This window comes from Bombus pascuorum, chromosome 9, assembly GCF_905332965.1.
Source record: "Bombus pascuorum chromosome 9, iyBomPasc1.1, whole genome shotgun sequence".
Taxonomy (NCBI): Eukaryota; Metazoa; Arthropoda; class Insecta; order Hymenoptera; family Apidae; genus Bombus; species Bombus pascuorum.
Window position 1 is genome coordinate 11,643,505 of NC_083496.1, and position 144,179 is coordinate 11,787,683.

Here is a 144,179-nt window from a genome sequence, read left to right on the forward strand (position 1 = left end):
AGCTAATGGTATATAACGTTGTTCGTTATAACGTAATAGTATATAACGTTATACGTTATACGGTAATACTATATAACGTTATACGATCTAGGGTATTACTATATAACGTTATACGTTATAAGGTAATACTATATAACGTCAAACGTTATACCATATTACTATATAACGTTATACGTTATAAGCTAATAGTATATAACGTTATACGTTATAAGCTAATAGTATATAACGTTATACGTTATAGCGTAATACTATATAACGTTATACGATATAAGCTAATAGTATATAACGTTATACGTTATAAGGTAATACTATATAACGTTATACGTTCTAGAGTAATACTACATAACGTTATACGTTATAAGGTAATACTATATAACGTTATACGTTATAGCGGAATACTATATAACGTTATACGTTATAAGCTAATAGTATATAACGTTATTCGTTATAGCGTAATACTATATAGCGTTATACGTTATAAGCTAATAGTATATAACGTTATACGTTATAACGTAATACTATATAACGTCAAACGTTATAAAATATTACTATATAACGTTATACGTTATAAGCTAATAGTATATAACGTTATACGTTATATGGTAATTCTATATAACGTTATACGTTATAAGCTAATAGTATATAACGTTATACGTTATAGCGTAATACTATATAACGTTATACGTTATAAGCTAATAGTATATAACGTTATACGTTATAGCGTAATACTATATAACGTTATACGATATAAGCTAATAGTATATAACGTTATACGTTATAAGGTAATAGTGTATAACGTTATATGCTATTAGCTAATAGCATCTATCGTTATACGTTATACCATAGTACTATATAACGTCATACGTTATAAGGTAATGGTATATAACGTTATACGTTATAAGCTAATAGTATATAACGTTATACGTTATATGGTAATTCTATATAACTTTATACGTTATAAGCTAATAGTATATAACGTTATACGTTATAGCGTAATACTATATAACGTTATACGTTATAAGCTAATAGTATATAACGTTATACGTTATAACGTAATACTATATAACGTCAAACGTTATAAGGTAACAGTATATAACGTTATTCGTTATAAAGTAATAGTATATAACGTTATACGTTATAAGCTAATAGTATATAACGTTATACGTTATAAGGTAACAGCATATAACGTTATGCTTTATAACGTAGTAGTATACAACGTTATACGTTATAAGCTAATGGTATATAATGTTATACGTTATACCATAACACTATATAACGTTATACGTTATAAGCTAATGGTATATAACGTTGTTCGTTATAACGTAATAGTATATAACGTTATACGTTATACGGTAATACTATATAACGTTATACGTTCTAGAGTAATACTATATAACGTTATACGTTATAAGGTAATACTATATAACGTTATACGTTATAGCGTAATACTATATAACGTTATACGTTATAAGCTAATAGTATATAACGTTATTCGTTATAGCGTAATACTATATAGCGTTATACGTTATAAGCTAATAGTATATAACGTTATACGTTATACCGTCATACTATATAACGTTATACGTTATAACGTAGTACTATATAACGTTATACGTTATAAGCTAATAGTATATAACGTTATACGTTTTATGGTAATTCTATATAACGCTATACGTTATAAGCTAATAGTATATAACGTTATACGTTATAAGGTAATTCTATATAACGTTATACGTTATATGCTAATAGTATATAACGTTATACGTTATAAGGTAATTCTATATAACGTTACACGTTATAAGCTAATAGTATATAACGTTATACGTTATAGCGTAATACTATATAACGTTATACGTTATAAGCTAATAGTATATAACGTTATACGATATAAGGTAATAGCATTTGACGTTATGCTTTACAACGTAGTAGTATACAACGTTATACGTTATAAGCTAATAGTATATAATGTTATACGTTATACCATAACACTATATAACGTTATACGTTATAAGCTAATGGTATATAACGTTGTTCGTTATAACGTAATAGTATATAACGTTATACGTTATACGGTAATACTATATAACGTTATACGTTCTAGAGTAATACTATATAACGTTATACGTTATAAGGTAATACTATATAACGTTATACGTTATAGCGTAATACTATATAACGTTATACGTTATAAGCTAATAGTATATAACGTTATTCGTTATAGAGTAATACTATATAGCGTAATACGTTATAAGCTAATAGTATATAACGTTATACGTTATAACGTAATACTATATAACGTCAAACGTTATAAGGTAACAGTATATAACGTTATTCGTTATAAAGTAATAGTATATAACGTTATACGTTATAAGCTAATAGTATATAACGTTATACGTTATAAGGTAACATCATATGACGTTATGCTTTATAACGTAGTAGTATACAACGTTATACGTTATAAGCTAATAGTATATAATGTTATACGTTATACCATAACACCATATAACGTTATACGTTATAAGCTAATGGTATATAACGTTGTTCGTTATAACGTAACTGTATATAACGTTATACGTTATACGGTAATACTATATAACGTTATACGTTCTAGAGTAATACTATATAACGTTATACGTCATAAGCTAATAGTATATAACGTTATACGTTATAACCTAATAGTATATAACGTTATACGTTATAAGGTAATTCTATATAACGTTATACGTTATATGCTAATAGTATATAACGTTATACGTTATAAGGTAATAGCATATGACGTTATGCTTTATAACGTAGTAGTATACATCGTTATACGTTATAAGCTAATAGTATATAACGTTATACGTTATAACCTAATAGTATATAACGTTATACGTTATAAGGTAATTCTATATAACGTTATACGTTATATGCTAATAGTATATAACGTTATACGTTATAAGGTAATAGCATATGACGTTATGCTTTATAACGTAGTAGTATACATCGTTATACGTTATAAGCTAATAGTATATAACGTTATACGTTATACCGTAATACTATATAACGTCAAACGTTATAAGGTAATAGTATATAACGTTATACGTTATAAGGTAATTCTATATAACGGTACACGTTATAGGCTAATAGTATATAACGTTGTTCGTTATAACGTAATAGTATATAACGTTATTCGTTATAACGTAATAGTATATAACGTTATCCGTTATAACGTAATACTATATAACGTCAAACGTTATAAGGTAATAGTATATAACGTTGTACTCTATAAGCTAATAGTATATAACGTTATACGTTATACCATAATACTATATAACGTCATACGTTATAAGGTAATAGTATATAACGTTATACGTTATAACGTAATAGTAATAACGTTATACGTTATAAGCTAATAGTATATAACGTTATACGTTATACCGTCATACTATATAACGTCGAACGTTATAAGGTAATAGTATATAACGGTATACGTTATAACGTAATACTATATAACGTCAAACGTTATACCATATTACTATATAACGTTATACGTTATATGCTAATGGTATATAAGGTTATACACTATAAGGTAATAATAAAAAACGTTCTACGTTATAACGAATAGTATATAACGTTATACGTTATATGGTAATTCTATATAACCCTATACGTTATAAGCTAATAGTATATAACGTTATACGTTATACGGTAATTCTATATAACGTTATACGTTATAAGCTAATAGTATATAACGTTATACGTTATATGGTAATTCTATATAACGTTATACGTTATAAGCTAATAGTATATAACGTTATACGTTATAGCGTAATACTATATAACGTTATACGTTATGAGCTAATAATATATAACGTTATTCGTTATAGCGTAATACTATATAGCGTTATACGTTATAAGCTAATAGTATATAACGTTATACGTTATAACGTAATACTATATAACGTCAAAAGTTATACGGTAACAGTATATAACGTCATACGTTATAAGGTAATGGTATATAACGTTATACGTTATAAGCTAATAGTATATAACGTTATACGTTATATGGTAATTCTATATAACGTTATACGTTATAAGCTAATAGTATATAACGTTATACGTTATAGCGTAATACTACATAACGTTATACGTTATAAGCTAATAGTATATAACGTTATACGTTATATGGTAATTCTATATAACGTTATACGGTATAAGCTAATAGTATATAACGTTATACGTTATAGCGTAATACTATATAACGTTATACGTTATAAGCTAATAGTATATAACGTTATACGTTATAGCGTAATACTATATAACGTTATACTATATAAGCTAATAGCATATAACGTTATGCATTATGAGGTAGTACTATATAACGTTATACGTTATAAGCTTATAGTATATAACGTTATACGTTATGGGGTAATAGCATATGACGTTATACGTTATAACGTAGTAGTATACAACGTTATACGTTATAAGCTTATAGTATAGAGCGTTATACGTTATAGAGTAATAACATATAACGTTATGCGTTATGAGGTAATACTATATAACGTTATACGTTATAAGCTAATAGTATATAACGTTATACGTTATAACCTAACAGTATATAACGTTATACGTTATAAGGTAATTCTATATAACGTTATACGTTATATGCTAATAGTATATAACGTTATACGTTATAAGGTAATAGCATATGACGTTATGCTTTATAACGTAGTAGTATACATCGTTATACGTTATAAGCTAATAGTATATAACGTTATACGTTATAACCTAATAGTATATAACGTTATACGTTATAAGGTAATTCTATATAACGTTATACGTTATATGCTAATAGTATATAACGTTATACGTTATAAGGTAATAGCATATGACGTTATGCTTTATAACGTAGTAGTATACATCGTTATACGTTATAAGCTAATAGTATATAACGTTATACGTTATACCGTAATACTATATAACGTCAAACGTTATAAGGTAATAGTATATAACGTTATACGTTACAAGGTAATTCTATATAACGGTACACGTTATAGGCTAATAGTATATAACGTTGTTCGTTATAACGTAATAGTATATAACGTTATTCGTTATAACGTAATAGTATATAACGTTATACGTTATACGGTAATACTATATAACGTTATACGTTCTAGAGTAATACTATATAACGTAATACGTTATAAGCTAATAGTATATAACGTTATACACTATAAGGATGTAATATATAATGTTATACGTTATAAGCTAATAGTATATAACGTTATCCGTTATAACGTAATACTATATAACGTCAAACGTTATAAGGTAATAGTATATAACGTTGTACTCTATAAGCTAATAGTATATAACGTTATACGTTATACCATAATACTATATAACGTCATACGTTATAAGGTAATAGTATATAACGTTATACGTTATAACGTAATAGTAATAACGTTATACGTTATAAGCTAATAGTATATAACGTTATACGTTATACCGTCATACTATATAACGTCGAACGTTATAAGGTAATAGTATATAACGGTATACGTTATAACGTAATACTATATAACGTCAAACGTTATACCATATTACTATATAACGTTATACGTTATAAGCTAATGGTATATAAGGTTATACACTATAAGGTAATAATAAAAAACGTTCTACGTTATAACGAATAGTATATAACGTTATACGTTATATGGTAATTCTATATAACCCTATACGTTATAAGCTAATAGTATATAACGTTATACGTTATACGGTAATTCTATATAACGTTACACGTTATAAGCTAATAATATATAACGTAATACGTTATACCATAATACTATATAACGTCATACGTTATAAGGTAATAGTACATAACGTTATACGTTATAAGGTAATTGCATATGACGTTATACGTTATAACGTAGTAGTATACAACGTTGTACGTTATAAGCTTATAGTATAGAGCGTTATACGTTATAAGGTAATTCTATATAACGTTATACGTTATAACGTAATACTATATAACGTCAAACGTTATACCATATTACTATATAACGTTATACGTTATAAGCTAATAGTATATAACGTTATACGTTATAAGGTAACAGCATATGACGTTATGCTTTATAACGTAGTAGTATACAACGTTATACGTTATAAGCTAATAGTATATAATGTTATACGTTATACCATAACACTATATAACGTTATACGTTATAAGCTAATGGTATATAACGTTGTTCGTTATAACGTAATAGTATATAACGTTATACGTTATACGGTAATACTATATAACGTTATACGTTCTAGAGTAAAACTATATAACGTTATACGTTATAAGGTAATACTATATAACGTTATACGTTATAGCGTAATACTATATAACGTTATACGTTATAAGCTAATAGTATATAACGTTATTCGTTATAGCGTAATACTATATAGCGTTATACGTTATAAGCTAATAGTATATAACGTTATACGTTATAACGTAATACTATATAACGTCAAACGTTATACCATATTACTATATAACGTTATACGTTATAAGCTAATAGTATATAACGTTATACGTTATATGGTAATTCTATATAACGTTATACGTTATAAGCTAATAGTATATAACGTTACACGTTATAGCGTAATACTATATAACGTTATACGTTATAAGCTAATAGTATATAACGTTATACGTTATAGCGTAATACTATATAACTTTATACGATATAAGCTAATAGTATAGAACGTTATACGTTATAAGGTAATAGTGTATAACGTTATATGCTATAAGCTAATAGTATCTATCGTTATACGTTATACCATAGTACTATATAACGTCATACGTTATAAGGTAATGGTATATAACGTTATACGTTATAAGCTAATAGTATATAACGTTATACGTTATATGGTAATTCTATATAACGTTATACGTTATAAGCTAATAGTATATAACGTTATACGTTATAGCGTAATACTACATAACGTTATACGTTATAAGCTAATAGTATATAAAGTTATACGTTATATGGTAATTCTATATAACGTTATACGGTATAAGCTAATAGTATATAACGTTATACGTTATAGCGTAATACTATATAACGTTATACGTTATAAGCTAATAGTATATAACGTTATACGTTATAGCGTAATACTATATAACGTTATACTATATAAGCTAATAGCATATAACGTTATGCATTATGAGGTAGTACTATATAACGTTATACGTTATAAGCTTATAGTATATAACGTTATACCTTATGGGGTAATAGCATATGACGTTATACGTTATAACGTAGTATTATACAACGTTATACGTTATAAGCTTATAGTATAGAGCGTTATACGTTATAGAGTAATAATATATAACGTTATGCGTTATGAGGTAATACTATATAACGTTATACGTTATAAGCTAATAGTATATAACGTTATACGTTATAAGGTAATAGTGTATAACGTTATATGCTATAAGCTAATAGTATCTATCGTTATACGTTATACCATAGTACTATATAACGTCATACGTTATAAGGTAATGGTATATAACGTTATACGTTATAAGCTAATAGTATATAACGTTATACGTTATATGGTAATTCTATATAACGTTATACGTTATAAGCTCATAGTATATAACGTTATACGTTATAGCGTAATACTACATAACGTTATACGTTATAAGCTAATAGTATATAACGTTATACGTTATATGGTAATTCTATATAACGTTATACGGTATAAGCTAATAGTATATAACGTTATACGTTATAGCGTAATACTATATAACGTTATACGTTATAAGCTAATAGTATATAACGTTATACGTTATAGCGTAATACTATATAACGTTATACTATATAAGCTAATAGCATATAACGTTATGCATTATGAGGTAGTACTATATAACGTTATACGTTATATGCTAATAGTATATAACGTTATACGTTATAAGGTAATAGCATATGACGTTATGCTTTATAACGTAGTAGTATACAGTAGCGGACAAAAGTTTAAGACGAAATGGAAGAAATAAATAATTGATTTACTTTCCATAAAAAATATAAATACGGTGTTCTACTTTTGGTATTAACTAATTGTACATTTGTTTGTACACTTAGAAAAAAAATTTCATTTTGATATTTTGCTCAATAGCTAAGTTATAAAAAAGGAACGAAATCTGTATAATATTTCGTCGGTCAAAAGTTTAAGACTATACAAAAAATATTAATTTTTGGTTAAAAAATATACACAATTTTTGTTTAAATTCAATATTTTGTTCAATATCCGTTATTTCTAATCCCTTCGGTACATCTTCTTGGCATAGAATCTATTAATTTTTTATATTAATCTACCGTAATATTATTCCAGGCTGTTTCAATCGTAGAGTAAAGTTCATTTAAATTTTTCGGTTTATAACCTTGTACTGTCTTTTTTATGATGCTTCACAAATTCTCGATTGGGTTAATGTCTGGTGATTGCGACGGCCACGGCAGCACGGTGATATTTTCTTCTTGAAAAAACTGTTTCACAACCCGAGCCGTGTGCTTCGGATCATTATCATTTTGAAAAATAAAATCATCACTCATATTGTTGCGTGCAAAAGGTAACATTGTGTTCTTGAGTATGTCCTTGTATTGAAAACGGTCCATAATTCCATTGATACGACATATCGGACCAGGGCCGCTTCGAGAAAAACACGCCCACACCATAACGTTGCCACCACCATGTTTAAGAGCTTTTAAAACGCACTGTGTTTTCAAACTTTCGCCAATTCGACGTCTAACGTACCGTATCCCGTCAGAACAGACGCGATTGAATTTCGATTCGTCAGAAAACAATACCTTTTGCCAATCTTCACTTGTCCAATGCTTATGAGCTTTAGCAAATGCAAGTCGTCTTTTTCGATTCCTAGAACTCAGCAGTGGTTTCTTTTGGGGTTTTCGTCCTCTTAAGTTAAAGTCTTCTAATCTTCTCCTAACAGTTCTAGCACTAATTTGTGTATCGTTTTCATAGTTTATCTCCGCAGCAATATTATTTGCACTACGAAAACGATCCTTTTCGCTCAATCGATGAATCCGGCGATCCATTTTCGGTGTTGTTTTCCGTGGTCTTCCGTTTTTCGGTTGATCGCAATACATGCCTGTCTTTAAACATTTATACCAAGCTTGTTTACAAGCTGTTTCTGACCTATTCACTATATTTGCTATTTCGGTGAAGGTTTTACTTTGCTTTCGCAGCCTTACGATTTGTTCCCTTTCGTTTTCAAGTAAATTCTTTGATTTACCCATAGTCTGTTCCTACCTAAATGAATTTTAAGCAATAAAAGGTACACTAAACAATGATTTTGACATTCCAGAATCAAAATGTTCAAAAACTGTACTCGTACTCACGTTTTACACAGATCGTCTTAAACTAATGTCCACTGTTTCCAAGTGCTAGGCGGTAACTAACTGTTGTAACTCCTACATTGTTTGTATTTAACAACTGACTGTCTGAGGTTACGAAGGTCAAACATACAGCTACGTTATTCCAAAGAGACAAACCGAATAGAAGAACAATATGCGTATAAGATGTTTGTAATCCGGTTTACAAATCATCGTCTTAAACTTTTGTCCGCTACTGTACATCGTTATACGTTATAAGCTAATAGTATATAATGTTATACGTTATACCATAACACTATATAACGTTATACGTTATAAGCCAATGGTATATAACGTTGTTCGTTATAACGTAATAATATATAACGTTATACGTTATAAGCTAATAGTATATAACGTTATACGTTATAAGGTAATTGTATATAACGTTATACGTTATAAGCTAATAGTATATAAAGTTATACGTTATAGCGTAATACTATATAACGTTATACGATATAAGCTAATAGTATATAACGTTATACGTTATACCGTAATACTATATAACGTCAAACGTTATAAGCTAATAGTATATAACGTTATACGTTATACCGTAATACTATATAACGTCAAACGTTATAAGGTAATAGTATATAACGTTATACGTTATAAGGTAATTCTATATAACGGTACACGTTATATGCTAATAGTATATAACGTTGTTCGTTATAAGGTAATTCTATATAACGTTACACGTTATAAGCTAATAATATATAACGTTATACGTTATACCATAATACTATATAACGTCATACGTTATAAGGTAATAGTACATAACGTTATACGTTATAAGGTAATTGCATATGACGTTATACGTTATAACGTAATACTATATAACGTTATACGTTATACCGTAATACTATATAACGTCAAACGTTATAAGGTAATAGTATATAACGTTATACGTTATAAGGTAATAGTGTATAACGTTATACGTTATAAGCTAATAGTATCTAACGTTATACGTTATACCATAATACTATATAACGTCATACCTTATAAGCTAATAGTATATAATGTTATACGTTATATCATAATACTATATAACGTTATACGTTATAAGCTAATAGTATATAACGTTATACGTTATAAGCTAATAGTATATAATGTTATACGTTATATCATAATACTATATAACGTTATACGTTATAAGCTAATAGTATATAGCGTTATACGTTATAGCGTAATACTATATAACGTCAAATGTTATATGGTAATAGTATATAACGTTATACGTTATAATGTAATAGTATATAACGTTATACGTTATATGCTAATAGTATATAACGTTATAGGTTATAAGGTAATAGCATATGACGTTATACGTTATAACGTAGTAGTATACAACGTTATACGTTATAAGCTAATATTATATAATGTTATACGTTATATGGTAATTCTATATAACGTTATACGTTATAAGCTAATAGTATATAACGTTATACGTTATGGCGTAATACTATATAACGTTATACGTTATAAGCTAATAATATATAACGTTATACGTTATAAGCTAATGGTATATAACGTTATACGTTATAGCGTAATACTATATAACGTTATACGTTATACCGTAATACTATATAACGTCAAACGTTATAAGGTAATAGTATATAACGTTATACGTTATAAGGTAATAGTGTATAACGTTATACGTTATAAGCTAATAGTATCTAACGTTATTCGTTATACCATAATACTATATAACGTCATACGTTATAAGGAAATGGTATATAACGTTATACCTTATAAGCTAATAGTATATAATGTTATACGTTATAAGGTAATTGCATATGAGGTTATACGTTATAACGTAGTAGTATACAACGTTGTACGTTATAAGCTTATAGTATAGAGCGTTATACGTTATAAGGTAATTCTATATAACGTTATACGTTATATGCTAATAGTATATAACGTTATACGTTATAAGCTAATAGTATATAACGTTAACCGTTATAACGTAATACTATATAACGTCAAACGTTATAAGGTAATAGTATATAACGTTGTACTCTATAAGGTAATAGTATATAACGTTATACGTTATACCATAATACTATATAACGTCATACGTTATAAGGTAATAGTATATAACGTTATACGTTATAACGTAATAGTAATAACGTTATACGTTATATGGTAATACTATATAACGTTATACGTTATAGCGTAATACTATATAACGTTATACGTTATAAGCTAATAGTATATAACGTTATTCGTTATAGCGTAATACTATATAGCGTTATACGTTATAAGCTAATAGTATATAACGTTATACGTTATACCGTCATACTATATAACGTTATACGTTATAACGTAGTACTATATAACTTTATACGTTATAAGCTAATAGTATATAACGTTATACGTTATAGCGTAATACTATATAACGTCATATGTTATAAGGTAATAGTATATAACGTTATAGGTTATATCGTAATAGTATTTAATGTTATACGTCATAAGCTAATACTATATAACGTTATACGTTATAAGTTAACAGTACATAACGTTATTCATTATAACGTAATAGTATATAACGTTATACGTTATAAGGTAATACTATATAACGTTATACGTTATAGCGTAATATTATATAACGTTATACGTTATAAGCTAATAGTATATAACGTTATTCGTTATAGCGTAATACTATATAGCGTTATACGTTATAAGCTAATAGTATATATCGTTATACGTTATAACGTAATACTATATACCGTTATTCGTTATAAGCTAATAATATATAACGTTATACGTTATAAGGTAATTCTATATAACGTTATACGTTATAAGCTAATAGTATATAACGTTATACGTTATAGCATAATACTATATAACGTTATACGTTATAAGCTAATAGTATATAACGTTATACGTTATAGCGTAATACTATATAACGTTATACGATATAAACTAATAGTATATAACGTTATACGTTATACCGTAATACTATATAACGTAAAACGTTATAAGGTAACAGTATATAACGTTATACGTTATAAGGTAATAGTGTATAACGTTATAAGTTATAAGCTAATAGTATTTAACGTTATACGTTATACCATAATACTATATAACGTCATACGTTATAAGGTAATGGTATATAACGTTATACGTTATCAGCAAATAGTATATAACGTTATACGTTATAATGTAATAGTATATAACGTTATACGTCATAAGCTAATAGTATATAATGTTATACGTTATAGCGTAATACTATATAACGTTATACGTTATAAGGTAATAGTATATGACGTTATACGTTATAAGGTAATACTATATAACGTTCTACGTTATAAGCTAATAGTATATAACGTTATACGTTATAAGGTAATTCTATATAACGTTATACGTTATATGCTAATAGTATATAACGTTATACACTATAAGGTAATAATATATAACGTTATACGTTATACGTTATAAGGTTATTCTATATAACGTTATACGTTATATGCTAATAGTATATAACGTTATGCGTTATAAGCTAATAGTATATAACGTTATACGTTATAGCGTAATACTATATAACGTTATACGTTATAAGGTAATAGTATATGACGTTATACGTTATAAGGTAATACTATATAACGTTATACGTTATAGCGTAATACTATACAACGTTATACGTTATAAGCTAATAGTATATAACGTTATTCGTTATAGCGTAATACTATATAGCGTTATACGTTATAAGCTAATAGTATATAACGTTATACGTTATAGCATAATACTATATAACGTTATACGTTATAAGCTAATAGTATATAACGTTATACGTTATAGCGTAATACTATATAACGTTATACGATATAAAGTAATAGTATATAACGTTATACGTTATACCGTAATACTATATAACGTAAAACGTTATAAGGTAACAGTATATAACGTTATACGTTATAAGGTAATAGTGTATAACGTTATAAGTTATAAGCTAATAGTATTTAACGTTATACGTTATACCATAATACTATATAACGTCATACGTTATAAGGTAATGGTATATAACGTTATACGTTATCAGCAAATAGTATATAACGTTATACGTTATAATGTAATAGTATATAACGTTATACGTCATAAGCTAATAGTATATAATGTTATACGTTATAGCGTAATACTATATAACGTTATACGTTATAAGGTAATAGTATATGACGTTATACGTTATAAGGTAATACTATATAACGTTCTACGTTATAAGCTAATAGTATATAACGTTATACGTTATAAGGTAATTCTATATAACGTTATACGTTATATGCTAATAGTATATAACGTTATACACTATAAGGTAATAATATATAACGTTATACGTTATACGTTATAAGGTTATTCTATATAACGTTATACGTTATATGCTAATAGTATATAACGTTATGCGTTATAAGCTAATAGTATATAACGTTATACGTTATAGCGTAATACTATATAACGTTATACGTTATAAGGTAATAGTATATGACGTTATACGTTATAAGGTAATACTATATAACGTTATACGTTATAGCGTAATACTATACAACGTTATACGTTATAAGCTAATAGTATATAACGTTATTCGTTATAGCGTAATACTATATAGCGTTATACGTTATAAGCTAATAGTATATAACGTTATACGTTATAACGTAATACTATATAACGTCAAACGTTATACCATATTACTATATAACGTTATACGTTATAAGCTAATAGTAAATAACGTTATACACTATAAGGTAATAATAAATAACGTTCTACGTTATAACTAATAGTATATAACGTTATACGTTATATGGTAATTCTATATAACGTTATACGTTATAAGCTAATAGTATATAACGTTATACGTTATAAGGTAATTCTATATAACGTTATACGTTATAAGCTAATGGTATATAACATTATACGTTATAGCGTAATACTATATAACGTTATACGATATAGCGTAATACTGTATAACGTTATACGATATAAGCTAATAGTATATAACGTTATACGTTATACCGTAATACAATATAACGTCAATCGTCATAAGGTAATAGTATATAACGTTATACGTTATAAGGTAATACTATATAACGTTATACGTTATAGCGTAATACTATATAACGTTATACGTTATAAGCTAATAGTATATAACGTTATTCGTTATAGCGTAATACTATATAGCGTTATACGTTATAAGCTAATAGTATATATCGTTATACGTTATAACGTAATACTATATACCGTTATTCGTTATAAGCTAATAATATATAACGTTATACGTTATAAGGTAATTCTATATAACGTTATACGTTATAAGCTAATAGTATATAACGTTATACGTTATAGCATAATACTATATAACGTTATACGTTATAAGCTAATAGTATATAACGTTATACGTTATAGCGTAATACTATATAACGTCAAATGTTATATGGTAATAGTATATAACGTTATACGTTATAATGTAATAGTATATAACGTTATACGTTATATGCTAATAGTATATAACGTTATAGGTTATAAGGTAATAGCATATGACGTTATACGTTATAACGTAGTAGTATACAACGTTATACGTTATAAGCTAATATTATATAATGTTATACGTTATATGGTAATTCTATATAACGTTATACGTTATAAGCTAATAGTATATAACGTTATACGTTATAAGCTAATAGTATATAACGTTATTCGTTATAGCGTAATACTATATAGCGTTATACGTTATAAGCTAATAGTATATATCGTTATACGTTATAACGTAATACTATATACCGTTATTCGTTATAACCTAATAATATATAACGTTATACGTTATAAGGTAATTCTATATAACGTTATACGTTATAAGCTAATAGTATATAACGTTATACGTTATAGCATAATACTATATAACGTTATACGTTATAAGCTAATAGTATATAACGTTATACGTTATAAGCTAATAGTATATAATGTTATACTTTATATCATAATACTATATAAAGTTATACGTTATAAGCTAATAGTATCTAACGTTATACGTTATACCATAATACTATATAACGTTATACGTTATAAGCTAATAGCATATAACGTTATGCGTTATGAGGTAGTACTATATAACGTTATGCGTTATAAGCTTATAGTATATAATGTTATACGTTATACCATAATACTATATAACGTTATACGTTATATGCTAATAGTATATAACGTTATACGTTATAAGGTAATAGCATATGACGTTATACGTTATAACGTAGTAGTATACAACGTTATACGTTACAAGCTTATAGTATAGAGCCTTATACGTTATAGAGTAGTGACATATAACGTTATGCGTTATGAGGTAATACTATATAACGTTATACGTTGTAAGCTAATAGTATATAACGTTATACGTTATAACGTAATACTATATAACGTCAAACGTTATAAGGTAATAGTATATAACGTTATTCGTTATAATGTAATAGTATATAACGTTATACGTTATAAGCTAATAGTATATAATGTTATACGTTATATCATAGTACTTTATAACGTTATACGTTATAAGCTAATAGTATATAACGTTATACGTTATAGCGTAATACTATATAACGTCAAATGTTATAAGGTAATAGTATATAACGTTATACGTTATAATGTAATAGTATATAACGTTATACGTTATATGCTAATAGTATATAGCGTTATAGGTTATAAGGTAATAGCATATGACGTTATACGTTATAACGTAGTAGTATACAACGTTATACGTTACAAGCTTATAGAATAGAGCCTTATACGTTATAGAGTAATAACATATAACGTTCTACGTTATAAGCTAATAGTATATAACGTTATACGTTATAAGCTAATAGTATATAATGTTATACGTTATACCATAATACTATATAACGTTATACGTTATAAGCTAATAGTATATAACGTTATACGTTATAAGGTAATACTATATAACGTTCTACGTTATAAGCTAATAGTATATAACTTTATACGTTATAAGGTAATTCTATATAACGTTAAACGTTATATGCTAATAGTATATAACGTTATACACTATAAGGTAATAATATGTAACGTTATACGTTATAGCGTAATACTATATAACGTTATACGTTATAAGCTAATAGTATATAACGTTATACGTTATACCGTCATACTATATAACGTTATACGTTATAAAGTAAAACTATATAACGTTATACGTTATAATCTAAAATATATAACGTTATACGTTATAGAGTAATAGTATATAACGTTATACGATATAAGCTAATAGTATATAACGTTATACGTTATACCGTAATACTATATAACGTCAAACGTTATAAGGTAATAGTATATAACGTTATACGTTATAAGGTAATAGTGTATAACGTTATAAGTTATAAGCTAATAGTATCTAACGTTATACGTTATACCATAATACTATATAACGTTATACGTTATAAGGTAATGGTATATAACGTTATACGTTATCAGCTAACAGTATATAACGTTATACACAATAAGGTAATAATAAATAACGTTCTACGTTATAACTAATAGTATATAACGTTATACGTTATATGGTAATTCTATATAACGTTATACGTTATAAGCTAATAGTATATAACGTTATACGTTATAAGGTAATTCTATATAACGTTATACGTTATAAGCTAATAGTATATAACATTATACGTTATAGCGTAATACTATATAACGTTATACGTTATAAGCTAATAGTATATAACGTTATACGTTATAGCGTAATACTATATAACTTTATACGTTATACCGTAATACTATATAACGTCAAACGTTATAAGGTAATAGTATATAACGTTATACGTTATAAGGTAATAGTGTATAACGTTATACGTTATAAGCTAATAGTATCTAACGTTATACGTTATACCATAATACTATATAACGTCATACGTTATAAGGTAATGGTATATAACGTTATACCTTATAAGCTAATAGTATGTAATGTTATACGTTATATCATAATACTATATAACGTTATACGTTATAAGCTAATAGTATATAACGTTATACGTTATAAGCTAATAGTATATAATGTTATACGTTATATCATAGTACTATATAACGTTATACGTTATAAGCTAATAGTATATAACGTTATACGTTATAGCGTAATACTAAATAACGTCAAATGTTATAAGGTAATAGTATATAACGTTATATGTTATAATGTAATAGTATATAACGTTATACGTTATATGCTAATAGTATATAACGTTATAGGTTATAAGGTAATAGCATATGACGTTATACGTTATAACGTAGTAGTATACAACGTTATACGTTATAAGCTAATAGTATCTAATGTTATACGTTATACCATAATACTATATAACGTTATACGTTATAAGCTAATAGTATATAACGTTATACGTTATAAGGTAGTACTATATAACGTTCTACGTTATAAGCTAATAGTATATAACGTTATACGTTATAAGGTAATTCTATATAACGTTATACGTTATATGCTAATAGTATATAACGTCATACACTATAAGGTAATAATATATAACGTTATACGTTATAGCGTAATACTATACAACGTTATACGTTATAAGCTAATAGTATATAACGTTATTCGTTATAGCGTAATACTATATAGCGTTATACGTTATAAGCTAATAGTATATAACGTTATACGTTATAAAGTAATACTATATAACGTTATACGTTATAAGCTAAAATATATAACGTTATACGTTATAGCGTAATACTATATAACGTTATACGTTATAAGCTAATAGTATATAACGTTATACGTTATACCGTAATTCTATATAACGTCGAACGTTATAAGGTAATAGTATATAACGTTGTACGTTATATGGTAATTCTATATAACGTTATACGTTATGGCGTAATACTATATAACGTTGTACGTTATAAGGTAAGAGTATATAACGTTATACGTTATAAGTTAATAGTATATAACGTTATACGTTATAGCGTAATACTATATAACGTTATACGTTATACCGTAATACTATATAACGTCAAATGTTATAAGGTAATAGTATATAACGTTATACGTTATATCATAATACTATATAACGTTATACGTTATAAGCTAATAGTATATAACGTTATACGTTATAAGCTAATAGTATATAATGTTATACTTTATATCATAATACTATATAAAGTTATACGTTATAAGCTAATAGTATCTAACGTTATACGTTATACCATAATACTATATAACGTTATACGTTATAAGCTAATAGCATATAACGTTATGCGTTATGAGGTAGTACTATATAACGTTATGCGTTATAAGCTTATAGTATATAATGTTATACGTTATACCATAATACTATATAACGTTATACGTTATATGCTAATAGTATATAACGTTATACGTTATAAGGTAATAGCATATGACGTTATGCGTTATAACGTAGTAGTATACAATGTTATACGTTATAAGCTTATAGTATAGAGCGTTATACGTTATAGAGTAATAACATATAACGTTATGCGTTATGAGGTAATACTATATAACGTTATACGTTATAAGCTAATAGTATATAACGTTATACGTTATAACGTAATACTATAGAACGTCAAACGTTATAAGGTAATAGTATATAACGTTATTCGTTATAATGTAATAGTATATAACGTTATACGTTATAAGCTAATAGTATATAATGTTATACGTTATAAGGTAATAGCATATGACGTTATTCGTTATAGCGTAATACTATATAGCGTTATACGTTATAAGCTAATAGTATATAACGTTATACGTTATAAAGTAATACTATATAACGTTATACGTTATAAGCTAAAATATATAACGTTATACGTTATAGCGTAATACTATATAACGTTATACGTTATAAGCTAATAGTATATAACGTTATACGTTATTCCGTAATTCTATATAACGTCGAACGTTATAAGGTAATAGTATATAACGTTGTACGTTATATGGTAATTCTATATAACGTTATACGTTATGGCGTAATACTATATAACGTTGTACGTTATAAGCTAAGAGTATATAACGTTATACGTTATAAGTTAATAGTATATAACGTTATACGTTATAGCGTAATACTATATAACGTTATACGTTATACCGTAATACTATATAACGTCAAATGTTATAAGGTAATAGTATATAACGTTATACGTTATATCATAATACTATATAACGTTATACGTTATAAGCTAATAGTATATAACGTTATACGTTATAAGCTAATAGTATATAATGTTATACTTTATATCATAATACTATATAAAGTTATACGTTATAAGCTAATAGTATCTAACGTTATACGTTATACCATAATACTATATAACGTTATACGTTATAAGCTAATAGCATATAACGTTATGCGTTATGAGGTAGTACTATATAACGTTATGCGTTATAAGCTTATAGTATATAATGTTATACGTTATACCATAATACTATATAACGTTATACGTTATATGCTAATAGTATATAACGTTATACGTTATAAGGTAATATCATATGACGTTATGCGTTATAACGTAGTAGTATACAACGTTATACGTTATAAGCTTATAGTATAGAGCGTTATACGTTATAGAGTAATAACATATAACGTTATGCGTTATGAGGTAATACTATATAACGTTATACGTTATAAGCTAATAGTATATAACGTTATACGTTATAACGTAATACTATATAACGTCAAACGTTATAAGCTAATAGTATATAACGTTATTCGTTATAATGTAATAGTATATAACGTTATACGTTATAAGCTAATAGTATATAATGTTATACGTTATAAGGTAATAGCATATGACGTTATGCGTTATAACGTAGTAGTATACAACGTTATACGTTATAAGCTAATAGTATATAATGTTATACGTTATACCATAATACTATATAACGTTATACGTTATAAGCTAATAGTATATAACGTTGTTCGTTATAACGTAATAGTATATAACGTTATTCGCTATAACGTAATAGTATATAACGTTATACGTTATAAGGTAATAGCATATGACGTTATACGTTATAACGTAGTAGTATACAACGTTATACGTTACAAGCTTATAGTATAGAGCCTTATACGTTATAGAGTAGTGACATATAACGTTATGCGTTATGAGGTAATACTATATAACGTTATACGTTGTAAGCTAATAGTATATAACGTTATACGTTATAACGTAATACTATATAACGTCAAACGTTATAAGGTAATAGTATATAACGTTATTCGTTATAATGTAATAGTATATAACGTTATACGTTATAAGCTAATAGTATATAATGTTATACGTTATATCATAGTACTTTATAACGTTATACGTTATAAGCTAATAGTATATAACGTTATACGTTATAGCGTAATACTATATAACGTCAAATGTTATAAGGTAATAGTATATAACGTTATACGTTATAATGTAATAGTATATAACGTTATACGTTATATGCTAATAGTATATAGCGTTATAGGTTATAAGGTAATAGCATATGACGTTATACGTTATAACGTAGTAGTATACAACGTTATACGTTACAAGCTTATAGAATAGAGCCTTATACGTTATAGAGTAATAACATATAACGTTCTACGTTATAAGCTAATAGTATATAACGTTATACGTTATAAGCTAATAGTATATAACGTTATACGTTATAAGGTAATACTATATAACGTTATACGTTATAAGCTAATAGTATATAACGTTATACGTTATAAGGTAATACTATATAACGTTCTACGTTATAAGCTAATAGTATATAACTTTATACGTTATAAGGTAATTCTATATAACGTTATACGTTATATGCTAATAGTATATAACGTTATACACTATAAGGTAATAATATGTAACGTTATACGTTATAGCGTAATACTATATAACGTTATACGTTATAAGCTAATAGTATATAACGTTATACGTTATACCGTCATACTATATAACGTTATACGTTATAAAGTAAAACTATATAACGTTATACGTTATAATCTAAAATATATAACGTTATACGTTATAGAGTAATAGTATATAACGTTATACGATATAAGCTAATAGTATATAACGTTATACGTTATACCGTAATACTATATAACGTCAAACGTTATAAGGTAATAGTATATAACGTTATACGTTATAAGGTAATAGTGTATAACGTTATAAGTTATAAGCTAATAGTATCTAACGTTATACGTTATACCATAATACTATATAACGTCATACGTTATAAGGTAATGGTATATAACGTTATACGTTATCAGCTAACAGTATATAACGTTATACACAATAAGGTAATAATAAATAACGTTCTACGTTATAACTAATAGTATATAACGTTATACGTTATATGGCAATTCTATATAACGTTATACGTTATAAGCTAATAGTATATAACGTTATACGTTATAAGGTAATTCTATATAACGTTATACGTTATAAGCTAATAGTATATAACATTATACGTTATAGCGTAATACTATATAACGTTATACGTTATAAGCTAATAGTATATAACGTTATACGTTATAGCGTAATACTATATAACTTTATACGTTATACCGTAATACTATATAACGTCAAACGTTATAAGGTAATAGTATATAACTTTATACGTTATAAGGTAATAGTGGATAACGTTATACGTTATAAGCTAATAGTATCTAACGTTATACGTTATACCATAATACTATATAACGTCATACGTTATAAGGTAATGGTATATAACGTTATACCTTATAAGCTAATAGTATGTAATGTTATACGTTATATCATAATACTATATAACGTTATACGTTATAAGCTAATAGTATATAACGTTATACGTTATAAGCTAATAGTATATAATGTTATACGTTATATCATAGTACTATATAACGTTATACGTTATAAGCTAATAGTATATAACATTATACGTTATAGCGTAATACTATATAACGTCAAATGTTATAAGGTAATAGTATATAACGTTATATGTTATAATGTAATAGTATATAACGTTATACGTTATATGCTAATAGTATATAACGTTATAGGTTATAAGGTAATAGCATATGACGTTATACGTTATAACGTAGTAGTATACAACGTTATACGTTATAAGCTAATAGTATCTAATGTTATACGTTATACCATAATACTATATAACGTTATACGTTATAAGCTAATAGTATATAACGTTATACGTTATAAGGTAGTACTATATAACGTTCTACGTTATAAGTTAATAGTATATAACGTTATACGTTATAAGGTAATTCTATATAACGTTATACGTTATATGCTAATAGTATATAACGTCATACACTATAAGGTAATAATATATAACGTTATACGTTATAGCGTAATACTATACAACGTTATACGTTATAAGCTAATAGTATATAACGTTATTCGTTATAGCGTAATACTATATAGCGTTATACGTTATAAGCTAATAGTATATAACGTTATACGTTATAAAGTAATACTATATAACGTTATACGTTATAAGCTAAAATATATAACGTTATACGTTATAAGCTAAAATATATAACGTTATACGTTATAGCGTAATACTATATAACGTTATACGTTATAAGCTAATAGTATATAACGTTATACGTTATACCGTAATTCTATATAACGTCGAACGTTATAAGGTAATAGTATATAACGTTGTACGTTATATGGTAATTCTATATAACGTTATACGTTATGGCGTAATACTATATAACGTTGTACGTTATAAGGTAAGAGTATATAACGTTATACGTTATAAGTTAATAGTATATAACGTTATACGTTATAGCGTAATACTATATAACGTTATACGTTATACCGTAATACTATATAACGTCAAATGTTATAAGGTAATAGTATATAACGTTATACGTTATATCATAATACTATATAACGTTATACGTTATAAGCTAATAGTATATAACGTTATACGTTATAAGCTAATAGTATATAATGTTATACTTTATATCATAATACTATATAAAGTTATACGTTATAAGCTAATAGTATCTAACGTTATACGTTATACCATAATACTATATAACGTTATACGTTATAAGCTAATAGCATATAACGTTATGCGTTATGAGGTAGTACTATATAACGTTATGCGTTATAAGCTTATAGTATATAATGTTATACGTTATACCATAATACTATATAACGTTATACGTTATATGCTAATAGTATATAACGTTATACGTTATAAGGTAATAGCATATGACGTTATGCGTTATAACGTAGTAGTATACAACGTTATACGTTATAAGCTTATAGTATAGAGCGTTATACGTTATAGAGTAATAACATATAACGTTATGCGTTATGAGGTAATACTATATAACGTTATACGTTATAAGCTAATAGTATATAACGTTATACGTTATAACGTAATACTATATAACGTCAAACGTTATAAGGTAATAGTATATAACGTTATTCGTTATAATGTAATAGTATATAACGTTATACGTTATAAGCTAATAGTATATAATGTTATACGTTATAAGGTAATAGCATATGACGTTATGCGTTATAACGTAGTAGTATACAACGTTATACGTTATAAGCTAATAGTATATAATGTTATACGTTATACCATAATACTATATAACGTTATACGTTATAAGCTAATAGTATATAACGTTGTTCGTTATAACGTAATAGTATATAACGTTATTCGCTATAACGTAATAGTATATAACGTTATACGTTATACAGTAATACTATATAACGTTATACGTTCTAGAGTAATACTATATAACGTTATACGTTATAAGCTAATAGTATATAACGTTATACGTTATAACGTAATACTATATAACGTCAAACGTTATAAGGTAATAGTATATAACGTTATACGTTATAAGGTAATAGTATATAACGTTATACGTTATATCATAATACTATATAACGTTATACGTTATAAGCTAATAGTATATAACGTTATACGTTATAAGCTAATAGTATATAATGTTATACTTTATATCATAATACTATATAAAGTTATACGTTATAAGCTAATAGTATCTAACGTTATACGTTAAACGTTAACGTTATACGTTATATCATAATACTATATAACGTTATACGTTATAAGCTAATAGTATATAACGTTATACGTTATAAGCTAATAGTATATAATGTTATACTTTATATCATAATACTATATAAAGTTATACGTTATAAGCTAATAGTATCTAACGTTATACGTTATACCATAATACTATATAACGTTATACGTTATAAGCTAATAGCATATAACGTTATGCGTTATGAGGTAGTACTATATAACGTTATGCGTTATAAGCAGCATAATACTATATAACGTTATACGTTATAAGCTAATAGCATATAACGTTATGCGTTATGAGGTAGTACTATATAACGTTATGCGTTATAAGCTTATAGTATATAATGTTATACGTTATACCATAATACTATATAACGTTATACGTTATATGCTAATAGTATATAACGTTATACGTTATAAGGTAATAGCATATGACGTTATGCGTTATAACGTAGTAGTATACAACGTTATACGTTATAAGCTTATAGTATAGAGCGTTATACGTTATAGAGTAATAACATATAACGTTATGCGTTATGAGGTAATACTATATAACGTTGTACGTTATAAGCTAATAGTATATAACGTTATACGTTATAACGTAATACTATATAACGTCAAACGTTATAAGGTAATAGTATATAACGTTATTCGTTATAATGTAATAGTATATAACGTTATACGATATAAGCTAATAGTATATAATGTTATACGTTATAAGGTAATAGCATATGACGTTATGCGTTATAACGTAGTAGTATACAACGTTATACGTTATAAGCTAATAGTATATAATGTTATACGTTATACCATAATACTATATAACGTTATACGTTATAAGCTAATAGTATATAACGTTGTTCGTTATAACGTAATAGTATATAACGTTATTCGCTATAACGTAATAGTATATAACGTTATTCGCTATAACGTAATAGTATATAACGTTATACGTTATACAGTAATACTATATAACGTTATACGTTCTAGAGTAATACTATATAACGTTATACGTTATAAGCTAATAGTATATAACGTTATACGTTATAACGTAATACTATATAACGTCAAACGTTATAAGGTAATAGTATATAACGTTATTCGTTATAATGTAATAGTATATAACGTTGTACGCTATAAGCTAATAGTATATAACGTTATACGTTATACCATAATACTATATAACGTCATACGTTATAAGGTAATAGTATATAACGTTATACGTTATAAGGTAATAGCATATGACGTTATACGTTATAACGTAGTAGTATACAACGTTATACGTTATAAGCTTATAGTATAGAGCGTTATACGTTATAGAGTAATAACATATAACGTTATGCGTTATGAGGTAATACTATATAACGTTATACGTTATAAGCTAATAGTATATAACGTTATACGTTATACCGTAATGCTGTATAACGTTACACGTTATAAGGTAATACTATATAACGTTATACGTTATAGCGTAATAATATGTAACGTTATACGTTATATGCTAATAGTATATAACGTTATACGTTATATGGTAATTCTATATAACGTTATACGTTATAAGCTAATAGTATATAACGTTATACGTTATGGCGTAATACTATATAACGTTGTACGTTATAAGCTAATAGTATATAACGTTATACGTTATAAGTTAATAGTATATAACGTTATACGTTATAGCGTAATACTATATAACGTTATACGTTATACCGTAATACTATATAACGTAAAACGTTATAAGGTAATAGTATATAACGTTATACGTTATATCATAATACTATATAACGTTATACGTTATAAGCTAATAGTATATAACGTTATACGTTATAAGCTAACAGTATATAATGTTATACATTATATCATAATACTATATAAAGTTATACGTTATAAGCTAATAGTATCTAACGTTATACGTTATACCATAATACTATATAACGTTATACGTTATAAGCTAATAGCATATAACGTTATGCGTTATGAGGTAGTACTATATAACGTTATGCGTTATAAGCTTATAGTATATAATGTTATACGTTATACCATAATACTATATAACGTTATACGTTATATGCTAACAGTATATAACGTTATACGTTATAAGGTAATATCATATGACGTTATGCGTTATAACGCAGTAGTATACAACGTTATACGTTATAAGCTTATAGTATAGAGCGTTATACGTTATAGAGTAATAACATATAACGTTATGCGTTATGAGGTAATACTATATAACGTTATACGTTATAAGCTAATAGTATATAATGTTATACGTTATACCATAATACTATATAACGTTATACGTTATAAGCTAATAGTATATAACGTTGTTCGTTATAACGTAATAGTATATAACGTTATTCGTTATAACGTAATAGTATATAACGTTATACGTTATACAGTAATACTATATAACGTTATACGTTCTAGAGTAATACTATATAACGTAATACGTTATAAGCTAATAGTATATAACGTTACACACTATAAGGAAATAATATATAACGTTATACGTTATAAGCTAATAGTATGTAACGTTATCCGTTATAACGTAATACTATGTAACGTCAAACGTTATAAGGTAATAGTATATAACGTTGTACGCTATAAGCTAATAGTATATAACGTTATACGTTATACCATAATACTATATAACGTCATACGTTATAAGGTAATAGTATATAACGTTATACGTTATAAGGTAATAGCATATGACGTTATACGTTATAACGTAGTAGTATACAACGTTATACGTTATAAGCTTATAGTATAGAGCGTTATACGTTATAGAGTAATAACATATAACGTTATGCGTTATGAGGTAATACTATATAACGTTATACGTTATAAGCTAATAGTATATAACGTTATACGTTATACCGTAATGCTGTATAACGTTACACGTTATAGGATAATAGTATATAACATTATACGTTATAAGCTAATAGTATACAACGTTATACGTTATGCCATAATACTATATAACGTCATATGTTATAAGGTAATAGTATATAACGTTATACGTTATATTGTAATAGTATTTAACGTTATACGTCATAAGCTAATACTATATAACGTTATACGTTATAAGTTAACAGTATATAACGTTATTCATTATAACGTAATAGTATATAACGTTATACGTTATAAGGTAATACTATATAACGTTGTTCGTTATAGCGTAATACTATATAGCGTTATACGTTATAAGATAATAGTATATAACGTTATACGTTATAAGGTAATACTATATAACGTTATACGTTATAAGGTAATTCTATATAACGTTATACGTTATATGCTAATAGTATATAACGTTATACACTATAAGGTAATAATATATAACGTTATACGTTATAAGCTAATAGTATATAACGTTATTCGTTATAGCGTAATACTATATAGCGTTATACGTTATGAGCTAATAGTATATAACGTTATACGTTATACCGTCATACTATATAACGTTATACGTTATAAAGTAATACTATATAACGTTATACGTTATAAGCTAAAATATATAACGTTATACGTTATAGCGTAATACTATATAACGTTATACGATATAACGTAATACTATATAACGTCAAGCGTTATAAGGTAATAGTATATAACGTTATTCGTTATAATGTAATAGTATATAACGTTGTACGCTATAAGCTAATAGTATATAACGTTATACGTTATACCATAATACTATATAACGTCATACGTTATAAGGTAATAGTATATAACGTTATACGTTATAAGGTAATAGCATATGACGTTATACGTTATAACGTAGTAGTATACAACGTTATACGTTATAAGCTTATAGTATAGAGCGTTATACGTTATAGAGTAATAACATATAACGTTATGCGTTATGAGGTAATACTATATAACGTTATACGTTATAAGCTAATAGTATATAACGTTATACGTTATAAGTTAATAGTATATAACGTTATACGTTATAGCGTAATACTATATAACGTAAAACGTTATAAGGTAATAGTATATAACGTTATACGTTATATCATAATACTATATAACGTTATACGTTATAAGCTAATAGTATATAACGTTATACGTTATACCATAATACTATATAACGTCATACGTTATAAGGTAATTCTATATAACGTTATACGTTATATGCTAATAGTATATAACGTTATACACTATAAGGTAATAATATATAACGTTATACGTTATAAGCTAATAGTATATAACGTTATTCGTTATAGCGTAATACTATATAGCGTTATACGTTATGAGCTAATAGTATATAACGTTATACGTTATACCGTCATACTATATAACGTTATACGTTATAAAGTAATACTATATAACGTTATACGTTATAAGCTAAAATATATAACGTTATACGTTATAGCGTAATACTATATAACGTTATACGATATAACGTAATACTATATAACGTCAAACGTTATAAGGTAATAGTATATAACGTTATTCGTTATAATGTAATAGTATATAACGTTGTACGCTATAAGCTAATAGTATATAACGTTATACGTTATACCATAATACTATATAACGTCATACGTTATAAGGTAATAGTATATAACGTTATACGTTATAAGGTAATAGCATATGACGTTATACGTTATAACGTAGTAGTATACAACGTTATACGTTATAAGCTTATAGTATAGAGCGTTATACGTTATAGAGTAATAACATATAACGTTATGCGTTATGAGGTAATACTATATAACGTTATACGTTATAAGCTAATAGTATAAAACGTTATACGTTATACCGTAATGCTGTATAACGTTACACGTTATAAGGTAATACTATATAACGTTATACGTTATAGCGTAATAATATATAACGTTATACGTTATATGCTAATAGTATATAACGTTATACGTTATATGGTAATTCTATATAACGTTATACGTTATAAGCTAATAGTATATAACGTTATACGTTATGGCGTAATACTATATAACGTTGTACGTTATAAGCTAATAGTATATAACGTTATACGTTATAAGTTAATAGTATATAACGTTATACGTTATAGCGTAATACTATATAACGTTATACGTTATACCGTAATACTATATAACGTAAAACGTTATAAGGTAATAGTATATAACGTTATACGTTATATCATAATACTATATAACGTTATACGTTATAAGCTAATAGTATATAACGTTATACGTTATAAGCTAATAGTATATAATGTTATACATTATATCATAATACTATATAAAGTTATACGTTATAAGCTAATAGTATCTAACGTTATACGTTATACCATAATACTATATAACGTTATACGTTATAAGCTAATAGCATATAACGTTATGCGTTATGAGGTAGTACTAGATAACGTTATGCGTTATAAGCTTATAGTATATAATGTTATACGTTATACCATAATACTATATAACGTTATACGTTATATGCTAATAGTATATAACGTTATACGTTATAAGGTAATATCATATGACGTTATGCGTTATAACGTAGTAGTATACAACGTTATACGTTATAAGCTTATAGTATAGAGCGTTATACGTTATAGAGTAATAACATATAACGTTATGCGTTATGAGGTAATACTATATAACGTTATACGTTATAAGCTAATAGTATATAACGTTATACGTTATAACGTAATACTATATAACGTCAAACGTTATAAGGTAATAGTATATAACGTTATTCGTTATAATGTAATACTATATAACGTTATACGTTATAAGCTAACAGTATATAATGTTATACGTTATACCATAATACTATATAACGTTATACGTTATATGCTAATAGTATATAACGTTATACGTTATAAGGTAATAGCATATGACGTTATGCGTTATAACGTAGTAGTATACAACGTTATACGTTATAAGCTAATAGTATATAATGTTATACGTTATACCATAATACTATATAACGTTATACGTTATAAGCTAATAGTATATAACGTTGTTCGTTATAACGTAATAGTATATAACGTTATTCGTTATAACGTAATAGTATATAACGTTATACGTTATACAGTAATACTATATAACGTTATACGTTCTAGAGTAATACTGTATAACGTAATACGTTATAAGCTAATAGTATATAACGTTACACACTATAAGGAAATAATATATAACGTTATACGTTATAAGCTAATAGTATGTAACGTTATCCGTTATAACGTAATACTATGTAACGTCAAACGTTATAAGGTAATAGTATATAACGTTGTACGCTATAAGCTAATAGTATATAACGTTATACGTTATACCATAATACTATATAACGTCATACGTTATAAGGTAATAGTATATAACGTTATACGTTATAAGGTAATAGCATATGACGTTATACGCTATAACGTAGTAGTATACAACGTTATACGTTATAAGCTTATAGTATAGAGCGTTATACGTTATAGAGTAATAACATATAACGTTATGCGTTATGAGGTAATACTATATAACGTTATACGTTATAAGCTAATAGTATATAACGTTATACGTTATACCGTAATGCTGTATAACGTTACACGTTATAGGATAATAGTATATAACATTATACGTTATAAGCTAATAGTATACAACGTTATACGTTATGCCATAATACTATATAACGTCATATGTTATAAGGTAATAGTATATAACGTTATACGTTATATTGTAATAGTATTTAACGTTATACGTCATAAGCTAATACTATATAACGTTATACGTTATAAGTTAACAGTATATAACGTTATTCATTATAACGTAATAGTATATAACGTTATACGTTATAAGGTAATACTATATAACGTTATACGTTATAGCGTAATACTATATAACGTTATACGTTATATGCTAATAGTATACAACGTTGTTCGTTATAGCGTAATACTATATAGCGTTATACGTTATAAGATAATAGTATATAACGTTATACGTTATAAGGTAATACTATATAACGTTATACGTTATAAGGTAATTCTATATAACGTTATACGTTATATGCTAATAGTATATAACGTTATACACTATAAGGTAATAATATATAACGTTATACGTTATAAGCTAATAGTATATAACGTTATTCGTTATAGCGTAATACTATATAGCGTTATACGTTATGAGCTAATAGTATATAACGTTATACGTTATACCGTCATACTATATAACGTTATACGTTATAAAGTAATACTATATAACGTTATACGTTATAAGCTAAAATATATAACGTTATACGTTATAGCGTAATACTATATAACGTTATACGATATAACGTAATACTATATAACGTCAAACGTTATAAGGTAATAGTATATAACGTTATTCGTTATAATGTAATAGTATATAACGTTGTACGCTATAAGCTAATAGTATATAACGTTATACGTTATACCATAATACTATATAACGTCATACGTTATAAGGTAATAGTATATAACGTTATACGTTATAAGGTAATAGCATATGACGTTATACGTTATAACGTAGTAGTATACAACGTTATACGTTATAAGCTTATAGTATAGAGCGTTATACGTTATAGAGTAATAACATATAACGTTATGCGTTATGAGGTAATACTATATAACGTTATACGTTATAAGCTAATAGTATATAACGTTATACGTTATACCGTAATGCTGTATAACGTTACACGTTATAAGGTAATACTATATAACGTTATACGTTATAGCGTAATAATATATAACGTTATACGTTATATGCTAATAGTATATAACGTTATACGTTATATGGTAATTCTATATAACGTTATACGTTATAAGCTAATAGTATATAACGTTATACGTTATGGCGTAATACTATATAACGTTGTACGTTATAAGCTAATAGTATATAACGTTATACGTTATAAGTTAATAGTATATAACGTTATACGTTATAGCGTAATACTATATAACGTTATATGTTATACCGTAATACTATATAACGTAAAACGTTATAAGGTAATAGTATATAACGTTATACGTTATATCATAATACTATATAACGTTATACGTTATAAGCTAATAGTATATAACGTTATACGTTATAAGCTAATAGTATATAATGTTATACATTATATCATAATACTATATAAAGTTATACGTTATAAGCTAATAGTATCTAACGTTATACGTTATACCATAATACTATATAACGTTATACGTTATAAGCTAATAGCATATAACGTTATGCGTTATGAGGTAGTACTAGATAACGTTATGCGTTATAAGCTTATAGTATATAATTTTATACGTTATACCATAATACTATATAACGTTATACGTTATATGCTAATAGTATATAACGTTATACGTTATAAGGTAATATCATATGACGTTATGCGTTATAACGTAGTAGTATACAACGTTATACGTTATAAGCTTATAGTATAGAGCGTTATACGTTATAGAGTAATAACATATAACGTTATGCGTTATGAGGTAATACTATATAACGTTATACGTTATAAGCTAATAGTATATAACGTTATACGTTATAACGTAATACTATATAACGTCAAACGTTATAAGGTAATAGTATATAACGTTATTCGTTATAATGTAATACTATATAACGTTATACGTTATAAGCTAACAGTATATAATGTTATACGTTATACCATAATACTATATAACGTTATACGTTATATGCTAATAGTATATAACGTTATACGTTATAAGGTAATAGCATATGACGTTATGCGTTATAACGTAGTAGTATATAACGTTATACGTTATACAGTAATACTATATAACGTTATACGTTCTAGAGTAATACTATATAACGTAATACGTTATAAGCTAATAGTATATAACGTTACACACTATAAGGAAATAATATATAACGTTATACGTTATAAGCTAATAGTATGTAACGTTATCCGTTATAACGTAATACTATGTAACGTCAAACGTTATAAGGTAATAGTATATAACGTTGTACGCTATAAGCTAATAGTATATAACGTTATACGTTATACCATAATACTATATAACGTCATACGTTATAAGGTAATAGTATATAACGTTATACGTTATAAGGTAATAGCATATGACGTTATACGTTATAACGTAGTAGTATACAACGTTATACGTTATAAGCTTATAGTATAGAGCGTTATACGTTATAGAGTAATAACATATAACGTTATGCGTTATGAGGTAATACTATATAACGTTATACGTTATAAGCTAATAGTATATAACGTTATACGTTATACCGTAATGCTGTATAACGTTACACGTTATAGGATAATACTATATAACGTTATACGTTATATGCTAATAGTATACAACGTTGTTCGTTATAGCGTAATACTATATAGCGTTATACGTTATAAGATAATAGTATATAACGTTATACGTTATAAGGTAATACTATATAACGTTATACGTTATAAGGTAATTCTATATAACGTTATATGTTATATGCTAATAGTATATAACGTTATACACTATAAGGTAATAATATATAACGTTATACGTTATAAGCTAATAGTATATAACGTTATTCGTTATAGCGTAATACTATATAGCGTTATACGTTATGAGCTAATAGTATATAACGTTATACGTTATACCGTCATACTATATAACGTTATACGTTATAAAGTAATACTATATAACGTTATACGTTATAAGCTAAAATATATAACGTTATACGTTATAGCGTAATACTATATAACGTTATACGATATAAGCTAATAGTATATAACGACATACGTTATACCGTAATACTATCTAACGTCAAACCTTATAAGGTAATAGTATATAACGTTATACGTTATAAGGTAATACTATATAACGTTATACGTTATAAGCTAATAGTATATAACGTTATAGGTTATAGCGTAATACTATATAACGTTATACGATATAAGCTAATAGCATATAACGTTATACGTTATAAGGTAATACTATATAACGTTATACGTTATAGCGTAATACTATATAACGTTATACGTTATAAGCTAACAGTATATAACGTTATTCGTTATAGCGTAATACTATATAGCGTTACACGTTATAAACTAATAGTATATAACGTTATACGTTATAAGGTAATTCTATATAACGTTATACGCTATAAGCTAATAGTATATAACGTTATACACTATAAGGTAATTCTATATAACGTTATACGATATAAGCTAATAGTATATAACGTTATACGTTATAGCGTAATACAATATAACGTTATACGTTATAAGCTAATAGGATATAACGTTATACGTTATAGCGTAATACTATATAACGTTATACGATATAAGCTAATAGTATATAACGTTATACGTTATACCGTAATACTATATAACGTCAAACCTTATAAGGTAATAGTATATAACGTTATACGTTATAAGGTAATACTATATAACGTTATACGTTATAAGCTAACAGTATATAACGTTATTCGTTATAGCGTAATACTATATAGCGTTATACGTTATAGCGTAATACTATATAACGTTATACGTTATACCGTAATACTATATAACGTCAAACGTTATAAGGTAATAGTATATAACGTTATACGTTAGAAGGTAATAGTGTATAACGTTATACGTTATAAGCTAATAGTATCTAACGTTATACGTTATACCATAATACTATATAACGTCATACGTTATAAGGTAATGGTATATAACGTTATACCTTATAAGCTAATAGTATATAATGTTATACGTTATATCATAATACTATATAACGTTATACGTTATAAGCTAATAGTATATAACGTTATACGTTATAAGCTAATAGTATATAATGTTATACGTTATATCATAGTACTATATAACGTTATACGTTATAAGCTAATAGTATATAACGTTATACGTTATAGCGTAATACTATATAACGTCAAATGTTATAAGGTAATAGTATATAACGTTATACGTTATAATGTAATAGTATATAACGTTATACGTTATAAGCTTATAGTATATAACGTTATACATTATAAGGTAATAGCATATGACGTTATACGTTATAACGTAGTAGTATACAACGTTATACGTTATAAGCTTATAGTTTAGAGCCTTATACGTTATAGAGTAATAACATATAACGTTATGCGTTATGAGGTAATACTATATAACGTTATACGTTATAAGCTAATAGTATATAACGTTATACATTATAACGTAATACTATATAACGTCAAACGTTATAAGGTAATAGTATATAACGTTATTCGTTATAATGTAATAGTATATAACGTTATACGTTATAAGCTAATAGTATATAATGTTATACGTTATACCATAATACTATATAACGTTATACGTTATAAGCTAATAGTATATAACGTTATACGTTATAAGGTAATACTATATAACGTTCTACGTTATAAGCTAATAGTATATAACGTTATACGTTATAAGGTAATTCTATATAACGTTATACGTTATAAAGTAATACTATATAACGTCAAACGTTATAAGGTAATAGTATATAACGTTATACGTTATAAGGTAATACTATATAACGTTATACGTTATAGCGTAATACTATATAACGTTATACGTTATAAGCTTATAGTATATAACGTTATACGTTATAGCGTAATACTATATAACGTCAAACGTTATAAGGTAATAGTATATAACGTTATACGTTATTAGGTAATACTATATAACGTTACACGTTATAGCGTAAAACTATATAACGTTATACGTTATAAGCTAATAGTATATAACGTTATACGTTATACCGTAATACTGTATAACGTCGAACGTTATAAGGTAATAGTATATAACGGTATACGTTATAACGTAATACTATATAACGTCAAACGTTATACCATATTACTATATACCGTTATACGTTATAAGCTAATGGTATATAACGTTATACACTATAAGGTAATAATAAAAAACGTTCTACGTTATAACGAATAGTATATAACGTTATACGTTATTAGGTAATACTATATAACGTTATACGTTATAGCGTAATACTATATAACGTTATACGTTATACCATATTACTATATAACGTTATACGTTATAAGCTAATAGTATATAACGTTATACACTATAAGGTAATTCTATATAACGTTATACGTTATAAGCTAATAGTATATAACATTATACGTTATAGCGTAATACTATATAACGTTATACGATATAAGCTAATAGTATATAAGGTTATACGTTATACCATAATACTATATAACGTTATACGTTATAAGCTTATAGTATAGAGCGTTATACGTTATAAGGTAATTCTATATAACGTTATACGTTATATGCTAATAGTATATAACGTTATACGTTATAAGCTAATAGTATATAACGTTGTTCGTTATAACGTAATAGTATATAACGTTATTCGTTATAACGTAATAGTATATAACGTTATACGTTATACGGTAATACTATATAACGTTATACGTTCTAGAGTAATACTATATAACGTAATACGTTATAAGCTAATAGTATATAACGTTATACACTATAAGGAAATAATATATAACGTTATACGTTATAAGCTAATAGTATATAACGTTATCCGTTATAACGTAATACTATATAACGTCAAACGTTATAAGCTAATAGTATATAACGTTGTACGCTATAAGCTAATAGTATATAAGGTTATACGTTATACCGTAATACTATATAACGTTATACGTTATAAGCTTATAGTATAGAGCGTTATACGTTATAAGGTAATTCTATATAACGTTATACGTTATATGCTAACAGTATATAACGTTATACGTTATAAGCTAATAGTATATAACGTTGTTCGTTATAACGTAATAGTATATAACGTTATTCGTTATAACGTAATAGTATATAACGTTATACGTTATACGGTAATACTATATAACGTTATACGTTCTAGAGTAGTACTATATAACGTAATACGTTATAAGCTAATAGTATATAACGTTATACGTTATAAGGTAATTCTATATAACGTTATACGTTATATGCTAATAGTATATAACGTTATACGTTATAAGGTAATAGCATATGACGTTATGCGTTATAACGTAGTAGTATACAACGTTATACGTTATAAGCTAATAGTATATAATGTTATACGTTATACCATAATACTATATAACGTCAAACGTTATAACCTAATAGTATATAACGTTGTACGCTATAAGCTAATAGTATATAAGGTTATACGTTATACCATAATACTATATAACGTTATACGTTATAAGCTTATAGTATAGAGCGTTATACGTTATAAGGTAATTCTATATAACGTTATACGTTATATGCTAACAGTATATAACGTTATACGTTATAAGCTAATAGTATATAACGTTATACGTTATAAGGTAATACTATATAACGTTCTACGTTATAAGCTAATAGTATATAACGTTATACGTTATAAGGTAATACTATATAACGTTCTACGTTATAAGCTAATAGTATATAACGTTATACGTTATAAGGTAATTCTATATAACGTTATACGTTATATGCTAATAGTATATAACGTTATACGTTATAAGGTAATAGCATATGACGTTATGCGTTATAACGTAGTAGTATACAACGTTATACGTTATAAGCTAATAGTATATAATGTTATACGTTATACCATAATACTATATAACGTTATACGTTATAAGCTAATAGTATATAACATTGTTCGTTATACCGTCATACTATATAACGTTATACGTTATAAGCTAATAGTATTTAATGTTATACGTTATACCATAATACTATATAACGTTATACGTTATAAGCTAATAGTATATAACGTTGTTCGTTATAACGTAATAGTATATAACGTTATTCGTTATAACGTAATAGTATATAACGTTATACGTTATACGGTAATACTATATAACGTTATACGTTCTAGACTAATACTATATAACGTAATACGTTATAAGCTAATAGTATATAACGTTATACACTATAAGGAAATAATATTTAACGTGATACGTTATAAGCTAATAGTATATAACGTTATCCTTTATAACGTAATACTATATAACGTCAAACGTTATAAGGTAATAGTATATAACGTTGTACGCTATAAGCTAATAGTACATAACGTTATACGTTATACCGTAATACTATATAACGTCAAACGTTATAAGGTAATAGTATATAACGTTATACGTTATAAGGTAATACTATATAACGTTATGCGCAATAGCGTAATACTATATAACGTTATACGTTATAAGCTAATAGTATATAACGTTATACGTTATACCGTAATACTATATAACGTCGAACGTTATAAGGTAATAGTATATAACGTTATACGTTATACCGTCATACTATATAACGTTATACGTTATAACGTAGTACTATATAACATTATACGTTATAAGCTAATAGTATATAACGTTATTCTTTATAGCATAATACTATATAGCGTTATACGTTATAAGCTAATAGTATATAACGTTATACGTTATACCGTCATACTATATAACGTTATACGTTATAACGTAGTACTATATAACATTATACGTTATAAGCTAATAGTATATAACGTTATTCTTTATAGCATAATACTATATAGCGTTATTCGTTATAAGCTAATAGTATATAACGTTATACGTTATACCGTCATACTATATAGCGTTATACGTTATAAGCTAATAGTATATAACGTTATACGTTATACCGTCATACTATATAACGTTATACGTTATAAGCTAATAGTATATAATGCTATATGTTATACCATAATACTATATAACGTTATACGTTATAAGCTAATAGTATATAATGTTATACGTTATACCATAATACTATATAACGTTATACGTTATAAGCTAATAGTATATAACGTTGTTCGTTATAACGTAATAGTATATAACGTTATTCGTTATAACGTAATAGTATATAACGTTATACGTTATACCGTAATACTATATAACGTCAAACGTTATAAGGTAATAGTATATAACGTTATACGTTATAAGGTAATACTATATAACGTTATACGTTATAAGCTAATAGTATATAACGTTATACGTTATAGCGTAATACTATATAACGTTATACGATATAAGCTAATAGTATATAACGTTATACGTTATACCGTAATACTATATAACGTCAAACGTTATAAGGTAATAGTATATAACGTTATACGTTATAAGGTAATACTATATAACGTTATACGCTATAGCGTAATACTATATAACGTTATACGTTATAAGCTAATAGTATATAACGTTATACACTATAAGGAAATAATATTTAACGTGATACGTTATAAGCTAATAGTATATAACGTTATCCGTTATAACGTAATACTATATAACGTCAAACGTTATAAGGTAATAGTATATAACGTTGTACGCTATAAGCTAATAGTATATAACGTTATACGTTATAGCGTAATACTATATAACGTTATACGATATAAGCTAATAGTATATAACGTTATACGTTATACCGTAATACTATATAACGTCAAACGTTATAAGCTAATAGTATATAACGTTATACGTTATACGGTAATACTATATAACGTTATACGTTCTAGACTAATACTATATAACGTAATACGTTATAAGCTAATAGTATATAACGTTATACACTATAAGGAAATAATATTTAACGTTATACGTTATAAGCTAATAGTATATAACCTTATCCGTTATAACGTAATACTATATAACGTCAAACGTTATAAGGTAATAGTATATAACGTTGTACGCTATAAGCTAATAGTATATAACGTTATACGTTATACATTAATACTATATAACGTCATACGTTATATGGTAATAGTATATAACGTTATACGTTATAAGGTAGTAGCATATGACGTTATACGTTATATCGTAGTAGTATACAACGTTATACGTTATAAGCTTATAGTATAGAGCGTTATACGTTATAGAGTAATAACATATAACGTTATGCGTTATGAGGTAATACTATATACCGTTATACGTTTTAAGCTAATAGTATATAACGTTATACGTTATACCGTAATGCTGTACAACATTACACGTTATAAGATAATAGTATATAACATTATACGTTATAAGCTAATAGTATATAGGGTTATACGTTATGCCATAATGCTATATAACGTCATATGTTATAAGGTAATAGTATATAACGTTATACGTTATATTGTAATAGTATTTTACGTTATACGTCATAAGCTAATACTATATAACGTTATACGGTATAAGTTAACAGTATATAACGTTATTCATTATAACGTAATAGTATATAACGTTATACGTTATAAGATAATACTATATAACGTTATACGTTATAGCGTAATACTATATAACGTTATACGTTATAAGCTAATAGTATATAACGTTATTCGTTATAGCGTAATACTATATAGCGTTATACGTTATGCGCTAATAGTATATAACGTTATACGTTATACCGTCATACTATATAACGTTATACGTTATAACGTAGTACTATATAACGTTATACGTTATAAGCTAAAATATATAACGTTATACGTTATAGCGTAATACTAGATAACGTTATACGATATAAGCTAATAGTATATAACGTTATACGTTATACCGTAATACTATATAACGTCCAGCGTTATAAGGTAATAGTATATAACGTTATACGTTATAAGGTAATTCTATATAACGTTATACGTTATATGCTAACAGTATATAACGTTATACGTTATAAGCTAATAGTATATAACGTTGTTCGTTATAACGTAATAGTATATAACGTTATTCGTTATAACGTAATAGTATATAACGTTATACGTTATACGGTAATACTATATAACGTTCTACGTTATAAGCTAATAGTATATAACGTTATACGTTATAAGGTAATTCTATATAACGTTATACGTTATATGCTAATAGTATATAACGTTATACGTTATAAGGTAATAGCATATGGCGTTATGCGTCATAACGTAGTAGTATACAACGTTCTACGTTATAAGCTAATAGTATATAATGTTATACGTTATACCATAATACTATATAACGTCAAACGTTATAAGCTAATAGTATATAACGTTGTACGCTATAAGCTAATAGTATATAAGGTTATACGTTATACCATAATACTATATAACGTTATACGTTATAAGCTTATAGTATAGAGCGTTATACGTTATAAGGTAATTCTATATAACGTTATACGTTATATGCTAACAGTATATAACGTTATACGTTATAAGCTAATAGTATATAACGTTATACGTTATAAGGTAATACTATATAACGTTCTACGTTATAAGCTAATAGTATATAACGTTATACGTTATAAGGTAATACTATATAACGTTCTACGTTATAAGCTAATAGTATATAACGTTATACGTTATAAGGTAATTCTATATAACGTTATACGTTATATGCTAATAGTATATAACGTTATACGTTATAAGGTAATAGCATATGGCGTTATGCGTCATAACGTAGTAGTATACAACGTTCTACGTTATAAGCTAATAGTATATAACGTTGTTCGTTATAACGTAATAGTATATAACGTTATTCGTTATAACGTAATAGTATATAACGTTATACGTTATACGGTAATACTATATAACGTTATACGTTCTAGAGTAATACTATATAACGTAATACGTTATAAGCTAATAGTATATAACGTTATACGTTATAAGGTAATTCTATATAACGTTATACGTTATATGCTAATAGTATATAACGTTATACGTTATAAGGTAATAGCATATGACGTTATGCGTTATAACGTAGTAGTATACAACGTTATACGTTATAAGCTAATAGTATATAATGTTATACGTTATACCATAATACTATATAACGTTATACGTTATAAGCTAATAGTATATAACATTGTTCGTTATACCGTCATACTATATAACGTTATACGTTATAAGCTAATAGTATTTAATGTTATACGTTATACCATAATACTATATAACGTTATACGTTATAAGCTAATAGTATATAACGTTGTTCGTTATAACGTAATAGTATATAACGTTATTCGTTATAACGTAATAGTATATAACGTTATACGTTATACGGTAATACTATATAACGTTATACGTTCTAGACTAATACTATATAACGTAATACGTTATAAGCTAATAGTATATAACGTTATACACTATAAGGAAATAATATTTAACGTGATACGTTATAAGCTAATAGTATATAACGTTATCCGTTATAACGTAATACTATATAACGTCAAACGTTATAAGGTAATAGTATATAACGTTGTACGCTATAAGCTAATAGTACATAACGTTATACGTTATACCGTAATACTATATAACGTCAAACGTTATAAGGTAATAGTATATAACGTTATACGTTATAAGGTAATACTATATAACGTTATGCGCAATAGCGTAATACTATATAACGTTATACGTTATAAGCTAATAGTATATAACGTTATACGTTATACCGTAATACTATATAACGTCGAACGTTATAAGGTAATAGTATATAACGTTATACGTTATACCGTCATACTATATAACGTTATACGTTATAACGTAGTACTATATAACATTATACGTTATAAGCTAATAGTATATAACGTTATTCTTTATAGCATAATACTATATAGCGTTATACGTTATAAGCTAATAGTATATAACGTTATACGTTATACCGTCATACTATATAGCGTTATACGTTATAAGCTAATAGTATATAACGTTATACGTTATACCGTCATACTATATAACGTTATACGTTATAAGCTAATAGTATATAACGTTATACGTTATACCGTCATACTATATAACGTTATACGTTATAAGCTAATAGTATATAACGTTATACGTTATACCGTCATACTGTATAACGTTATACGTTATAAGCTAATAGTATATAACGTTATACGTTATACCGTCATACTATTATAACGTTATACGTTATAACGTAGTACTATATAACATTATACGTTATAAGCTAATAGTATATAACGTTATTCTTTATAGCATAATACTATATAGCGTTATTCGTTATAAGCTAATAGTATATAACGTTATACGTTATACCGTCATACTATATAGCGTTATACGTTATAAGCTAATAGTATATAACGTTATACGTTATACCGTCATACTATATAACGTTATACGTTATAAGCTAATAGTATATAATGCTATATGTTATACCATAATACTATATAACGTTATACGTTATAAGCTAATAGTATATAATGTTATACGTTATACCATAATACTATATAACGTTATACGTTATAAGCTAATAGTATATAACGTTGTTCGTTATAACGTAATAGTATATAACGTTATTCGTTATAACGTAATAGTATATAACGTTATACGTTATACCGTAATACTATATAACGTCAAACGTTATAAGGTAATAGTATATAACGTTATACGTTATAAGGTAATACTATATAACGTTATACGTTATAAGCTAATAGTATATAACGTTATACGTTATAGCGTAATACTATATAACGTTATACGATATAAGCTAATAGTATATAACGTTATACGTTATACCGTAATACTATATATCGTCAAACGTTATAAGGTAATAGTATATAACGTTATACGTTATAAGGTAATACTATATAACGTTATACGCTATAGCGTAATACTATATAACGTTATACGTTATAAGCTAATAGTATATAACGTTATACACTATAAGGAAATAATATTTAACGTGATACGTTATAAGCTAATAGTATATAACGTTATCCGTTATAACGTAATACTATATAACGTCAAACGTTATAAGGTAATAGTATATAACGTTGTACGCTATAAGCTAATAGTATATAACGTTATACGTTATAGCGTAATACTATATAACGTTATACGATATAAGCTAATAGTATATAACGTTATACGTTATACCGTAATACTATATAACGTCAAACGTTATAAGGTAATAGTATATAACGTTATACGTTATAAGGTAATTCTATATACCGTTATACGTTATATGCTAATAGTATATAACGTTATACGTTATAGCGTAATACTATATAACATTATACGATATAAGCTAATAGTATATAACGTTATACGTTATAGCGTAATACTATATAACGTCAAACGTTATAAGGTATAGTATATAACCTTATACGTTATAAGGTAATAGTGTATAACGTTATACGTTATCCCGTCATACTATATAACATTATACGTTTTAACGTAATACTATATAACGTTATACGTTATAAGCTAATAATATATAACGTAATACGTTATACCGTCATACTATATAACGTTATAAGTTATAGGCTAATAGTATATAACGTTATACGTTATAAGGTAATTCTATATAACGTTACACGTTATAAGCTAATAGTATATAACGTTATACGTTATACGGTAATACTATATAACGTTATACGTTCTAGACTAATACTATATAACGTAATACGTTATAAGCTAATAGTATATAACGTTATACACTATAAGGAAATAATATTTAACGTTATACGTTATAAGCTAATAGTATATAACGTTATCCGTTATAACGTAATACTATATAACGTCAAACGTTATAAGGTAATAGTATATAACGTTGTACGCTATAAGCTAATAGTATATAACGTTATACGTTATACATTAATACTATATAACGTCATACGTTATATGGTAATAGTATATAACGTTATACGTTATAAGGTAGTAGCATATGACGTTATACGTTATATCGTAGTAGTATACAACGTTATACGTTATAAGCTTATAGTATAGAGCGTTGTACGTTATAGAGTAATAACATATAACGTTATGCGTTATGAGGTAATACTATATACCGTTATACGTTTTAAGCTAATAGTATATAACGTTATACGTTATACCGTAATGCTGTACAACATTACACGTTATAAGATAATAGTATATAACATTATACGTTATAAGCTAATAGTATATAGGGTTATACGTTATGCCATAATGCTATATAACGTCATATGTTATAAGGTAATAGTATATAACGTTATACGTTATATTGTAATAGTATTTTACGTTATACGTCATAAGCTAATACTATATAACGTTATACGGTATAAGTTAACAGTATATAACGTTATTCATTATAACGTAATAGTATATAACGTTATACGTTATAAGATAATACTATATAACGTTATACGTTATAGCGTAATACTATATAACGTTATACGTTATAAGCTAATAGTATATAACGTTATTCGTTATAGCGTAATACTATATAGCGTTATACGTTATGCGCTAATAGTATATAACGTTATACGTTATACCGTCATACTATATAACGTTATACGTTATAACGTAGTACTATATAACGTTATACGTTATAAGCTAAAATATATAACGTTATACGTTATAGCGTAATACTAGATAACGTTATACGATATAAGCTAATAGTATATAACGTTATACGTTATACCGTAATACTATATAACGTCAAACGTTATAAGGTAATAGTATATAACGTTATACGTTATAAGGTAATACTATATAACGTTATACGTTATAAGCTAATACTATATAACGTTATACGTTATAGCGTAATACTATATAACGTTATACGATATAAGCTAATAGTATATAACGTTATACGTTATACCGTAATACTATATAACGTCAAACGTTATAAGGTAATAGTATATAACGTTATACATTATAAGGTAATACTATATAACGTTATACGCTATAGCGTAATACTATATAACGTTATACGTTATAAGCTAATAGTATATAACGTTATACACTATAAGGAAATAATATTTAACGTGATACGTTATAAGCTAATAGTATATAACGTTATCCGTTATAACGTAATACTATATAACGTCAAACGTTATAAGGTAATAGTATATAACGTTGTACGCTATAAGCTAATAGTATATAACGTTATACGTTATAGCGTAATACTATATAACGTTATACGATATAAGCTAATAGTATATAACGTTATACGTTATACCGTAATACTATATAACGTCAAACGTTATAAGGTAATAGTATATAACGTTATACATTATAAGGTAATACTATATAACGTTATACGCTATAGCGTAATACTATATAACGTTCTACGTTATAAGCTAATAGTATATAACGTTATACGTTATAAGGTAATACTATATAACGTTCTACGTTATAAGCTAATAGTATATAACGTTATACGTTATAAGGTAATTCTATATAACGTTATACGTTATATGCTAATAGTATATAACGTTATACGTTATAAGGTAATAGCATATGGCGTTATGCGTCATAACGTAGTAGTATACAACGTTCTACGTTATAAGCTAATAGTATATAACGTTGTTCGTTATAACGTAATAGTATATAACGTTATTCGTTATAACGTAATAGTATATAACGTTATACGTTATACGGTAATACTATATAACGTTATACGTTCTAGAGTAATACTATATAACGTAATACGTTATAAGCTAATAGTATATAACGTTATACGTTATAAGGTAATTCTATATAACGTTATACGTTATATGCTAATAGTATATAACGTTATACGTTATAAGGTAATAGCATATGACGTTATGCGTTATAACGTAGTAGTATACAACGTTATACGTTATAAGCTAATAGTATATAATGTTATACGTTATACCATAATACTATATAACGTTATACGTTATAAGCTAATAGTATATAACATTGTTCGTTATACCGTCATACTATATAACGTTATACGTTATAAGCTAATAGTATTTAATGTTATACGTTATACCATAATACTATATAACGTTATACGTTATAAGATAATAGTATATAACGTTGTTCGTTATAACGTAATAGTATATAACGTTATTCGTTATAACGTAATAGTATATAACGTTATACGTTATACGGTAATACTATATAACGTTATACGTTCTAGACTAATACTATATAACGTAATACGTTATAAGCTAATAGTATATAACGTTATACACTATAAGGAAATAATATTTAACGTGATACGTTATAAGCTAATAGTATATAACGTTATCCGTTATAACGTAATACTATATAACGTCAAACGTTATAAGGTAATAGTATATAACGTTGTACGCTATAAGCTAATAGTACATAACGTTATACGTTATACCGTAATACTATATAACGTCAAACGTTATAAGGTAATAGTATATAACGTTATACGTTATAAGGTAATACTATATAACGTTATGCGCAATAGCGTAATACTATATAACGTTATACGTTATAAGCTAATAGTATATAACGTTATACGTTATACCGTAATACTATATAACGTCGAACGTTATAAGGTAATAGTATATAACGTTATACGTTATACCGTCATACTATATAACGTTATACGTTATAACGTAGTACTATATAACATTATACGTTATAAGCTAATAGTATATAACGTTATTCTTTATAGCATAATACTATATAGCGTTATACGTTATAAGCTAATAGTATATAACGTTATACGTTATACCGTCATACTATATAGCGTTATACGTTATAAGCTAATAGTATATAACGTTATACGTTATACCGTCATACTATATAACGTTATACGTTATAAGCTAATAGTATATAACGTTATACGTTATACCGTCATACTATATAACGTTATACGTTATAAGCTAATAGTATATAACGTTATACGTTATACCGTCATACTGTATAACGTTATACGTTATAAGCTAATAGTATATAACGTTATACGTTATACCGTCATACTATTATAACGTTATACGTTATAACGTAGTACTATATAACATTATACGTTATAAGCTAATAGTATATAACGTTATTCTTTATAGCATAATACTATATAGCGTTATTCGTTATAAGCTAATAGTATATAACGTTATACGTTATACCGTCATACTATATAGCGTTATACGTTATAAGCTAATAGTATATAACGTTATACGTTATACCGTCATACTATATAACGTTATACGTTATAAGCTAATAGTATATAATGCTATATGTTATACCATAATACTATATAACGTTATACGTTATAAGCTAATAGTATATAATGTTATACGTTATACCATAATACTATATAACGTTATACGTTATAAGCTAATAGTATATAACGTTGTTCGTTATAACGTAATAGTATATAACGTTATTCGTTATAACGTAATAGTATATAACGTTATACGTTATACCGTAATACTATATAACGTCAAACGTTATAAGGTAATAGTATATAACGTTATACGTTATAAGGTAATACTATATAACGTTATACGTTATAAGCTAATAGTATATAACGTTATACGTTATAGCGTAATACTATATAACGTTATACGATATAAGCTAATAGTATATAACGTTATACGTTATACCGTAATACTATATATCGTCAAACGTTATAAGGTAATAGTATATAACGTTATACGTTATAAGGTAATACTATATAACGTTATACGCTATAGCGTAATACTATATAACGTTATACGTTATAAGCTAATAGTATATAACGTTATACACTATAAGGAAATAATATTTAACGTGATACGTTATAAGCTAATAGTATATAACGTTATCCGTTATAACGTAATACTATATAACGTCAAACGTTATAAGGTAATAGTATATAACGTTGTACGCTATAAGCTAATAGTATATAACGTTATACGTTATAGCGTAATACTATATAACGTTATACGATATAAGCTAATAGTATATAACGTTATACGTTATACCGTAATACTATATAACGTCAAACGTTATAAGGTAATAGTATATAACGTTATACGTTATAAGGTAATTCTATATACCGTTATACGTTATATGCTAATAGTATATAACGTTATACGTTATAGCGTAATACTATATAACATTATACGATATAAGCTAATAGTATATAACGTTATACGTTATAGCGTAATACTATATAACGTCAAACGTTATAAGGTATAGTATATAACCTTATACGTTATAAGGTAATAGTGTATAACGTTATACGTTATCCCGTCATACTATATAACATTATACGTTTTAACGTAATACTATATAACGTTATACGTTATAAGCTAATAATATATAACGTAATACGTTATACCGTCATACTATATAACGTTATAAGTTATAGGCTAATAGTATATAACGTTATACGTTATAAGGTAATTCTATATAACGTTACACGTTATAAGCTAATAGTATATAACGTTATACGTTATACGGTAATACTATATAACGTTATACGTTCTAGACTAATACTATATAACGTAATACGTTATAAGCTAATAGTATATAACGTTATACACTATAAGGAAATAATATTTAACGTTATACGTTATAAGCTAATAGTATATAACGTTATCCGTTATAACGTAATACTATATAACGTCAAACGTTATAAGGTAATAGTATATAACGTTGTACGCTATAAGCTAATAGTATATAACGTTATACGTTATACATTAATACTATATAACGTCATACGTTATATGGTAATAGTATATAACGTTATACGTTATAAGGTAGTAGCATATGACGTTATACGTTATATCGTAGTAGTATACAACGTTATACGTTATAAGCTTATAGTATAGAGCGTTGTACGTTATAGAGTAATAACATATAACGTTATGCGTTATGAGGTAATACTATATACCGTTATACGTTTTAAGCTAATAGTATATAACGTTATACGTTATACCGTAATGCTGTACAACATTACACGTTATAAGATAATAGTATATAACATTATACGTTATAAGCTAATAGTATATAGGGTTATACGTTATGCCATAATGCTATATAACGTCATATGTTATAAGGTAATAGTATATAACGTTATACGTTATATTGTAATAGTATTTTACGTTATACGTCATAAGCTAATACTATATAACGTTATACGGTATAAGTTAACAGTATATAACGTTATTCATTATAACGTAATAGTATATAACGTTATACGTTATAAGATAATACTATATAACGTTATACGTTATAGCGTAATACTATATAACGTTATACGTTATAAGCTAATAGTATATAACGTTATTCGTTATAGCGTAATACTATATAGCGTTATACGTTATGCGCTAATAGTATATAACGTTATACGTTATACCGTCATACTATATAACGTTATACGTTATAACGTAGTACTATATAACGTTATACGTTATAAGCTAAAATATATAACGTTATACGTTATAGCGTAATACTAGATAACGTTATACGATATAAGCTAATAGTATATAACGTTATACGTTATACCGTAATACTATATAACGTCAAACGTTATAAGGTAATAGTATATAACGTTATACGTTATAAGGTAATACTATATAACGTTATACGTTATAAGCTAATACTATATAACGTTATACGTTATAGCGTAATACTATATAACGTTATACGATATAAGCTAATAGTATATAACGTTATACGTTATACCGTAATACTATATAACGTCAAACGTTATAAGGTAATAGTATATAACGTTATACATTATAAGGTAATACTATATAACGTTATACGCTATAGCGTAATACTATATAACGTTATACGTTATAAGCTAATAGTATATAACGTTATACACTATAAGGAAATAATATTTAACGTGATACGTTATAAGCTAATAGTATATAACGTTATCCGTTATAACGTAATACTATATAACGTCAAACGTTATAAGGTAATAGTATATAACGTTGTACGCTATAAGCTAATAGTATATAACGTTATACGTTATAGCGTAATACTATATAACGTTATACGATATAAGCTAATAGTATATAACGTTATACGTTATACCGTAATACTATATAACGTCAAACGTTATAAGGTAATAGTATATAACGTTGTACGCTATAAGCTAATAGTATATAACGTTATACGTTATAGCGTAATACTATATAACGTTATACGATATAAGCTAATAGTATATAACGTTATACGTTATAGCGTAATACTATATAACGTCAAACGTTATAAGGTATAGTATATAACCTTATACGTTATAAGGTAATAGTGTATAACGTTATACGTTATAAGCTAATAGTATCTAACGTTATACGTTATACCATAATACTATATAACGTCATACGTTATAAAGTAATGGTATATAACGTTATACGTTATAAGCTAATAGTATATAACGTTATACGTTATAGCGTAATACTATATAACGTCAAACGTTATAAGGTAATAGTATATAACGTTATACGTTATAATGTAATAGTATATAACGTTATACGTTATAAGCTAATAGTATATAATGTTAAACCTTATATCATAATACTATATAACGTTATACGTTATAAGGTAATACTATATAACGTTCTACGTTATAAGCTAATAGTATATAACGTTATACGTTATAAGGTAATTCTATATAACGTTATACGTTATATGCTAATAGTATATAACGTTATAGGTTATAAGGTAATAGCATATGACGTTATACGTTATAACGTAGTAGTATACAACGTTATACGTTATAAGCTAATAGTATCTAATGTTATACGTTATACCATAATACTATATAACGTTATACGTTACAAGCTAGTAGCATTTAACGTTATGCGTTATAACGTAATACTATATAACGTCAAACGTTATAAGGTAATAGTATATAACGTTATACGTTATGCCATAATACTATATAACGTCATATGTTATAAGGTAATAGAATATAACGTTATACGTTATATTGTAATAGTATTTAACGTTATACGTCATAAGCTAATACTATATAACGTTATACGTTTTAAGTTAACAGTATATAACGTTATTCATTATAACGTAATAGTATATAACGTTATACGTTATAAGGTAATACTATATAACGTTATTCGTTATAGCGTAATACTATATAACGTTATACGTTATAAGCTAATAGTATATAACGTTATTCGTTATAGCGTAATACTATATAACGTTATACGATATAAGCTAATAGTATATAACGTTATACGTTATACCGTAATACTATATAACGTCAAACGTTATAAGGTAATAGTATATAACGTGATACGTTATAAGCTAATAGTATATAACGTTATACGTTATCCCGTCATACTATATAATATTATACGTTTTAACGTAATACTATATAACGTTATACGTTATAAGCTAATAATATATAACGTAATACGTTATACCGTCATACTATATAACGTTATAAGTTATAGGCTAATAGTATATAACGTTATACGTTATAAGGTAATTCTATATAACGTTACACGTTATAAGCTAATAGTATATAACGTTATACGTTATAGCGTAATACTATATAACGTTATACGATATAAGCTAATAGTATATAACGTTATACGTTATACCGTAATACTATATAACGTCAAACGTTATAAGGTAATAGTATATAACGTGATACGTTATAAGGTAATACTATATAACGTTATACGTTATAAGCTAATAGTATATAACGTTATACGTTATAGCGTAATACTATATAACGTTATACGATATAAGCTAATGGTATATAATATTATACGTTATACCATAATACTATATAACGTCATACGTTATAAGGTAATGGTATATAACGTTATACGTTATAGGCTATTAGTATATAACGTTATACGTTATAAGGTAATTCTATATAGCGTTACACGTTATAATCTAATAGTATATAACGTTATACGTTATAGCGTAATACTATATAACGTTATACGTTATATGCTAATATTATATAACGTTATACGTTATAGCGTAATACAATATAACGTTATACGTTATAAGCTAATAGTATATAACGTTATACGTTATAGCGTAATACTATATAACGTTATACGATATAAGCTAATAGTATATAACGTTATACGTTATACCGTAATACTATATAACGTCAAACGTTATAAGGTAATGGTATATAACGTTATACGTTATAGGCTATTAGTATATAACGTTATACGTTATAAGTTAATACTATATAACGTTATACGTTATAGCGTAATACTATATAACGTTATACGTTATAAGCTAATAGTATATAACGTTATACGTTATACCATAATACTATATAACGTTATACGTTACAAGCTAGTAGCATTTAACGTTATGCGTTATGAGATAGTACTATATAACGTTATAAGCTTATAGTATATAACGTTATACATTAAAGGTAATAGCATATGACGTTATACGTTATAACGTAGTAGTATACAACGTTATACGTTATAAGCTTATAGTATAGAGCGTTATACGTTATAGAGTAATAACATATAACGTTATGCGTTATGAGGTAATACTATATAACGTTATACGTTATAAGCTAATAGTATATAACGTTATACGTTATAACGTAATACTATATAACGTCAAACGTTATAAGGTAATATTATATAACGTTATACGTTATGCCATAATACTATATAACGTCATATGTTATAAGGTAATAGTATATAACGTTATACGTTATATTGTAATAGTATTTAACGTTATACGTCATAAGCTAATACTATATAACGTTATACGTTATAAGTTAACAGTATATAACGTTATTCATTATAACGTAATAGTATATAACGTTATACGTTATAAGGTAATACTATATAACGTTATACGTTATAGCGTAATACTATATAACGTTATACGTTATAAGCTAATAGTATATAACGTTATTCGTTATAGCGTAATACTATATAGAGTTATACGTTATAAGCTAATAGTATATAACGTTATACGTTATACCGTCATACTATATAACATTATACGTTTTAACGTAATACTATATAACGTTATACGTTATAAGCTAATAATATATAACGTAATACGTTATACCGTCATACTATATAACGTTATAAGTTATAGGCTAATAGTATATAACGTTATACGTTATAAGGTAATTCTATATAACGTTACACGTTATAAGCTAATAGTATATAACGTTATACGTTATAGCGTAATACTATATAACGTTATACGATATAAGCTAATAGTATATAACGTTATACGTTATACCGTAATACTATATAACGTCAAACGTTATAAGGTAATAGTATATAACGTGATACGTTATAAGGTAATACTATATAACGTTATACGTTATAAGCTAATAGTATATAACGTTATACGTTATAGCGTAATACTATATAACGTTATACGATATAAGCTAATAGTATATAACATTATACGTTATACCATAATACTATATAACGTCATACGTTATAAGGTAATGGTATATAACGTTATACGTTATAAGCTATTAGTATATAACGTTATACGTTATAAGCTAATGGTATATAACGTTATACACTATAAGGTAATAATAAATAACGTTCTACGTTGTAACTAATAGTATATAACGTTATACGTTATATGGTAATTCTATATAACGTAAAACGTTATAAGCTAATAGTATATAACGTTATTCGTTATAGCGTAATACTATATAGCGTTATACGTTATAAGCTAATAGTATATAACGTTATACGTTATACCGTCATAATATATAACATTATACGTTTTAACGTAATACTATATAACGTTATACGTTATAAGCTATTAGTATATAACTTTATTCGTTATAGCGTAATACTATATAACGTTATACGATATAAGCTAATAGTATATAACGTTATACGTTATAGCGTAATACTATATAACGTCAAACGTTATAAGGTATAGTATATAACCTTATACGTTATAAGGTAATATTGTATAACGTTATACGTTATAAGCTAATAGTATATAATGTTATACGTTATATCATAATACTATATAACGTTATACGTTATAAGGTAACACTATATAACGTTCTACGCTATAAGCTAATAGTATATAACGTTACACGTTATAAGGTAATTCTATATAACGTTATACGTTATATGCTAATAGTATATAACGTTATAGGTTATAAGGTAATAGCATATGACGTTATACGTTATAACGTAGTAGTATAGAACGTTATACGTTATAAGCTAATAGTATCTAGTGTTATACGTTATACCATAATACTATATAACGTTATACGTTACAAGCTAGTAGCATTTAACGTTATGCGTTATGAGATAGTACTATATAACGTTATACGTTATAAGCTTATAGTATATAACGTTATACATGAACGGTAATAGCATATGACGTTATACGTTATAACGTAGTAGTATACAACGTTATACGTTATAAGCTTATAGTATAGAGCGTTATACGTTATAGAGTAATAACATATAACGTTATGCGTTATGAGGTAATACTATATAACGTTATACGTTATAAGCTAATAGTATATAACGTTATACGTTATAACGTAATACTATATAACGTCAAACGTTATAAGGTAATAGTATATAACGTTATACGTTATGCCATAATACTATATAACGTCATATGTTATAAGGTAATAGTATATAACGTTATACGTTATAATCTAATAGTATTTAACGTTATACGTTATAGCGTAATACTATATAACGTTATACGTTATAAGCTAATATTATATAACGTTATACGTTATAGCGTAATACAATATAACGTTATACGTTATAAGCTAATAGTATATAACGTTATACGTTATAGCGTAATACTATATAGCGTTATACGTTATAAGCTAATAGTATATAACGTTATACGTTATACCGTCATACTATATAACATTATACGTTTTAACGTAATACTATATAACGTTATACGTTATAGCGTAATACTATATAACGTTATACGTTATAAGCTAATAGTATATAACGTTATACGTTATATTGTAATAGTATTTAACGTTATACGTCATATGCTAATACTATATAACGTTATACGTTATAAGTTAACAGTATATAACGTTATTCATTATAACGTAATAGTATATAACGTTATACGTTATAAGGTAATACTATATAACGTTATACGTTATAGCGTAATACTATATAACGTTATACGTTATAAGCTAATAGTATATAACGTTATTCGTTATAGCGTAATACTATATAGCGTTATACGTTATAAGCTAGTAGTATATAACGTTATACGTTATACCGTCATACTATATAACATTATACGTTTTAACGTAATACTATATAACGTTATACGTTATAGCGTAATACTATATAACGTTATACGTTATAAGCTAATAGTATATAACGTTATACGTTATATTGTAATAGTATTTAACGTTATACGTCATAAGCTAATACTATATAACGTTATACGTTTTAAGTTAACAGTATATAACGTTATTCATTATAACGTAATAGTATATAACGTTATACGTTATAAGGTAATACTATATAACGTTATTCGTTATAGCGTAATACTATATAACGTTATACGTTATAAGCTAATAGTATATAACGTTATTCGTTATAGCGTAATACTATATAACGTTATACGATATAAGCTAATAGTATATAACGTTATACGTTATACCGTAATACTATATAACGTCAAACGTTATAAGGTAATAGTATATAACGTGATACGTTATAAGCTAATAGTATATAACGTTATACGTTATCCCGTCATACTATATAACATTATACGTTTTAACGTAATACTATATAACGTTATACGTTATAAGCTAATAATATATAACGTAATACGTTATACCGTCATACTATATAACGTTATAAGTTATAGGCTAATAGTATATAACGTTATACGTTATAAGGTAATTCTATATAACGTTACACGTTATAAGCTAATAGTATATAACGTTATACGTTATAGCGTAATACTATATAACGTTATACGATATAAGCTAATAGTATATAACGTTATACGTTCTACCGTAATACTATATAACGTCAAACGTTATAAGGTAATAGTATATAACGTGATACGTTATAAGGTAATACTATATAACGTTATACGTTATAAGCTAATAGTATATAACGTTATACGTTATAGCGTAATACTATATAACGTTATACGATATAAGCTAATGGTATATAATATTATACGTTATACCATAATACTATATAACGTCATACGTTATAAGGTAATGGTATATAACGTTATACGTTATAGGCTATTAGTATATAACGTTATACGTTATAAGGTAATTCTATATAGCGTTACACGTTATAATCTAATAGTATATAACGTTATACGTTATAGCGTAATACTATATAACGTTATACGTTATATGCTAATATTATATAACGTTATACGTTATAGCGTAATACAATATAACGTTATACGTTATAAGCTAATAGTATATAACGTTATACGTTATAGCGTAATACTATATAACGTTATACGATATAAGCTAATAGTATATAACGTTATACGTTATACCGTAATACTATATAACGTCAAACGTTATAAGGTAATGGTATATAACGTTATACGTTATAGGCTATTAGTATATAACGTTATACGTTATAAGTTAATACTATATAACGTTATACGTTATAGCGTAATACTATATAACGTTATACGTTATAAGCTAATAGTATATAACGTTATACGTTATACCATAATACTATATAACGTTATACGTTACAAGCTAGTAGCATTTAACGTTATGCGTTATGAGATAGTACTATATAACGTTATAAGCTTATAGTATATAACGTTATACATTAAAGGTAATAGCATATGACGTTATACGTTATAACGTAGTAGTATACAACGTTATACGTTATAAGCTTATAGTATAGAGCGTTATACGTTATAGAGTAATAACATATAACGTTATGCGTTATGAGGTAATACTATATAACGTTATACGTTATAAGCTAATAGTATATAACGTTATACGTTATAACGTAATACTATATAACGTCAAACGTTATAAGGTAATATTATATAACGTTATACGTTATGCCATAATACTATATAACGTCATATGTTATAAGGTAATAGTATATAACGTTATACGTTATATTGTAATAGTATTTAACCTTATACGTCATAAGCTAATACTATATAACGTTATACGTTATAAGTTAACAGTATATAACGTTATTCATTATAACGTAATAGTATATAACGTTATACGTTATAAGGTAATACTATATAACGTTATACGTTATAGCGTAATACTATATAACGTTATACGTTATAAGCTAATAGTATATAACGTTATTCGTTATAGCGTAATACTATATAGAGTTATACGTTATAAGCTAATAGTATATAACGTTATACGTTATACCGTCATACTATATAACATTATACGTTTTAACGTAATACTATATAACGTTATACGTTATAAGCTAATAATATATAACGTAATACGTTATACCGTCATACTATATAACGTTATAAGTTATAGGCTAATAGTATATAACGTTATACGTTATAAGGTAATTCTATATAACGTTACACGTTATAAGCTAATAGTATATAACGTTATACGTTATAGCGTAATACTATATAACGTTATACGATATAAGCTAATAGTATATAACGTTATACGTTATACCGTAATACTATATAACGTCAAACGTTATAAGGTAATAGTATATAACGTGATACGTTATAAGGTAATACTATATAACGTTATACGTTATAAGCTAATAGTATATAACGTTATACGTTATAGCGTAATACTATATAACGTTATACGATATAAGCTAATAGTATATAACATTATACGTTATACCATAATACTATATAACGTCATACGTTATAAGGTAATGGTATATAACGTTATACGTTATAAGCTATTAGTATATAACGTTATACGTTATAAGCTAATGGTATATAACGTTATACACTATAAGGTAATAATAAATAACGTTCTACGTTGTAACTAATAGTATATAACGTTATACGTTATATGGTAATTCTATATAACGTAAAACGTTATAAGCTAATAGTATATAACGTTATTCGTTATAGCGTAATACTATATAGCGTTATACGTTATAAGCTAATAGTATATAACGTTATACGTTATACCGTCATAATATATAACATTATACGTTTTAACGTAATACTATACAACGTTATACGTTATAAGCTATTAGTATATAACTTTATTCGTTATAGCGTAATACTATATAACGTTATACGATATAAGCTAATAGTATATAACGTTATACGTTATAGCGTAATACTATATAACGTCAAACGTTATAAGGTATAGTATATAACCTTATACGTTATAAGGTAATATTGTATAACGTTATACGTTATAAGCTAATAGTATATAATGTTATACGTTATATCATAATACTATATAACGTTATACGTTATAAGGTAACACTATATAACGTTCTACGCTATAAGCTAATAGTATATAACGTTACACGTTATAAGGTAATTCTATATAACGTTATACGTTATATGCTAATAGTATATAACGTTATAGGTTATAAGGTAATAGCATATGACGTTATACGTTATAACGTAGTAGTATAGAACGTTATACGTTATAAGCTAATAGTATCTAGTGTTATACGTTATACCATAATACTATATAACGTTATACGTTACAAGCTAGTAGCATTTAACGTTATGCGTTATGAGATAGTACTATATAACGTTATACGTTATAAGCTTATAGTATATAACGTTATACATGAACGGTAATAGCATATGACGTTATACGTTATAACGTAGTAGTATACAACGTTATACGTTATAAGCTTATAGTATAGAGCGTTATACGTTATAGAGTAATAACATATAACGTTATGCGTTATGAGGTAATACTATATAACGTTATACGTTATAAGCTAATAGTATATAACGTTATACGTTATAACGTAATACTATATAACGTCAAACGTTATAAGGTAATAGTATATAACGTGATACGTTATGAGGTAATACTATATAACGTTATACGTTATAAGCTAATGGTATATAACGTTATACACTATAAGGTAATAATAAATAACGTTCTACGTTGTAACTAATAGTATATAACGTTATACGTTATAGCGTAATACTATATAACGTCAAACGTTATAACGTATAGTATATAACCTTATACGTTATAAGGTAATAGTGTATAACGTTATACGTTATAAGCTAATAGTATCTAACGTTATACGTTATACCATAATACTATATAACGTCATACGTTATAAAGTAATGGTATATAACGTTATACGTTATAAGCTAATAGTATATAACGTTACCCGTTATAAGGTAATTCTATATAACGTTATACGTTATATGCTAATAGTATAAAACGTTATAGGTTATAAGGTAATAGCATATGACGTTATACGTTATAACGTAGTAGTATACAACGTTATACGTTATGCCATAATACTATATAACGTCATATGTTATAAGGTAATAGTATATAACGTTATACGTTATATTGTAATAGTATTTAACGTTATACGTCATAAGCTAATACTATATAACGTTATACGTTATAAGTTAACAGTATATAACGTTATTCAATATAACGTGATAGTATATAACGTTATACGTTATAAGGTAATACTATATAACGTTATACGTTATAGCGTAAGACTATATAACGTTATACGTTATAAGCTAATAGTATATAACGTTATACGTTATAACGTAATACTATATAACGTCAAACGTTATACCATATTACTATATAACGTTATACGTTATAAGCTAATAGTATATAACGTTATACACTATAAGGTAATAATAAATAACGTTCTACATTATAACTAATAGTATATAACGTTATACGTTATAGCGTAATACTATATAACGTAATACGTTATAAGCTAATAGTATATAACGTTATACGTTATAGCGTAATACTATATAACGTTATACAATATAAGCTAATAGTATATAACGTTATACGTTATACCGTAATACTATATAACGTCATTCGTTATAAGGTAATGGTATATAACGTTATACGTTATAAGCTAATAGTATATAACGTTATACGTTATAGAGTAATACTATATAACGTCAAACGTTATAAGGTAATAGTATATAACGTTATACGTTATAATGTAATAGTATATAACGTTATACGTTATAAGTTAATAGTATATAATGTTTTACGTTATATCATAATACTATATAACATTATACGTTATACGGTAATACTATATAACGTTCTACGTTATAAGCTAATAGTATATAACGTTATACGTTATAAGGTAATTCTATATAACGTTATACGTTATATGCTAATAGTATATAACGTTATACGTTATAAGGTAATAGCATATGACGTTATACGTTATAACGTAGTAGCATACAACGTTATACGTTATAAGCTAATAGTATATAATGTTATACGTTATACCATAATACTATATAACGTTATACGTTATAAGCTTATAGTATATAACGTTATACGTTATGCCATAATACTATATATCGTCATATGTTATAAGGTAATAGTATATAACGTTATACGTTATAAGGTAATGCTATATAACGTTATACGTTACAGCGTAATACTATATGACGTTATACGTTATAAGCTAATAGTATATAACGTTATACGTTATAAGCTAATGGTATATAACGTTATACGTTATAGCGTTATACTATATAACGTTATACGTTATAAGCTAATACTATATAACGTTATACGTTATAGCGTAATACTATATAACGTCATATGTTATAAGGTAATAGTATATAACGTTATACGTTATATTGTAATAGTATTTAACGTTATACGTCATAAGCTAATACTATATAACGTTATAAGTTATAAGTTAACAGTATATAACGTTATTCATTATAACGTAATAGTATATAACGTTATACGTTATATGGTAATACTATATAACGTTATACGTTATAGCGTAATATTATATAACGTTATACGTTATAAGCTAATAGTATATAACGTTATACGTTATAGGGTAATTCTATATAACGTTATACGTTATAAGCTAATAGTATATAACGTAATACGTTATACCGTCATACTATATAACGTTATACGTTATAGGCTAATAGTATATAACGTTATACGTTATACCGTAATACTATATAACGTCAAACGTTATAAGGTAATAGTATATAACGTTATACGTTATAAGGTATTAGTGTATAACGTTATACGTTATAAGCTAATAGTATCTAACGTTATACGTTATACCATAATACTATATAACGTCATACGTTATAAAGTAATGGTATATAACGTTATACGTTATAAGCTAATATTATATAACGTTATACGTTATAGCGTAATACTATATAACGTCAAACGTTATAAGGTAATAGTATATAACGTTATACGGTATAATGTAATAGTATATAACGTTATACGTTATAAGCTAATAGTATATAATGTTATACGTTATATCATAATACTATATAACGTTATGCGTTATAAGGTAATACTATATAACGTTCTACGTTATAAGCTAATAGTATATAACGTTATACGTTATAAGGTAATTCTATATAACGTTATACGTTATATGCTAATAGTATATAACGTTATAGGTTATAAGGTAATAGCATATGACGTTATACGTTATAAGCTAATAGTATATAACGTTATTCGTTATACCGTCATACTATATAACATTATACGTTTTAACGTAATACTATATAACGTTATACGTTATAAGCTAATAATATATAACGTAATACGTTATACCGTCATACTATATAACGTTATACGTTATAGGCTAATAGTATATAACGTTATACGTTATACCGTAATACTATATAACGTCAAACGTTATAAGGTAATAGTATATAACGTGATACGTTATAAGGTAATACTATATAACGTTATACGTTATAAGCTAATAGTATATAACGTTATACGTTATAGCGTCATACTATATAACGTTATACGTTATAAGCTAATAGTATATAACGTTATACGTTATAGCGTTATACTATATAACGTTATACGTTATAAGCTTATAGTATAGAACGTTATACGTTATAGAGTAATAACATATAACGTTATGCGTTATGACGTTGTACTATATAACGTTATACGTTATAAGCTTATAGTATATAACGTTATACGTATAAGGTAATACTATATAACGTTATACGTTATAGCGTAATACTATATAACGTTATACGTTATAAGCTAAGAGTATACAACGTTATTCGTTATAAGCTAATGGTATATAAGGTTATACGTTATAGCGTAATACTATATAACGTTATACGATATAAGCTAATAGTATGTAACGTTATACGTTATACCGTAATACTATATAACGTCAAACGTTATAAGGTAATAGTATATAACTTTATACGTTATAAGGTAATAGTGTATAACGTTATAAGTTATAAGCTAATAGTATCTAACGTTATACGTTATACCATAATACTATATAACGTCATACGTTATAAGGTAATGGTATATAACGTTATACGTTATCAGCTAATAGTATAAAACGTTATACGTTATAAGGTAATTCTATATAACGTTACACGTTATAAGCTAATAATATATAACGTTATACGTTATAGCGTAATACTATATAACGTTATACGTTATAAGATAATATTATATAACGTTATACGTTATACCGTAATACTATATAACGTCGAACGTTATAAGGTAATAGTATATAACGTTATACGTTATAACGTAATACTATATAACGTCAAACGTTATACCATATTACTATATAACGTTATACGATATAAGGTAATAATATATAACGTTATACGTTACAGCGTAATACTATATAACGTTATACGTTATAAGCTAATAGTATATAACGTTATACGTTATAGCGCAATACTATATAACGTTATACGATATAAGCTAATATTATATAACGTTATACGTTATACCGTAATACTATATAACGTCAAACGTTATAAGGTAATAGTATATAACGTTATACGTTATAAGGTAATAATATATAACGTTAAACGTTATAGCGAAATACTGTATAACGTTATACGTTATAAGCTAATAATATATAACGTTATTCGATATAGTGTAATACTATATAGCGTTATACGTTATAAGCTAATAGTATATAACGTTATACGTTATAACGTAATACTATATAACGTCAAACGTTATACCATATTACTATATAACGTTATACGTTATAAGCTAATAGTATATAACGTTATACACTATAAGGTAATAATAAATAACGTTCTACATAATAACTAATAGTATATAGCGTTATACGTTATATGGTAATTCTATATAACGTTATACGTTATAAGCTAATAGTACAGGGTGCGCCGTTAGAATTCGGACAGAATTCAATTTGTAGTTCCCACCATATTAGAATTCAGATGTTTGTGCTGATTGACTCTGAAGTTAGTTAAATATGTCAATAAGTCTTCTATAACCTCAAAATGACAGAACTCGTTAAGCAAAACCCGGAATACGATAGAAGAGCGGCGATTATAGAAAGTCTTCGCGCCGGGAGAACGCCGGTCGAAATTATAAAATTCTTTAGCTACCCAAGATCGACGGTATACGACATTGCTAAGAGATACGCAGCCTCAGAGTGGTTCGAGAAGGGTTCTCCTTCTCCGGCGAGAAAAGTTCAGGTTAGGGAAAAATCAACAAGGACGCCAGAAATTATTCAAAGGGCCCAAGACATGATTTTGGAAGATCCGGGAACTTCTCTCCGAAAATTAGCCTCCGTCTTGGGGGTGAGTGAAACGATTGTCCGTCGAATAGCTCAAGAGGATCTTAGATATGCCTCCTACGTTCTCAAAGTCCGTCAGATGCTCTCCGAGGCCGCCAAGCTTAAAAGATTTGCCCGTTGTCATTTGATTCTGTGTTCGTTAAAACACGAAGCTGTTCCTAACAGTCCCGACCTAAACCCATTGGACTATTACGTGTGGGGCGTTATCGAGAGACAAACTAATAAATGCAGGCACCCCAACGTCAACTCCCTACGAGCTGCTATCGAGTCAGAATTCGCGACAATTAAACGCGACCAGTTGAAGTCAGCGTGCTCGCGCTTTAGAGCAAGAATAGAGCAGGTCATAGAGGCAGAGGGTGGTTACATAGAATAAAAGTTCTCAGCAAGGACCCTTTAAATGAGATATAACAACATTTTCATGTGTTTTTGTGTATTGACTTAAATAAACAACTTTCTGCACAAAACTTCTTTTGTCCGGATTCTAACGGCGCACCCTGTATATAACGTTATACACTATAAGGTAATAATAAATAACGTTCTACGTTATAACGAATAGAATATAACGTTATACGTTATATGGTAATTCTATATAACGCTATACGTTATAAGCTAATAGTATATAACGTTATACGTTATAAGGTAATTCTATATACCGTTATACGTTATGTGCTAATAGTATATAACGTTATACGTTATAAGGTAATTCTATATAACGTTACACGTTATAAGCTAATACTATATAACGTCAAACGTTATAAGGTAATAGTATATAACGTTATACGGTATAATGTAATAGTATATAACGTTATACGTTATAAGCTAATAGTATATAATGTTATACGTTATATCATAATACTATATAACGTCAAACGTTATAAGGTAATAGTATATAACGTTAAACGTTATAAGGTAATAATATATAACGTTATACGTTATAGCGTAATACCGTATAACGTTATACGTTATAAGCTAATAATATATAACGTTATTCGATATAGCGTAATACTATATAGCGTTATACGTTATAAGCTAATAGTATATAACGTTATACGTTATAACGTAATACTATATAACGTCAAACGTTATACCATATTACTATATAACGTTATACGTTATAAGCTAATAGTATATAACGTTATACACTATAAGGTAATAATAAATAACGTTCTACATTATAACTAATAGTATATAGCGTTATACGTTATAGCGTAATACTATATAACGTTATACAATATAAGCTAATAGTATATAACGTTATACGTTATACCGTAATACTATATAACGTCAAACGTTATAAGGTAATAGTATATAACGTTATACGTTATAATGTAATAGTATATAACGTTATACGTTATAAGTTAATAGTATATAATGTTTTACGTTATATCATAATACTATATAACATTATACGTTATAAGGTAATACTATATAACGTTCTACGTTATAAGCTAATAGTATATAACGTTATACGTTATAAGGTAATTCTATATAACGTTATACGTTATATGCTAATAGTATATAACGTTATACGTTATAAGGTAATAGCATATGACGTTATACGTTATAACGTAGTAGCATACAACGTTATACGTTATAAGCTAATAGTATATAATGTTATACGTTATACCATAATACTATATAACGTTATACGTTATAAGCTTATAGTATATAACGTTATACGTTATGCCATAATACTATATATCGTCATATGTTATAAGGTAATAGTATATAACGTTATACGTTATAAGGTAATACTATATAACGTTATACGTTACAGCGTAATACTATATGACGTTATACGTTATAAGCTAATAGTATATAACGTTATACGTTATAAGCTAATGGTATATAACGTTATACGTTATAGCGTTATACTATATAACGTTATACGTTATAAGCTAATACTATATAACGTTATACGTTATAGCGTAATACTATATAACGTCATATGTTATAAGGTAATAGTATATAACGTTATACGTTATATTGTAATAGTATTTAACGTTATACGTCATAAGCTAATACTATATAACGTTATAAGTTATCAGTTAACAGTATATAACGTTATTCATTATAACGTAATAGTATATAACGTTATACGTTATATGGTAATACTATATAACGTTATACGTTATAGCGTAATATTATATAACGTTATACGTTATAAGCTAATAGTATATAACGTTATACGTTATAGGGTAATTCTATATAACGTTATACGTTATAAGCTAATAGTATATAACGTAATACGTTATACCGTCATACTATATAACGTTATACGTTATAGGCTAATAGTATATAACGTTATACGTTATACCGTAATACTATATAACGTCAAACGTTATAAGGTAATAGTATATAACGTTATACGTTATAAGGTATTAGTGTATAACGTTATACGTTATAAGCTAATAGTATCTAACGTTATACGTTATACCATAATACTATATAACGTCATACGTTATAAAGTAATGGTATATAACGTTATACGTTATAAGCTAATAGTATATAACGTTATACGTTATAGCGTAATACTATATAACGTCAAACGTTATAAGGTAATAGTATATAACGTTATACGGTATAATGTAATAGTATATAACGTTATACGTTATAAGCTAATAGTATATAATGTTATACGTTATATCATAATACTATATAACGTTATACGTTATAAGGTAATACTATATAACGTTCTACGTTATAAGCTAATAGTATATAACGTTATACGTTATAAGGTAATTCTATATAACGTTATACGTTATATGCTAATAGTATATAACGTTATAGGTTATAAGGTAATAGCATATGACGTTATACGTTATAAGCTAATAGTATATAACGTTATTCGTTATACCGTCATACTATATAACATTATACGTTTTAACGTAATACTATATAACGTTATACGTTATAAGCTAATAATATATAATGTAATACGTTATACCGTCATACTATATAACGTTATACGTTATAGGCTAATAGTATATAACGTTATACGTTATACCGTAATACTATATAACGTCAAACGTTATAAGGTAATAGTATATAACGTGATACGTTATAAGGTAATACTATATAACGTTATACGTTATAAGCTAATAGTATATAACGTTATACGTTATAGCGTCATACTATATAACGTTATACGTTATAAGCTAATAGTATATAACGTTATACGTTATAAGCTAATAGTATATAACGTTATACGTTATAGCGTTATACTATATAACGTTATACGTTATAAGCTTATAGTATAGAACGTTATACGTTATAGAGTAATAACATATAACGTTATGCGTTATGACGTTGTACTATATAACGTTATACGTTATAAGCTTATAGTATATAACGTTATACGTATAAGGTAATACTATATAACGTTATACGTTATAGCGTAATACTATATAACGTTATACGTTATAAGCTAAGAGTATACAACGTTATTCGTTATAAGCTAATGGTATATAAGGTTATACGTTATAGCGTAATACTATATAACGTTATACGATATAAGCTAATAGTATATAACGTTATACGTTATACCGTAATACTATATAACGTCAAACGTTATAAGGTAATAGTATATAACTTTATACGTTATAAGGTAATAGTGTATAACGTTATAAGTTATAAGCTAATAGTATCTAACGTTATACGTTATACCATAATACTATATAACGTCATACGTTATAAGGTAATGGTATATAACGTTATACGTTATCAGCTAATAGTATAAAACGTTATACGTTATAAGGTAATTCTATATAACGTTACACGTTATAAGCTAATAATATATAACGTTATACGTTATAGCGTAATACTATATAACGTTATACGTTATAAGATAATATTATATAACGTTATACGTTATACCGTAATACTATATAACGTCGAACGTTATAAGGTAATAGTATATAACGTTATACGTTATAACGTAATACTATATAACGTCAAACGTTATACCATATTACTATATAACGTTATACGTTATAAGGTAATAATATATAACGTTATACGTTACAGCGTAATACTATATAACGTTATACGTTATAAGCTAATAGTATATAACGTTATACGTTATAGCGCAATACTATATAACGTTATACGATATAAGCTAATATTATATAACGTTATACGTTATACCGTAATACTATATAACGTCAAACGTTATAAGGTAATAGTATATAACGTTATACGTTATAAGGTAATAATATATAACGTTATACGTTATAGCGAAATACTGTATAACGTTATACGTTATAAGCTAATAATATATAACGTTATTCGATATAGTGTAATACTATATAGCGTTATACGTTATAAGCTAATAGTATATAACGTTATACGTTATAACGTAATACTATATAACGTCAAACGTTATACCATATTACTATATAACGTTATACGTTATAAGCTAATAGTATATAACGTTATACACTATAAGGTAATAATAAATAACGTTCTACATAATAACTAATAGTATATAGCGTTATACGTTATATGGTAATTCTATATAACGTTATACGTTATAAGCTAATAGTATATAACGTTATACACTATAAGGTAATAATAAATAACGTTCTACGTTATAACGAATAGAATATAACGTTATACGTTATATGGTAATTCTATATAACGCTATACGTTATAAGCTAATAGTATATAACGTTATACGTTATAAGGTAATTCTATATAACGTTATACGTTATGTGCTAATAGTATATAACGTTATACGTTATAAGGTAATTCTATATAACGTTACACGTTATAAGCTAATACTATATAACGTCAAACGTTATAAGGTAATAGTATATAACGTTATACGGTATAATGTAATAGTATATAACGTTATACGTTATAAGCTAATAGTATATAATGTTATACGTTATATCATAATACTATATAACGTCAAACGTTATAAGGTAATAGTATATAACGTTAAACGTTATAAGGTAATAATATATAACGTTATACGTTATAGCGTAATACCGTATAACGTTATACGTTATAAGCTAATAATATATAACGTTATTCGATATAGCGTAATACTACAGGGTGCGCCGTTAGAATCCGGACAAAAGAAGTTTTGTGCAGAAAGTTGTTTATTTAAGTCAATACACAAAAACACATGAAAATGTTGTTATATCTCATTTAAAGGGTCCTTGCTGAGAACTTTTATTCTATGTAACCACCCTCTGCCTCTATGACCTGCTCTATTCTTGCTCTAAAGCGCGAGCACGCTGACTTCAACTGGTCGCGTTTAATTGTCGCGAATTCTGACTCGATAGCAGCTCGTAGGGAGTTGACGTTGGGGTGCCTGCATTTATTAGTTTGTCTCTCGATAACGCCCCACACGTAATAGTCCAATGGGTTTAGGTCGGGACTGTTAGGAGGCCAGAAATCTTTCGACCAAAACATGTCCACATTGTCAGAGAGCCAATTTTGAACAAGATGACTTGTGTGAGCAGGTGCGCCATCTTGTTGAAATAAATACGGCCTTCCAGAAGCCGTAATTTCCATCCACGGCTTTATTACTGTCTTCAGGACCTCCAAATAAACCTCCTTTGTGATTCTTTCGCCTTTTTGGAAGAAGTGCGGAGGCATGACGTCGCCCTCACTTGAGACAACGCTCAAAACGTGAACACTTGCTGGAAATTTGGTTTTGCCCACAACAGGAACATCTTCGAGATTGTGGGCCAGCCAACGGTCGTTCCTCCGATTCACTTTGGCATCCACCCGGCGCGAAGACTTTCTATAATCGCCGCTCTTCTATCGTATTCCGGGTTTTGCTTAACGAGTTCTGTCATTTTGAGGTTATAGAAGACTTATTGACATATTTAACTAACTTCAGAGTCAATCAGCACAAACATCTGAATTCTAATATGGTGGGAACTACAAATTGAATTCTGTCCGAATTCTAACGGCGCACCCTGTATATAGCGTTATACGTTATAAGCTAATAGTATATAACGTTATACGTTATAACGTAATACTATATAACGTCAAACGTTATACCATATTACTATATAACGTTATACGTTATAAGCTAATAGTATATAACGTTATACACTATAAGGTAATAATAAATAACGTTCTACATTATAACTAATAGTATATAGCGTTATACGTTATATGGTAATTCTATATAACGTTATACGTTATAAGCTAATAGTATATAACGTTATACGTTATAAGGTAATTCTATATAACGTTACACGTTATAAGCTAATACTATATAACGTCAAACGTTATAAGGTAATAGTATATAACGTTATACGGTATAATGTAATAGTATATAACGTTATACGTTATAAGGTAATTCTATATAACGTTATACGTTATGTGCTAATAGTATATAACGTTATACGTTATAAGGTAATTCTATATAACGTTGCACGTTATAAGCTAATAGTATATAACGTTATACGTTATAGCGTAATACTATATAACGTTATACGTTATAAGCTAATAGTATATAACGTTATACGATATAAGCTAATAGTATATAACGTTAGACGTTATAAAGTAATGGTATATAACGTTATACGTTATAAGCTAATAGTATATAACGTTATACGTTATAGCGTAATACTATATAACGTCAAACGTTATAAGGTAATAGTATATAACGTTATACACTATAAGGTAATAATAAATAACGTTCTACATTATAACTAATAGTATATAGCGTTATACGTTATATGGTAATTCTATATAACGTTATACGTTATAAGCTAATAGTATATAACGTTATACACTATAAGGTAATAATAAATAACGTTCTACGTTATAACGAATAGTATATAACGTTATACGTTATATGGTAATTCTATATAACGCTATACGTTATAAGCTAATAGTATATAACGTTATACGTTATAAGGTAATTCTATATAACGTTATACGTTATGTGCTAATAGTATATAACGTTATACGTTATAAGGTAATTCTATATAACGTTGCACGTTATAAGCTAATAGTATATAACGTTATACGTTATAGCGTAATACTATATAACGTTATACGTTATAAGCTAATAGTATATAACGTTATACGATATAAGCTAATAGTATATAACGTTAGACGTTATAAAGTAATGGTATATAACGTTATACGTTATAAGCTAATAGTATATAACGTTATACGTTATAGCGTAATACTATATAACGTCAAACGTTATAAGGTAATAGTATATAACGTTATACGGTATAATGTAATAGTATATAACGTTATACGTTATAAGCTAATAGTATATAATGTTATACGTTATATCATAATACTATATAACGTTATACGTTATAAGGTAATACTATATAACGTTCTACGTTATAAGCTAATAGTATACAGGGTGCGCCGTTAGAATCCGGACAAAAGAAGTTTTGTGCAGAAAGTTGTTTATTTAAGTCAATACACAAAAACACATGAAAATGTTGTTATATCTCATTTAAAGGGTCCTTGCTGAGAACTTTTATTCTATGTAACCACCCTCTGCCTCTATGACCTGCTCTATTCTTGCTCTAAAGCGCGAGCACGCTGACTTCAACTGGTCGCGTTTAATTGTCGCGAATTCTGACTCGATAGCAGCTCGTAGGGAGTTGACGTTGGGGTGCCTGCATTTATTAGTTTGTCTCTCGATAACGCCCCACACGTAATAGTCCAATGGGTTTAGGTCGGGACTGTTAGGAGGCCAGAAATCTTTCGACCAAAACATGTCCACATTGTCAGAGAGCCAATTTTGAACAAGATGACTTGTGTGAGCAGGTGCGCCATCTTGTTGAAATAAATACGGCCTTCCAGAAGCCGTAATTTCCATCCACGGCTTTATTACTGTCTTCAGGACCTCCAAATAAACCTCCTTTGTGATTCTTTCGCCTTTTTGGAAGAAGTGCGGAGGCATGACGTCGCCCTCACTTGAGACAACGCTCAAAACGTGAACACTTGCTGGAAATTTGGTTTTGCCCACAACAAAATTAAATTACCGTCGATCTTGGGTAGCTAAAGAATTTTATAATTTCGACCGGCGTTCTCCCGGCGCGAAGACTTTCTATAATCGCCGCTCTTCTATCGTATTCCGGGTTTTGCTTAACGAGTTCTGTCATTTTGAGGTTATAGAAGACTTATTGACATATTTAACTAACTTCAGAGTCAATCAGCACAAACATCTGAATTCTAATATGGTGGGAACTACAAATTGAATTCTGTCCGAATTCTAACGGCGCACCCTGTATAACGTTATACGTTATAAGGAAATTCTATATAACGTTATACGCTATATGCTAATAGTATATAACGTTATAGGTTATAAGGTAATAGCATATGACGTTATACGTTATAACGTAGTAGTATACAACGTTATACGTTATAAGCTTATAGTATAGAGCGTTATACGTTATAGAGTAATAACATATAACGTTATGCGTTATGAGGTAATACTATATAACGTTATACGTTATAAGCTAATAGTATATAACGTTATTCGTTATACCGTCATACTATACAACATTATACGTTTTAACGTAATACTATATAACGTTATACGTTATAAGCTAATAATATATAACGTAATACGTTATACCGTCATACTATATAACGTTATACGTTATAGGCTAATAGTATATAACGTTATACGTTATACCGTAATACTATATAACGTCAAACGTTTTAAGGTAATAGTATATAACTTTATACGTTATAAGGTAATAGTGTATAACGGTATAAGTTATAAGCTAATAGTATCTAACGTTATACGTTATACCATAATACTATATAACGTCATACGTTAGAAGGTAATTGTATATAACGTTATACGTTATCAGCTAATAGTATATAACGTTATACGTTATAAGGTAATTCTATATAACGTTACACGTTATAAGCTAATAATATATAACGTTATACGTTATAGCGTAATACTATATAACGTTATACGTTATAAGCTAATAGTATATAACGTTATACGTTATAGCGTAATACTATATAACGTTATACGTTATAAGCTAATAGTATATAACGTTATACGATATAAGCTAATAGTATATAACGTTATACGTTATACCGTAATACTATATAACGTCAAACGTTATAAGGTAATAGTATATAACGTTATACGTTATAAGGTATTAGTGTATAACGTTATACGTTATAAGCTAATAGTACCTAACGTTATACGTTATACCATAATACTATATAACGTCATACGTTATAAAGTTAATGGTATATAACGTTATACGTTATAAGCTAATAGTATATAACGTTATACGTTATAGCGTAATACTATATAACGTCAAACGTTATAAGGTAATAGTATATAACGTTATACGGTATAATGTAATAGTATATAACGTTATACGTTATAAGCTAATAGTATATAATGTTATACGTTATATCATAATACTATATAACGTTATACGTTATAAGGTAATACTATATAACGTTCTACGTTATAAGCTAATAGTATATAACGTTATACGTTATAAGGAAATTCTATATAACATTATACGTTATATGCTAATAGTATATAACGTTATACGTTATAAGGTAATAGCATATGACGTTATACGTTATAACGTAGTAGTATACAACGTTATACGTTATAAGCTTATAGTATAGAGCGTTATACGTTATAGAGTAATAACATATAACGTTATGCGTTATGAGGTAATACTATATAACGTTATACGTTATAAGCTAATAGTATATAACGTTATTCGTTATACCGTCATACTATATAACATTATACGTTTTAACGTAATACTATATAACGTTATACGTTATAAGCTAATAATATATAACGTAATACGTTGTACCGTCATACTATATAACGTTATACGTTATAGGCTAATAGTATATAACGTTATACGTTATACCGTAATACTATATAACCTCAAACGTTATAAGGTAATAGTATATAACGTGATACGTTATAAGGTAATACTATATAACGTTATACGTTATAAGCTAATAGTATATAACGTTATACGTTATAGCGTCATACTATATAACGTTATACGTTATAAGCTAATAGTATATAACGTTATACGTTATAGCGTTATACTATATAACATTATACGTTATAAGCTTATAGTATAGAACGTTATACGTTATAGAGTAATAACATATAACGTTATGCGTTATGACGTTGTACTATATAACGTTATACGTTATAAGCTTATAGTATATAACGTTATACGTATAAGGTAATACTATATAACGTTATACGTTATAGCGTAATACTATATAACGTTATACGTTATATGCTAAGAGTATATAACGTTATTCGTTATAAGCTAATGGTATATAAGGTTATACGTTATAGCGTAATACTATATAACGTTATACGATATAAGCTAATAGTATATAACGTTATACGTTATACCGTAATACTATATAACGTCAAACGTTATAAGGTAATAGTATATAACTTTATACGTTATAAGGTAATAGTGTATAACGGTATAAGTTATAAGCTAATAGTATCTAACGTTATACGTTATACCATAATACTATATAACGTCATACGTTATAAGGTAATGGTATATAACGTTATACGTTATCAGCTAATAGTATATAACGTTATACGTTATAAGGTAATTCTATATAACGTTACAGGTTATAAGCTAATAATATATAACGTTATACGTTATAGCGTAATACTATATAACGTTATACGTTATAAGATAATATTATATAACGTTATACGTTATACCGTAATACTATATAACGTCGAACGTTATAAGGTAATAGTATATAACGTTATACGTTATAACGTAATACTATATAACGTCAAACGTTATACCATATTACTATATAACGTTATATGTTATAAGCTAATGGTATATAACGTTATACACTATAAGGTAATAATAAATAACGTTCTACGTTATAACTAATAGTATATAACGTTATACGTTATAAGCTTATAGTATATAACGTTATACGTTATAAGCTTATAGTATATAACGTTATACGTTATGCCATAATACTATATAACGTCATATGACTATAAGGTAATACTATATAACGTTATACGTTATAAGGTAATACTATATAACGTTATACGTTACAGCGTAATACTATATAACGTTATACGTTATAAGCTAATAGTATATAACGTTATACGTTATAGCGTAATACTATATAACGTTATACGATATAAGCTAATAGTATATAACGTTATACGTTATACCGTAATACTATATAACGTCAAACGTTATAAGGTAATAGTATATAACGTTATACGTTATAAGGTAATAATATATAACGTTATACGTTATAGCGTAATACTGTATAACGTTATACGTTATAAGCTAATAATATATAACGTTATTCGATCTAGCGTAATACTATATAGCGTTATACGTTATAAGCTAATAGTATATAACGTTATACGTTATAACGTAATACTATATAACGTCAAACGTTATACCATATTACTATATAACGTTATACGTTATAAGCTAATAGTATATAACATTATACACTATAAGGTAATAATAAATAACGTTATTCGATCTAGCGTAATACTATATAGCGTTATACGTTATAAGCTAATAGTATATAACGTTATACGTTATAACGTAATACTATATAACGTCAAACGTTATACCATATTACTATATAACGTTATACGTTATAAGCTAATAGTATATAACATTATACACTATAAGGTAATAATATATAACGTTATACGTTATAGCGTAATACTGTATAACGTTATACGTTATAAGCTAATAATATATAACGTTATTCGATCTAGCGTAATACTATATAGCGTTATACGTTATAAGCTAATAGTATATAACGTTATACGTTATAACGTAATACTATATAACGTCAGACGTTATACCATATTACTATATAACGTTATACGTTATAAGCTAATAGTATATAACATTATACACTATAAGGTAATAATAAATAACGTTCTACATTATAACTAATAGTATATAACGTTATACGTTATATGGTAATTCTATATAACGTTATACGTTATAAGCTAATAGTATATAACGTTATACGTTATAGCGTAATACTATATAACGTAGTACGTTATAAGCTAATAGTATATAACGTTATACGTTATAGCGTAATACTATATAACGTTATACGATATAAGCTAATAGTATACAACGTTATACGTTATACCGTAATACTATATAACGTCAAACGTTATAAGCTAATAGTATATAACGTTATACGTTATAAGGTGTTAGTGTATAACGTTATACGTTATAAGCTAATAGTATCTAACGTTATACGTTATACCATAATACTATATAACATTATACGTTATAAGGTAATACTATATAACGTTCTACGTTATAAGCTAATAGTATATAACGTTATACGTTATAAGGTAATTCTATATAACGTTATACGTTATATGCTATTAGTATATAACGTTATACGTTATAAGGTAATAGCATATGACGTTATACGTTATAACGTAGTAGCATACAACGTTATACGTTATAAGCTAATAGTATATAATGTTATACGTTATACCATAATACTATATAACGTTATACTTTATAAGCTTATAGTATACAACGTTATACGTTATGCCATAATACTATATAACGTCATATGTTATAAGGTAATAGTATATAACATTATACGTCATAAGGTAATACTATATAACGTTATACGTTACAGCGTAATACTATATGACGTTATACGTTATAAGCTAATAGTATATAACGTTATACGTTATAAGCTAATGGTATATAACGTTATACGTTATAGCGTAATACTATATAACGTTATACGTTATAAGCTAATACTATATAACGTTATACGTTATAGCGTAATACTTTATAACGTCATATGTTATAAGGTAATAGTATATAACGTTATACGTCATAAGGTAATACTATATAACGTTATACGTTACAGCGTAATACTATATGACGTTATACGTTATAAGCTAATAGTATATAACGTTATACGTTATAAGCTAATGGTATATAACGTTATACGTTATAGCGTAATACTATATAACGTTATACGTTATAAGCTAATACTATATAACGTTATACGTTATAGCGTAATACTTTATAACGTCATATGTTATAAGGTAATAGTATATAACGTTATACGTTATAGCGTAATACTATATAACGTTATACGATATAAGCTAATAGTATATAACGTTATACGTTATACCGTAATACTATATAACGTCAAACGTTATAAGGTAATAGTATATAACGTTATACGATATAAGGTAATAATATATAACGTTATACGTTACAGCGTAATACTATATAACGTTATACGTTATAAGCTAATAGTATATAACGTTATACGTTATAGCGTAATACTATATAACGTTATACGATATAAGCTAATAGTATATAACGTTATACGTTATACCGTAATACTATATAACCTCAAATGTTATAAGGTAATAGTATATAACGTGATACGTTATAAGGTAATACTATATAACGTTATACGTTATAAGCTAATAGTATATAACGTTATACGTTATAGCGTCATACTATATAACGTTATACGTTATAAGCTAATAGTATATAACGTTATACGTTATAGCGTTATACTATATAACATTATACGTTATAAGCTTATAGTATAGAACGTTATACGTTATAGAGTAATAACATATAACGTTATGCGTTATGACGTTGTACTATATAACGTTATACGTTATAAGCTTATAGTATATAACGTTATACGTATAAGGTAATACTATATAACGTTATACGTTATACCGTAATACTATATAACGTCAAATGTTATAAGGTAATAGTATATAACGTTATACGTTATAAGGTATTAGTGTATAACGTTATACGTTATAAGCTAATAGTATATAACGTTATACGTTATAAGGTAATTCTATATAACGTTATACGTTATGTGCTAATAGTATATAACGTTATACGTTATAAGGTAATTCTATATAACGTTACACGTTATAAGCTAATAGTATATAACGTTATACGTTATAGCGTAATACTATATAACGTTATACGTTATAAGCTAATAGTATATAACGTTATACGATATAAGCTAATAGTATATAACGTTATACGTTATACCGTAATACTATATAACGTCAAACGTTATAAGGTAATAGTATATAACGTTATAAGTTATAAGGTATTAGTGTATAACGTTATACGTTATAAGCTAATAGTACCTAACGTTATACGTTATACCATAATACTATATAACGTCATACGTTATAAAGTAATGGTATATAACGTTATACGTTATAAGCTAATAGTATATAACGTTATACGTTATAGCGTAATACTATATAACGTCAAACGTTATAAGGTAATAGTATATAACGTTATACGGTATAATGTAATAGTATATAACGTTATACGTTATAAGCTAATAGTATATAATGTTATACGTTATATCATAATACTATATAACGTTATACGTTATAAGGTAATACTATATAACGTTCTACGTTATAAGCTAATAGTATATAACGTTATACGTTATAAGGAAATTCTATATAACGTTATACGTTATATGCTAATAGTATATAACGTTATACGTTATAAGGTAATAGCATATGACGTTATACGTTATAACGTAGTAGTATACAACGTTATACGTTATAAGCTTATAGTATAGAGCGTTATACGTTATAGAGTAATAACATATAACGTTATGCGTTATGAGGTAATACTATATAACGTTATACGTTATAAGCTAATAGTATATAACGTTATTCGTTATACCGTCATACTATATAACATTATACGTTTTAACGTAATACTATATAACGTTATACGTTATAAGCTAATAATATATAACGTAATACGTTGTACCGTCATACTATATAACGTTATACGTTATAGGCTAATAGTATATAACGTTATACGTTATACCGTAATACTATATAACCTCAAACGTTATAAGGTAATAGTATATAACGTGATACGTTATAAGGTAATACTATATAACGTTATACGTTATAAGCTAATAGTATATAACGTTATACGTTATAGCGTCATACTATATAACGTTATACGTTATAAGCTAATAGTATATAACGTTATACGTTATAGCGTTATACTATATAACATTATACGTTATAAGCTTATAGTATAGAACGTTATACGTTATAGAGTAATAACATATAACGTTATGCGTTATGACGTTGTACTATATAACGTTATACGTTATAAGCTTATAGTATATAACGTTATACGTATAAGGTAATACTATATAACGTTATACGTTATAGCGTAATACTATATAACGTTATACGTTATATGCTAAGAGTATATAACGTTATTCGTTATAAGCTAATGGTATATAAGGTTATACGTTATAGCGTAATACTATATAACGTTATACGATATAAGCTAATAGTATATAACGTTATACGTTATACCGTAATACTATATAACGTCAAACGTTATAAGGTAATAGTATATAACTTTATACGTTATAAGGTAATAGTGTATAACGGTATAAGTTATAAGCTAATAGTATCTAACGTTATACGTTATACCATAATACTATATAACGTCATACGTTATAAGGTAATGGTATATAACGTTATACGTTATCAGCTAATAGTATATAACGTTATACGTTATAAGGTAATTCTATATAACGTTACAGGTTATAAGCTAATAATATATAACGTTATACGTTATAGCGTAATACTATATAACGTTATACGTTATAAGATAATATTATATAACGTTATACGTTATACCGTAATACTATATAACGTCGAACGTTATAAGGTAATAGTATATAACGTTATACGTTATAACGTAATACTATATAACGTCAAACGTTATACCATATTACTATATAACGTTATATGTTATAAGCTAATGGTATATAACGTTATACACTATAAGGTAATAATAAATAACGTTCTACGTTATAACTAATAGTATATAACGTTATACGTTATAAGCTTATAGTATATAACGTTATACGTTATAAGCTTATAGTATATGACGTTATACGTTATGCCATAATACTATATAACGTCATATGACTATAAGGTAATACTATATAACGTTATACGTTATAAGGTAATACTATATAACGTTATACGTTACAGCGTAATACTATATAACGTTATACGTTATAAGCTAATAGTATATAACGTTATACGTTATAGCGTAATACTATATAACGTTATACGATATAAGCTAATAGTATATAACGTTATACGTTATACCGTAATACTATATAACGTCAAACGTTATAAGGTAATAGTATATAACGTTATACGTTATAAGGTAATAATATATAACGTTATACGTTATAGCGTAATACTGTATAACGTTATACGTTATAAGCTAATAATATATAACGTTATTCGATCTAGCGTAATACTATATAGCGTTATACGTTATAAGCTAATAGTATATAACGTTATACGTTATAACGTAATACTATATAACGTCAAACGTTATACCATATTACTATATAACGTTATACGTTATAAGCTAATAGTATATAACATTATACACTATAAGGTAATAATAAATAACGTTATTCGATCTAGCGTAATACTATATAGCGTTATACGTTATAAGCTAATAGTATATAACGTTATACGTTATAACGTAATACTATATAACGTCAAACGTTATACCATATTACTATATAACGTTATACGTTATAAGCTAATAGTATATAACATTATACACTATAAGGTAATAATATATAACGTTATACGTTATAGCGTAATACTGTATAACGTTATACGTTATAAGCTAATAATATATAACGTTATTCGATCTAGCGTAATACTATATAGCGTTATACGTTATAAGCTAATAGTATATAACGTTATACGTTATAACGTAATACTATATAACGTCAAACGTTATACCATATTACTATATAACGTTATACGTTATAAGCTAATAGTATATAACATTATACACTATAAGGTAATAATAAATAACGTTCTACATTATAACTAATAGTATATAACGTTATACGTTATATGGTAATTCTATATAACGTTATACGTTATAAGCTAATAGTATATAACGTTATACGTTATAGCGTAATACTATATAACGTAGTACGTTATAAGCTAATAGTATATAACGTTATACGTTATAGCGTAATACTATATAACGTTATACGATATAAGCTAATAGTATACAACGTTATACGTTATACCGTAATACTATATAACGTCAAACGTTATAAGCTAATAGTATATAACGTTATACGTTATAAGGTGTTAGTGTATAACGTTATACGTTATAAGCTAATAGTATCTAACGTTATACGTTATACCATAATACTATATAACGTCATACGTTATAAGGTAATGGTATATAACGTTATACGTTATCAGCTAATAGTATATAACGTTATACGTTATAAGGTAATTCTATATAACGTTACAGGTTATAAGCTAATAATATATAACGTTATACGTTATAGCGTAATACTATATAACGTTATACGTTATAAGATAATATTATATAACGTTATACGTTATACCGTAATACTATATAACGTCGAACGTTATAAGGTAATAGTATATAACGTTATACGTTATAACGTAATACTATATAACGTCAAACGTTATACCATATTACTATATAACGTTATATGTTATAAGCTAATGGTATATAACGTTATACACTATAAGGTAATAATAAATAACGTTCTACGTTATAACTAATAGTATATAACGTTATACGTTATAAGCTTATAGTATATAACGTTATACGTTATAAGCTTATAGTATATAACGTTATACGTTATGCCATAATACTATATAACGTCATATGACTATAAGGTAATACTATATAACGTTATACGTTATAAGGTAATACTATATAACGTTATACGTTACAGCGTAATACTATATAACGTTATACGTTATAAGCTAATAGTATATAACGTTATACGTTATAGCGTAATACTATATAACGTTATACGATATAAGCTAATAGTATATAACGTTATACGTTATACCGTAATACTATATAACGTCAAACGTTATAAGGTAATAGTATATAACGTTATACGTTATAAGGTAATAATATATAACGTTATACGTTATAGCGTAATACTGTATAACGTTATACGTTATAAGCTAATAATATATAACGTTATTCGATCTAGCGTAATACTATATAGCGTTATACGTTATAAGCTAATAGTATATAACGTTATACGTTATAACGTAATACTATATAACGTCAAACGTTATACCATATTACTATATAACGTTATACGTTATAAGCTAATAGTATATAACATTATACACTATAAGGTAATAATAAATAACGTTATTCGATCTAGCGTAATACTATATAGCGTTATACGTTATAAGCTAATAGTATATAACGTTATACGTTATAACGTAATACTATATAACGTCAAACGTTATACCATATTACTATATAACGTTATACGTTATAAGCTAATAGTATATAACATTATACACTATAAGGTAATAATATATAACGTTATACGTTATAGCGTAATACTGTATAACGTTATACGTTATAAGCTAATAATATATAACGTTATTCGATCTAGCGTAATACTATATAGCGTTATACGTTATAAGCTAATAGTATATAACGTTATACGTTATAACGTAATACTATATAACGTCAGACGTTATACCATATTACTATATAACGTTATACGTTATAAGCTAATAGTATATAACATTATACACTATAAGGTAATAATAAATAACGTTCTACATTATAACTAATAGTATATAACGTTATACGTTATATGGTAATTCTATATAACGTTATACGTTATAAGCTAATAGTATATAACGTTATACGTTATAGCGTAATACTATATAACGTAGTACGTTATAAGCTAATAGTATATAACGTTATACGTTATAGCGTAATACTATATAACGTTATACGATATAAGCTAATAGTATACAACGTTATACGTTATACCGTAATACTATATAACGTCAAACGTTATAAGCTAATAGTATATAACGTTATACGTTATAAGGTGTTAGTGTATAACGTTATACGTTATAAGCTAATAGTATCTAACGTTATACGTTATACCATAATACTATATAACATTATACGTTATAAGGTAATACTATATAACGTTCTACGTTATAAGCTAATAGTATATAACGTTATACGTTATAAGGTAATTCTATATAACGTTATACGTTATATGCTATTAGTATATAACGTTATACGTTATAAGGTAATAGCATATGACGTTATACGTTATAACGTAGTAGCATACAACGTTATACGTTATAAGCTAATAGTATATAATGTTATACGTTATACCATAATACTATATAACGTTATACTTTATAAGCTTATAGTATACAACGTTATACGTTATGCCATAATACTATATAACGTCATATGTTATAAGGTAATAGTATATAACATTATACGTCATAAGGTAATACTATATAACGTTATACGTTACAGCGTAATACTATATGACGTTATACGTTATAAGCTAATAGTATATAACGTTATACGTTATAAGCTAATGGTATATAACGTTATACGTTATAGCGTAATACTATATAACGTTATACGTTATAAGCTAATACTATATAACGTTATACGTTATAGCGTAATACTTTATAACGTCATATGTTATAAGGTAATAGTATATAACGTTATACGTCATAAGGTAATACTATATAACGTTATACGTTACAGCGTAATACTATATGACGTTATACGTTATAAGCTAATAGTATATAACGTTATACGTTATAAGCTAATGGTATATAACGTTATACGTTATAGCGTAATACTATATAACGTTATACGTTATAAGCTAATACTATATAACGTTATACGTTATAGCGTAATACTTTATAACGTCATATGTTATAAGGTAATAGTATATAACGTTATACGTTATAGCGTAATACTATATAACGTTATACGATATAAGCTAATAGTATATAACGTTATACGTTATACCGTAATACTATATAACGTCAAACGTTATAAGGTAATAGTATATAACGTTATACGATATAAGGTAATAATATATAACGTTATACGTTACAGCGTAATACTATATAACGTTATACGTTATAAGCTAATAGTATATAACGTTATACGTTATAGCGTAATACTATATAACGTTATACGATATAAGCTAATAGTATATAACGTTATACGTTATACCGTAATACTATATAACCTCAAATGTTATAAGGTAATAGTATATAACGTGATACGTTATAAGGTAATACTATATAACGTTATACGTTATAAGCTAATAGTATATAACGTTATACGTTATAGCGTCATACTATATAACGTTATACGTTATAAGCTAATAGTATATAACGTTATACGTTATAGCGTTATACTATATAACATTATACGTTATAAGCTTATAGTATAGAACGTTATACGTTATAGAGTAATAACATATAACGTTATGCGTTATGACGTTGTACTATATAACGTTATACGTTATAAGCTTATAGTATATAACGTTATACGTATAAGGTAATACTATATAACGTTATACGTTATACCGTAATACTATATAACGTCAAATGTTATAAGGTAATAGTATATAACGTTATACGTTATAAGGTATTAGTGTATAACGTTATACGTTATAAGCTAATAGTATATAACGTTATACGTTATAAGGTAATTCTATATAACGTTATACGTTATGTGCTAATAGTATATAACGTTATACGTTATAAGGTAATTCTATATAACGTTACACGTTATAAGCTAATAGTATATAACGTTATACGTTATAGCGTAATACTATATAACGTTATACGTTATAAGCTAATAGTATATAACGTTATACGATATAAGCTAATAGTATATAACGTTATACGTTATACCGTAATACTATATAACGTCAAACGTTATAAGGTAATAGTATATAACGTTATAAGTTATAAGGTATTAGTGTATAACGTTATACGTTATAAGCTAATAGTACCTAACGTTATACGTTATACCATAATACTATATAACGTCATACGTTATAAAGTAATGGTATATAACGTTATACGTTATAAGCTAATAGTATATAACGTTATACGTTATAGCGTAATACTATATAACGTCAAACGTTATAAGGTAATAGTATATAACGTTATACGGTATAATGTAATAGTATATAACGTTATACGTTATAAGCTAATAGTATATAATGTTATACGTTATATCATAATACTATATAACGTTATACGTTATAAGGTAATACTATATAACGTTCTACGTTATAAGCTAATAGTATATAACGTTATACGTTATAAGGAAATTCTATATAACGTTATACGTTATATGCTAATAGTATATAACGTTATACGTTATAAGGTAATAGCATATGACGTTATACGTTATAACGTAGTAGTATACAACGTTATACGTTATAAGCTTATAGTATAGAGCGTTATACGTTATAGAGTAATAACATATAACGTTATGCGTTATGAGGTAATACTATATAACGTTATACGTTATAAGCTAATAGTATATAACGTTATTCGTTATACCGTCATACTATATAACATTATACGTTTTAACGTAATACTATATAACGTTATACGTTATAAGCTAATAATATATAACGTAATACGTTGTACCGTCATACTATATAACGTTATACGTTATAGGCTAATAGTATATAACGTTATACGTTATACCGTAATACTATATAACCTCAAACGTTATAAGGTAATAGTATATAACGTGATACGTTATAAGGTAATACTATATAACGTTATACGTTATAAGCTAATAGTATATAACGTTATACGTTATAGCGTCATACTATATAACGTTATACGTTATAAGCTAATAGTATATAACGTTATACGTTATAGCGTTATACTATATAACATTATACGTTATAAGCTTATAGTATAGAACGTTATACGTTATAGAGTAATAACATATAACGTTATGCGTTATGACGTTGTACTATATAACGTTATACGTTATAAGCTTATAGTATATAACGTTATACGTATAAGGTAATACTATATAACGTTATACGTTATAGCGTAATACTATATAACGTTATACGTTATATGCTAAGAGTATATAACGTTATTCGTTATAAGCTAATGGTATATAAGGTTATACGTTATAGCGTAATACTATATAACGTTATACGATATAAGCTAATAGTATATAACGTTATACGTTATACCGTAATACTATATAACGTCAAACGTTATAAGGTAATAGTATATAACTTTATACGTTATAAGGTAATAGTGTATAACGGTATAAGTTATAAGCTAATAGTATCTAACGTTATACGTTATACCATAATACTATATAACGTCATACGTTATAAGGTAATGGTATATAACGTTATACGTTATCAGCTAATAGTATATAACGTTATACGTTATAAGGTAATTCTATATAACGTTACAGGTTATAAGCTAATAATATATAACGTTATACGTTATAGCGTAATACTATATAACGTTATACGTTATAAGATAATATTATATAACGTTATACGTTATACCGTAATACTATATAACGTCGAACGTTATAAGGTAATAGTATATAACGTTATACGTTATAACGTAATACTATATAACGTCAAACGTTATACCATATTACTATATAACGTTATATGTTATAAGCTAATGGTATATAACGTTATACACTATAAGGTAATAATAAATAACGTTCTACGTTATAACTAATAGTATATAACGTTATACGTTATAAGCTTATAGTATATAACGTTATACGTTATAAGCTTATAGTATATGACGTTATACGTTATGCCATAATACTATATAACGTCATATGACTATAAGGTAATACTATATAACGTTATACGTTATAAGGTAATACTATATAACGTTATACGTTACAGCGTAATACTATATAACGTTATACGTTATAAGCTAATAGTATATAACGTTATACGTTATAGCGTAATACTATATAACGTTATACGATATAAGCTAATAGTATATAACGTTATACGTTATACCGTAATACTATATAACGTCAAACGTTATAAGGTAATAGTATATAACGTTATACGTTATAAGGTAATAATATATAACGTTATACGTTATAGCGTAATACTGTATAACGTTATACGTTATAAGCTAATAATATATAACGTTATTCGATCTAGCGTAATACTATATAGCGTTATACGTTATAAGCTAATAGTATATAACGTTATACGTTATAACGTAATACTATATAACGTCAAACGTTATACCATATTACTATATAACGTTATACGTTATAAGCTAATAGTATATAACATTATACACTATAAGGTAATAATAAATAACGTTATTCGATCTAGCGTAATACTATATAGCGTTATACGTTATAAGCTAATAGTATATAACGTTATACGTTATAACGTAATACTATATAACGTCAAACGTTATACCATATTACTATATAACGTTATACGTTATAAGCTAATAGTATATAACATTATACACTATAAGGTAATAATATATAACGTTATACGTTATAGCGTAATACTGTATAACGTTATACGTTATAAGCTAATAATATATAACGTTATTCGATCTAGCGTAATACTATATAGCGTTATACGTTATAAGCTAATAGTATATAACGTTATACGTTATAACGTAATACTATATAACGTCAAACGTTATACCATATTACTATATAACGTTATACGTTATAAGCTAATAGTATATAACATTATACACTATAAGGTAATAATAAATAACGTTCTACATTATAACTAATAGTATATAACGTTATACGTTATATGGTAATTCTATATAACGTTATACGTTATAAGCTAATAGTATATAACGTTATACGTTATAGCGTAATACTATATAACGTAGTACGTTATAAGCTAATAGTATATAACGTTATACGTTATAGCGTAATACTATATAACGTTATACGATATAAGCTAATAGTATACAACGTTATACGTTATACCGTAATACTATATAACGTCAAACGTTATAAGCTAATAGTATATAACGTTATACGTTATAAGGTGTTAGTGTATAACGTTATACGTTATAAGCTAATAGTATCTAACGTTATACGTTATACCATAATACTATATAACATTATACGTTATAAGGTAATACTATATAACGTTCTACGTTATAAGCTAATAGTATATAACGTTATACGTTATAAGGTAATTCTATATAACGTTATACGTTATATGCTAATAGTATATAACGTTATACGTTATAAGGTAATAGCATATGACGTTATACGTTATAACGTAGTAGCATACAACGTTATACGTTATAAGCTAATAGTATATAATGTTATACGTTATACCATAATACTATATAACGTTATACTTTATAAGCTTATAGTATACAACGTTATACGTTATGCCATAATACTATATAACGTCATATGTTATAAGGTAATAGTATATAACATTATACGTCATAAGGTAATACTATATAACGTTATACGTTACAGCGTAATACTATATGACGTTATACGTTATAAGCTAATAGTATATAACGTTATACGTTATAAGCTAATGGTATATAACGTTATACGTTATAGCGTAATACTATATAACGTTATACGTTATAAGCTAATACTATATAACGTTATACGTTATAGCGTAATACTTTATAACGTCATATGTTATAAGGTAATAGTATATAACGTTATACGTCATAAGGTAATACTATATAACGTTATACGTTACAGCGTAATACTATATGACGTTATACGTTATAAGCTAATAGTATATAACGTTATACGTTATAAGCTAATGGTATATAACGTTATACGTTATAGCGTAATACTATATAACGTTATACGTTATAAGCTAATACTATATAACGTTATACGTTATAGCGTAATACTTTATAACGTCATATGTTATAAGGTAATAGTATATAACGTTATACGTTATAGCGTAATACTATATAACGTTATACGATATAAGCTAATAGTATATAACGTTATACGTTATACCGTAATACTATATAACGTCAAACGTTATAAGGTAATAGTATATAACGTTATACGATATAAGGTAATAATATATAACGTTATACGTTACAGCGTAATACTATATAACGTTATACGTTATAAGCTAATAGTATATAACGTTATACGTTATAGCGTAATACTATATAACGTTATACGATATAAGCTAATAGTATATAACGTTATACGTTATACCGTAATACTATATAACCTCAAATGTTATAAGGTAATAGTATATAACGTGATACGTTATAAGGTAATACTATATAACGTTATACGTTATAAGCTAATAGTATATAACGTTATACGTTATAGCGTCATACTATATAACGTTATACGTTATAAGCTAATAGTATATAACGTTATACGTTATAGCGTTATACTATATAACATTATACGTTATAAGCTTATAGTATAGAACGTTATACGTTATAGAGTAATAACATATAACGTTATGCGTTATGACGTTGTACTATATAACGTTATACGTTATAAGATTATAGTATATAACGTTATACGTATAAGGTAATACTATATAACGTTATACGTTATACCGTAATACTATATAACGTCAAATGTTATAAGGTAATAGTATATAACGTTATACGTTATAAGGTATTAGTGTATAACGTTATACGTTATAAGCTAATAGTATATAACGTTATACGTTATAAGGTAATTCTATATAACGTTATACGTTATGTGCTAATAGTATATAACGTTATACGTTATAAGGTAATTCTATATAACGTTACACGTTATAAGCTAATAGTATATAACGTTATACGTTATAGCGTAATACTATATAACGTTATACGTTATAAGCTAATAGTATATAACGTTATACGATATAAGCTAATAGTATATAACGTTATACGTTATACCGTAATACTATATAACGTCAAACGTTATAAGGTAATAGTATATAACGTTATAAGTTATAAGGTATTAGTGTATAACGTTATACGTTATAAGCTAATAGTACCTAACGTTATACGTTATACCATAATACTATATAACGTCATACGTTATAAAGTAATGGTATATAACGTTATACGTTATAAGCTAATAGTATATAACGTTATACGTTATAGCGTAATACTATATAACGTCAAACGTTATAAGGTAATAGTATATAACGTTATACGGTATAATGTAATAGTATATAACGTTATACGTTATAAGCTAATAGTATATAATGTTATACGTTATATCATAATACTATATATCGTTATACGTTATAAGGTAATACTATATAACGTTCTACGTTATAAGCTAATAGTATATAACGTTATACGTTATAAGGAAATTCTATATAACGTTATACGTTATATGCTAATAGTATATAACGTTATACGTTATAAGGTAATAGCATATGACGTTATACGTTATAACGTAGTAGTATACAACGTTATACGTTATAAGCTTATAGTATAGAGCGTTATACGTTATAGAGTAATAACATATAACGTTATGCGTTATGAGGTAATACTATATAACGTTATATGTTATAAGCTAATAGTATATAACGTTATTCGTTATACCGTCATACTATATAACATTATACGTTTTAACGTAATACTATATAACGTTATACGTTATAAGCTAATAATATATAACGTAATACGTTGTACCGTCATACTATATAACGTTATACGTTATAGGCTAATAGTATATAACGTTATACGTTATACCGTAATACTATATAACCTCAAACGTTATAAGGTAATAGTATATAACGTGATACGTTATAAGGTAATACTATATAACGTTATACGTTATCAGCTAATAGTATATAACGTTATACGTTATAGCGTCATACTATATAACGTTATACGTTATAAGCTAATAGTATATAACGTTATACGTTATAGCGTTATACTATATAACATTATACGTTATAAGCTTATAGTATAGAACGTTATACGTTATAGAGTAATAACATATAACGTTATGCGTTATGACGTTGTACTATATAACGTTATACGTTATAAGCTTATAGTATATAACGTTATACGTATAAGGTAATACTATATAACGTTATACGTTATAGCGTAATACTATATAACGTTATACGTTATATGCTAAGAGTATATAACGTTATTCGTTATAAGCTAATGGTATATAAGGTTATACGTTATGGCGTAATACTATATAACGTTATACGATATAAGCTAATAGTATATAACGTTATACGTTATACCGTAATACTATATAACGTCAAACGTTATAAGGTAATAGTATATAACTTTATACGTTATAAGGTAATAGTGTATAACGGTATAAGTTATAAGCTAATAGTATCTAACGTTATACGTTATACCATAATACTATATAACGTCATACGTTATAAGGTAATGGTATATAACGTTATACGTTATCAGCTAATAGTATATAACGTTATACGTTATAAGGTAATTCTATATAACGTTACAGGTTATAAGCTAATAATATATAACGTTATACGTTATAGCGTAATACTATATAACGTTATACGTTATAAGATAATATTATATAACGTTATACGTTATACCGTAATACTATATAACGTCGAACGTTATAAGGTAATAGTATATAACGTTATACGTTATAACGTAATACTATATAACGTCAAACGTTATACCATATTACTATATAACGTTATATGTTATAAGCTAATGGTATATAACGTTATACACTATAAGGTAATAATAAATAACGTTCTACGTTATAACTAATAGTATATAACGTTATACGTTATAAGCTTATAGTATATAACGTTATACGTTATAAGCTTATAGTATATAACGTTATACGTTATGCCATAATACTATATAACGTCATATGACTATAAGGTAATACTATATAACGTTATACGTTATAAGGTAATACTATATAACGTTATACGTTACAGCGTAATACTATATAACGTTATACGTTATAAGCTAATAGTATATAACGTTATACGTTATAGCGTAATACTATATAACGTTATACGATATAAGCTAATAGTATATAACGTTATACGTTATACCGTAATACTATATAACGTCAAACGTTATAAGGTAATAGTATATAACGTTATACGTTATAAGGTAATAATATATAACGTTATACGTTATAGCGTAATACTGTATAACGTTATACGTTATAAGCTAATAATATATAACGTTATTCGATCTAGCGTAATACTATATAGCGTTATACGTTATAAGCTAATAGTATATAACGTTATACGTTATAACGTAATACTATATAACGTCAAACGTTATACCATATTACTATATAACGTTATACGTTATAAGCTAATAGTATATAACATTATACACTATAAGGTAATAATAAATAACGTTATTCGATCTAGCGTAATACTATATAGCGTTATACGTTATAAGCTAATAGTATATAACGTTATACGTTATAACGTAATACTATATAACGTCAAACGTTATACCATATTACTATATAACGTTATACGTTATAAGCTAATAGTATATAACATTATACACTATAAGGTAATAATATATAACGTTATACGTTATAGCGTAATACTGTATAACGTTATACGTTATAAGCTAATAATATATAACGTTATTCGATCTAGCGTAATACTATATAGCGTTATACGTTATAAGCTAATAGTATATAACGTTATACGTTATAACGTAATACTATATAACGTCAAACGTTATACCATATTACTATATAACGTTATACGTTATAAGCTAATAGTATATAACATTATACATTATAAGGTAATAATAAATAACGTTCTACATTATAACTAATAGTATATAACGTTATACGTTATATGGTAATTCTATATAACGTTATACGTTATAAGCTAATAGTATATAACGTTATACGTTATAGCGTAATACTATATAACGTAGTACGTTATAAGCTAATAGTATATAACGTTATACGTTATAGCGTAATACTATATAACGTTATACGATATAAGCTAATAGTATACAACGTTATACGTTATACCGTAATACTATATAACGTCAAACGTTATAAGGTAATAGTATATAACGTTATACGTTATAAGGTGTTAGTGTATAACGTTATACGTTATAAGCTAATAGTATCTAACGTTATACGTTATACCATAATACTATATAACATTATACGTTATAAGGTAATACTATATAACGTTCTACGTTATAAGCTAATAGTATATAACGTTATACGTTATAAGGTAATTCTATATAACGTTATACGTTATATGCTAATAGTATATAACGTTATACGTTATAAGGTAATAGCATATGACGTTATACGTTATAACGTAGTAGCATACAACGCTATACGTTATAAGCTAATAGTATATAATGTTATACGTTATACCATAATACTATATAACGTTATACTTTATAAGCTTATAGTATACAACGTTATACGTTATGCCATAATACTATATAACGTCATATGTTATAAGGTAATAGTATATAACATTATACGTCATAAGGTAATACTATATAACGTTATACGTTACAGCGTAATACTATATGACGTTATACGTTATAAGCTAATAGTATATAACGTTATACGTTATAAGCTAATGGTATATAACGTTATACGTTATAGCGTAATACTATATAACGTTATACGTTATAAGCTAATACTATATAACGTTATACGTTATAGCGTAATACTTTATAACGTCATATGTTATAAGGTAATAGTATATAACGTTATACGTCATAAGGTAATACTATATAACGTTATACGTTACAGCGTAATACTATATGACGTTATACGTTATAAGCTAATAGTATATAACGTTATACGTTATAAGCTAATGGTATATAACGTTATACGTTATAGCGTAATACTATATAACGTTATACGTTATAAGCTAATACTATATAACGTTATACGTTATAGCGTAATACTTTATAACGTCATATGTTATAAGGTAATAGTATATAACGTTATACGTTATAGCGTAATACTATATAACGTTATACGATATAAGCTAATAGTATATAACGTTATACGTTATACCGTAATACTATATAACGTCAAACGTTATAAGGTAATAGTATATAACGTTATACGATATAAGGTAATAATATATAACGTTATACGTTACAGCGTAATACTATATAACGTTATACGTTATAAGCTAATAGTATATAACGTTATACGTTATAGCGTAATACTATATAACGTTATACGATATAAGCTAATAGTATATAACGTTATACGTTATACCGTAATACTATATAACCTCAAACGTTATAAGGTAATAGTATATAACGTGATACGTTATAAGGTAATACTATATAACGTTATACGTTATAAGCTAATAGTATATAACGTTATACGATATAAGGTAATAATATATAACGTTATACGTAATAGCGTAATACTGTATAACGTTATACGTTATAAGCTAATAATATATAACGTTATTCGATCTAGCGTAATACTATATAGCGTTATACGTTATAAGCTAATAGTATATAACGTTATACGTTATAACGTAATACTATATAACGTCAAACGTTATACCATATTACTATATAACGTTATACGTTATAAGCTAATAGTATATAACATTATACACTATAAGGTAATAATAAATAACGTTCTACATTATAACTAATAGTATATAACGTTATACGTTATATGGTAATTCTATATAACGTTATACGTTATAAGCTAATAGTATATAACGTTATACGTTATAGCGTAATACTATATAACGTCAAACGTTATAAGGTAATAGTATATAACGTTATACGGTATAATGTAATAGTATATAACGTTATACGTTATAAGCTAATAGTATATAATGTTATACGTTATATCATAATACTATATAACGTTATACGTTATAAGGTAATACTATATAACGTTCTACGTTATAAGCTAATAGTATATAACGTTATACGTTATAAGGAAATTCTATATAACGTTATACGTTATATGCTAATAGTATATAACGTTATACGTTATAAGGTAATAGCATATGACGTTATACGTTATAACGTAGTAGTATACAACGTTATACGTTATAAGCTTATAGTATAGAGCGTTATACGTTATAGAGTAATAACATATAACGTTATGCGTTATGAGGTAATACTATATAACGTTATACGTTATAAGCTAATAGTATATAACGTTATTCGTTATACCGTCATACTATATAACATTATACGTTTTAACGTAATACTATATAACGTTATACGTTATAAGCTAATAATATATAACGTAATACGTTATACCGTCATACTATATAACGTTATACGTTATAGGCTAATAGTATATAACGTTATACGTTATACCGTAATACTATATAACCTCAAACGTTATAAGGTAATAGTATATAACGTGATACGTTATAAGGTAATACTATATAACGTTATACGTTATAAGCTAATAGTATATAACGTTATACGTTATAGCGTCATACTATATAACGTTATACGTTATAAGCTAATAGTATATAACGTTATACGTTATAGCGTTATACTATATAACATTATACGTTATAAGCTTATAGTATAGAACGTTATACGTTATAGAGTAATAACATATAACGTTATGCGTTATGACGTTGTACTATATAACGTTATACGTTATAAGCTTATAGTATATAACGTTATACGTATAAGGTAATACTATATAACGTTATACGTTATAGCGTAATACTATATAACGTTATACGTTATATGCTAAGAGTATATAACGTTATTCGTTATAAGCTAATGGCATATAAGGTTATACGTTATAGCGTAATACTATATAACGTTATACGATATAAGCTAATAGTATATAACGTTATACGTAATACCGTAATACTATATAACGTCAAACGTTATAAGGTAATAGTATATAACGTTATACGTTATAAGGTGTTAGTGTATAACGTTATACGTTATAAGCTAATAGTATCTAACGTTATACGTTATACCATAATACTATATAACATTATACGTTATAAGGTAATACTATATAACGTTCTACGTTATAAGCTAATAGTATATAACGTTATACGTTATAAGGTAATTCTATATAACGTTATACGTTATATGCTAATAGTATATAACGTTATACGTTATAAGGTAATAGCATATGACGTTATACGTTATAACGTAGTAGCATACAACGTTATACGTTATAAGCTAATAGTATATAATGTTATACGTTATACCATAATACTATATAACGTCATACGTTATAAGGTAATGGTATATAACGTTATACGTTATAAGCTAATAGTATATAACGTTATACGTTATACCGTAATACTATATAACGTTATACGTTATAGCGTAATACTTTATAACGTCATATGTTATAAGGTAATAGTATATAACGTTATACGTTATAGCGTAATACTATATAACGTTATACGATATAAGGTAATAATATATAACGTTATACGTTACAGCGTAATACTATATAACGTTATACGTTATAAGCTAATAGTATATAACGTTATACGTTATAGCGTAATACTATATAACGTCAAACGTTATACCATATTACTATATAACGTTATACGTTATAAGCTAATAGTATATAACATTATACACTATAAGGTAATAATAAATAACGTTCTACATTATAACTAATAGTATATAACGTTATACGTTATATGGTAATTCTATATAACGTTATACGTTATAAGCTAATAGTATATAACGTTATACGTTATAGCGTAATACTATATAACGTAGTACGTTATAAGCTAATAGTATATAACGTTATACGTTATAGCGTAATACTATATAACGTTATACGATATAAGCTAATAGTATATAACGTTATACGTTATACCGTAATACTATATAACGTCAAACGTTATAAGGTAATAGTATATAACGTTATACGTTATAAGGTGTTAGTGTATAACGTTATACGTTATAAGCTAATAGTATCTAACGTTATACGTTATACCATAATACTATATAACATTATACGTTATAAGGTAATACTATATAACGTTCTACGTTATAAGCTAATAGTATATAACGTTATACGTTATAAGGTAATTCTATATAACGTTATACGTTATATGCTAATAGTATATAACGTTATACGTTATAAGGTAATAGCATATGACGTTATACGTTATAACGTAGTAGCATACAACGTTATACGTTATAAGCTAATAGTATATAATGTTATACGTTATACCATAATACTATATAACGTTATACTTTATAAGCTTATAGTATATAACGTTATACGTTATGCCATAATACTATATAACGTCATATGTTATAATGTAATAGTATATAACATTATACGTCATAAGGTAATACTATATAACGTTATACGTTACAGCGTAATACTATATGACGTTATACGTTATAAGCTAATAGTATATAACGTTATACGTTATAAGCTAATGGTATATAACGTTATACGTTATAGCGTAATACTATATAACGTTATACGTTATAAGCTAATACTATATAACGTTATACGTTATAGCGTAATACTTTATAACGTCATATGTTATAAGGTAATAGTATATAACGTTATACGTTATAGCGTAATACTATATAACGTTATACGATATAAGCTAATAGTATATAACGTTATACGTTATACCGTAATACTATATAACGTCAAACGTTATAAGGTAATAGTATATAACGTTATACGATATAAGGTAATAATATATAACGTTATACGTTATAGCGTAATACTGTATAACGTTATACGTTATAAGCTAATAATATATAACGTTATTCGATCTAGCGTAATACTATATAGCGTTATACGTTATAAGCTAATAGTATATAACGTTATACGTTATAACGTAATACTATATAACGTCAAACGTTATACCATATTACTATATAACGTTATACGTTATAAGCTAATAGTATATAACATTATACACTATAAGGTAATAATAAATAACGTTCTACATTATAACTAATAGTATATAACGTTATACGTTATATGGTAATTCTATATAACGTTATACGTTATAAGCTAATAGTATATAACGTTATACGTTATAGCGTAATACTATATAACGTAGTACGTTATAAGCTAATAGTATATAACGTTATACGTTATAGCGTAATACTATATAACGTTATACGATATAAGCTAATAGTATATAACGTTATACGTTATACCGTAATACTATATAACGTCAAACGTTATAAGGTAATAGTATATAACGTTATACGTTATAAGGTGTTAGTGTATAACGTTATACGTCATAAGCTAATAGTATCTAACGTTATACGTTATACCATAATACTATATAACATTATACGTTATAAGGTAACACTATATAACGTTCTACGTTATAAGCTAATAGTATATAACGTTATACGTTATAAGGTAATTCTATATAACGTTATACGTTATATGCTAATAGTATATAACGTTATACGTTATAAGGTAATAGCATATGACGTTATACGTTATAACGTAGTAGCATACAACGTTATACGTTATAAGCTAATAGTATATAATGTTATACGTTATACCATAATACTATATAACGTTATACGTTATAAGCTTATAGTATATAACTTTATACGTTATGCCATAATACTATATAACGTCATATGTTATAAGGAAATAGTATATAACGTTATACGTTATAAGGTAATACTATATAACGTTATACGTTACAGCGTAATACTATATGACGTTATACGTTATAAGCTAATAGTATATAACGTTATACGTTATAGCGTAGTACTATATAACATCATATGTTATAAGGTAATAGTATATAACGTTATACGTTATATTGTAATAGTATTTAACGTTATACGTCATAAGCTAATACTATATAACGTTATAAGTTATAAGTTAACAGTATATAACGTTATTCATTATGACGTAATAGTATATAACGTTATACGTTATATGGTAATACTATATAACGTTATACGTTATAGCGTAATATTATATAACGTTATACGTTATAAGCTAATAGTATATAACGTTATACGTTATAGCATAATACTATATAACGTTATACGATATAAGCTAATAGTATATAACGTTATACGTTATACCGTAATACTATATAACGTCAAACGTTATAAGGTAATAGTATATAACGTGATACGTTATAAGGTAATACTATATAACGTTATACGTTATAAGCTAATAGTATATAACGTTATACGTTATAGCGTCATACTATATAACGTTATACGTTATAAGCTAATAGTATATAACGTTATACGTTATAGCGTTATACTATATAACGTTATACGTTATAAGCTTATAGCATAGAACGTTATACGTTATAGAGTAATAACATATAACGTTATGCGTTATGACGTTGTACTATATAACGTTATACGTTATAAGCTTATAGTATATAACGTTATACGTATAAGGTAATACTATATAACGTTATACGTTATAGCGTAATACTATATAACGTAATACGTTATACCGTCATACTATATAACGTTATACGTTACAGGCTAATAGTATATAACGTTATACGTTATACCGTAATACTATATAACGTCAAACGTTATAAGGTAATAGTATATAACGTCATACGTTATAAGGTAATGGTATATAACGTTATACGTTATCAGCTAATAGTATATAACGTTATACGTTATAAGGTAATTCTATATAACGTTACACGTTATAAGCTAATAATATATAACGTTATACGTTATAGCGTAATACTATATAACGTTATACGTTATAAGATAATATTATATAACGTTATACGTTATACCGTATTACTATATAACGTCGAACGTTATAAGGTAATAGTATATAACGTTATACGTTATAACGTAATACTATATAACGTCAAACGTTATACCATATTACTATATAACGTTATACGTTATAAGCTAATGGTATATAACGTTATACACTATAAGGTAATAATAAATAACGTTCTACGTTATAACTAATAGTATATAACGTTATACGTTATATGGTAATTCTATATAACGTTATACGTTATAAGCTAATAGTATATAACGTTATACGTTATAGCGTAATACTATATAACGTAGTACGTTATAAGCTAATAGTATATAACGTTATACGTTATAGCGTAATACTATATAACGTCATATGACTATAAGGTAATAATATATAACGTTATACGTTATGCCATAATACTATATAACGTCATATGACTATAAGGTAATAGTATATAACGTTATACGTTATAAGGTAATACTATATAACGTTATACGTTACAGCGTAATACTATATAACGTTATACGTTATAAGCTAATAATATATAACGTTATACGTTATAGCGTAATACTATATAACGTTATACGATATAAGCTAATAGTATATAACGTTATACGTTATACCGTAATACTATATAACGTCAAACGTTATAAGGTAATAGTATATAACGTTATACGTTATGCCATAATACTATATAACGTCATATGACTATAAGGTAATAATATATAACGTTATACGTTATAGCGTAATACTGTATAACGTTATACGTTATAAGCTAATAATATATAACGTTATTCGATATAGCGTAATACTATATAGCGTTATACGTTATAAGCTAATAGTATATAACGTTATACGTTATAACGTAATACTATATAACGTCAAACGTTATACCATATTACTATATAACGTTATACGTTATAAGCTAATAGTATATAACGTTATACACTATAAGGTAATAATAAATAACGTTCTACATTATAACTAATAGTATATAACGTTATACGTTATATGGTAATTCTATATAACGTTATACGTTATAAGCTAATAGTATATAACGTTATACGTTATAGCGTAATACTATATACCGTAGTACGTTATAAGCTAATAGTATATAACGTTATACGTTATAGCGTAATACTATATAACGTTATACGATATAAGCTAATAGTATATAACGTTATACGTTATACCGTAATACTATATAACGTCAAACGTTATAAGGTAATAGTATATAACGTTATACGTTATAAGGTGTTAGTGTATAACGTTATACGTTATAAGCTAATAGTATCTAACGTTATACGTTATACCAAAATACTATATAACATTATACGTTATAAGGTAATACTATATAACGTTCTACGTTATAAGCTAATAGTATATAACGTTATACGTTATAAGGTAATTCTATATAACGTTATACGTTATATGCTAATAGTATATAACGTTATACGTTATAAGGTAATAGCATATGACGTTATACGTTATAACGTAGTAGCATACAACGTTATACGTTATAAGCTAATAGTATATAATGTTATACGTTATACCATAATACTATATAACGTTATACGTTATAAGCTTATAGTATATAACGTTATACGTTATGCCATAATACTATATAACGTCATATGTTATAAGGTAATAGTATATAACGTTATACGTTATAAGGTAATACTATATAACGTTATACGTTACAGCGTAATACTATATGACGTTATACGTTATAAGCTAATAGTATATAACGTTATACGTTATAAGCTAATGGTATATAACGTTATACGTTATAGCGTAATACTATATAACGTTATACGTTATAAGCTAATACTATATAACGTTATACGTTATAGCGTAATACTATATAACGTCATAGGTTATAAGGTAATAGTATATAACGTTATACGTTATAGCGTAATACTATATAACGTTATACGATATAAGCTAATAGTATATAACGTTATACGTTATACCGTAATACTATATAACGTCAAACGTTATAAGGTAATAGTATATAACGTTATACGTTATGCCATAATACTATATAACGTCATATGACTATAAGGTAATAATATATAACGTTATACGTTATAGCGTAATACTGTATAACGTTATACGTTATAAGCTAATAATATATAACGTTATTCGATATAGCGTAATACTATATAGCGTTATACGTTATAAGCTAATAGTATATAACGTTATACGTTATAACGTAATACTATATAACGTCAAACGTTATACCATATTACTATATAACGTTATACGTTATAAGCTAATAGTATATAACGTTATACACTATAAGGTAATAATAAATAACGTTCTACATTATAACTAATAGTATATAACGTTATACGTTATATGGTAATTCTATATAACGTTATACGTTATAAGCTAATAGTATATAACGTTATACGTTATAGCGTAATACTATATAACGTAGTACGTTATAAGCTAATAGTATATAACGTTATACGTTATAGCGTAATACTATATAACGTTATACGATATAAGCTAATAGTATATAACGTTATAAGTTATACCGTAATACTATATAACGTCAAACGTTATAAGGTAATAGTATATAACGTTATACGTTATAAGGTGTTAGTGTATAACGTTATACGTTATAAGCTAATAGTATCTAACGTTATACGTTATACCAAAATACTATATAACGTTATACGTTATAAGCTTATAGTATATAACGTTATACGTTATGCCATAATACTATATAACGTCATATGTTATAAGGTAATAGTATATAACGTTATACGTTATAAGGTAATACTATATAACGTTATACGTTACAGCGTAATACTATATGACGTTATACGTTATAAGCTAATAGTATATAACGTTATACGTTATAAGCTAATGGTATATAACGTTATACGTTATAGCGTAATACTATATAACGTTATACGTTATAAGCTAATACTATATAACGTTATACGTTATAGCGTAATACTATATAACGTCATAGGTTATAAGGTAATAGTATATAACGTTATACGTTATAGCGTAATACTATATAACGTTATACGATATAAGCTAATAGTATATAACGTTATACGTTATACCGTAATACTATATAACGTCAAACGTTATAAGGTAATAGTATATAACGTTATACGTTATGCCATAATACTATATAACGTCATATGACTATAAGGTAATAATATATAACGTTATACGTTATAGCGTAATACTGTATAACGTTATACGTTATAAGCTAATAATATATAACGTTATTCGATATAGCGTAATACTATATAGCGTTATACGTTATAAGCTAATAGTATATAACGTTATACGTTATAACGTAATACTATATAACGTCAAACGTTATACCATATTACTATATAACGTTATACGTTATAAGCTAATAGTATATAACGTTATACACTATAAGGTAATAATAAATAACGTTCTACATTATAACTAATAGTATATAACGTTATACGTTATATGGTAATTCTATATAACGTTATACGTTATAAGCTAATAGTATATAACGTTATACGTTATAGCGTAATACTATATAACGTAGTACGTTATAAGCTAATAGTATATAACGTTATACGTTATAGCGTAATACTATATAACGTTATACGATATAAGCTAATAGTATATAACGTTATACGTTATACCGTAATACTATATAACGTCAAACGTTATAAGGTAATAGTATATAACGTTATACGTTATAAGGTGTTAGTGTATAACGTTATACGTTATAAGCTAATAGTATCTAACGTTATACGTTATACCATAATACTATATAACATTATACGTTATAAGGTAATACTATATAACGTTCTACGTTATAAGCTAATAGTATATAACGTTATACGTTATAAGGTAATTCTATATAACGTTATACGTTATATGCTAATAGTATATAACGTTATATGTTATAAGGTAATAGCATATGACGTTATACGTTATAACGTAGTAGCATACAACGTTATACGTTATAAGCTAATAGTATATAATGTTATACGTTATACCATAATACTATATAACGTTATACGTTATAAGCTTATAGTATATAACGTTATACGTTATGCCATAATACTATATAACGTCATATGTTATATGGTAATAGTATATAACGTTATACGTTATAAGGTAATACTATATAACGTTATACGTTACAGCGTAATACTATATGACGTTATACGTTATAAGCTAATAGTATATAACGTTATACGTTATAAGCTAATAGTATATAACGTTATACGTTATAAGCTAATGGTATATAACGTTATACGTTATAGCGTAATACTATATAACGTTATACGTTATAAGCTAATACTATATAACGTTATACGTTATAGCGTAATACTATATAACGTCATATGTTATAAGGTAATAGTATATAACGTTATACGTTATAGCGTAATACTATATAACGTTATACGATATAAGCTAATAGTATATAACGTTATACGTTATACCGTAATACTATATAACGTCAAACGTTATATGGTAATAGTATATAACGTTATACGTTATAAGGTAATAATATATAACGTTATACGTTATAGCGTAATACTGTATAACGTTATACGTTATAAGCTAATAATATATAACGTTATTCGATCTAGCGTAATACTATATAGCGTTATACGTTATAAGCTAATAGTATATAACGTTATACGTTATAACGTAATACTATATAACGTCAAACGTTATACCATATTACTATATAACGTTATACGTTATAAGCTAATAGTATATAACATTATACACTATAAGGTAATAATAAATAACGTTCTACATTATAACTAATAGTATATAACGTTATACGTTATATGGTAATTCTATATAACGTTATACGTTATAAGCTAATAGTATATAACGTTATACGTTATAGCGTAATACTATATAACGTAGTACGTTATAAGCTAATAGTATATAACGTTATACGTTATAGCGTAATACTATATAACGTTATACGATATAAGCTAATAGTATATAACGTTATACGTTATACCGTAATACTATATAACGTCAAACGTTATAAGGTAATAGTATATAACGTTATACGTTATAAGGTGTTAGTGTATAACGTTATACGTCATAAGCTAATAGTATCTAACGTTATACGTTATACCATAATACTATATAACATTATACGTTATAAGGTAATACTATATAACGTTCTACGTTATAAGCTAATAGTATATAACGTTATACGTTATAAGGTAATTCTATATAACGTTATACGTTATATGCTAATAGTATATAACGTTATACGTTATAAGGTAATAGCATATGACGTTATACGTTATAACGTAGTAGCATACAACGTTATACGTTATAAGCTAATAGTATATAATGTTATACGTTATACCATAATACTATATAACGTTATACGTTACAGCGTAATACTATATGACGTTATACGTTATAAGCTAATAGTATATAACGTTATACGTTATAAGCTAATGGTATATAACGTTATACGTTATAGCGTAATACTATATAACGTTATACGTTATAAGCTAATACTATATAACGTTATACGTTATAGCGTAATACTATATAACGTCATATGTTATAAGGTAATAGTATATAACGTTATACGTTATATTGTAATAGTATTTAACGTTATACGTCATAAGCTAATACTATATAACGTTATAAGTTATAAGTTAACAGTATATAACGTTATTCATTATAACGTAATAGTATATAACGTTATACGTTATATGGTAATACTATATAACGTTATACGTTATAGCGTAATATTATATAACGTTATACGTTATAAGCTAATAGTATATAACGTTATACGTTATAGCATAATACTATATAACGTTATACCATATAAGCTAATAGTATATAACGTTATACGTTATACCGTAATACTATATAACGTCAAACGTTATAAGGTAATAGTATATAACGTTATACGTTATAGGGTAATTCTATATAACGTTATACGTTATAAGCTAATAGTATATAACGTAATACGTTATACCGTCATACTATATAACGTTATACGTTATAGGCTAATAGTATATAACGTTATACGTTATACCGTAATACTATATAACGTCAAACGTTATAAGGTAATAGTATATAACGTGATACGTTATAAGGTAATACTATATAACGTTATACGTTATAAGCTAATAGTATATAACGTTATACGTTATAGCGTCATACTATATAACGTTATACGTTATAAGCTAATAGTATATAACGTTATACGTTATAGCGTAATACTATATAACGTTATACGTTATAAGCTAAGAGTATATAACGTTATTCGTTATAAGCTAATGGTATATAAGGTTATACGTTATAGCGTAATACTATATAACGTTATACGATATAAGCTAATAGTATATAACGTTATACGTTATACCGTAATACTATATAACGTCAAACGTTATAAGGTAATAGCATATAACTTTATACGTTATAAGGTAATAGTGTATAACGTTATAAGTTATAAGCTAATAGTATCTAACGTTATACGTTATACCATAATACTATATAACGTCATACGTTATAAGGTAATGGTATATAACGTTATACGTTATCAGCTAATAGTATATAACGTTCTACGTTATAACTAATAGTATATAACGTTATACGTTATATGGTAATTCTATATAACGTTATACGTTATAAGCTAATAGTATATAACGTTATACGTTATAAGGTAATTCTATATAACGTTATACGTTATATGCTAATAGTATATAACGTTATACGTTATAAGGTAATAGCATATGACGTTATACGTTATAACGTAGTAGCATACAACGTTATACGTTATAAGCTAATAGTATATAATGTTATACGTTATACCATAATACTATATAACGTTATACGTTACAGCGTAATACTATATGACGTTATACGTTATAAGCTAATAGTATATAACGTTATACGTTATAAGCTAATGGTATATAACGTTATACGTTATAGCGTAATACTATATAACGTTATACGTTATAAGCTAATACTATATAACGTTATACGTTATAGCGTAATACTATATAACGTCATATGTTATAAGGTAATAGTATATAACGTTATACGTTATATTGTAATAGTATTTAACGTTATACGTCATAAGCTAATACTATATAACGTTATAAGTTATAAGTTAACAGTATATAACGTTATTCATTATAACGTAATAGTATATAACGTTATACGTTATATGGTAATACTATATAACGTTATACGTTATAGCGTAATATTATATAACGTTATACGTTATAAGCTAATAGTATATAACGTTATACGTTATAGCATAATACTATATAACGTTATACCATATAAGCTAATAGTATATAACGTTATACGTTATACCGTAATACTATATAACGTCAAACGTTATAAGGTAATAGTATATAACGTTATACGTTATAGGGTAATTCTATATAACGTTATACGTTATAAGCTAATAGTATATAACGTAATACGTTATACCGTCATACTATATAACGTTATACGTTATAAGCTAATAGTATATAACGTTATACGTTATAGCGTAATACTATATAACGTTATACGTTATAAGCTAAGAGTATATAACGTTATTCGTTATAAGCTAATGGTATATAAGGTTATACGTTATAGCGTAATACTATATAACGTTATACGATATAAGCTAATAGTATATAACGTTATACGTTATACCGTAATACTATATAACGTCAAACGTTATAAGGTAATAGCATATAACTTTATACGTTATAAGGTAATAGTGTATAACGTTATAAGTTATAAGCTAATAGTATCTAACGTTATACGTTATACCATAATACTATATAACGTCATACGTTATAAGGTAATGGTATATAACGTTATACGTTATCAGCTAATAGTATATAACGTTATACGTTATACCGTATTACTATATAACGTCAAACGTTATACCATATTACTATATAACGTTATACGTTATAAGCTAATGGTATATAACGTTATACACTATAAGGTAATAATAAATAACGTTCTACGTTATAACTAATAGTATATAACGTTATACGTTATATGGTAATTCTATATAACGTTATACGTTATAAGCTAATAGTATATAACGTTATACGTTATAGCGTAATACTATATAACGTAGTACGTTATAAGCTAATAGTATATAACGTTATACGTTATAGCGTAATACTATATAACGTCATATGACTATAAGGTAATAGTATATAACGTTATACGTTATGCCATAATACTATATAACGTCATATGACTATAAGGTAATAGTATATAACGTTATACGTTGTAAGGTAATACTATATAACGTTATACGTTACAGCGTAATACTATATAACGTTATACGTTATAAGCTAATAATATATAACGTTATACGTTATAGCGTAATACTATATAACGTTATACGATATAAGCTAATAGTATATAACGTTATACGTTATACCGTAATACTATATAACGTCAAACGTTATAAGGTAATAGTATATAACTTTATACGTTATAAGGTAATAGTGTATAACGTTATAAGTTATAAGCTAATAGTATCTAACGTTATACGTTATACCATAATACTATATAACGTCATACGTTATAAGGTAATGGTATATAACGTTATACGTTATCAGCTAATAGTATATAACGTCATACGTTATAAGGTAATGGTATATAACGTTATACGTTATAAGGTAATACTATATAACGTTATACGTTACAGCGTAATACTATATAACGTTACACGTTATAAGCTAATAATATATAACGTTATACGTTATAGCGTAATACTATATAACGTTATACGATATAAGCTAATAGTATATAACGTTATACGTTATACCGTAATACTATATAACGTCAAACGTTATAAGGTAATAGTATATAACGTTATACGTTATAAGGTAATAATATATAACGTTATACGTTATAAGCTAATAATATATAACGTTATTCGATATAGCGTAATACTATATAGCGTTATACGTTATAAGCTAATAGTATATAACGTTATACGTTATAACGTAATACTATATAACGTCAAACATTATACCATATTACTATATAACGTTATACGTTATAAGCTAATAGTATATAACGCTATACACTATAAGGTAATAATAAATAACGTTCTACATTATAACTAATAGTATATAACGTTATACGTTATATGGTAATTCTATATAACGTTATACGTTATAAGCTAATAGTATATAACGTTATGCGTTATGAGGTAGTACTATATATCGTTATACGTTATAAGCTTATAGTATATAACGTTATACGTTATGCCATAATACTATATAACGTCATATGACTATAAGGTAATACTATATAACGTCAAACGTTATAAGGTAATAGTATATAACGTTATACGTTATAGGGTAATTCTATATAACGTTATACGTTATAAGCTAATAGTATATAACGTAATACGTTATACCGTCATACTATATAACGTTATACGTTATAGGCTAATAGTATATAACGTTATACGTTATACCGTAATACTATATAACGTCAAACGTTATAAGGTAATAGTATATAACGTGATACGTTATAAGGTAATACTATATAACGTTATACGTTATAAGCTAATAGTATATAACGTTATACGTTACAGCGTCATACTATATAACGTTATACGTTATAGCGTCATACTATATAACGTTATACGTTATAAGCTAATAGTATATAACGTTATACGTTATAGCGTTATACTATATAACGTTATACGTTATAAGCTTATAGTATAGAACGTTATACGTTATAGAGTAATCACATATAACGTTATGCGTTATGACGTTGTACTATATAACGTTATACGTTATAAACTTATAGTATATAACGTTATACCTATAAGGTAATACTATATAACGTTATACGTTATAGCGTAATACTATATAACGTTATACGTTATAAGCTAAGAGTATATAACGTTATTCGTTATAAGCTAATGGTATATAAGTTTATACATTATAGCGTTATACTATATAACGTTATACGATATAAGCTAATAGTATATAACGTTATACGTTATACCGTAATACTATATAACGTCAAACGTTATAAGGTAATAGTATATAACTTTATACGTTATAAGGTAATAGTGTATAACGTTATAAGTTATAAGCTAATAGTATCTAACGTTATACGTTATACCATAATACTATATAACGTCATACGTTATAAGGTAATGGTATATAACGTTATACGTTATCAGCTAATAGTATATAACGTTATACGTTATAAGGTAATTCTATATAACGTTACACGTTATAAGCTAATAATATATAACGTTGTACGTTATAGCGTAATACTATATAACGTTATACGTTATAAGATAATATTATATAACGTTATAAGTTATACCGTATTACTATATAACGTCGAACGTTATAAGGTAATAGTATATAACGTTATACGTTATAAGGTAATACTATATAACGTTATACGTTACAGCGTAATACTATATAACGTTATACGTTATAAGCTAATAGTATATAACGTTATACGTTATAGCGTAATACTATATAACGTTATACGATATGAGCTTATAGTATATAACGTTATACGTTATGCCATAATACTATATAACGTCATATGTTATAAGGTAATAGTATATAACGTTATACGCTATAAGGTAATACTATATAACGTTATACGTTATAGCGTAATACTATATAACGTTATACGTTATAAGCTAAGAGTATATAACGTTATTCGTTATAAGCTAATGGTATATAACGTTATACGTTATAGCGTAATACTATATAACTTTATACGTTATAAGCTAATACTATATAACGTTATACGTTATAGCGTAATACTGTATAACGTCATATGTTATAAGGTAATAGTATATAACGTTATACGTTATATTGTAATAGTATTTAACGTTATGCGATATAAGCTAATAGTATATAATGTTATACGTTATACCGTAATACTATATAACGTCAAACGTTATAAGGTAATAGTATATAACGTTATACGTCATAGCGTAATACTATATAACGTTATACGTTATAGCGTAATACTATATAACGTTACACGTTATAAGCTAATAGTATATAACGTTATACGTTATAGCGTAATACTATATAACTTTATACGTTATAAGCTAATAGTATATTACGTTATACGTTATACAGTAATACTATATAACGTCCAACGTTATAAGGTAATTGTATATAACGTTATACGTTATAAGGTAATACTATATAACGTTATACGTTATAGCGTAATACTGTATAACGTTATACGTTATAAGCTAATAATATATAACTTTATTCGATATAGTGTACTACTATATAGCGTTATACGTTATAAGCTAATAGTATATAACGTTATACGTTATAGCGTAATACTATATAACGTTATACGTTTTAAGCTAATGGTATATAACGTTATACGTTATATGGTAATCCTATATAACGTTATACGTTATAAGCTAATAGTATATAACGTTATACGTTATAAGGTAATTCTATATAACGTTATACGTTATATGCTAATAGTATATAGCGTTATACGTTATAAGGTAATTCTATATAACACTACACGTTATAAGCTAATAGTATATAACGTTATACGTTATACCGTAATACTATATAATGTCAAACGTTATAAGGTAATAGTATATAACGTTATACGTTATAAGGTAATACTATATAACGTTATACGTTATAGCGTAATACTGTATAACGTTATACGTTATAAGCTAATAATATATAACGTTATTCGATATAGCGTACTACTATATAGCGTTATCCGTTATAAGCTAATAGAATATAACGTTATACGTTATAGCGTAATACTATATAACGTTATACGTTATGTGCTAATAGTATATAACGTTATAGGTTATAAGGTAATAGCATATGACGTTATACGTTATAACGTAGTAGTATACAACGTTATACGTTATAAGCTAATAGTATCTAATGTTATACGTTATACCATAATACTATATAACGTTATACGTTATAAGCTAATAGCATATAACGTTATACGTAATCAGCTAATAGTATATAACGTTATACGTTATAAGGTAATAGTGTATAACGTTATAAGTTATAAGCTAATAGTATCTAACGTTATACGTTATACCATAATACTATATAACGTCATACGCTATAAGGTAATGGTATATAACGTTATACGTTATAAGCTAATACTATATAACGTTATACGTTATAAGCTAATAGTATATAACGTTATACGTTATAAGGTAATTCTATATAACGTTATACGTTATATGCTAATGGTATATAGCGTTATACGTTATAAGGTAATTCTATATAACGCTACACGTTATAAGCTAATAGTATATAACGTTATACGTTATACCGTAATACTATATAATGTCAAACGTTATAAGGTAATAGTATATAACGTTATACGTTATAAGGTAATACTATATAACGTTATACGTTATAGCGTAATACTATATAACGTTATACGTTATAAGCTAATAGTATATAACGTTATACGTTATACCGTAATACTATATAACGTCGAACGTTATAAGGTAATAGTATATAACGTTATACGTTATAAGGTAATACTATATAACGTTATACGATATAAGCTAATAGTATATAACGTTATACGTTATAGCGTAATACTATATAACGTTATACGTTATAAGCTAATAGTACATAACGTTATACGCTATAGCGTAATACTATATAACGTTATACGATATAAACTAATAGTAAATAACGTTATACGTTATACCGTAATACTATATAACGTAAAACGTTATAAGGTAATAGTATATAACGTTATACGTTATAAGGTAATAGTGTATAACGTTATAAGTTATAAGCTAATAGTATCTAACGTTATACGTTATACCATAATACTATATAACGTCATCCGTTATAAGGTAATGTTATATAACGTTATACGTTATCAGCTAATAGTATATAACGTTATACGTTATAAGGTAATTCTATATAACGTTACACGTTATAAGATAATAGTATATAACGTTATACACTATAAGGTAATAATAAATAACGTTCTACGTTGTAACTAATAGTATATAACGTTATACGTTATATGGTAATTCTATATAACGTTATACGTTATAAGTTAATAGTATATAACGTTATATGTTATGGCGTAATACTATATAACGTTATAAGTTATAAGCTAATAGTATATAACGTTATACGTTATAAGCTAATAGTATATAATGTTATACGTTATATCATAATACTATATAACGTTATACGTTATAAGCTAATGGTATATAACGTTATACGTTATAGCGTAATACTATATAACGTCAAATGTTATAAGGTAATAGTATATAACGTTATACGTTATAATGTAATAGTATATGACGTTATACGTTATGTGCTAATAGTATATAACGTTATAGGTTATAAGGTAATAGCATATGACGTTATACGTTATAACGTAGTAGTATACAACGTTATACGTTATAAGCTAATAGTATCTAATGTTATACGTTATACCATAATACTATATAACGTTATACGTTATAAGCTAATAGCATATAACGTTATACGATATCAGCTAATAGTATATAACGTTATACGTTATAAGGTAATAGTGTATAACGTTATAAGTTATAAGCTAATAGTATCTAACGTTATACGTTATACCATAATACTATATAACGTCATACGTTATAAGGTAATGGTATATAACGTTATACGTTATAAGCTAATAGTATATAACGTTATACGTTATAAGGTAATACTATTTAACGTCAAACGTTATAAGGTAATAGTATATAACGTTATTCGTTATAATGTAATAGTATATAACGTTATACGTTATAAGCTAATAGTATATAACGTTATACGTTATACCGTAATACTATATAACGTCGAACGTTATAAGGTAATAGTATATAACGTTATACGTTATAACGTAATACTATATAACGTCAAACGTTATACCATATTACTATATAACGTTATACGTTATAAGCTAATGGTATATAACGTTATACACTATAAGGTAATAATAAATAACGTTCTACGTTATAACTAATAGTATATAACGTTATACGTTATATGGTAATTCTATATAACGTTATACGTTATAAGCTAATAGTATATAACGTTATACGTTATAAGGTAATTCTATATAACGTTATACGTTATATGCTAATAGTATATAGGGTTATACGTTATAAGGTAATTCTATATAACGCCACACGTTATAAGCTAATAGTATATAACGTTATACGTTATAGCGTAATACTATATAATGTCAAACGTTATAAGGTAATAGTATATAACGTTATACGTTATAAGGTAATACTATATAACGTTATACGTTATAAACTAATAGTACATAACGTTATACGCTATAGCGTAATACTATATAACGTTATACGATATAAACTAATAGTATATAACGTTATACGTTATACCGTAATACTATATAATGTCAAACGTTATCAGCTAATAGTATATAACGTTATACGTTATAAGGTAATTCTATATAACGTTACACGTTATAAGCTAATAGTATATAACGTTATACGTTATAGCGTAATTCTATATAACGTTATACGTTATAAGCTAATAGTATATAACGTTATACGTTATACCGTAATACTATATAACGTCGAACGTTATAAGGTAATAGTATATAACGTTATACGTTATAAGGTAATACTATATAACGTTATACGTTATAAGCTAATAGTATATAACGTTATACGTTATAGCGTAATACTATATAACGTTATACGTTATAAACTATTAGTACATAACGTTATACGCTATAGCGTAATACTATATAACGTTATACGATATAAACTAATAGTATATAACGTTATACGTTATACCGTAATACTATATAACGTAAAACGTTATAAGGTAATAGTATATAACGTTATACGTTATAAGGTAATAGTGTATAACGTTATAAGTTATAAGCTAATAGTATCTAACGTTATACGTTATACCGTAATACTATATAACGTCGAACGTTATAAGGTTATAGTATATAATGTTATACGTTATAGCGTAATTCTATATAACGTTATACGTTATAAGCTAATATTATATAACGTTATACGTTATAAGGTAATTCTATATAACGTTATACGTTATATGCTAATGGTATATAGCGTTATACGTTATAAGGTAATTCTATATAACGCTACACGTTATAAGCTAATAGTATATAACGTTATACGTTATACCGTAATACTATATAATGTCAAACGTTATAAGGTAATAGTATATAACGTTATACGTTATAAGGTAATACTATATAACGTTATACGTTATAGCGTAATACTATATAACGTTATACGTTATAAGCTAATAGTATATAACGTTATACGTTATACCGTAATACTATATAACGTCGAACGTTATAAGGTAATAGTATATAACGTTATACGTTATAAGGTAATACTATATAACGTTATACGATATAAGCTAATAGTATATAACGTTATACGTTATAGCGTAATACTATATAACGTTATACGTTATAAGCTAATAGTACATAACGTTATACGCTATAGCGTAATACTATATAACGTTATACGATATAAACTAATAGTAAATAACGTTATACGTTATACCGTAATACTATATAACGTAAAACGTTATAAGGTAATAGTATATAACGTTATACGTTATAAGGTAATAGTGTATAACGTTATAAGTTATAAGCTAATAGTATCTAACGTTATACGTTATACCATAATACTATATAACGTCATCCGTTATAAGGTAATGTTATATAACGTTATACGTTATCAGCTAATAGTATATAACGTTATACGTTATAAGGTAATTCTATATAACGTTACACGTTATAAGATAATAGTATATAACGTTATACACTATAAGGTAATAATAAATAACGTTCTACGTTGTAACTAATAGTATATAACGTTATACGTTATAGGGTAATTCTATATAACGTTATACGTTATAAGTTAATAGTATATAACGTTATATGTTATGGCGTAATACTATATAACGTCAAATGTTATAAGGTAATAGTATATAACGTTATACGTTATAATGTAATAGTATATGACGTTATACGTTATGTGCTAATAGTATATAACGTTATAGGTTATAAGGTAATAGCATATGACGTTATACGTTATAACGTAGTAGTATACAACGTTATACGTTATAAGCTAATAGTATCTAATGTTATACGTTATACCATAATACTATATAACGTTATACGTTATAAGCTAATAGCATATAACGTTATACGATATCAGCTAATAGTATATAACGTTATACGTTATAAGGTAATAGTGTATAACGTTATAAGTTATAAGCTAATAGTATCTAACGTTATACGTTATACCATAATACTATATAACGTCATACGTTATAAGGTAATGGTATATAACGTTATACGTTATAAGCTAATAGTATATAACGTTATACGTTATAAGGTAATACTATTTAACGTCAAACGTTATAAGGTAATAGTATATAACGTTATTCGTTATAATGTAATAGTATATAACGTTATACGTTATAAGCTAATAGTATATAACGTTATACGTTATACCGTAATACTATATAACGTCGAACGTTATAAGGTAATAGTATATAACGTTATACGTTATAACGTAATACTATATAACGTCAAACGTTATACCATATTACTATATAACGTTATACGTTATGAGCTAATGGTATATAACGTTATACACTATAAGGTAATAATAAATAACGTTCTACGTTATAACTAATAGTATATAACGTTATACGTTATATGGTAATTCTATATAACGTTATACGTTATAAGCTAATAGTATATAACGTTATACGTTATAAGGTAATTCTATATAACGTTATACGTTATATGCTAATAGTATATAGGGTTATACGTTATAAGGTAATTCTATATAACGCCACACGTTATAAGCTAATAGTATATAACGTTATACGTTATAGCGTAATACTATATAATGTCAAACGTTATAAGGTAATAGTATATAACGTTATACGTTATAAGGTAATACTATATAACGTTATACGTTATAAACTAATAGTACATAACGTTATACGCTATAGCGTAATACTATATAACGTTATACGATATAAACTAATAGTATATAACGTTATACGTTATACCGTAATACTATATAATGTCAAACGTTATAAGGTAATAGTATATAACGTTATACGTTATAAGGTAATACTATATAACGTTATACGTTATAGCGTAATTCTATATAACGTTATACGTTATAAGCTAATAGTATATAACGTTATACGTTATACCGTAATACTATATAACGTCGAACGTTATAAGGTAATAGTATATAACGTTATACGTTATAAGGTAATACTATATAACGTTATACGTTATACCATAATACTATATAACGTCATACGTTATAAGGTAATGTTATATAACGTTATACGTTATCAGCTAATAGTATATAACGTTATACGTTATAAGGTAATTCTATATAACGTTACACGTTATAAGCTAATAGTATATAACGTTATACGTTATAGCGTAATTCTATATAACGTTATACGTTATAAGCTAATAGTATATAACGTTATACGTTATACCGTAATACTATATAACGTCGAACGTTATAAGGTAATAGTATATAACGTTATACGTTATAAGGTAATACTATATAACGTTATACGTTATAAGCTAATAGTATATAACGTTATACGTTATAGCGTAATACTATATAACGTTATACGTTATAAACTATTAGTACATAACGTTATACGCTATAGCGTAATACTATATAACGTTATACGATATAAACTAATAGTATATAACGTTATACGTTATACCGTAATACTATATAACGTAAAACGTTATAAGGTAATAGTATATAACGTTATACGTTATAAGGTAATAGTGTATAACGTTATAAGTTATAAGCTAATAGTATCTAACGTTATACGTTATACCATAATACTATATAACGTCATACGTTATAAGGTAATGTTATATAACGTTATACGTTATACCGTAATACTATATAACGTCGAAAGTTATAAGGTAATAGTATATAGCGTTATACGTTATAAGGTAATTCTATATAACGCTACACGTTATAAGGTAATAGTATATAACGTTATACGTTATAATGTAATAGTATATGACGTTATACGTTATGTGCTAATAGTATATAACGTTATACGTTATAAGGTAATACTATATAACGTTATACGTTATAGCGTAATACTATATAACGTTATACGTTATAAGCTAATAGTATATAACGTTATACGTTATACCGTAATACTATATAACGTCGAACGTTATAAGGTAATAGTATATAACGTTATACGTTATAAGCTAATAGTATATAATGTTATACGTTATATCACAATACTATATAACGTTATACGTTATAAGCTAATAGTATATAACGTTATACGTTATAGCGTAATACTATATAACGTCAAATGTTATAAGGTAATAGTATATAACGTTATACGTTATAACGTAATAGTATATGACGTTATACGTTATGTGCTAATAGTATATAACGTTATAGGTTATAAGGTAATAGCATATGACGTTATACGTTATAACGTAGTAGTATACAACGTTATACGTTATAAGCTAATAGTATATAACGTTATACGTTATACCGTAATACTATATAACGTCGAACGTTATAAGGTAATAGTATATATCGTTATACGTTATAAGGTAATACTATATAACGTTATACGTTATAAGCTAATAGTATATAACGTTATACGTTATAGCGTAATACTATATAACGTTATACGTTATAAGCTAATAGTACATAACGTTATACGCTATAGCGTAATACTATATAACGTTATACGATATAAACTAATAGTATATAACGTTATACGTTATACCGTAATACTATATAACGTAAAACGTTATAAGGTAATAGCATATAACGTTATACGTTATAGCGTAATACTATATAACGTCAAATGTTATAAGGTAATAGTATATAACGTTATACGTTATAACGTAATAGTATATGACGTTATACGTTATAAGCTAATAGTACATAACGTTATACGTTATACCGTAATACTATATAACGTCGAACGTTATAAGGTAATAGTATATAGCGTTATACGTTATAAGGTAATTCTATATAACGCTACACGATATAAGCTAATAGTATATAACGTTATACGTTATACCGTAATACTATATAATGTCAAACGTTATAAGGTAATAGTATATAACGTTATACGTTATACCATAATACTATATAACGTCATACGTTATAAGGTAATGTTATATAACGTTATACGTTATCAGCTAATAGTATATAACGTTATACGTTATAAGCTAATAGTATCTAATGTTATAGGTTATACCATAATACTATATAACGTTATACGTTATAAGCTAATAGCATATAACGTTATACGATATCAGCTAATAGTATATAACGTTATACGTTATACCGTAATACTATATAACGTCGAACGTTATACCGTAATATTATATAATGCCAAACGTTATAAGGTAATAGTATATAACGTTATACGTTATAAGGTAATACTATATAACGTTATACGCTATAGCGTAATACTATATAACGTTATACGTTATAAGCTAATAGTATCTAATGTTATACGTTATACCATAATACTATATAACGTTATACGTTATATGCTAATAGCATATAACGTTATACGATATCAGCTAATAGTATATAACGTTATACGTTATAAGGTAATAGTGTATAACGTTATAAGTTATAAGCTAATAGTATCTAACGTTATACGTTATACCATAATACTATATAACGTCATACGTTATAAGGTAATGGTATATAACGTTATACGTTATAAGCTAATAGTATATAACGTTATACGTTATAAGGTAATACTATTTAACGTCAAACGTTATAAGGTAATAGCATATGACGTTATACGTTATAACGTAGTAGTATACAACGTTATACGTTATAAGCTAATAGTATCTAATGTTATACGTTATACCATAATACTATATAACGTTATACGTTATATGCTAATATCATATAACGTTATACGATATCAGCTAATAGTATATAACGTTATACGTTATAAGGTAATAGTGTATAACGTTATAAGTTATAAGCTAATAGTATCTAACGTTATACGTTATACCATAATACTATATAACGTCATACGTTATAAGGTAATGGTATATAACGTTATACGTTATAAGCTAATAGTATATAACGTTATACGTTATAAGGTAATACTATTTAACGTCAAACGTTATAAGGTAATAGTATATAACGTTATTCGTTATAATGTAATAGTATATAACGTTATACGTTATAAGCTAATAGTATATAACGTTATACGTTATACCGTAATACTATATAACGTCGAACGTTATAAGGTAATAGTATATAGCGTTATACGTTATAAGGTAATTCTATATAACGCTACACAATATAAGCTAATAGTATATAACGTTATACGTTATACCATAATACTATATAACGTCATACGTTATAAGGTAATGGTATATAACGTTATACGTTATAAGCTAATAGTATATAACGTTATACGTTATAAGGTAATACTATTTAACGTCAAACGTTATAAGGTAATAGCATATGACGTTATACGTTATAACGTAGTAGTATACAACGTTATACGTTATAAGCTAATAGTATCTAATGTTATACGTTATACCATAATACTATATAACGTTATACGTTATATGCTAATAGCATATAACGTTATACGATATCAGCTAATAGTATATAACGTTATACGTTATAAGGTAATAGTGTATAACGTTATAAGTTATAAGCTAATAGTATCTAACGTTATACGTTATACCATAATACTATATAACGTCATACGTTATAAGGTAATGGTATATAACGTTATACGTTATAAGCTAATAGTATATAACGTTATACGTTATAAGGTAATACTATTTAACGTCAAACGTTATAAGGTAATAGTATATAACGTTATTCGTTATAATGTAATAGTATATAACGTTATACGTTATAAGCTAATAGTATATAACGTTATACGTTATACCGTAATACTATATAACGTCGAACGTTATAAGGTAATAGTATATAGCGTTATACGTTATAAGGTAATTCTATATAACGCTACACAATATAAGCTAATAGTATATAACGTTATACGTTATACCGTAATATTATATAATGTCAAACGTTATAAGGTAATAGTATATAACGTTATACGTTATAAGGTAATACTATATAACGTTATACGCTATAGCGTAATACTATATAACGTTATACGTTATAAGCTAATAGTATATAACGTTATACGTTATACCGTAATACTATATAACGTCGAACGTTATAAGGTAATAGTATATAACGTTATACGTTATAAGGTAATACTATATAACGTTATACGTTATAAGCTAATAGTATATAACGTTATACGTTATAGCGAAATACTATATAACGTTATACGTTATAAGCTAATAGTACATAACGTTATACGCTATAGCGTAATACTATATAACGTTATACGATATACCGTAATACTATATAACGTAAAACGTTATAAGGTAATAGCATATAACGTTATACGTTATAGCGTAATACTATATAACGTCAAATGTTATAAGGTAATAGTATATAACGTTATACGTTATAACGTAATAGTATATGACGTTATACGTTATAAGCTAATAGTACATAACGTTATACGTTATACCGTAATACTATATAACGTCGAACGTTATAAGGTAATAGCATATAGCGTTATACGTTATAAGGTAATTCTATATAACGCTACACGATATAAGCTAATAGTATATAACGTTATACGTTATACCGTAATACTATATAATGTCAAACGTTATAAGGTAATAGTATATAACGTTATACGTTATACCATAATACTATATAACGTCATACGTTATAAGGTAATGTTATATAACGTTATACGTTATCAGCTAATAGTATATAACGTTATACGTTATAAGGTAATTCTATATAACGTTACAAGTTATAAGCTAATAGTATATAACGTTATACACTATAAGGTAATAATAAATAACGTTCTACGTTATAACTAATAGTATATAACGTTATACGTTATATGGTAATTCTATATAACGTTATACGTTATAAGTTAATAGTATATAACGTTATATGTTATGGCGTAATACTATATAACGTTATACGTTATAAGCTAATAGTATATAATGTTATACGTTATATCACAATACTATATAACGTTATACGTTATAAGCTAATAGTATATAACGTTATACGTTATAGCGTAATACTATATAACGTCAAATGTTATAAGGTAATAGTATATAACGTTATACGTTATTACGTAATAGTATATGACGTTATACGTTATGTGCTAATAGTATATAACGTTATAGGTTATGAGGTAATAGCATATGACGTTATACGTTATAACGTAGTAGTATACAACGTTATACGTTATAAGCTAATAGTATATAATGTTATACGTTATATCACAATACTATATAACGTTATACGTTATAAGCTAATAGTATATAACGTTATACGTTATAGCGTAATACTATATAACGTCAAATGTTATAAGGTAATAGTATATAACGTTATACGTTATAACGTAATAGTATATGACGTTATACGTTATAAGCTAATAGTACATAACGTTATACGTTATACCGTAATACTATATAACGTCGAACGTTATAAGGTAATAGCATATAGCGTTATACGTTATAAGGTAATTCTATATAACGCTACACGATATAAGCTAATAGTATATAACGTTATACGTTATACCGTAATACTATATAATGTCAAACGTTATAAGGTAATAGTATATAACGTTATACGTTATACCATAATACTATATAACGTCATACGTTATAAGGTAATGTTATATAACGTTATACGTTATCAGCTAATAGTATATAACGTTATACGTTATAAGGTAATTCTATATAACGTTACAAGTTATAAGCTAATAGTATATAACGTTATACACTATAAGGTAATAATAAATAACGTTCTACGTTATAACTAATAGTATATAACGTTATACGTTATATGGTAATTCTATATAACGTTATACGTTATAAGTTAATAGTATATAACGTTATATGTTATGGCGTAATACTATATAACGTTATACGTTATAAGCTAATAGTATATAATGTTATACGTTATATCACAATACTATATAACGTTATACGTTATAAGCTAATAGTATATAACGTTATACGTTATAGCGTAATACTATATAACGTCAAATGTTATAAGGTAATAGTATATAACGTTATACGTTATTACGTAATAGTATATGACGTTATACGTTATGTGCTAATAGTATATAACGTTATAGGTTATGAGGTAATAGCATATGACGTTATACGTTATAACGTAGTAGTATACAACGTTATACGTTATAAGCTAATAGTATCTAATGTTATACGTTATACCATAATACTATATAACGTTATACGTTATAAGCTAATAGCATATAACGTTATACGATATCAGCTAATAGTTTATAACGTTATACGTTATAAGGTAATACTATTTAACGTCAAACGTTATAAGGTAATAGTATATAACGTTATTCGTCATAATGTAATAGTATATAACGTTATACGTTATAAGCTAATAGTATATAACGTTATACGTTATACCGTAATACTATATAACGTCGAACGTTATAAGGTAATAGTATATAACGTTATACGTTATAACGTAATACTATATAACGTCAAACGTTATACCATATTACTATATAACGTTATACGTTATAAGCTAATGGTATATAACGTTATACACTATAAGGTAATAATAAATAACGTTCTACGTTATAACTAATAGTATATAACGTTATACGTTATATGGTAATTCTATATAACGTTACACGTTATAAGCTAATAGTATATAACGTTATACGTTATAGCGTAATACTATATAACGTCAAATGTTATAAGGTAATAGCATATAACGTTATACGTTATAAGCTAATGGTATATAACGTTATACACTATAAGGTATTAATAAATAACGTTCTACGTTATAACTAATAGTATATAACGTTATACGTTATATGGTAATTCTATATAACGTTATACGTTATAAGCTAATAATATATAACGTTATAGGTTATAAGGTAATTCTATATAACGTTATACGTTATATGCTAAGTCTATATAACGTTATACGTTATATGCTAATAGTATATAACGTTATACGTTATAAGGTAATTCTATATAACGTTACACGTTATAAGCTAATAGTATATAACGTTATACGTAATAGCGTAATACTATATAACGTTATACGTTATAAGCTAATAGTATATAACGTTACACGTTATAAGCTAGTAGTATATAAATCGTTATACGTAATAGCGTAATACTATATAACGTTATACGTTATAAGCTAATAGTATATAACGTTATACGTTATAAGCTAATAGTATATAACGTTATACGTTATAGCGTAATACTATATAACGTTATACGTTATAAGCTAATAGTATATAACGTTATACGTTATAAGGTAATACTATATAATGTTATACGTTATAGTGTAATACTATACAACGTTATACGTTATAAGCTAATAGTATATAACGTTATTCGTTATAGCGTAATACTATATAGCGTTATACGTTATAAGCTAATACTATGTAACGTAATACGTTATAACGTAATACTATATAACGTCAAACGTTATACCATATTACTATATAACGTTATACGTTATAAGCTAATAGTATATAACGTTATACACTATAAGGTAATAATAAATAACGTTCTACGTTATAACTAATAGTATATAACGTTATACGTTATAACGTAATACTATATAACGTTATACGTTATAAGCTAAAATATATAACGTTATACGTTATAGCGTAATACTATATAACGTTATACGTTATAAGCTAATAGTATATAACGTTATTCGTTATAGCGTAATACTATATAGCGTTATACGTTATAAGCTAATAGTATATAACGTTATACGCTATAGCGTAATACTATATAACGTTATACGATATAGCGTAATACTATATAACGTTATACGTTATAAGCTAATAGTATATAACGTTATACGTTATACCGTAATACTATATAACGTCGAACGTTATAAGGTAATAGTATATAACGTTATACGTTATAAGGTAATACTATATAACGTTATACGTTATAGCGTAATACTATATAACGTTATACGTTATAAGCTAATAGTATATAACGTTATACGTTATACCGTAATACTATATAACGTCGAACGTTATAAGGTAATAGTATATAACGTTATACGTTATAAGGTAATACTATATAACGTTATACGTTATAAGCTAATAGTATATAACGTTATACGTTATAGCGTAATACTATATAACGTTATACGTTATAAGCTAATAGTACATAACGTTATGCGCTATAGCGTAATGCTATATAACGTCATACGATATAAACTAATAGTATAAAACGTTATACGTTATACCGTAATACTATATAACGTAAAACGTTATAAGGTAATAGTATATAACGTTATACGTTATAAGATAATAGTGTATAACGTTATAAGTTATAAGCTAATAATATCTAACGTTATACGTTATACCATAATACTATATAACGTCATACGTTATAAGGTAATGGTATATAACGTTATACGTTATAACGTAATACTATATAACGTCAAACGTTATACCATATTACTATATAACTTTATACGTTATAAGCTAATGGTATATAACGTTATACGTTATAGCGTAATACTATATAACGTTATACGTTATCAGCTAATAGTATATAACGTTATACGTTATAAGGTAATTCTATATAACGTTACACGTTATAAGCTAATAGTATATAACGTTATACGTTACAGCGTAATACTATATAACGTTATACGTTATAAGCTAATAGTATATAACGTTATACGTTATACCGTAATACTATATAACGTCGAACGTTACAAGGTAATAGTATATAACGTTATACGTTATAACGTAATACTATATAACGTCATACGTTATAAGGTAATGGTATATAACGTTATACCTTATAAGCTAATAGTATATAATGTTATACGTTATATCATAATACTATATAACGTTATACGTTATAAGCTAATAGTATATAACGTTATACGTTATAAGGTAATACTATATAACGTTATACGTTATAGCGTAATACTATATAACGTTATACGATATAAGCTAATAGTATATAACGTTATACGTTATAGCGTAATACTATATAACGTTATACGTTATAAGCTAATAGTATATAACGTTATACGTTATACCGTAATACTATATAACGTCGAACGTTATAAGGTAATAGTATATAACGTTATACGTTATAAGGTAATACTATATAACGTTATACGTTATAAGCTAATAGTATATAACGTTATACGTTATACCGTAATACTATATAACGTAAAACGTTATAAGGTAATAGTATATAACGTTATACGATATAAGCTAATAGTATATAACGTTATACGTTATACCGTAATACTATATAACGTCAAACGTTATAAGGTAATAGTATATAACGTTATACGTTATAAGGTAACACTATATAACGTTATACGTTATAGCGTAATACTATATAACGTTATACGTTATAAGCTAATAGTATATAACGTTATACGTTATACCGTAATACTATATAACGTCGAACGTTATAAGGTAATAGTATATAACGTTATACGTTATAAGGTAATACTATATAACGTTATACGTTATAAGCTAATAGTATATAACGTTATACGTTATAGCGTAATACTATATAACTTTATACGTTATAAGGTAATAGTGTATAACGTTATAAGTTATAAGCTAATAGTATCTAACGTTATACGTTATACCATAATACTATATAACGTCATACGTTATAAGGTAAAGGTATATAATGTTATACGTTATCAGCTAATAGTATATAACTTTATACGTTATAAGGTAATTCTATATAACGTTTCACGTTATAAGCTAATAGTATATAACGTTATACGTTATAAGGTAATACTATATAACGTTATACGTTATAACGTAATACTATATAACGTTAAACGTTATACCATATTACTATATAACGTTATACGTTATAAGCTAATAGTATATAACGTTATACACTATAAGGTAATAATAAATAACGTTCTACGTTATAACTAATAGTATATAACGTTATACGTTATATGGTAATTCTATATAACGTTATACGTTATAAGCTGATAGTATATAACGTTATACGTTATAAGGTAATACTATATAACGTTATACGTTATAAGCTAATAGTATATAACGTTATACACTATAAGGTAATAATAAATAACATTCTACGTTATAACTAATAGTATATAACGTTATACGTTATATGGTAATTCTATATAACGTTATACGTTATAAGCTAATAGTATATAACGTTATACGTTATAGCGTAATACTATATAACGTTATACGTTATACCATAATACTATATAACGTCATACGTTATAAGGTAATGGTATATAACGTTATACCTTATAAGCTAATAGTATATAATGTTATACGTTATATCATAATACTATATAACGTTATACGTTATAAGCTAATAGTATATAACGTTATACGTTATAAGCTAATAGTATATAATGTTATACGTTATATCATAATACTATATAACGTTATACGTTATAAGCTAATAGTATATAACGTTATACGTTATAGCGTAACACTATATAACGTCAAATGTTATAAGGTAATAGTATATAACGTTATACGTTATAAGGTAATACTATATAACGTTATACGTTATAAGCTAATAGTATATAACGTTATACATTATACCGTAATACTATATAACGTAAAACGTTATAAGATAATAGTATATAACGTTATACGTTATAAGGTAATAGTGTATAACGTTATAAGTTATGAGCTAATAGTATATAACGTTATACGTTATACCGTAGTATTATATAACGTCGAACGTTAGAAGGTAATGGTATATAACGTTATACGTTATAAGGTAATACTATATAACGTTATACGTTATAAGCTAATAGTATATAACGTTATACGTTATAAGGTAATACTATATAACGTTATACGTTATAGCTTAATACTATATAACGTTATACGATATAAGCTAATAGTATATAACGTTATACGTTATACCGTAATACTATATAACGTCGAACGTTATAAGGTAATAGTATATAACGTTATACGTTATACCATATTACTATATAACGTTATACGTTATAAGCTAATAGTATATAACGTTATACGCTATAAGGTAATAATAAATAACGTTCTACGTTATAACTAATAGTATATAACGTTATACGTTATATGGTAATTCTATATAACGTTATACGTTATAAGCTGATAGTATATAACGTTATACGTTATAAGGTAATACTATATAACGTTATACGTTATAGCTTAATACTATATAACTTTATACGATATAAGCTAATAGTATATAACGTTATACGTTATACCGTAATACTATATAACGTCAAACGTTATAAGGTAATAGTATATAACGTTATACGTTATAAGGTAACACTATATAACGTTATACGTTATAGCGTAATACTATATAACGTTATACGTTATAAGCTAATAGTATATAACGTTATACGTTATACCGTAATACTATATAACGTCGAACGTTATAAGGTAATAGTATATAACGTTATACGTTATAAGGTAATACTATATAACGTTATACGTTATAAGCTAATAGTATATAACGTTATACGTTATAGCGTAATACTATATAACTTTATACGTTATAAGGTAATAGTGTATAACGTTATAAGTTATAAGCTAATAGTATCTAACGTTATACGTTATACCATAATACTATATAACGTCATACGTTATAAGGTAAAGGTATATAATGTTATACGTTATCAGCTAATAGTATATAACTTTATACGTTATAAGGTAATTCTGTATAACGTTTCACGTTATAAGCTAATAGTATATAACGTTATACGTTATAAGGTAATACTATATAACGTTATACGTTATAACGTAATACTATATAACGTTAAACGTTATACCATATTACTATATAACGTTATACGTTATAAGCTAATAGTATATAACGTTATACACTATAAGGTAATAATAAATAACGTTCTACGTTATAACTAATAGTATATAGCGTTATACGTTATATGGTAATTCTATATAACGTTATACGTTATAAGCTGATAGTATATAACGTTATACGTTATAAGGTAATACTATATAACGTTATACGTTATAAGCTAATAGTATATAACGTTATACACTATAAGGTAATAATAAATAACATTCTACGTTATAACTAATAGTATATAACGTTATACGTTATATGGTAATTCTATATAACGTTATACGTTATAAGCTAATAGTATATAACGTTATACGTTATAGCGTAATACTATATAACGTTATACGTTATACCATAATACTATATAACGTCATACGTTATAAGGTAATGGTATATAACGTTATACCTTATAAGCTAATAGTATATAATGTTATACGTTATATCATAATACTATATAACGTTATACGTTATAAGCTAATAGTATATAACGTTATACGTTATAAGCTAATAGTATATAATGTTATACGTTATATCATAATACTATATAACGTTATACGTTATAAGCTAATAGTATATAACGTTATACGTTATAGAGTAATACTATATAACGTTATACGTTATACCGTAATACTATATAACGTCAAACGTTATAAGCTAATAGTATATAACGTTATATGTTTTGGTGTAATACTATATAACGTTATACGTTATAAGCTAATAGTATATAACGTTATTCGTTATAAGCTAATAGTATATAACGTTATACGTTATAGCGTAATACTATATAACGTTATACGTTATACCATAATACTATATAACGTCATACGTTATAAGTTAATGGTATATAACGTTATACGTTATAGCGTAATACTATATAACGTTATACGATATAAGCTAATAGTATATAACGTTATACGTTATAGCGTAATACTATATAACGTTATACGTTATAAGCTAATAGTATATAACGTTATACGTTATACCGTAATACTATATAACGTAAAACGTTATAAGGTAATAGTATATAACGTTATACGTTATAAGGTAATACTGTATAATGTTATAAGTTATAAGCTAATAGTATATAACGTTATACGTTATACCGTAGTATTATATAACGTCGAACGTTATAAGGTAATGGTATATAACGTTATACGTTATAAGGTAATACTATATAACGTAATACGTTATAAGCTAATAGTATATAACGTTATACGATATAAGCTAATAGTATATAACGTTATACGTTATAAGCTAATAGTATATAACGTTATACGTTATACCGTAATACTATATAACGTTATACGTTATAAGGTAACACTATATAACGTTATACGTTATAGCGTAATACTATATAACGTTATACGTTATAAGCTAATAGTATATAACGTTATACGTTATACCGTAATACTATATAACGTCGAACGTTATAAGGTAATAGTATATAACGTTATACGTTATAAGGTAATACTAAATAACGTTATACGTTATAAGCTAATAGTATATAACGTTATACGTTATAGCGTAATACTATATAACTTTATACGTTATAAGGTAATAGTGTATAACGTTATAAGTTATAAGCTAATAGTATCTAACGTTATACGTTATACCATAATACTATATAACGTCATACGTTATAAGGTAAAGGTATATAATGTTATACGTTATCAGCTAATAGTATATAACTTTATACGTTATAAGGTAATTCTATATAACGTTTCACGTTATAAGCTAATAGTATATAACGTTATACGTTATAAGGTAATATTATATAACGTTATACGTTATAACGTAATACTATATAACGTTAAACGTTATACCATATTACTATATAACGTTATACGTTATAAGCTAATAGTATATAACGTTATACATTAGAAGGTAATAATAAATAACGTTCTACGTTATAACTAATAGTATATAACGTTATACGTTATATGGTAATTCTATATAACGTTATACGTTATAAGCTAATAGTATATAACGTTATACGTTATAGCGTAATACTATATAACGTTATACGTTATACCATAATACTATATAACGTCATACGTTATAAGGTAATGGTATATAACGTTATACCTTATAAGCTAATAGTATATAATGTTATACGTTATATCATAATACTATATAACGTTATACGTTATAAGCTAATAGTATATAACGTTATACGTTATAAGCTAATAGTATATAATGTTATACGTTATATCATAATACTATATAACGTTATACGTTATAAGCTAATAGTATATAACGTTATACGTTATAGCGTAACACTATATAACGTCAAATGTTATAAGGTAATAGTATATAACGTTATACGTTATAAGGTAATACTATATAACGTTATACGTTATAAGCTAATAGTATATAACGTTATACATTATACCGTAATACTATATAACGTAAAACGTTATAAGATAATAGTATATAACGTTATACGTTATAAGGTAATAGTGTATAACGTTATAAGTTATAAGCTAATAGTATATAACGTTATACGTTATACCGTAGTATTATATAACGTCGAACGTTAGAAGGTAATGGTATATAACGTTATACGTTATAAGGTAATACTATATAACGTTATACGTTATAAGCTAATAGTATATAACGTTATACGTTATAAGGTAATACTATATAACGTTATACGTTATAGCTTAATACTATATAACGTTATACGATATAAGCTAATAGTATATAACGTTATACGTTATACCGTAATACTATATAACGTCGAACGTTATAAGGTAATAGTATATAACGTTATACGTTATAAGGTAATACTATATAACGTTATACGTTATAAGCTAATAGTATATAACGTTATACGTTATAGCGTAATACTATATAACGTTATACGTTATAGCGTAATACTATATAACTTTATACGTTATAAGCTGATAGTACATAACGTTATGCGCTATAGCGTAATACTATATAACGTTATACGATATAAACTAATAGTATATAACGTTATACGTTATACCGTAATACTATATAACGTAAAACGTTATAAGGTAATACTATATAACGTTATACGTTATAAGCTAATAGTATATAACGTTATACGTTATAGCGTAATACTATATAACGTTATACGTTATACCGTAATACTATATAACGTCAAACGTTATAAGGTAATAGTATATAACGTTATACGTTATAAGGTAATAGTGTATAACGTTATAAGTTATAAGCTAATAGTATCTAACGTTATACGTTATACCATAATACTATATAACGTCATACGTTATAAGGTAATGTTATATAATGTTATACGTTATCAGCTAATAGTATATAACTTTATACGTTATAAGGTAATTCTATATAACGTTTCACGTTATAAGCTAATAGTATATAACGTTATACGTTATATGGTAATTCTATATAACGTTGTACGTTATAACGTAATACTATATAACGTTAAAAGTTATACCATATTACTATATAACGTTATACGTTATAAGCTAATAGTATATAACGTTATACGTTATAAGGTAATTCTATATAACGTTACACGTTATAAGCTAATAGTATATAACGTTATACGTTACAGCGTAATACTATATAACGTTATACGTTATAAGCTAATAGTATATAACGTTATACGTTATAAGGTAGTTCTATATAACGTTACACGTTATAAGCTAATAGTATATAACGTTATACGTTACAGCGTAATACTATATAACGTTATACGTTATAAGCTAATAGTATATAACGTTACACGTTATACCGTAATACTATATAACGTCGAACGTTACAAGGTAATAGTATATAACGTTATACGTTATAACGTAATACTATATAACGTCAAACGTTATACCATATTACTATATAACGTTATACGTTATAAGCTAATGGTATATAACGTTATACACTATAAGGTAATAATAAATAACGTTCTACGTTATAAGCTAATAGTATCTAACGTTATACGTTATACCATAATACTATATAACGTCATACGTTATAAGGTAATGGTATATAACGTTATACCTTATAAGCTGATAGTATATAATGTTATACGTTATATCATAATACTATATAACGTTATACGTTATAAGCTAATAGTATATAACGTTATACGTTATAAGCTAATAGTATATAATGTTATACGTTATATCATAATACTATATAACGTTATACGTTATAAGCTAATAGTATATAACGTTATACGTTATAGCGTAACACTATATAACGTCAAATGTTATAAGCTAATAGTATATAACGTTATACGTTATAAGCTAATAGTATATAACGTTATACGTTATACCGTAATACTATATAACGTAAAACGTTATAAGATAATAGTATATAACGTTATACGTTATAAGGTAATAGTGTATAACGTTATAAGTTATAAGCTAATAGTATATAACGTTATACGTTATACCGTAGTATTATATAACGTCGAACGTTAGAAGGTAATGGTATATAACGTTATACGTTATAAGGTAATACTATATAACGTTATACGTTATAAGCTAATAGTATATAACGTTATACGTTATAAGGTAATACTATATAACGTTATACGTTATAGCGTAATACTATATAACGTTATACGATATAAGCTAATAGTATATAACGTTATACGTTATAAGCTATTAGTATATAACGTTATACGTTATAACGTAATACTATATAACGTTATACGTTATAAGGTAACACTATATAACGTTATACGTTATAGCGTAATACTATATAACGTTATACGTTATAAGCTAATAGTATATAACGTTATACGTTATACCGTAATACTATATAACGTCGAACGTTATAAGGTAATAGTATATAACGTTATACGTTATAAGGTAATACTATATATCGTTATACGTTATAAGCTAATAGTATATAACGTTATACGTTATAGCGTAATACTATATAACTTTATACGTTATAAGGTAATAGTGTATAACGTTATAAGTTATAAGCTAATAGTATCTAACGTTATACGTTATACCATAATACTATATAACGTCATACGTTATAAGGTAAAGGTATATAATGTTATACGTTATCAGCTAATAGTATATAACTTTATACGTTATAAGGTAATTCTATATAACGTTTCACGTTATAAGCTAATAGTATATAACGTTATACGTTATAAGGTAATATTATATAACGTTATACGTTATAACGTAATACTATATAACGTTAAACGTTATACCATATTACTATATAACGTTATACGTTATAAGCTAATAGTATATAACGTTATACGTTATAAGGTAATACTATATAACGTTATACGTTATAAGCTAATAGTATATAACGTTATACGTTATAGCGTAATACTATATAACGTTATACGTTATACCATAATACTATATAACGTCATACGTTATAAGGTAATGGTATATAACGTTATACCTTATAAGCTAATAGTATATAATGTTATACGTTATATCATAATACTATATAACGTTATACGTTATAAGCTAATCGTATATAACGTTATACGTTATAAGCTAATAGTATATAATGTTATACGTTATATCATAATACTATATAACGTTATACGTTATAAGCTAATAGTATATAACGTTATACGTTATAGCGTAACACTATATAACGTCAAATGTTATAAGCTAATAGTATATAACGTTATACGTTATAAGCTAATAGTATATAACGTTATACGTTATACCGTAATACTATATAACGTAAAACGTTATAAGATAATAGTATATAACGTTATACGTTATAAGGTAATAGTGTATAACGTTATAAGTTATAAGCTAATAGTATATAACGTTATACGTTATACCGTAGTATTATATAACGTCGAACGTTAGAAGGTAATGGTATATAACGTTATACGTTATAAGGTAATACTATATAACGTTATACGTTATAAGCTAATAGTATATAACGTTATACGTTATAAGGTAATACTATATAACGTTATACGTTATAGCGTAATACTATATAACGTTATACGATATAAGCTAATAGTATATAACGTTATACGTTATAAGCTATTAGTATATAACGTTATACGTTATAACGTAATACTATATAACGTTATACGTTATAAGGTAACACTATATAACGTTATACGTTATAGCGTAATACTATATAACGTTATACGTTATAAGCTAATAGTATATAACGTTATACGTTATACCGTAATACTATATAACGTCGAACGTTATAAGGTAATAGTATATAACGTTATACGTTATAAGGTAATACTATATATCGTTATACGTTATAAGCTAATAGTATATAACGTTATACGTTATAGCGTAATACTATATAACTTTATACGTTATAAGGTAATAGTGTATAACGTTATAAGTTATAAGCTAATAGTATCTAACGTTATACGTTATACCATAATACTATATAACGTCATACGTTATAAGGTAAAGGTATATAATGTTATACGTTATCAGCTAATAGTATATAACTTTATACGTTATAAGGTAATTCTATATAACGTTTCACGTTATAAGCTAATAGTATATAACGTTATACGTTATAAGGTAATATTATATAACGTTATACGTTATAACGTAATACTATATAACGTTAAACGTTATACCATATTACTATATAACGTTATACGTTATAAGCTAATAGTATATAACGTTATACGTTATAAGGTAATACTATATAACGTTATACGTTATAAGCTAATAGTATATAACGTTATACGTTATAGCGTAATACTATATAACGTTATACGTTATACCATAATACTATATAACGTCATACGTTATAAGGTAATGGTATATAACGTTATACCTTATAAGCTAATAGTATATAATGTTATACGTTATATCATAATACTATATAACGTTATACGTTATAAGCTAATCGTATATAACGTTATACGTTATAAGCTAATAGTATATAATGTTATACGTTATATCATAATACTATATAACGTTATACGTTATAAGCTAATAGTATATAACGTTATACGTTATAGCGTAACACTATATAACGTCAAATGTTATAAGGTAATAGTATATAACGTTATACGTTATAAGGTAATACTATATAACGTTATACGTTATAAGCTAATAGTATATAACGTTATACGTTATACCGTAATACTTTATAACGTAAAACGTTATAAGATAATAGTATATAACGTTATACGTTATAAGGTAATAGTGTATAACGTTATAAGTTATAAGCTAATAGTATATAACGTTATACGTTATACCGTAGTATTATATAACGTCGAACGTTAGAATGTAATGGTATATAACGTTATACGTTATAAGGTAATACTATATAACGTTATACGTTATAAGCTAATAGTATATATCGTTATACGTTATAAGGTAATACTATATAACGTTATACGTTATAGCTTAATACTATATAACGTTATACGATATAAGCTAATAGTATATAACGTTATACGTTATACCGTAATACTATATAACGTCGAACGTTATAAGGTAATAGTATATAACGTTATACGTTATAAGGTAATACTATATAACGTTATACGTTATAAGCTAATAGTATATAACGTTATACGTTATAGCGTAATACTATATAACGTTATACGTTATAGCGTAATACTATATAACGTTATACGTTATAAGCTAATAGTACATAACGTTATGCGCTATAGCGTAATACTATACATATAACGTTATACGATATAAACTAATAGTATATAACGTTATACGTTATACCGTAATACTATATAACGTAAAACGTTATAAGGTAATAGTATATAACGTTATACGTTATAAGATAATAGTGTATAACGTTATAAGTTATAAGCTAATAATATCTAACGTTATACGTTATACCATAATACTATATAACGTCATACGTGATAAGGTAATGGTATATAACGTTATACGTTATCAGCTAATAGTATATAACGTTATACGTTATACCGTAATACTATATAACGTCGAACGTTACAAGGTAATAGTATATAACGTTATACGTTATAACGTAATACTATATAACGTCAAACGTTATACCATATTACTATATAACGTTATACGTTATAAGCTAATGGTATATAACGTTATACGTTATAAGGTAATAGTGTATAACGTTATAAGTTATAAGCTAATAGTATATAACGTTATACGTTATACCGTAGTATTATATAACGTCGAACGTTAGAAGGTAATGGTATATAACGTTATACGTTATAAGGTAATACTATATAACGTTATACGTTATAAGCTAATAGTATATAACGTTATACGTTATAAGCTAATAATAAATAACGTTCTACGTTATATGGTACTTCTATATAACGTTATACGCTATAAGCTAATAGTATCTAACGTTATACGTTATAAGGTAATTCTATATAACGTTATACGTTATATGCTAATAGTATATAACGTTATACGTTATAAGGTAATTCTATATAACGTTACACGTTATAAGCTAATGGTATATAACGTTATACGTTATAAGGTAATAGTGTATAACGTTATAAGTTATAAGCTAATAGTATATAACGTTATACGTTATAGCGTAATACTATATAACGTCAAATGTTATAAGGTAATAGTATATAACATTATACGTTATAATGTAATAGTATATAACGTTATACGTTATATGCTAATAGTATATAACGTTATAGGTTATAACGTAATAGCATATGACGTTATACGTTATAACGTAGTAGTATAGAACGTTATACGTTATAAGCTAAAAGTATCTAATGTTATACGTTATACCATAATACTATATAACGTTATACGTTATAAGCTAATAGTATATAATGTTATTCGTTATATCATAATACTATATAACGTTATACGTTATAAGCTAATAGTATATAACGTTATACGTTATAGCGTAATACTATATAACGTCAAATGTTATAAGCTAATAGCATATAACGTTATACGTTATCAGCTAATAGTATATAACGTTATACGTTATAAGGTAATAGTGTATAATGTTATACGTTATATCATAATACTATATAACGTTATACGTTATAAGCTAATAGTATATAACGTTATACGTTATAGCGTAACACTATATAACGTCAAATGTTATAACGTAATACTATATAACGTTATACGTTATAAGCTAATAGTATATAACGTTATACGTTATACCGTGATACTATATAACGTAAAACGTTATAAGATAATAGTATATAACGTTATACGTTATAAGGTAATAGTGTATAACGTTATAAGTTATAAGCTAATAGTATATAACGTTATACGTTATTCCGTAGTATTATATAACGTCGAACGTTAGAAGGTAATGGTATATAACGTTATACGTTATAAGGTAATACTATATAACGTTATACGTTATAAGCTAATAGTATATAACGTTATACGTTATAAGGTAATACTATATAACGTTATACGTTATAGCGTAATACTATATAACGTTATACGATATAAGCTAATAGTATATAACGTTATACGTTATAGCGTAATACTATATAACGTTATACGTTATAAGCTATTAGTATATAACGTTATACGTTATACCGTAATACTATATAACGTAAAACGTTATAAGGTAATAGTATATAACGTTATACGTTATAAGGTAATACTGTATAACGTTATAAGTTATAAGCTAATAGTATATAACGTTATACGTTATACCGTAGTATTATATAACGTCGAACGTTATAAGGTAATGGTATATAACGTTATACGTTATAAGGTAATACTATATAACGTAATACGTTATAAGCTAATAGTATATAACGTTATACGATATAAGCTAATAGTATATAACGTTATACGTTATACCGTAATACTATATAACGTCAAACGTTATAAGGTAATAGTATATAACGTTATACGTTATAAGGTAACACTATATAACTTTATACGTTATAGCGTAATACTATATAACGTTATACGTTATAAGCTAATAGTATATAACGTTATACGTTATACCGTAATACTATATAACGTCGAACGTTATAAGGTAATAGTATATAACGTTAAACGTTATAAGGTAATACTATATAACGTTATACGTTATAAGCTAATAGTATATAACGTTATACGTTATAGCGTAATACTATATAACTTTATACGTTATAACTAATAGTATATAACGTTATACGTTATATGGTAATTCTATATAACGTTCTACGTTATAACTAATAGTATATAACGTTATACGTTATAAGCTAATAGTATATAACGTTATACGTTATAAGCTAATAGTATATAACGTTATACGTTATAGCGTAATACTATATAACGTTATACGTTATACCGTAATACTATATAACGTCATACGTTATAAGGTAATGGTATATAACGTTATACCTTATAAGCTAATAGTATATAATGTTATACGTTATATCATAATACTATATAACGTTATACGTTATAAGCTAATAGTATATAACGTTATACGTTATAGAGTAATACTATATAACGTTATACGTTATACCGTAATACTATATAACGTCAAACGTTATAAGGTAATAGTATATAACGTTATATGTTTTGGCGTAATACTATATAACGTTATACGTTATAAGCTAATAGTATATAACGTTATACGTTATAAGCTAATAGTATATAACGTTATACGTTATAGCGTAATACTATATAACGTTATACGTTATACCATAATACTATATAACGTCATACGTTATAAGTTAATGGTATATAACGTTATACCTTATAAGCTAATAGTATATAATGTTATACGTTATATCATAATACTATATAACGTTATACGTTATAAGCTAATTGTATATAACGTTATACGTTATAAGCTAATAGTATATAATGTTATTCGTTATATCATAATACTATATAACGTTATACGTTATAAGCTAATAGTATATAACGTTATACGTTATAGCGTAATACTATATAACGTCAAGTGTTATAAGGTAATAGTATATAACGTTATACGTTATAATGTAATAGTATATAACGTTATACGTTATGTGCTAATAGTATATAACGTTATAGGTTATAAGGTAATGGTATATAACGTTATACACTATAAGGTAATAATAAATAACGTTCTACGTTATAACTAATAGTATACAATGTCATACGTTATATGGTAATTCTATATAACGTTATACGTTATAAGCTAATAGTATATAACGTTATACGTTATAAGGTAATTCTATATAACGTTATACGTTATATGCTAATAGTATATAGCGTTATACGTTATAAGGTAATTCTATATAACGTTACACGTTATAAGCTAATAGTATATAACGTTATACGTTATAGCCTAATACTATATAACGTCAAATGTTATAAGGTAATAGTATATAACGTTATACGTTATAATGTAATAGTATATAACGTTATACGTTATATGCTAATAGTATATAACGTTATAGGTTATAACGTAATAGCATATGACGTTATACGTTATAACGTAGTAGTATAGAACGTTATACGTTATAAGCTAAAAGTATCTAATGTTATACGTTATACCATAATACTATATAACTTTATACGTTATAAGCTAATAGTATATAATGTTATTCGTTATATCATAATACTATATAACGTTATACGTTATAAGCTAATAGTATATAACGTTATACGTTATAGCGTAATACTATATAACGTCAAATGTTATAAGCTAATAGCATATAACGTTATACGTTATCAGCTAATAGTATATAACGTTATACACTATAAGGTAAAGATAAATAACGTTCTACGTTATAACTAATAGTATATAACGTTATACGTTATATGGTAATTCTATATAACGTTATACGTTATAAGCTAATAGTATATAACGTTATACGTTATAAGGTAATTCTATATAACGTCAAACGTTATAAGGTAATAGTATATAACGTTATACGTTATAACGTAATACTATATAACGTCAAACGTTATACCATATTACTATATAACGTTATACGTTATAAGCTAATAGTATATAACGTTATACACTATAAGGTAAAGATAAATAACGTTCTACGTTATAACTAATAGTATATAACGTTATACGTTATATGGTAATTCTATATAACGTTATACGTTATAAGCTAATAGTATATAACGTTATACGTTATAAGGTAATTCTATATAACGTTATACGTTATATGCTAATAGTATATAGCGCTATATGTTATAAGGTAATTCTATATAACGCTACACGTTATAAGCTAATAGTATATAACGTTATACGTTATAGCGTAATACTATATAACGTCAAATGTTATAAGGTAATAGTATATAACGTTATACGTTATAAGCTAATGGTATATAACGTTATACGTTATAAGGTAATAGTGTATAACGTTATAAGTTATAAGCTAATAGTATCTAACGTTATACGTTATAAGCTAATAGTATATAACGTTATACACTATAAGGTAATAATAAATAACGTTCTACGTTATAACTAATAGTATATAACGTTATACGTTATATGGTAATTCTATATAACGTTATACGTTATAAGCTAATAGTATATAACGTTATACGTTATAAGGTAATTCTATATAACGTTATACGTTATATGCTAATAGTATATAGCGCTATATGTTATAAGGTAATTCTATATAACGCTACACGTTATAAGCTAATAGTATATAACGTTATACGTTATAGCGTAATACTATATAACGTCAAATGTTATAAGGTAATAGTATATAACGTTATACGTTATAAGCTAATGGTATATAACGTTATACACTATAAGGTAATAATAAATAACGTTCTACGTTACAACTAATAGTATATAACGTTATACGTTATACCGTAATACTATATAACGTCAAACGTTACAAGGTAATAGTATATAACGTTATACGTTATAAGGTAATACTATATAACGTTATACGTTATAGCGTAATACTATATAATGTTATACGTTATAAGCTAATAGTATATAACTTTATACGTTATAGCGTAATACTATATAACGTTATACGTTATACCGTAATACTATATAACGTCAAACGTTATAAGATAATAGTATATAACGTTATACGTTATAAGGTAATAGTGTATAACGTTATAAGTTATAAGCTAATAGTATCTAACGTTATACGTCATACCATAATACTATATAACGTCATACGTTATAAGATAATGGTATATAATGTTATACGTTATCAGCTAATAGTATATAACTTTATACGTTATAAGGTAATTCTATATAACGTCGAACGTTATAAGGTAATAGTATATAACGTTATACGTTATAAGGTAATAGTATATAACGTTATACGTTATAAGGTAATACTGTATAACGTTATACGTTATAAGCTAATAGTATATAACGTTATACGTTATAGCGTAATACTATATAACGTTATACGTTATAAGCTAATAGTATATAACGTTATACGTTATAGCGTAATACTATATAACGTTATACGTTATACCGTAATACTATATAACGTCAAACGTTATAAGGTAATAGTATATAACGTTATACGTTATAAGGTAATAGTGTATAACGTTATCAGTTATAAGCTAATAGTATCTAACGTTATACGTTATACCATAATACTATATAACGTCATACGTTATAAGGTAATGGTATATAATGTTATACGTTATCAGCTAATAGTATATAACTTTATACGTTATAAGGTAATTCTATATAACGTTTCACGTTATAAGCTAATAGTATATAACGTTATACGTTATATGGTAATTCTATATAACGTTATACGTTATAACGTAATACTATATAACGTTAAAAGTTATACCATATTACTATATAACGTTATACGTTATAAGCTAATAGTATATAACGTTATACACTATAAGGTAATAATAAATAACGTTCTACGTTATAACTAATAGTATATAACGTTATACGTTATATGGTAATTCTATATAACGTTATACGTTATAAGCTAATAGTATATAACGTTATACGTTATAAGGTAATACTATATAACGTTATACGTTATAAGCTAATAGTATATAACGTTATACACTATAAGGTAATAATAAATAACTTTCTACGTTATAACTAATAGTATATAACGTTATACGTTATATGGTAATTCTATATAACGTTATACGTTATAAGCTAATAGTATATATCGTTATATGTTATGGCGTAATAATATATAACGTTATACGTTATAAGCTAATAGTATATAACGTTATACGTTATAGCGTAATACTATATAACGTTATACGTTATACCGTAATACTATATAACGTCAAACGTTATAAGCTAATAGTATATAACGTTATATGTTATGGCGTAATACTATATAACGTTATACGTTATAAGCTAATAGTATATAACGTTATACGTTATAAGCTAATAGTATATAACGTTATACACTATAAGGTAATAATAAATAACGTTCTACGTTATAACTAATAGTATATAACGTTATACGTTTTATGGTAATTCTATATAACGTTATACGTTATAAGCTAATAGTATATAACGTTATACGTTATAAGTTAATACTATATAACGTTATACGTTATAAGCTAATAGTATATAACGTTATACACTATAAGGTAATAATAAATAACTTTCTACGTTATAACTAATAGTATATAACGTTATATGTTATGGCGTAATAATATATAACGTTATACGTTATAAGCTAATAGTATATAACGTTATACGTTATAAGCTAATAGTATATAACGTTATACGTTATAGCGTAATACTATATAACGTTATACGTTATACCGTAATACTATATAACGTCAAACGTTATAAGCTAATAGTATATAACGTTATATGTTATGGCGTAATACTATATAACGTTATACG